The sequence below is a fragment of the Perognathus longimembris genome, chromosome 6 (genome assembly GCF_023159225.1).
Source record: "Perognathus longimembris pacificus isolate PPM17 chromosome 6, ASM2315922v1, whole genome shotgun sequence".
NCBI classification, from domain to species: domain Eukaryota; kingdom Metazoa; phylum Chordata; class Mammalia; order Rodentia; family Heteromyidae; genus Perognathus; species Perognathus longimembris.
In genome coordinates, this window is record NC_063166.1 from 64,875,268 (window position 1) to 65,016,082 (window position 140,815).

General features: G+C 45.8%; 5 protein-coding genes and 5 non-coding genes across 10 annotated transcripts; 2 read left to right on the forward strand and 8 right to left on the reverse strand.

The window, feature by feature from the left end:
- Positions 1-14,418: 14,418 nt before the first annotated feature.
- Positions 14,419-20,336, forward strand: Idh3b (isocitrate dehydrogenase (NAD(+)) 3 non-catalytic subunit beta). The gene is made up of 13 exons (XM_048349373.1): positions 14,419-14,488; positions 14,590-14,669; positions 14,808-14,888; positions 15,024-15,122; positions 15,237-15,357; positions 17,896-17,956; positions 18,032-18,164; positions 18,252-18,385; positions 18,477-18,579; positions 18,673-18,819; positions 19,060-19,154; positions 19,262-19,322; positions 19,912-20,336. The coding sequence occupies exons 1-13, from the start codon at positions 14,419-14,421 to the stop codon at positions 19,999-20,001; spliced, it is 1,275 nt and encodes a 424-aa protein (XP_048205330.1). The 3' UTR covers positions 20,002-20,336.
- A 13-nt stretch (positions 20,337-20,349) lies between these two features.
- On the reverse strand, positions 20,350-25,928 carry Nop56 (NOP56 ribonucleoprotein). Its single transcript, XM_048348922.1, has 12 exons — positions 25,789-25,928; positions 25,543-25,632; positions 25,118-25,232; positions 23,929-24,090; positions 23,588-23,786; positions 23,044-23,231; positions 22,813-22,964; positions 22,593-22,693; positions 22,095-22,243; positions 21,745-21,866; positions 21,409-21,546; positions 20,350-20,808 (listed from the first exon to the last, which is right to left on the reverse strand). Exons 1-12 carry the CDS (start codon positions 25,789-25,791, stop codon positions 20,437-20,439), a joined length of 1,791 nt encoding a protein of 596 aa, XP_048204879.1. The 5' UTR covers positions 25,792-25,928; the 3' UTR covers positions 20,350-20,436.
- Positions 21,625-21,696, reverse strand: LOC125354013. The gene has a single exon (XR_007211405.1). It is a non-coding gene; the product is annotated as a small nucleolar RNA SNORD57 (small nucleolar RNA).
- LOC125354014 lies at positions 21,949-22,018 on the reverse strand. The gene has a single exon (XR_007211406.1). It is a non-coding gene; the product is annotated as a small nucleolar RNA SNORD56 (small nucleolar RNA).
- Positions 22,445-22,530, reverse strand: LOC125354030. Its single transcript, XR_007211420.1, has one exon. It is a non-coding gene; the product is annotated as a small nucleolar RNA SNORD86 (small nucleolar RNA).
- LOC125354019 lies at positions 23,346-23,476 on the reverse strand. The gene has a single exon (XR_007211411.1). It is a non-coding gene; the product is annotated as a small nucleolar RNA SNORA51 (small nucleolar RNA).
- Positions 24,216-24,285, reverse strand: LOC125354031. The gene has a single exon (XR_007211421.1). It is a non-coding gene; the product is annotated as a small nucleolar RNA SNORD110 (small nucleolar RNA).
- A 7,236-nt stretch (positions 25,929-33,164) lies between the features above and the next one.
- On the reverse strand, positions 33,165-72,208 carry Tmc2 (transmembrane channel like 2). Its single transcript, XM_048347433.1, is given in 20 exon segments — positions 33,165-33,418; positions 35,243-35,354; positions 36,357-36,435; positions 38,469-38,594; positions 39,549-39,788; positions 41,112-41,179; positions 42,532-42,660; positions 44,289-44,438; positions 45,827-46,006; positions 47,218-47,406; positions 48,174-48,321; positions 50,144-50,286; positions 51,955-52,053; positions 54,151-54,257; positions 54,612-54,693; positions 58,833-58,923; positions 63,578-63,730; positions 66,194-66,263; positions 66,266-66,508; positions 72,175-72,208. Coding segments are annotated over 20 exon segments (2,661 nt in total). The 3' UTR covers positions 33,165-33,200.
- Positions 72,209-82,371: 10,163 nt separating this feature from the next.
- Positions 82,372-90,356, forward strand: Snrpb (small nuclear ribonucleoprotein polypeptides B and B1). The gene is made up of 7 exons (XM_048348923.1): positions 82,372-82,510; positions 84,411-84,562; positions 86,277-86,388; positions 87,809-87,961; positions 88,350-88,488; positions 89,011-89,136; positions 90,215-90,356. Exons 1-7 carry the CDS (start codon positions 82,508-82,510, stop codon positions 90,238-90,240), a joined length of 711 nt encoding a protein of 236 aa, XP_048204880.1. The 5' UTR covers positions 82,372-82,507; the 3' UTR covers positions 90,241-90,356.
- Positions 90,357-107,464: 17,108 nt separating this feature from the next.
- Tgm6 (transglutaminase 6) lies at positions 107,465-124,867 on the reverse strand. Its single transcript, XM_048347434.1, has 12 exons — positions 124,698-124,867; positions 124,077-124,319; positions 123,432-123,550; positions 121,935-122,063; positions 120,407-120,584; positions 119,510-119,648; positions 118,075-118,178; positions 117,757-117,999; positions 115,490-115,831; positions 109,574-109,728; positions 109,195-109,328; positions 107,465-107,618 (listed from the first exon to the last, which is right to left on the reverse strand). The coding sequence occupies exons 2-12, from the start codon at positions 124,282-124,284 to the stop codon at positions 107,465-107,467; spliced, it is 1,905 nt and encodes a 634-aa protein (XP_048203391.1). The 5' UTR covers positions 124,285-124,319; positions 124,698-124,867.
- Between the last annotated feature and the right edge of the window lie 15,948 nt (positions 124,868-140,815).

Genomic DNA, 140,815 nt, shown 5'->3' on the forward strand with positions numbered 1-140,815 from the left:
CCTAATGAAGAATATAAGGAAGTTGATTGATTGTACAGATTAAATTCAGAAGGGCACAGCAGATGTTAGAGGTGAGGAGGTGGTAGAGGGCGAAGAAGAGATACAAAATGTAAGAATGAACATATGGCCATGGTTCAGGACTGGCCTTGCCTATATGGATTTCTCTGTTTTCATAGCGCCTGAGCAGCATGATAAATCTAGAATGGGTCATTTTTCCATCATAGCTTTTGCCTGACTGAAATGGACCAGATGATGGGTTTTTGTAGGCTGTTGCACTAAACCTGGGGGCTAAAAGATGCATTAACCATGACTCCTGTATCTGCTAGAATCTGATCTGACTCCTCACCAGGCTTCTATGGCCAGGAAAGCAGTGTAGCTGGTAGCTATAACTTCATCTTTTCTTTAATATTTCCCTACTCAGACTCAAACCTGTCTTCTGGATGGGTCAGATAAGAGAGGGACAGAAGCATTGTTACAAAATATATAAAGACCTTCTGTATCTTCCACCTCTGTGGTCTACTATGTGTGGGGACCTGCTGAGCAATGTACTTAACCAAGTGGTCGTTGCTTCTGTGGTCTGGGATCATACTAACCAACCCCTCAAGAGAATCCAGGGACTAAAGCCAGGTTAGAATTAAGTTCAGGACGCTAGGACTCCCTTTGCCAGGCCAACACCTAGAGTGTGTACCAACCAAGCTGGCCTAGGTTGCTGTTGTTTGAGCATGGAGAGAAGAGTACCATTCTCAGGAATGGTCAGATCTTGACCTTTGAGAATAGCTCTATATATAGCTCCTTTCATTCCTTCTGTTCTGATCATTACCCAAGAAGTGGCTGAGAGGACGTGGTCCTTGATTGGTACACAAGTGTTGGCTTCTGCACAGTGAACTTACAGTTCTTGGCTTTGTGCCTATCCCATGGTGGCATGTGAGTTGCCATGTCTAGTTTGATGATGGATCCTGGCAGTGGTGATACGGGTAGCAAGGGCAGGACCAGTAACACAATGCCAGTGAATCTTGTATAAAAGAGCCCTTATCCTAGGAATCTCTATCAGTGGCCCAGACTGTCTAAATGGCAGATGAGTTCATTCCCACCATTTGTGGCTATGGTGCGGGATCTCTTTCTTCCTGTCTCATGAATGAGAGAGCTAGGCCATCGGCAGAGGCACAATAGGCAATGGGGAAAAAAGTACCAGAAATGTGGCAAAGCTCATCAAATGGCATATCAGTCAAGACTAGCAGAACTGCCTTGAATTCTATCCACTTGACAGAGTGACCATGCTTGCTTTTGATTCTGCCACGTTGGCACTAATTTAAACATGGACACGGTAAATCGTCAGCTTAGTTGAACCACCAGTGTACCAGGCCAAACACTTAGAAGATCCTCTGTGACTCAAAGACCTTGCCTTCAGTAGTGAAGTAAGAGAGAAAGTTTTCCTCAAAGGAATTTTGACTGCCAGGTTTTCATGTAAAACTCAAATAATGTTAGGCACAGGCCAGCTCTGCTCTTGAACTTAACATTTACATTTGTGCCTTTCTCCTAATAAGGCACCAAATCAAAGTTGACACATCACAGAGTGGAGGGTGTCAGGATGGACGAGACCTCTGGAATGTATTTTTCTTAAAAGGGAATGTACTTGGTGACCATGTTGGGCAGGTGGCGCTGTGGGTTGGAAAATGCTCTTAATCGTCTTTGAGTCTTCAGTGCTCTAATTTTTTTTTTTCAGTGCTCTGATTTAAAGATCCCTACTATTTCTTCTGGATGATCCAAGAAGGTTTTGGAGAGGTTAGAGGCATGGCTCAGTTGGTAGAGCACTAGCCAATGAGTCAAAGCAGCAGGTACTGAGTTTGAGTCCTGGTTTTGGATCTAATAAAGAAAGGAAGGTTCTGAATCACCTTTCTTCATAGCATTCAGTGTTGTTGTTTGGGATTTGTTTGTTGTTTTTTGGCCAGTATTGGGGCTTGAGCTCAGGGTGGGCCTGGATGCTGTCCTTGAGCTTTTGTATTGAAGGCTAGTACTCTACAACTTGAGCCACAGCTACACTGTCAGTGCTTTTGGTGCTTAATTGGAGATAAGAATGTCACAGACTTTTCCTTCTCAGGCTGGCTTTGAACTGTGATCTTCAGATCTCAGCTTCCCGAGTAGCTAGGATTACAGTGTGAGCCACCAGTGCCTGGCACATATAGCATTTTCTGAAGGAGTGAATATTCTCACATACCTCCAGTGAAAGCCCACCCAAGCATCAATACTAGGGTATATTGAATTGGCTGATTGCAAAGACCTGAGTTCTAGCCCCATATCGGCACAGGAACGAATCAATAAGTAAATCAATAGCTGAGAATTTCCCAAAGTTAAGTGAAATGCTGATTCCTCAGATAGTAAGTACACTGAATAGAAGCTAGCTATTTAGATATCACTTGCAGAGCACTGTGGAAAACAGAAAAACACTAAGCATAAAGAGTTGCTTCAGGCGGCGCTGTGGCTCAAGTGGCAGAGTGCTAGCCTTGAGCGGGAAGAAGCCAGGGACAGTGCTCAGGCCCTGAGTCCAAGCCCCAGGACTGGCCAAAAAAAAAAAAAAAAAAAAAGAGTTGCTTCAGGGGCTGGGGATATGGCCTAGTGGCAAGAATGCTTGCCTCGTATACATGAGGCCCTGGGTTCAATTCCCCAGCACCACATATACAGAAAACGGCCAGAAGTGGCGCTGTGGCTCAAGTGGCAGAGTGCTAGCCTTGAGCGGGAAGAAGCCAGGGACAGTGCTCAGGCCCTGAGTCCAAGCCCCAGGACTGGCCAAAAAAAAAAAGAGTTGCTTCAAAGCAAATGCCCCAAACCATTTTTTTTTTTTTTTGCCAGTCCTGGGGCTTCAACTCAGGGCCTGAGCACTGTCCTTGGCTTCCTTTTGCTTAAGGCTAGCACTCTACCACTTGAACCACAGCGCCACTTCCGGCTTTTTCTGTTTATGTGGTGCTGAGGAATCGAATCCAGGTTTTATGCATGCTAGGCTAAGCCACATTCCCAGCTCCCCCCAAAAAAAAGCCATTTTTTAAAACCACATGCAAACACTGACATCATTTTGAAATGTTGACAAATGTCTTACAATGTCCATTCAAACTTAAAAATATATTTCTACATAATTACCACCTTACAATTAAAAGCAAAGTACGAATGTAATACATAAAACAATCGTATGCTGTAGTGAATTATTAAATAATTATTTCAAAAGACCTAGTAGATAAACACATTTTAGCTCTTAAAAGTCTGAAAGTAAGCTGGTGCCAGTAGCTCATGCCCAACAGTCCCAGCTACTCGGGGGCTGAGGCCTGAGCATTGTGGTTTGAAGCCAGTCTCAGCAAGAAAGTCCATGAGACTCTTATCTCCAATTAGCCATCAAAAAGCTGGAAGTGGAGCTGTGGGCTCCGGTGGTAGACCACTAGCCTTGAGCACAAGAGTGCAAGTCCTGAGTTCAAGCCCCAGGATTGACAACCAAACAATACAAACACAGGTCTGTATGTAATTGTGCATGCATAGCTTGTGCCTGTGATACTACCTACTCAGGACACAGATTTCTGAGGACTGTGGTTTGAAGCCACCCCAGGCAGGAAAGCCTGTGAGACTCTTATCGCCAGTTAACCAGGAAAAAGTTGGAAGTGGAGATGTGGCTCAAATAGTAGTGTTAGCCTTGAGTAAATGAAGCCAAGTGAGAGGGTAAGGCCCTGTGTTCAAGCCACAGAACTGGTGTGCATGCGTGTGTTTACACACACAACTGAATGTTCAGCACTTTGTGTGTGTGTGTGTTTACACACATGCAAGCACCCACACATGCATGCACATGCTAGTCCTAAGGCTTGAACTCAGGGCTTGGGAACTGTTTCTGAGCTTTGTTTTGCTATCTACTAGCTCTCTACTCCTTGAAGCACACCTCTGCTTCCCAGGTTTTGCTGGTTCACTGGAGGTAAAAGTATCACAGGCTTTTCTGCCTCAACTGGCTTCAAACCTTGGTCCTCAGATTTCAGCTTCTTGAATAGCTAGGATTACATGTGTGGGCCACCAAACCACCTACAAAGAACTTGTAAGATAATATGCAAGAATATCTTCATAACCTAAGGTAGGGAAAGATTTCTTAGACAGGACACAAAAGTACAAATCATAAAAGGAAGCTACTGATAAGTGAAAATGTCAAACTATTCTTAATAAAGACAACATAAAGTAGACAAGCCACAAAGTGGAAAATGTTTGTGATACAGAATTGGCAAAGAATCACTATTCAGAAAATAAGAATTCTTACATCCAACACTAAACATAAAAAGACCAACACTACAACAGAAAAACAAACAGCAGTTTCTTTTTTTGAAACATTTTTATTAGCATATACTGGTTGTATATAGAGAGGTTTCATTGTGATATTTCCACATGTGCATATAAGATATCTTGATTAGACTCGCCTACTTCATTATTCTCCCTCATCCCATCTTCTCCTTTCTTAAAACAATTTCAATCATTTTTATTGTTCTGTTTTCATACATGAATGCCACTTCCAACACACTCACCTTCTCTGCTTACACTCATTCTCCCACTGGTGTCCAGGCCCCATAGGGGCCGTGTTTTACATTTCTATGCACAGAAATGTCTGAAAAGAGTAAAACAAAAATTTCCCAATAAAATTTTGAAAAAAAATGTTTTCTCTTAGTCATCAGAGATTAAAAACAAGAGCCCAGCATTGTGGTATGGCATATAATCCCAGATGCCTGGGGTCGGAGCAGGATGGTGAGTTCAGGCCAGTCTGTGATATACAGAACCCAGTTTAGACAATATAGTGAGAACATTCTCAAAACAAACCAAAAAGGCTGGGAATATGGTCTAGTGACAAGAGTGCTTGCCTCATATACATCAAGCCCTGGGTTCGATTCCCCAGCACCACATATATAGAAAATAGCCAGAAGTGGTGCTGTGGTACAGTGCTAGCCTTGAGCAAAAAGAAGCCAGAGGCAGTGCTCAGGCCCTGAGTCCAAGGCCCAGGACTGGCAAAAAAAAAAAAAAAGCCAGAGTTGAAGGTGTGGCTCAGTTGGTAGAGGTCCAGGCAATGTGAGAAAGTTTCAGCTACCGAGTCTGAATCTTGGTCTCTGACCTAAAAAAAAAAAAGGAAAAATTTCTACAAGATCAAGAAACTGTTTGCTTTATCTTTTTGCAAATGTAGAGTTATTATAACAGGCATTTACTGGTACATTTAGGTTAGAAGATCTTCTGGTCTACCCAGTAACACTGAAGTTGTACTAAACAATTCTACTCATAGCAAGGCATAAGCCCCCAAAACAGTTTATCTTAATGACTCAAAAATGGAGTCTTTTTGAGTCTTGACTCAAAAATGGATAGTCAAGTCAATCTAATGGCTCTTGACTAGCATTTTTTGTTATTAGTACTGAAGTGTGAACTCAGGGCCTTATGGTAGCTACTCTGGAGCTCTACTACATGAATCATACCTGCACCTCTTTTTGCTTTGTTATTCCTCAAATAGGGTCTCCTAGTCCTCCTAATTTATGTTTCCCACATTTGTGAGATGTTTGACACAGGACACAATCTTTGACTTTTATTAGTTGACATGAGTTTTTGCAAACTCAAATCACAGTCTTCCAGACCTCAGCCTCCTGAGTAGCTAGAATTACAGGCATGAGTCACCAGGGCCCAGAACATGCACTCACACGCAGGCCTGGGCGCTGTCCCTGAACCTTTGTGCTCAAGGCTGGTGCTTTACTGTTTAAGCCCCAGCTCCACTTCCTGCTTTTATATTGGTTAATTGGAGTTAAGAGTCTCACAGGCTTTCTTGCCCAGGCTGGCTTCAAACTGTAATGCTCAGATCTCAGCCTACTGAGTAGCTAGGATTATAGGCACCCGCCACCAGTGCCTGGCTTATTTGTTCTGTCTTCATTGTGGTCATGGCTATGGTCTCCTTCTCCTCCTCCTTCAGATCAATATGGAATATTATAGAAAAGGAAACTTTGTCTTATGTGTTTATGCATATTAGTGTACTGAAGCATAGAACAGAATGTTTTTTTTCTGATTGAAATAACACTACAGAAACCCACTGTGGTGGAGACACTCAAGTGCACCAGTGGACCTCTTCCCAGGGTTCAGAGAAGCACTGTTTATAATAGAAAAACAATAACATGGGAACCCACAGTCTATCATAGGAAATACATGGTCAAATATTCACACAGTAAAGCACTTCAGAGCCTGAGCCAGGGGAATTGTGAGTTTAATGCCAACCTGAGGTACACAGCAAAACCTGACCTCAGAAAGAAAGTAGAAATACCACAACTGAAATTCTATGTAGCGATGAAATTACATAAATTAGAGCTGTGCACAACATAGTGAAAGAATATCAGGCATACAACAATGTGTTTTGTTTTGTTATTGTTGTTTTGTAATAATGGGGCAGGGTTGAAAGGGTGAGAAAGTTTAAGGGGGGAAAAGTTGCAAATAAACTCAGAAGGATCTTATTTATAGAGTTCAACAAAAGATCAAACAAACAAACAAACAAAATAGCTGGGTGCTGGTGGCTCACTCCTGTAATCCTAGCTACCAAGAAGGCTGAGATCTAAAGATTGTGTTTCAAAGCCAGTCTGAGCAGCGAAGTCCATGAGACTCTTATCTTTAACAAACCAGCAAAAAGCCAGAAGTGGAAGTGTGGCTCAAGTGATAGAACACCAGCCAAACAAGAGAACAAGAGTCAAGCTCCGAGTTTAAGCCCCAGGACTGGCACAAAATGAAAAATCGTTTAGGGAGTGACATAGATCAAAAGTAAAAGAAAAGTAAAAGTAAGAAAGGCAGTTGTTTGGGGAGGAGGGAAGGTGGGAGAAAAATGAGGGAGAAGGTAACAAGTTTGACAAGAAATATACTCCCTACTTTATGTATGTAGCCGTCACCCCTGTGTACGTCATCTTGACAATAAAATTATATTTTAAAAAAAGAGAAAGATAGCTGTTACTTCCAAGGGTAGGAAACAGTATGCAAAGTAATCAGAAGAAAAATGTTCTTGAACTGCAGATTAGGATACATGGTATTCAATATATTTTATAAATATTACTATATCTAACTCATGTTATTCACCCACACTGGATGAAGGTGCTAATACCAGCCCAGCAGGTCACTCTGATGGCAGGGCTGGGACAGAAGGTGCACCTGAGGTGACTGGAGTGGCAGGTGGCATCGGGGTCACTGAATGCCAAATGGCAGAGTGTGTGTAGATGAAGTCAACCTTGTCTGTGATGTGATTTATAGTCTTGAACTTGTTGCAGATGCCTCCACACCTTACTCAGATACTTCATGAAAATCGTGATGTTATCCTCAGTGAGCAGGATGTTGGGAGTGATAGTAACTCCTTTTGTTTTTCAAAGATTTGACCGAGTTCCAGCAGAGCATTGGCTTACATTGCCATACATGATATTTTGTCATTGATTTGGTTTCCAGATGTGCTATCTTGAACAAGCTCTTCAGTCCATGAGCCTTCACCGGTTCCTGAGTCTGGACCCATCACATTCTCCATATCTGTCTTGACTGCCACCATTACAAGTGGGCTGACATTCTTGCTCAGTGTCGGAGGAAGTGTCCTCCGAGATCCTCTTCCAGTCGCCGGGCTTTCTTGTCCAATCTGAGGCCATCCGCCTCTTCCTTCTTGCCTTCATTCTGATCTTGAATGCTTATCTCCATCAGGAGCCTAGTTCCTTCTGACTTGCAGAGCGGCTCAACCAAGTAAAGGAGTTAGTCTTCTGATAAATAACAAGTACCCGCTTGATTAAGATGGGGTCGACTGGGTACTTGTGGCTCACATCTGTGATCCTAGTTATTCAGGTGAATGAGATCTGAAGATCCAGGTTTGAAGCCAGCCTGGGAAGGTACATTTCATAGACTCTCATCTCCAATTAACAAGCAAAAAGGCACATATGGAGGTGTGGCTCAAGTGGTAGAGAACCAGCCCTGAGCAAAAAAAGCCAAATGAGAGTGCAAAACCCTGAATTCAAGGCCCAGTATTGGGACAGATTTTTTTCAAGCTACAATGTATTTATTGGGATGCATCTTCATCAGTAGTCAGATAGCATCTGTATTTGATAATGGTAGAAAGAGGAAAAGTTAACTAGAGAGGATACTAGGGCAATTAGCTAAACTTTTTTTTCTCAAATTTTTATTATCAAACTGATGTACAGAGAGGTTACAGTATCTAAACTTTTTTTTTAGTGAAGGGAGAAAGTTTTTATTTTTTATGAAACTAAATTTCAGATAAGTTGATCACATACATCACACTAATATATATAAGGCATTTTTATTGATAGATTGGTTGGTTGTGCCAGTTCTGAGGCTTGAATACAGGGCCCAGACACTCTCCTTCACTTTTGTGTTTAAGGCTAGTGCTCTAGGTAAATTTTACAGATTTTCCTTCCTGGGCTGGCTTTGAACCACAACTATCCTCAGATCTCAGCCCTCCTGAGTAGCTAGGATTACAGGCATGAGCCACTGGTGCCCAGTCACAAGACATTTTAACATTAGAAAACACATTTGGGAATATGGTTACCACCTTAGAATAGAAATGAAGGCTAGAGCTTTGAAGGAAAAGATGGACACATTTCTATGTACATGAGATGTAGGTACAAAATAGCATGTGCAGTACAGGAAGAACTAGAGGCCTCCCCTGGTCTTCCTCATGTTTGGAATGAATCTTGACTCTTGGATGACCTTGGGAATGGAGGCCAGGCAAGACAGACCTGAGGTGATGAGTCTGTCCCTCTGGCACTGTAAAGGGACATTCCAGCTTGAGACAACTCATCATTTAACTTGGAGATTGAGACCTAAACTGTTTTCTTATTTGGGGTTTAGGTATGTTATATGTATCATTTGAAGCTGAATCTAATCCTGATACACCAGCTCAGCTCACAAATGAAGGATCATAATTTGGGGGGATTTTTTGGGATGGCACTAGAGGTTGAACTTAAGGTCTCCTGTCTTGAAGTCACCATGCCTATGCCAGACAGGAAAAAATTTAAAGGCTGCCAAGCTATTCTCAGGTGTAACCATATGTTTAAGCCAATTTTTACAAACCTCTTTCCCAGCTTCTTTTCTATTCTTCCAACAGTGGTTATGGTCATAGATCTGGCCCTGGTTTGTGATATCCAAGAAATCTGGTGAGAAAATTTCTGGAAAAACTTTGACATTTCTTTTTCTTTCTTTTTTTTCTAGGTGGCACTGGAGTTTGAACTCAGGGCCTTGCACTTTCTAGGTGTTGAGTGCCCAGTACTCTACCCTTTGAGCCATGCTCTGCTCCTTTCTTTTTTTTTTTTTTGGCCAGTCCTGGGCCTTGAACTCAGGGCCTGAGCACTGTCCCTGGCTTCTTCCCGCTCAAGGCTAGCACTCTGCCACTTGAGCCACAGTGTTGCTTCTGGCCGTTTTCTGTATATGTGGTGCTGGGGAATCGAACCTAGGGCCTCGTGTATCCGAGGCAGGCACTCTTGCCACTAGGCTATATCCCCAGCCCTCTGCTCCTTTCTTGCTTTAGTGAAATTTTCAGATAGGGTGTCATATTTTTGCCTTAGCCAGCTTTGGGCCACCATCATACCTGTGCCTCTTGAGTAACTGAGATTACAGACTTGTACCACCATGCTCCGCCAATTGGCAATTTTGATAAAAGGAAGTATGTGTTGCTGGAATGTCCATTTTCTAGTACTGAATGCAAGAGTGAGAACAGTAAGCCACCATGTATTGACTATGAGTCGAGGATGAGGACATCACACAGCACACGAAGGCTGGCAGAGCAGAAGAGAGAGCCTGGGTCTCTGGCAGCATCAACAGGCAGCAGAGCCAATCTCAGTAACCCCTCACCTTCAGAAACAAGAAGGAAGAAATCAACAGCCCCTGTAGGCTGAAATACACACTGTATACAGCAATGTTGCTAAAAACAGTTGCAGATGGTGCCACATCTTGCAAACCAACTACTATAATAAATACACACCAATTTAGGAAAGACCCAATAAATTCACTAAATCCACATTATATTGTACAGTGTTGCAGAACAAAAGAACAGGCCTGTTTACTATCTAAGACATGGTATTGTATGTTAGATCTCTAAGATATCTAATTTATAATGTTAAGGGAAAAATGTGAAGCACAGAACAGTAAGTATAGAAACCATATACTGAAGCATACACCCATACACCATAAACAATACTACATGTATTGCATGTATGTGTGTGCTTGCTCAAGTGTGCACAGGAATAAGCTTTTGAAGGAGACAACTACCTCTGAGGACAGTGCAAAAGGATTGGGGACCATGGATGCAGTGGTTAAAAAAACTGTACTTAATTACAATATTTTTATTTCTAATTGTTCTAATTAAAAATAACTAAAGCAAGCCATGGGCTAGTGACTCACACCTGTTACGCTGGCTACTTAGGAGGCTGGAGTCTGAGGATTGTAGTGGTTCAAAGCCAGCTCGAACAGGAAGTCCATGAGACTCTTATCTCCAATTAACCACCAAAAAAGTTGGAAGTGGAGTTGTGGCTCAAGTGGTAGAGGGCTTCTTGAGCCCTGAAACATGAGGCTCAAATTTATGACAAAAACTCAGGGACAGCATCCAGGTCCCAAGTTTAAGCCCCCAAACCAAAAAGAAACCCAGCTGAAATGCTCAAGTAAAATTTAATATTAAATTTATAAAAAAAAAACTAGCAGAAAAACAAGTTCTATTCTTTTGATGCTCTTCATAGTCATAGACAACACCTCTCTCATTCTCTGCCCTCATCAGACCTCCTAGTCCCACTGATCAAGAGAAGATGACGACTCGTGGATTCCTCTCTCCTGCCACTGGGCTGGCTGACTTATACCATGACAAGGATGACCTGTCTAATGTTGTGGGTCTCAGTCCTCACTAGGCAGGGGCTCCTGAAGTTCCCATTGGCACCTAGTCCCGGAATCTGATCCCATTATCACTAGCATCTGTGCTACTTCCCAAAGTCCTGGTGGAAGCAGGGTCATCTCTTTCTATCTTACTCTTATTCATCTCCCATGAGGACCACTCTTTGAGTGCTTTAAGTCTTTTCTCACCTATATCCAGCAAATTGCTTCAGTTTTCATGTATCTCCTATTATTATTATTATTATTATTATTATTATTATTATTCCAGCTATCTGAACTCCCTTTTACTTCTCTCTGGAAAAATAACATCATATAATATCATTGGATGAATTCAAGTGTTCACTTGTGAAAGTTCATAGTTGCCAGTCTCATAGACCTCTCTCTATTTCTCTCAGCCAAAGAACTTGTACCCATCCTACTTTTGGTTACTCCTCACGGAACATGCCTCATCTCTTCATACATGTCAGCTCTTCTCCTTTCTTTCTCAGCCACTATCTTGAGTCTCATCTTCATAGAGTGGTAACTGCCTTGCTCAGTTCCTGTTTACTAGCTGGTCATTCATTCTTCCAAAAGGCTTTAGTGTTGACAATCTCCTTCTTCTGGTTGGGGTTGGGTCTGGCCTGTGTCATGCAATCCGAAGTAGGACTAGTAAGCCTTATTTCAAGTAGGACAATCTTTAGATGTTACTTATGCTCCGGAGTACCCCAGATCAAGCTGAGGTCATATCTTGTTAAGCTCCTTATTCTTCCCTCTTCTGCTCATGCACATGTCTCCTGAAAATACTTCTTCAGTAAGTCACTTGCATAACAACCTATCTTGGATTTTGCTTCTAGGCAACGTGACACAAGATACCACCATTGTTTACAACTCCATTTCCAGGGCACACAGACACTTTTCTGTAATCCTCTTTATCCTTTAATTACAGATGGAATTCTCTCTCACTCAGTATTCAAGGAATTATCATTTGTTATATTATCCATTTGATAACTCATGGATGTGGGAAAACATCCGTAAGCCCAACAGCAGAAATTCTGAATTTATTGCATGCCATGGACCTCTTTGGAGTGCCACTGAAACCTGTAGATCCCTTCTGCATTTTATATATATATATATATATATATATATATATAATATATATATATACACACACACACACACACACACACACACACACACACTGTATATATATATACAGTGTGTGTGTGTGTGTGTGCGCCAGACCAGGGCTTGAACTCAGGGCCTGAGCACTGTCCTTGAGCATTTTTTTGTTCATGTCTAGTGCTTCACCACTTGAGACACAGCTCCCCTCTAGCTTATTTAGCAGCTAATTGGAGATGAGAGTTTCAAGGGCTTTTCTGCAAACTGGGCTGGCTGCAAACTGTGATCCTCAGATCTCAGTGTCCTGAACAGCTAGGATTACAGGTGAGAACTATCAGTGCCCAGATTTCTTCTACATTTATAAAGTAACCTTAAAAATTTTAAAAAAGTACTCTGTTGATAATAAGAATGCTTCCTTGTAATATGGCAGTATGTGTACTGCTTTATTAATGCATTAAACAACCCAATCTAGTATTGGGACAAATGGTATCCAAGGAGGAATGCGAGCAAGGGATATTTCAAAATAACTATTGCAAATGAAATGTGATATGAAAATAGCTATTAGTTCTATTAATAACCAATGATAAGTAGCAGTTAGCCATGAATAATGAGGAAATGCAAAAGGAGCCTAAAATGGATAATATAACCACAAGGTCTATGAGAGAAAATATTATAATTGAACTTTCCAACTCCCTGTAGACTGGATTTAGGGATAGGACTTCTTCATAGGCAATCTCAGTGAAAGGTTCTAGACCAGGAGAGAGCATGTAGAGAGAAGTAGAGATGATTGAAAGAGTTTATTGGGGTAAGCTCCAGGGTGGCTCCTCTGGTCAGAATCAGAGGCAGGGTTTATATGGCAGGAACAAAAGGCAGTTAGGTCAGTGGTGGAAATTAGCATGTGGCTTGTTCTGCAGATCTGGGTGGTTCTATTTGGTCTCAAGCTCCTGCTTCAAGGAAGGGCTGATGCAGATGGTGTTTCCCCATAGGAAGGTGGTTTATTACCCGCACCTGTAAGCCCTCCAGTGGCCTGGTGCTCAGTAAGTTTTCAAATCCCAAAAGTTAAACCTGTTGTTCTCACCTCAGAGACAATCCACTTTCAGTCTACTGAAAGTATACCTCTAACAGGTGCTTAACTGTTTTCTATGCTGCAACTTATCAAAAACCAGGAACAAAACAAAATACACCACCTGACATTTCTGCTTCCTTTGGGAGAGGGCTGAGGCGGGGGGAGGGGGGGGGGAGTGCCATTACTAGGGCTTGAACTCTATGCCTGGGTGCTATCCTTTAAGCTTTTTCCCCCTCAAGGAAGGTGCTCTACCACTTGGGCCACAGCTCCACTTTTGAGTTTTTGGTGTTTTTTTTTGGCCAGTTTTGGGGCTTGGACTCAGGGCCTGAGCACTGTTCCTGGCTTCCTTTTGCTCAGGGCTAGCACTCTACCTCTTGAGCCACAGTGCCACTTCCAGCTTTTTCTGTTTATGTGGTGCTGAGAATCGAACCCAGGGCTCCATGCAAGCTAGGCAAGCACTTTACCACTAAGCCACATTCCCAGCCCCTTGGTGGTTAATTAGAAATAAGAGTATCACTGCCTCGGCTGGCTTTGAACCTGAATGCTCAAGATTTCAGCCTTCTGAATAGCTAGTACTACAGGAGTGAGCCATTGGTGCCCTGCTTATGAATGGGGTTTTAAGCATCAGTCTGAAATTCCCTTTTTTTAGTCCCATCTACATGCTTGAACTCATTTCTAGTACCAATTATGGCCCTGCTCTGGGAAGTTCAAGCTTGGAACACATAAACAGAGGGATGGGGTGCGGGGGAGAGGAAGAGAGGGAGGAAGAGGAGGAGGGGGAGGGAGAGGTAGGGGGAGGGAGGGGAGGGAGAGAGAGAGACAGAGACAGAGGGGGGAGGAGGGGGGAGGTAAGAGGGAGAGGGAGAGGGGGAGAGAGGGAGGGAGAGGGAGAGGGGGGAGAGGAGGGAGAGGAGAGGGAGAGGGAGAGGGAGAGGGGGAGGAGAGGGAGGGAGAGAGGGAGGGAGAGCGAGCGAGAGAGAGCGCCCCCCCCACCCCCGGTAGAGCGTGAAGGAAGGGGTGGATTGTCCAAAAAGAGTATGACCTATGTAACTGTAACCCCTCTGCACATCACATTTATAATAATTTTAAAAAAGACAGGGAAATGTGATTAACTGTCGGGTAACTGGTAACTTTTGACACGTCTGCGTGCATTATGAGGGTGTTTATTTACTGATTGTGTCTGACGTGTCCCGAGCATACTGGTTAAAAGAATAAAAACACACACACACACACACACACACACACAACGCACACGCCACCCCCCCCCCCCCCATCCCCTAGAACGGGTCCTACGCCTCAGGTCCCTAGTTGGACAGAGTTACAGATTCCCCTTGAATATCATTTTGAAGTCACGTCATAAATTAAATATGGCGACTGGGAATAAAGCAAAGCAGGGCCGGCGCGACCTGCGACCCTCCCTCGCCCAGGAGAAGGAAGGTGAGAGGCGGAGGAGAGAAGATTCCGGGTGGCGGGAGAGCGAAACAGAACCTCTCGCTCCTCCCGAACGGACCGGAAGTCGGGCCCCCGGGCCGCGCCAGCTTGCCTGCGTCACTTCCTGCGCGACTTCCCCTACTCCGAACATGGCGGCGCTGAGCGGTGTCCCGCTGGCCTGACCCGAGTGAGCCGGGGGTGGGAGGCGCGCGGCAGCGGTTGGCCAGGGAAGCCGGGCGGGGGAGCGGGGAGGTCACTTCAGTGTTTGGGGGTACAGGAGCCCCAGATCTGAACCCTACTTAAGGCTGTTTTGCCTCTGTCGCAGGCGATAGTCGCCTCCCGGTTCCCTGGGGCATGGAGAGGTCTGAGTACCACGGCCGTTGCGCCTGCCGCATCCAAGAACCAGGTACGGGCGATTGCCGCTGGCCCCTCTGCCACACTACACCCCTATTCCCTCCTCTCAACCCCACCCTGGTTTCCCCCAACCGCTCCTTTCGCAGGGGCCCGGCCCTTTCCTTAACTCTGCTGGCCCCACTCACAGGCCGCAGATGCGAGAGTGGAAGGTGCCTTTCCGGTGACCATGCTGCCGGGAGACGGCGTGGGGCCCGAGCTCATGCACGCAGTCAAGGAGGTGTTCAAGGTGAGTGGCCTGGCGGGGGAGGGGGAGTCGATCACGCTGTAGGGAGGATGAAAGGGAGAGCTGGAAATTCTTAACTTGACCTTGCACTTTTTTGGGGGGGATCTGCCTCTGAAGGCTGCTGATGTCCCGGTGGAGTTCCAGGAGCATCATCTGAGTGAGGTGCAGAATATGGCTTCTGAGGAGAAGCTGGAGGAGGTGTTGAGTTCCATGAAGGTGAACAAGGTTGCCATCATTGGTATGTGTGCCCTCTTACCACCCTGCTTAGTTGTCATTTAAAATTTAAGTGAGCAATGTTCACAAATCCTCTCTTTACACATAGGAATACATCATCTTCCTAGAATGTCCACTAATTGATACTTAGGCACTTTTTCCTTCTCAGTGGGAGTATGGGAGTTAGGCTGAAGTGCCAGACTTTGAAGTCAGGCCCCATTTTACCACGTGAACCCCATTTTACCACGTGGACCCCACTTTAGAATCGAACCCTGAGTCAATCAGATTTGTACCTGTGTCCTAATCTTGCTTGCTTGAACACCTGATTGCTGTAACCTTGTTCTTTGCCTTTATAAGCCCTGTGTAATCACAGCTCGGGGCTCCCTCCTAACCTCCGCTGTGTTGGTGGGTAGGACGAGGCCCGAGTTGCAGCTCGAATAAAGCCTTGCCTTGCTTTTGCATTTCGGAATGTCTGAATCTCGGTGGTCTTCTTGGTGGTCGTCTTGCGACTAGGCATAACAAGGCCAGCTGTCTCTGCAGGATTGTCTATGTTGACACTATATCATTCGTTATCAAATATGAGTAACTGTTTCTAGACTGCTGGTTCTGGCTACCCTTTTTCATTTTCTTTTGTAGTCCCTTCTGCTGTGCTTTGTTTTCAGTCTAGTGCTTTCAGTTCTTCCCCTTATAGCCCCATCTTTCACATACTTTCTCTTGAATGCCTGACTTCAGCAGGCCTAACTGTTACATAGGCAAGTTAAGTTCTTTTTAACAGGCCTTTGGCTTTTCTGCTTTGGTTTCCACAACACTTGTTCTGTGCTTTGATCAAACTTGGCTATCTTGGTGTCCAAATATATGTAATGCTTTGACTTTTCCCAGAGTGTTCTTTCTGCCTGTCAGAATTCTCACACACAGTATTAGTTTCCTGTGGCTGCTGTAACAAACTACCACAGCTTGGTGGGTGGCTGGAAATAACACAAGTTGGGGAGTGGGGGAATTCTTTCAGTCAGTTCTGGAAGCCAGAAGTCTGAATGTAAGATGATGGCAAGACCATACTCCCTCTCAGAGCTTTGAGGGGAATGCCTCTAGTGCCCTAGACTTATAGATGTGATTTTTCTCTTACTTTATATGGCTTTCCCCCTATATATCACTGTATCTTTATTCCTCCTCCTCCTCCTTCTCCCCCTCCCCCTCCCCCTCCTCATTCTCCTTCACCTCCTCCTCCTCTTCCCCCCTCCTCTTGTGGTTTCAACTCAGGGCCATACAGTTGCTAGGTAGTTGCTCTACAACTTGATCTTGCCCCTTGACCCTTTTTATTTCTTAGTTTCTTTGTGGATAGTTTCTTTTCTCGCTTTTTTTTTTTTTTTCATCAGTCATGGGACTTTAACTCAGGGCCTGTGCACTGTCCCTGAGCTCTTTTCACTCAAAACTAGCACTGTACTACTTTGAGCCATAGCACTACTTCCAGTTTTCTTATGGTTAATTGGATATAAGACTCTCATGGGGGCTGGGGGGGGGGGCGGTTAGCTCAGTGGAAGAGCGCCTGCCTGGTGAGCGCAAGGCCCTGAGTTTGGTCCTCAGCTCTGGGGGAAAAAAAAAAAAGACTCTCATGGGGACTTTTCAACCTAGACTGGCTTTAAGCTTCAATCTTAAGAACTCAGCCTTCAGAGTAGTTAGGATTATAGGTGTGAGCCACTAGTGCCTGGCTTGTTTTGTGTTTTTGCCAGGGGCCAGCTTTGAACTTTAATCCACCTACCTGTGTCTTTTCTGTAGCTAGGATGACAGATGTACACCGGCATGCCCAGCTTATTGATTGCGATGGGGCCTCATTAATATTTTGCCTGGGCTGCCCTTGGATGGTGATCCTTTCAGTCTCTGCTTCCCAAGTAGTAGGCCTCATGAACCACTGCCCCCAGCCCATTTGTTTCTCTATGAGGAAGAACTTAAGTGATTGGATTTATGGCGTAGAACAATTTATTCTCAAGATTTTTTTACCTTTGCAGGGAGCCTTTTCACAAAGATCACATTTACAGTTTCTGGGTTTTAGGGCATCCAACATTTGGGTATTACAAGAACAGATTGCCTCAGTGCCCCTATTGAATGGCTTATACTGTTCTGGTGGTATTTAGCATGTCTTTCATCTTATTGTCTTTCCTACATATTGTTTGCTCCTTGAGGGCAGATATGTGATTTTGGATGATATCCCTGTGACCTGACAGGCAGTTGTCACAGATGAGACCATCACAAAGGTAGATACAAACATCAAGGAAGGTTGTAGATCCCTAGCATTGTTTCAGCCTATTGTGAAAACTACCTGTCCTCCATTAGGTCGTTTTGAAGTTTCAGCAGAAATTATATATGGTGAATAAAGCAGTAAATTAAGGTGTTCTGATTGTAACTACACTGTCCTCCCTTGCTCCTTACCAAAGGCACTGAAGGGCCATAGATTTGAGAGTAGAGAGGGGAGTCTGAGTTGTACTGTTGCTGGGTGGATTTGACACTGTCTCTGCTTTCCTGGGCTTGGTCTATGCCTTACACTGCTCTCTATACTTGATTTCTACAGGGAAGATTCATACCCCGATGGAATATAAGGGGGAACTAACCTCCTATGGTATGCGGCTGAGGTAGGTGGATGGATGAACTTGGGTGAGAGAGGTTCTAAGCACCAAGCACAGAACTGATGGCATTGTCCACTTTAGGCGTAAGTTGGACTTGTTTGCCAATGTTGTCCATGTGAAATCTCTTCCTGGGTACCCGACTCGGCACAACAATCTAGACCTGGTGATCATTCGAGAACAGACGGAAGGGGAGTATAGCTCTCTGGAACATGAGGTAAAGCTCCAGAAATGGGTGGGTGGGTAGGAGGGTGGGGGTGGGGGCATGGATGGAGGTTGGAACGAGGTGTATCTTCTCACCTAGAGTGCAAAGGGAGTGATTGAGTGCCTGAAGATTGTCACTCGAAGCAAGTCTCAGCGGATTGCGAAGTTTGCCTTTGACTATGCCACCAAGAAGGGACGCGAGAAGGTTACTGCTGTCCACAAGGCCAACATCATGTGAGTGGCATGGCTTTGTGCAGGGTGGTTCATAGGAGGGTAGCTTCCCACACTCTCTTGACTGATTGTGTTCCCGTTGGCCTGTGACCAGGAAACTTGGAGATGGATTATTTCTGCAGTGCTGTGAGGAAGTTGCCGAGCTGTACCCCAAAATCAAGTTTGAGACAATGATCATTGACAACTGCTGCATGCAGGTGAGGCCCTCCCCATGTCTCTACTGCTACAGTACAGAGGAGAAGCAGGCAGCAGAACTGATTTCTCTTCTCCGTGCTCACCTTACTCCTTAGCTAGTACAGAATCCTTACCAGTTTGATGTACTTGTGATGCCCAATCTCTATGGAAACATCATTGATAATCTGGCTGCTGGTCTGGTTGGGGGAGCTGGCGTTGTCCCTGGTGAGAGCTACAGTGCAGAGTATGCAGTTTTTGAGACGGTGAGTGAGGCTTTCTCCTCAGCCATCTGTACACCTGCCCTTGCTCTGAACTCAGGCCTCTCTCATTCCTTCCAGTCTGAGTGTTCTCCCTTCTGAATGACTCTGATTTCTTCCTGGAATTCCCCCGGTAGTTGTCAGTGGCCCTAGCCTGTTCTCCCTCTTTTTCACATAATGCCCTTGCTGGACCTTAGCCTCCGCTTATGCCTGCCTTCCCGCTGTGACTCGCTTCTTTTTCTACAGGGTGCCCGGCACCCATTTGCTCAAGCAGTGGGCAGGAATATAGCCAACCCCACAGCCATGCTGCTGTCAGCTTCCAACATGCTGCGGCATCTCAAGTAAGGCATGGGAGGAGGCTGGGTGTGGTAAGGGGAGCAGAGATGGGAGTCGGGGAGGGGGGAGGTGTTTTGGGTGGAGTCTCAGTTTCTCCCTGTCCCATTGACAGTCTTGAATATCACTCCACTGTGATAGCAGATGCCGTGAAGAAGGTGATCAAAGTTGGCAAGGTGAGTTTAGAAGGGTGCTGGGTTCAGGGCCTTGACACTATGAGGAATCTGAAAAGGAGTCTCCTTGGTACCCAGAACATCTGCTCTTTGACTTTTGCAGGGCTGCTCACCTCCCTTCTTTTGGCTGCTTCATCTTGGTCTTTGCCTTAGTTCCCATCTGTTCCTTCTTTCTGCTCCATCGCTTCATCCACTGCCTCTTTCTGGGCCATCTGAATGCAGATGATACAGCTGATGGGAGTGGCAGGCCAGGGAGAGCATGCAGGATGAGGTGCTACCTTTACCTTGGTCATACCTGCAAGCCTGTCTTTCCTTCCTCCCACCTGATTTCCCCTGAAGTAGCCTCATCCTTTCTCCCCTCCCACTGCTTGCTTGGCTTCTTATCCTGCCTTGGTGGCAGCGGATCTCTCAGTAGTTCTGGAGTAGTGAGGTCTGCTCCACTCCTGGCTACCTCCTTCCATTCCTGCTGCATTGCATCTTCTGGCCATCTGTCACCTGTCTTGGACTCCATCTTCCTTGATCACATTGCCCTGCCCCACTTCATGGGCTCTCTTCTCTTCTTCGCCATGGCTACTGCCTGTGGTGGTTGTAGGTGCGGACTCGCGACATGGGCGGCTACAGCACCACAACTGACTTCATCAAGTCCGTCATCAGCCACCTGAACCCCCAGCATGGGGGCTAGAGCCCTTTATTCCCTCCAACTTCACAAGGATCATGCACATCCCTTCAGCAGTGGACCAGGAAAAGGAGACCTGGAGCCTCTAGACAGTGGACCATAATTGCTTTTGTAGGGGGCCTAGGTTGTCCTTGGCTGGCTTCTTTAGGGAGTTGTGTTGGTTGGTGGTGGGCGGGCATTGTTAGGGCCCTCTCCCTAACAAGGTATCAAGATCATGGCAATTTTTCCCCACAGGTTCGAACTTCTGACATGGGTGGCTATGCTACTTGCATTGACTTCACTGATGCTGTCATTGCTGCCCTGCCCTCCTCCTAGGTCACACTTATACCTGTTAAATAAAAATGTCAGAAACAATTTTGTTAATTTGTCTTTATTGGGGTTTAGGGCATAGAATGATAAAGGTCACCTTGGGGCACGCCCCTCCCCCCAGGTAATGTCCGCTCAATCCTGGGATGCTTTTTTGAGCTTTTTCTTTTTCTTGGCACTGCTTTTGCTGCTAGCAGCCTCTTCAGGCCCACTGCTGACAGGTTCTTCCTTGGAGAATTTCCTCTTTTTCTTGGGGACAGGGAGGCTGGTTGCCTCCTCTGGTTCATCAGCCACTTCCTCCTTAGGTTGCTTCTTCCTCTTGGGAGGACTTGTGCTGCCACCAGCTGTCTCTTCAAGATCACTACTAATCAACTCCTCCTTGGAAAAAGCTTTCTTTTTTTTGGGTTTGGAGAGAGAGACAGAGGGCTCTGGTTCTTCTACCCCATTTTCCTGAGGAACCTCCTGGGGCTTTTGCTTTTTCTTCTTTTTGGGTTTTTCATGTGTTTCCTAATAATGGGAAGAGACAAAAAATGTTATTCATGGTATGTGCACCCCCACCCCCCACTAGAATCGAGGCAAAAAAAAGCTGTGCAGTGTTGCTGGATGGCTGATTGGCTTGAGTTCCACCCTCAAAGCTCCTAAGTAAAAGTCAGAGAGAACAGGTGAAGATCAACTTATAGAAAAAACCCCTCCCTGTTGGTCATAATGCTATCACCCAAGTTGTTCCAAAGAGAGCCCTAAGAAATGAAAATTCCAATTGATTCTACCCCACACACTTAAGACCTCCCTCCCGTGACCAGAGACCACTTTCTGAGGACAAGCAGAACAGGAATTTATACTACCCCCTTGGTCGAAGACTCCTGGAAGGCAGTGGAGGACCAAACCAAGCACACTTGCCCAGGGAATGGGTGTGTGTGCCCTACAACCAGCCCAGAGCAAGTCCTCTCACCACCTAACTGATTCCTATAGAATCAAGAGTTTGTTTTAGATGTTTCTGTTCAAAGGCCTGAACTCCAGATGATGGCTTGTAGGCAAAGCCTTTGTTCTGCACTTGGAAATCGTACAACCTATGATTTGCTTCTCTGGAAGACTTCCCTGCTGACTGACCTCATTCTCCTCTGGAGTACTACTGCTGTTTTCTGGAGATGCCACAGCAAGTGCAGCCAGTCGCTTCTTTTCTTTTTTCAAGCGCTTCTTCTCCTGTTTCTCAAGTTTCCTAGTAATTTCAGCAGCTGCTTCCTCTGCCTGACCAAAAAAAAAAAAAAAAAAAAGTGCTGAGTAGTTTGAAGACTCCTGGCTTACCAGATTCCTACTCCCTTTAATGGATCAGGCTCATTAAATCAGTGTTTTTGCCTCCATTCCAAAAGGTCAGGCCAAGAGAGCTCATCATGTCCAAAAACCACTTCAAAAGTTCAGGAGCCATCCCACAAAGCCCAGACTGACCTGAACCATTGCTTCCTTCATGACATCTAGATTCTTCCGTGGAATCTCTCCAGTCTCATAGAAGGACAATCGCTCCTCAACTTGTTCTCTAAGCTTCTCCCCAAACACACTTGTGGGTACCTCTGGATTTGTGTGGGAAACAAGACCTGTCAGTTCTTGAAAGGACAGACACTGCTTTCCTCTAGCATCCCCTCTACCTCAGCTTTACTCAGACCCAATGTGTCAACACTCACTGGTGAACTCTGTTGACGAAAAATATTTACCATCATTGTAGAAGCTGTGAAGGTAGTTGGTCTCCCTATCCCTTTCCCTCCCAGTCCTTGTTCTGCTGCAACCTCCCTACTCCATACCAGAGAAGCAATCGATTCGGGAGGCAATGCTGCATTTGTTTGCGAGGTATCGAGAGATGCGGCCTTTGTTCTTGGCAGCTGCTCGGCCAATGAAGGTGGAGTGGAAAATGAGTCCATATTTTGGTGTGTTACCCCTTGTCTTCAGGGCTCTGAGAGAATTTTCAGAGTTGAAGATTAGAAATTATAATCCTACTAAGTCAGGCAGCTCTCCTCCATTGCCCAGCCGCAGGCTGGACTGGATTCTTTACCCCATCACCCCATCACATGCCAACCCAGAGATAACCCAAAGGCATAGGAAAGGCACCCAATGTCGCTGACCTGGAAACTCAGTCCCTTTGCTGGGCCCTGGGAATCACTCAGACACCAGGACTGGCCATCACCCCTATAGCAGAGGTCTCTATAGGTCAGGGAGCCCTGAAGAGCCATCACTGTGATCCCTAAAACAAGCAGTGGGCACCAGAAACGGCACCTGATAGGGGCAGGTGCCCTTACGGGTACCTGAACAGGGCCTTTTCAGCCCCAAGGATCTGCACTGTGGATGCTGGATACTTGGCCAGGTTGGTGAGGCTGCCAGCATGAGCAATGAGACGAGCACCTACCTGGAAAAAAAATTAAGTTCAGAAATGGGAAAGGGCTGGGGACCAGCTGCTATGCCCTGCTCTCCTCCCCACCATGCACACCCAGAGAAGAACACTGACAATCTGTTTCTATGACCTACCGCTTCCCCAATGAGGGCTGACAGGCTGGGGGCCACTTGGCTCATCTTGGAACGGAGGTAAGTGTGGAGGCTCTGTCGGTATTCTGATAAGGACACCACACGACTGGAGAAGCTCTCAATGTTTATCAAGTCAATGGCAGATATGTCCATACCTAGGAAGCAAATAGTGTGAACAGGGGGACCAGAGTTCTGGTCCCATACCTTCTGCTGGTTGCAGGGCTCTGCACTGACCCATTGAGGATCTTGAGGCATCCAGAATAGCCTTAGCCTTGGCCCCATCCATTGTTAGTTCCTCCAGCTTCTCCAACTTTTCCTCATTCAGCTCTTTCCGATCACCAATAAACTGGGCAATGCGGCAGTATGTGGCGTTATCATTGATGATCTTTACCAGCTCTGGGAAATGATACCCATACCACTCCCTGCAAAGAGGCACAACACACCCTGGCTTAACAGTCATATCAAACAATGAAGCCTCCTCATACCTACTCTGCCTGAAGGAATTGTTAACAAATCAGATTCAAGTCCTCCCTAGCCCATGTCTCCCCATTCACAATACAGACAAGGCACAGGGCCTGGGCTGAGGTGTATATGGGGTAGGTTACTCTGCCTCCTCTTTCTATACAGTCAGTGTAAGAACACAGCCTGTGGTAAGCACCCGGAGGCCTCTCTCTCTTGGTTCTGCCCACTGGCACTGTCAGCCCCATTCAAGATGAAAAACTAGCTAAACTACAGGCCAATGAAGACTCCATTGTCAGGGGTGGACCCTGCACCTTACCTGACACGCATAGAGAAGGTATTGATGTCTTTATCCAGCTGGTCCAGGAGGCTAATGGACTGGATGATCATGTTGTCTACCCGGTTCACATTAAACTTAACTTTGGCACGAGAATAGCTGTGTCCCAACCCTAGCTGGGCTTTACAAGCTGATAGATCAGTCAGACCCTTCACCAGATTATGGAAGTGCAGACGAACTCCTAAGATGGGGGCAGGACTGTGAGCAAGGGCTCTGAGCTAGCTCCTGCATCCAGTGGTCAACAGGCAAGCAGAAGCAACCTCAAACACCCTAGGAAGTTTCTACACCCCACCCGAAAATATTCAGAGTAACAACTATCTCACCTCTCAAGATCTCAGCTATTACACCTCCAGTCTGACAGTTGTACCCCAACTCCTCTTGTATGGCAGCACCAATCTTAGGGTCCCCAACTCCCAGGAGTACTTTCTTCTTTTTTGAAGGCAGATAGGTCTCCAGGAGCAGGCGAAGGTCCTCATGAACAACACCTCAAGACAGAATATAACTCTCACCAACAAGCTGAAGGAGGCTTCCCATTGTAAAAGAATCCTAGCTCCTGGCTGATTTTGCAGGCCCAGCAGAGCAGTCTGGGATGCTTAAAACCCTCCAGGCATTGCTCAGATAGAAGGAGACATCAATGATCATCCTCAGGGGATTGACAGATTTATAAGTCATCATTGCAAAGCCTGGTACTGGGAGGTATTGGGGATTATGTTCAAAAGCCTAAGTATGGGGCTGGGAATATGGCCTAGTGGCAACAGTGCTTGCCTCGCATACCTGAAGCCCTGGGTTCGATTCCCCAGCACCACATATAGAGAAAACGGCCAGAAGTGGTGCTGTGGCTCAAGCAGTAGAGTGCTAGCCTTGAGCAAAAGAAGCCAGGGACAGTGCTCAGGCCCTGAGTCCAAGCCCAGGACTGGCCAAAAAAAAAAAAAAAATCATTGATCACTTCAGTGCCTACAAAGAAACATCTACATCCTGGATTATGAGCTTAATTCATCCCTTTACACTGTAATAGTTCTCAGACTTTGAGCTCTGGGAACAAGCTTTTGCCATGCAGCCTAGGCTGGCCTCAAACTCTTGATCTCCTGCCTCAGCTTCCCGTAATTATAGGCAAGTGGCACCACTCCCCACGGAAGAAAATTGTTTTATATTTTTTAATCGGTGGTGGAGCTTTTACTCGGGGCCTGTCCAGCTCTTTTGTTCAATACTAGATCTGAGCCACAGTGCCACTTCCGGTTTTCTGGGGGTTAGCTGGATAGACTCACGTCCCCATAGCCTTTGAACCAAGATTCTCAGATCTCAGCCTCCGGAGTAGAGGCCGGAGCCACCAGTGCCCTGCAAAGTAACTTTTAAATCGCAAAACGCTGCCCAGTATGTTATTATCTTAGAATGCACCAGGCAGGAAGGGGGCACATATTCACTACAAGTCCACCAAGAGGGTACAATACAACAGGAATTACATCTCACTTTCATTTCTCTTTAATGTGTTGGCGTGGATGGGGGCCAACTCACCTTCAGACACCGCATTGGCATTTTCCAAGGCAACCTGCGACGAGGAAAAGGGACTAAAGGCCACGAGACGAACAATGTTGTGGAACTTGCCCAGGTTAAGCACACATTCCTCCACCTGTGGAAAGACAATGCGTTTCCTTTCATTCTGGCCTCTGCAACGCAATTTTCAGCCCTATGGTAATTTACATACAGGGGCGCGTGGGCCCCGTTCTACTGTAATCGATGGAGTTGGGGAGCGGGGGCTTCATTTCTAACTGCTCCTAAAACGATGCCCATCGTGAGACAAGCTAAGGATCCCCTGGCTCCAGTGGGTTCCTGGCCCAGCTCCCCCCCAACACGCTGGATCGGCCACGTGGGAGGGCGCGGTGCATGCTGGGGCTCGGAAGCTGGAGGGGCTGCAGCGCGAGCCCACCGCGGGCACCCACCTGAGGCAGCAGTAGACTGATCTCCTCCACTTCTTTTAGCGCCAGAAGCGCGTAGCCGACCGCGTGCTCGAACAGCACGTGCAGCAGAACCTGGAACGGGGAGCCGGGGCGCGAACGTCAGCGAAGCTCCCGATTTCGTCCAGTCCCGCACCCACAGTAGGCCCTGGCCCAGACCCCAGGTTCGAGCCCGACCCCAGCCCCAAACCACGGCCTTTGCATCACCCACAAATGACAACCACTCCTCACCATGGCGCCTGCTGCCTGCCCAGCTCGCAATGCGGCTAGCAGGCTCTGGCGCGCGGAAACAGGCTCCAGAAGCCACGCCCCTTCCGAAGTGACCAATCAGAGGCGGGGGATCGCACCATTTTTGCGCCTTCGCAGGGGCCGCCGGAATGCGATTGCCCGGAGGGCGGGCTGGGGTGGCGCGGTGAGCGAGCACGCCGGGTTTTTTTTCGGCCTTTTGCGGCTGCGCGGGCTCTCGGGCGCGGTTGCCGGGGATGCGCGGGGCCCTGAAGGGCTTGTAAGCCGCTGAAGGGCTCGGGAAGGCGTTTTCCCGAACGGTCCGGTCACGCGTTCTTTCATTCCCTAAGTTCTGCGCGGTAGAGCACAGTGAGGTCCGGGAAGCCGGACCCAGGTGGGCCCTGGCGATCGTTCCACACCGAAACGCCGCCGAGCCGGCTTCCGGCTGCGCGAGCCGGCCTCAGGATTCCTCCTTGTGCTTTTCTACCCCTTAGTCCGGATCTCCCGCCCGGGGTCTCCCTCTCCACCTAAGGCCCCACCCCATTCCCGAGCTCCAGGCCGCGCGGTCGGCGTCTCTTCCGGCCGCGCGCGCGGGGCCGGAACGCGCATGCGCACGGCCTGCGGGTAACATGGCTCCTTGTCGCTTTCCTTGCCTTGGAGACTTACTGCTGCCGCCATCATCATCATTTTCTTTTTTTAAAGTGAGGGCTGCAGGCAATAACGTAGGAAAAGAAGACGGTCCTAGGTTTCCCCGGGCCGGCTTACTTTCCTGGCTTTGCGGGCCACGTGTTGCTCACCTGCTGCCCTGGTCCTAAAATTCTTTGTGTCAGGCAGTTCCGAATGAATGGAAGCTGCTGTTCCTGTCTTCTAGGTGACTATTTTAAAAACTACTTTTGCTTTAAATAACTAAATAGGGCTATAATTCCCAAACTTGCCTATCCTTAAGTAATGTGTGCCCTGGTCCATTAATCATTCCAAAGGGATTTAGAACAATACCTTCTCATAACTATGTAAGTCACAATCTTCATGTATTTTATTTTCTTAAATCATGCAGTGACTTGACAGATTTTAAGTATTCTTTTTGTTAATTGTACTCAGATTAAAATATGGTTGGAGAATCATAAAAGCCTCAGAAACTTACTCACAGATGTTAAGTAGTTAACACATACTGACAATCATGAGCCTGAATCTGTTACTGCCTTTTATGCTTTAAAATTGAGTTGCAAAATTAACCTGTTTACGTACTGTTGTGCCAAGTCAGGAGACCACCACCAAGAAGACCACCAAGACTCAGACATTCCAAAATGCAAAAGCAAGGCAAGGCTTTATTTAAGCGAGCTGCAACTCGGGCCTCGTCCTACCCACCCACACAGTGGAGGTTAGGAGGGAGCCCGGAGCTGTGATTATACAGGGCTTATAAAGGCAAAGAACAAAGTTACAACAATCAGGTGTTCCAGCAAGCAAGATTAGGATACAGGTACAAATCTGATTGGCTCAGTGTTCGATTCTAGGGGTGGTCAGAGTTAAGCATTCCCAGCGATTAGAGTTCTAGATGGACTGGGCCCTAATGGGCTTGTCCTGGGTCTGCTCACAGGGCCTGCTTATCTTAGGTTCGCGTGGTAAAGTGGGGTTTGCGTGGTAAAATGGGGCCTGACTTCAAAGTCTGGCACTTCGGTACTTTAGTGTGTTGAAGCTCTAAAGCATAAACATTTAAAATGCCAAAGTAAATGGAAATGATGTAGTGGAAAATATTAATGTAATGAAAAATAGTAATGCTGTAACAATCTTAAATCTTTTTTTTTCCCCTTTGCCAGTCCTGGGGCTTGAACTCAGAGCCTGAGCACTATCCCTGAACTGCTTTTGCTTAAAGCTAGCACTCTAGCACTTGAGCCACAGTGCCACTTACAGGCTTTTCTTTTTCTTTTTCTTTTATAGAAGTGGTACTAGGGTTTGAACTCAGGGTCTTGTGCTCTTAACACTGAGCTATGCTTCCAAGTCCTTTATAGAACTGTTTGTTGTTTTGTTTTGGCCAGTCTTGGGGCTTGGACTCAGGGTCTGAGTACTGTCCCTGGCTTCTTTTTGCTCAAGGCTAGCACTCTACCACTTGAGCTACAGCAGTACTTCTGGCCATTTTCTGCATATGTGGTGCTGGGGAATTGAACCCAGGGCTTCATGTATGCGAGGCAAGCACTCTTGCCACTAGGCCATAATATCCCCAGCCCTGGCTTTTCTATTTATGTGGTACTGAGGAATCAAACTCAGGGCTTCATGCATGCTAGGCGAGCACTCTACCACTAAGCCACATTCCCGGCCCTTTGTCTTAAATCTTACTGAGAGTTGGTTGCAGATGCTTATCCACTAGGAAGAGACTTTCAAGTGGGACTCAGAATCCATTAATTCGACTAATCCACTATCATCAGACCTTAGCCTTCTGAGTAGCTAGGATTACGTGTATGAGTCATCAGCACCTGGCTCCAAATAGACTTTTATAAACCTGTGGTTTAGACTTTTCCCAGCCATTTCCTTTTCTCTTTCCTCTTCTCTCCTTTTCCCTTCCTCCTCTTCCTTCTTTCCTTGCTTGCCTGCCTCCTTCCCCCTCCCCCTCCTTTTCCCTCCCTCCCTTCCTCTCTCTGTCTCTTCCTTCCCCCCCTCTTTCTCTTTCTCTCTCTCTCTCTTTTGCTTGTCTGACTGCCTGCTTTCACATGCCTACTTCAGACTAGCCCCTGGGCCTTTGCATTCTGTTCTGAGGTATGATGATCTCAGCCAGATGCTCAGTGTCTTGCAGCTCTGGGCTTCCTTGCTCCAGGCTTTAATTGGTTCCATGCTGTTTAGTGCTCATGTATTTCCTCATTGAAGTACAAACAGGCTTTGGAATCACCTGCCAGCACATAGTGAGAACTGGGTTCATTACCAGAAGGGTTCATTACTATAGACACTTGGGTTGTATATCCTTTAACTGAAATGTGTGGGATCAGGGCGTTTCAGAGTTCAGATTTATTTTTTTTTTGGGTGGGGGGAGGAGGGTGAATTTGGGAATATTTACATTTATATCTAAGGGATGGGATACAAGGCTAAACACAAAATGTACTTATGTTGGCCTGGAGATTATTTATTTATTTATTGCCAGTCCTGGGCCTTGGACTCAGGGCCTGAGCACTGTCTCTGGCTTCCTTTTGCTCAAGGCTAGCACTCTCTGCCACTTGAGTCACGGCACCACTTCTGGCCATTTTCTGTATATGTGGTGCTAGGGAATCGAACCCAGGGCTTCATGTATTCGAGGCAAACACTCTTGCCACTAGGCCATATCCCCAGCACCACTAATTTATTTTTTTGAGTCAGGGTCTGATGATATAGTGCAGGCTGTCCTCAAAATCAAGATTTCGCCTCCTCAGTTCAAGGACTACAGATATGTACCGCCATGTCTAGCTTGGAGATAGGTTTATTTTATTTATTTGTGCCAGTATTGGGGTTTGAACTCCGGGCCTGGGTGTTGTCCCTTCACATTTTTTTTTTCACGCAGGGTTGATACTCTGCCACAGCTTCAGGCTTTTTGCTGATTAATTTGAGATTAGAGTGTCATGGACTTTTCTGTCTGGGCTGACTTTGCATTGAGATTCTCAGATCTGTCTCCCGAGTAGCTAAGATTACAGGCATAAACCACCTGTTCTTGGCAAGATGCTTGTTTAGATCATGTTTGATTGCCAGTTTTTATTTTTTAAAATGCTCATGCTGGGCTGGGGTTATGGCCTAGTGGCAAGAGAGCTTGCCTCGTATACATGAAGCCTGGGTTCAATTCCCCAGCACCACATATACAGAAAATGGTCAGAAGTGGCGCTGTGTCTCAAGTGGCAGAGAGCTAGCCTTGAGCAAAAAGAAGCCAGGGACAGTGCTCAGGCCCTGAGTCCAAGGCCCAGGACTGGCCAAAAAACAAAACAAAAACAAATAAAATGTGCATGCCAAATGCACATGTGTTCTAGTCTTTTACTTAATTTTATTTATTTGTTTTTTGTTTCTGTGGTACTGAGGGAATTGTATCCAGAACCTCATGCCAGCTAGGCAAGCATTCTACCACTAGCCTGCATTCCCAGTCCTGGTTACCTGTTTTTTGCCTCAATCTGTAACATGAAGCCAGATGTAGTATTTTTCACTTGGGATGTCAGGTTGTCACTCAAAAATTTTTGAATTTTGGAGCATTTCAGATTTTGTATTTTCATATTGGACATATTTAACCTATACTAAGCATTTTGGTGCTTTATTAACCATTTCATTCGGTCCAGCGTCGAACTTCTGGAGAATGTGTCAGTACTTCTGACTCGGGGCCAAATCTGCTGGTGGCTTGTTTTGTTGGATTCAAGAATAAAAACATGGGCTGGGTACTGATGGGTCACACCTACATGTTTAGGAGACTGAGATCTGGAGAACTGAGGTGCAAAGCCAGTTAAGGGAGAAGACTCTTTTGTGATTCTGTCTCCAAAATAACCAGCAATAAGCTAGAATAGAGTCAAGACTCAAATGATAGAGCACTAGCCTCTCAAGCAAGCCAGGTAGGCATGAGGCCCTTGAAGGCAAATGATGGAGCAAGCCAATGAGGCCATAAGGCCCTGGTTCAAACCTTGATACCAGCAAAAATAAATACAAGAATTAAAAAAAAATGGGCTGGGCATGATGGTGAGTGCCTGTAATACCACCTATTTGGGGGGTAGAGGTAGGGAGATCTTAATCCAGGGCTGACCTAGGCAAAAGTGGGAGATGTTGTCTGAAAAACAAAAGTCATAAAGGACTGCAGGGGTAATCAGAATTCATGAAATCTGACTTCAGATACATCAGTCATGTGAGTCTGTAATCCAGAGCTCAAATGTGGTGGTATAGAGGCTGACTGGAAAGTGTGGCTTTAGTACTCGTAGACTTCATGGCTAGAGGGCTTGGGAGTAATTCATAGGTCAGTGTGTAGATGGAAAAGCAGAAATAAGAACCAGTTAGAGGTGTAAAATTCAAGTTGATCAGTAGTTAGACAAGACTGAAGATGCTAGAAAGTTAAAATCTAGAAGATAAGCTTTGAATGAAATGATAAGTTGTTTACCTCAGATCAGATTTTTTTTTTTTTTTTTTTTTTTTTTGGCCAGTCCTAGGCCGTGAACTCAGGGCCTGAGCACTGTCCCTGGCTTCTTTTTTGCTCAAGGCTAGCACTCTGCCACTTGAGCCACAGCGCCCCCTCTGGCCATTTTCTGTATATGTGGTGCTGAGGAATCAAACCCAGGGCCTCATGTATATGAGGCAAGCACTCTTGCCACTAGGCCATATTCCCAGCCCCTCAGATCAGATTCTTGATTGTCCATCAAACAGTTTAATTGGAGCTTAATGTGGAGGTGGTTGATGTGCAAGACAGATTGACAAATAGGTTCCTACTGAGAAAACACCCCACCTGGGTAGCCGTTCTGAGGGGGCTGCGGGTTTCCCAGGTGTGCTTCAAGCTGCAAGCCAAGTGGCTCCTGAACTTTTTTTCACTTCTGTGTAGAAAAGATTATTCACTTTGGGGAAAGGATCATATGTTAAAATCACCTGACATTTTTCATTTAGCCAAGCCTACAGCTGTCATTTTGGTGTAAATTGAACCAGAATTTTTGCTTTGGGCAAGATTATTGAGACTGTAAATAGAAGGTACAATTTAAAGCCCTCAGCTTCAGAGAAGGAAATTGCACAAAACCACCACCAGATGGCCACACTTCACTCTTATTTTGTGAGTGAGAAAATTCTCATCAAATTTCAATGGGGTTGAGCACTGCTGGCTCATACCTGTAATCCTAGCTACTCTGAAAGCTGAGATCTGAGAATCATGATTTGAAGCTAGCTTAGGCAGAAAGTCTCTGAGACTCTTATCTCCAATTAACCAGCAAAAAGCTGAACTGGTGGTGGAATTCAAGTGGTAGAGCACCAGCCAGGAAAAAGCTGAGTGAGTGGTGGAGACCCCAAGTTCAAGTCCTAACACACACACACACACACTTGAAAGGACTTCTAGCAATTCGAGTCCTTTCTCAAATATGGAAAGAAAGTCCCACAGCATTACTTTGTCATGAGTTACACATATATACAACATTATATAGACATAGAAGGAGAAATCTCTTGGAAAGGTCACTTAACCCCGTGGTCTTCTTTTTTTTAAGGCATTGAAGACCTGACAATTTCTGAAGCCCAGACAATACTGAGGAATATAGGGCAAGCATTTTGTTTAAAATGGAGACTGGTCATGTCTATGCCTATGACAATATCTGTTATATGTTGTATACTTAGAATAATGTTTGGGGGCTGGGGATATAGCCTAGTGGCAAGAGTGCCTGCCTCGGATACACGAGGCCCTAGGTTCGATTCCCCAGCACCACATATACAGAAAACGGCCAGAAGCGGCGCTGTGGCTCAAGTGGCAGAGTGCTAGCCTTGAGCGGGAAGAAGCCAGGGACAGTGCTCGGGCCCTGAGTCCAAGGCCCAGGACTGGCCAAAAAAAAAAAAAGAATAATGTTTGGATTTTTGTAGTTTTACCCAAATTGTGAAATCTTCACGATGAAATTTGGAATTTTTTGTTTGTTTTGGTGGTATTAGGGATTGAACTCAAGGTTTCATGCTTTCTAGGCATGTGTACTATCATGTGAGCTAAAAGAAGCCCAGATTTCAAGCTCTCAGACTGGCAAAAGACAAAAAAACAAACAAAACCCCCACTACATTCAACTTTTCTGTTCTGAGCAATCTTTAAGTTTCCTTCAGTTAGATCAGGAGAGGTGTGGCATCCACTTGCTTCTAAGTCTTGCTGCTGAGGCTCCAATGAATGTTTTGAGCTTCGTTGGCCTTAGCTTCCTTCCCTCGGGCTGGAGGCCGGGGTATTACCTCCTTTCCCACTTATTATGAATAGACTTGGGCTTCTTTGCCTTTATTTCCATTGCTTCTTGGATCTTTTATTTACACCACCTCATCTCCTTTGGGGAGAGGTGATGGTCACAAAAGTGAGCCTTTCTGCATTGCCCTCTAAGTTAGTGGAGCTGCAGAAACCTGGCTCCCAACAGGTGCATTATGAAGTTTGTGAGGGGAGTTGTTCTGACCCAACCCCCCTCCTCCCTAAGTCTGGAGCAGAGGGAAACCACTAGCCAGTGAGGCCCAAAGCTGCCCTAACCAAGACATTGGCAAGAACAGTTAGTGCAGGGAAGGCTTCTGCTCCAACCCATTCCCACAAGCCATGGGAAGCATTTGTTCTTTTCTTTTGGTGGCCAACAAGGGCCTGAGACCAAGCAAGTAATAAACGACTCGTCCTAAATAAGAAGAAAGAGAATGTGCCTATGTAAGAAAGGCAAGGAGAACACCAGTTTAGGGGTGTGTGAGAAGGTGGGACCTGAGTATCAGTCTCAGGACCTGGACTCTGTCAGTCCCAGTTGTCAGCGAGGAGTCCTCCGAACACTCTTTCCAGTGGCTGACCTGAAGGGGTGGGTTTGAGACTGGGATTGTCCAGCCTCTGGTTTGACCCCCAGAGGCTGAGGTCCAGGGAAATGTCTGGAGGTTGGCTGTGGGATCTTCCTGGCAGAACTGGAGGTTGCAGTACTACCTGTCTTCTTGTCCGGGGTTTGGCTTTGGCTGGCAGAGGGCAGTGTGGGCTCTGGAAAATGAAGATAAGAATGATGATGTGGGAGATGTTGTACAACTTGAACTGGACATTCTGGAGCCATCCTGCAGCCATTAAGTGGGGAATTCTTTTACTGTCAAGGGTCCTTTGGGTATTTATAAGACCATTCATGAGCCTAGGTTCATTAAATTTCATTTTTAAAAAATCTAGGTTTAGCCAGACACTGGTGGCTCATGCCTAGCTATTCAAGTGGCTGAGAGCTGAGTATTGCAGTTCAAAGCCACCTTACGCAGGAAAGTCCATGAGACCCTTATCTCCAGTTAACCAAAAAGCAGGAAATATTGCTGTGACTCAAAATGGCAGAACACTAGCCTTGGGCACCAAAGCTGAAGGACAGTGCCCAGGCCCTGAGTACAAGTTCCAGGACCTGCATAAATAAATAAATGCAGTAAAAAAAGGAATAAATCATATAATTGTTAAGAAATTAGAACACAAGCTGGGCACCAGTGGTTTATATCCATTATCTTAGCTTCTCAGGAGGCTGAGATTTAAGGATCATGATTTGAAGCCAGCCAGCAGGAATGCCCATGAGACTCTTACCTTCAATTAACTATCCAAAAAGTAGAGATGTGGCTCTATTGGTAGAGTGTCAACTTAGAGTGGGAAAAACTTTAGGGGCAGCACGCAGGTCTTTAGTTCAAGCCCCAGTACTGACATAAGTAAACACTTTGGATGGTATATAAGTGTACACAAATGTATTAACTGAAATGATAAATTCAGGGAACTCAATACAGTATAATTCCTAAGGCTAATCATAGTTCAATAAAATAAACACCAGGAAACAGGTAGTTGAAAGGGGTGGAGTTGGGATCAAGGGGAGGGAGTAGATGAAGGAAGAGAAGGAGAGAGGGAAAATGCAGTCAAAATTCAATGCATACCCTACAAAATCAAGAAAAGGGAGGGAAGGAGTGGCATTGATCATGATGCATTGTACTGGGCTGGGAATATGGCCTAGTGGCAACAGTGCTTGCCTCCTATACATGAAGCCCTGGGTTCCATTCCTCAGCAACACATATACAGAAAATGGCCAGAAAATGGCTGTGGCTCAAGTGGCAGAGTGCTAGCCTTGAGCAAAAAGAAGCCAGGGGCAGTGCTCAGGCCCTGAGTACAAGGCCCAGGACTGGCAAAAAAAAAAAAAAAAAAAGACGCATTGTACTAATAAACTACTTTGTTGAATGGCAACTACTTTGTACAACAACTACTTAAAGATTACATATATGTATATATAATTTTAAAAAAGAAAAGAATTGGAACCTTTGTTAAAAAAATATTCTAGCTCTTAGATTCAGTCATTTCTTGGTATCTTGTTCAGTTCTCAAACCCAAGGCCAACATTACCACATGCTGACAATGTTTAACTTAAAAGTAGAGATGATCCCAGGAGAATGGAATCACCTCAGAGGCTCTCTCAACTTGACCTTTCTTCCTTCCTGAGTTGCAGCTGGTCTGTGATCACTCCTCTTCAAAGTTCCGAGACACTTTTCTTGAAACTTTTTGTGAGTCCTTTTTCTGTAGCAATTCCAGAGTTTCTCTCTCTTTCTCTCTCAAAGAATACCAAACTTCTACTACCAGTGTGTATTCACTGAGGCGTTCTCTGTGCTAGGAATTCTGTTAAGCACTTTCTCCTTTTGTGAGGGAAGTAGGTGCTATGTTTAGTCCTGTACTAACTTCCCAGATTCACTTAGCTCATCATCAGCATTCGGATTCCAACCCCACATCAATCCAATTTCACATTAAATGTTCTTGATAACTTTCCATGTGGCCTAGTAAAAAGCCATCATCATGGAAAAGAATTTACCTTCTTTGGTGAGTTGCAGCTGGGTGTCATTTTGGGGACTGTGTTTTGGTATGTCCTCTGAATTGCTGGCTTTACGTTTGACAGATTTGTGGCTCTTCTCAATTTCACGAAGCTGTAGGGGAAAAAACTCACAAAAATAACCTGTTAGACCCAGCCAAGAACTTAGGTATCTGATGCTTAGAGCCCAGGGGAGTGAGAAGTAGAGAGTAGAGCATAGAATTACGTTTTCAGTTCTTGCTGACTACCTTCAACTACTTGTAATTTGCTCTACAGCTAATTGGAGAGCAAAACTTGAGGCTGTCAGGACACATAGTACTCAAAGGAACAGCTAAACTTTTGATCTTCTATTTAAATGGTTTTATGTATATCCCTCCCAACCTCCCCTTTCCCTTCCTTTTCTTAATTTTGTAGCCCAAGGAGGCTAATCCAATGAAGATGTGGGTAGGGAACCAGCAAGACAGAAAAGATTGTTCCAGAAGAGGGATAGAAAACGCAAGAAGGACAGGGCTTAAAGAGGGTGAGGGTCTGATCTTTAGGTTGTTTGTGTCAGGAGAGAGCAGTCAGAAGTCAAGGTATCAGCTGTGACATTGAGAAACCCACTCGTGTAAGGGGGACTCAGGAGAGTTCCCCTCTTAGGCCAAATGGTGCAACAACCTACAGTCCAGACATTTCTCTTAGTAGTTTTGTCTTTTAGCTCAGAACTGAATCCTTCTGGGCTGACTTTGAACCAGCATCCTCAGATCTCAGCCTCCTGAGTAGCTAGGATTACAGGCATGAACCATCAGTGCCTAGCCCATCTTATATTATTAGTTTGACTTTGTGGAAATTGTTGAAGTACTGGATTTATTATGTATGAGCATTGGCCTATCCCAATGCACTTCTATTCTTTAGCAGCATTTCTCAAAATTTCTCATTATGGATTCCCAACAAATTGTCACAATATAAGTATATGCTTTTGTGGTTCATAAGGTGGCTTCCTATAATATAGGTAGTTGGGGATTTGGTTTGGAAGAAAACCAAGGAGACATTACAACCAGAACCACAGAGAAAAGTAGGAAGAAATAGAATCATGACAGCTTTTTACCCTCTAGGTTGAAATTTCCAATAGACTCACTGCTTGGATTTTCTTCCTCAGCTGGGTATTAGCTCGGGAAAGGCTTTTTGAAACTGAGTTCAGGTAGTAGATGGCCAGGCTGCAAGAAAAAGCATGCTGCTTGTTGTCCTGCAATGTTGGAAAATGCCAAGAGCTGGAAACTTTCCCATGGGAGTGAAGATGGGGCTCTACTGCTGGCGCAGTTGAAGGAGGCCCTGTATCCCAGATCATCTTCTCAGCATGGATAGGGTCCTGGACATCCACTACTGCTTCTCCATTTTATTGAATGTGCGCATGACCTACATAATCTCTGTCTCTGACAGTGCTCATTAAAGTTTGTCAAAAGGAATTGCCACTCTTCTGGTAAATCTGAAATGGGGAGGGACTGGTAGGTTTCTGTCTACAGAAGAAGCTGGTCATGGTTTTGGACACCTACCCTTCCTGTGCCAGGCTCTTTGTCATGTGTATGTACACCCCATTATCTCATTGGTTTTGATGAAAACTCTGTGGACAGCGAAGGATGACCCCCATGTTTACGGGGCATACCCAGGAATTCAGAGAGGTGAAATAAGTTGTCCAAGATCATCCCACCCCTCAGTGTTCCTTGGAATCTTTCTACTGTCTTCTTCTACGAAGCTTTTCTACAAAGATCTTTCTATAATGTTTAAATCCTAAGAGAAGAGAGATGCTGCATGATTGCCTAGCAACATAGCTGCAGATGCCCTGAAGGTCTCTACACAGAAAGCATTGGCATGTCTGGATTTTAGAGTCTAGCTCCCACTGGCTGACTGGGTGACTAGTGTCCTTTGAGGCTGCAGCCTGGGCTTCTTCAGGCTGTGTATTGTACCATCTGGGGTGGGGGGTGGGGAGGGACACAGCCAGAACACCACCTGAGTTGGATGCTCTGCTTTCTGTTGCCTGTGAATTTTTAGGCCATCCTTATTAGTCACTTTCCTCCATGAATCTTAAGCTTCAGTTCTTCTAGCCTGGGTTTTTTGAACCTTTCTTCTCAAGGTTGGGTGACCTTATTAGTGCTCTAGTCAGCCGGAAATCCGGAACTACATTGTTCTTGGAGCTATACATGGGCCTGAGGCTGTCATGTGACTCCAGATCAGGGACTCACAGGACTGTAGAGAGATGGATGGGAAAAGAACTGGAGAAGGAGCTGATGTCTGCTTTGTGAGGCCTGCCCTGTGCCACTTCTCTGTGTCACTTCCCATTAGCCATTAATCAGAGGTCAGATTTAACAGAAGCTTTAAAAGCAAGGAGAGGGCTGGGAATGTGGCCTACTGGTAGAGTGCTTGCCTAGCATTCATGAAGCCCTGGGTTTGATTCCTCAGTACCACATATACAGAAAAGGCCAGAGGTGGTGCTATGGCTCAAGTGGTAGAGTGCTAGCCTTGAGCAAAAAGAAGCTAGGGACAGTGCTCAGACCCTGAGTTTAAGCCCCAAGACTAGTTTAAAAAAAAAGCAAGGAGGGGCTGGGGATATGGCCTAGTGGCAAGAGTGCTTGCCTTGTATACATGAGGCCCTGGGTTCGATTCCCCAGCACCACATATACAGAAAATGGCCAGAAGTGGCACTGTGGCTCAAGTAGCAGAGTGCTAGCCTTGAGCAAGAAGAAGCCAGGGACAGTGCTCAGGCCCTGAGTCCAAGTCCCAGGACTGGCCAAAAAAAAAAAAAGCAAGGAGATCTGGACACTGGTGGCTCACACTTGTAATCCTAGCTCAAGAGGCTAAGATCTGAGGATCACAGTTTGAAGCCAGTCTGAGCACAGAAGTCTGTGAGGCTTTTATCTCCAATTGATGACCAAAAAAACCTGAAGTAGAGCTAGCTTTGAACATAAAAGCTCAGGGACAGTGCTCAGGCCCTGAGTTCAAGCCCCAGGACAGAGACATGCCCCTCATGCACACTGTACACATGCAAACACACACAATTGAGAGATTGTCAGGCACCATGCCTTTCCTTGTCTCAGTTTCTAGCTCCCGCCCCTACTCAACTACTTGCACCTGACTCTTTCTCTCAGGGAACTTGTTTCTGGGGAATCTGGTAGAAGAAAGGGAAAGAGAAGGACCTGCCCAGGAAGTCTCAGTTGTAAGGGAAGGTTCCAGCCACAGGCTGTGGCCAACTTACAACATCAGCAGGATGGCTGGGATGATCAGGCCTGGATTGGCGAGGAAAGCAAAGATCTTGCCTAGGAAGGTTGGGAAATCATTTTCAATGGTCTCCTGGAGGACGTCGTACATTCTGTTTTTCCCACTGGAAAGAAGGGTGGACACATGAAGCATGCAGCAGCGCTACAAGGTATACCTGCCCCACGGCTCTGAAGCTGCCACTGCTTCCTGGCAGAACCAGACCTCTGCTCCAAATAGACTGCAAGGAAACAATGTCCTAGGAAGGGCTGCCACTTTGGCGCAGATGTATAGCTGAGTCTGAACCCTAGCTCTCAGCTTCCTGTCCTTGGTACCTACTTCTCAGCCTTTCACTTTACAATGGTCTTCACTATATGATGCCTCACTAGAAAATGTGTTTTTTTGGTCCCATATACTCTTTATTCGTGTGTGTGTGTGTGTGTGTGTGTGTGTGTGTGTGTGTGTGTGCTGGTCCTGGGGCTTGAACTCAGGGCCTGGGTGCTGTCTCTGAGCTTCTTTGGCTCAAGGCTGGCACTCTATCACTTGAGCCACAGCACCACTTCCAGGCTTTTCTGACTAGTTTATTGGAGATAAGAGTCCCGCAGACTTTCCTGCTCAGGCTGGATCTCAGCCTCCTGAGTAGCTAGGATTACAGGTGTGAGCCTCCAGCGCCTGTCTTCTTTATTCTTTTAAGAGGTAAGGTCTAGCTATGTTGCTCAGGCTAGTCCTAGACTCTTGGATTCAAGTGATCCTCCTACTTGGGCTTCTCAAATAATTGGGAGCACAGGTGTGAGCCACCACACCCAGCTTTCTCACACTAATAGGAGAAGTTTCAAGGCCAATATGGAGCTTCCTGGCATAGAAAAAGTTCCCCTGAGGCTGATAAAATGAAAACTTCACATATTGGGTAGCATAGAACACTTCCATCCTTGCAGAAAACTCTCATGAATGGCACTGATGATTTCCCCAAAGCTCTATGATCCCTTACAAGCTGACATGAAACCAGAACTGGAATTCTGATCCCGGCCCTGTGAGCAGATTGCCCCATGAGTACTGCTCCCAGGCACCCGAGACTCTGTACCTGAATGGACCGCAGTCAAAGGAAGGTGGGAGGGACATGATGGTGTAGGCCACCGGCAGGAGGCTGAGGAAGAGCACTAGCAGCAGCAGGCCCATGTAGAAGTTGTTAGACCGGGAGGCTTTGAACACGCGTTCATGGGGCACGTTGCTGCTCATCACTGCCCAGCACTGGAAGTACATGGAGGTCAGCAGGCGTAGGACATTAATGCCCAGCAATCCTGGAGCATAGAAGGAGCCCATCCTTGAAGGGCAGAAATGGGACACCTGGTTGGCCTGGTAGCGAGAGAGGTGAGGAACTGCTGATAGAAGGAAATCTAAGCTGCTTTTCCATAGGTCTCGATAGTAGGGATCTCCCATTACTGAGGACATTTGTCACTCAGGTGTAGCCATCCAGTCCTCAGGAGAATGACACTCTGAGCCTTTCTGGCTTGGACATTGGTCAAGGTTTTAACCACACTAAACTATTTCCACATGGTCTCCACAGACAGCATCACCGTCAGGCTTTCCTTAACATCTCAAGTGTCTTTGTCCCAAGTTACGCAGCCTTCTTTTTCACGCTCTTTCTAAAGGAGAAAGTTTGTTTAGCTGCTTCCCCCTCTGTTTCTCCCTCCTTTTCCATTCTTTTTTTTTTTTTTGGCCAGTCCTGGGGCTTGGTCTCAGGGCCTGATCACTGTCCCTGGCTTCTTCTTGCTCAAGGCTAGCACTCTGCCACTTGAGCCACAGCGCCACTTCTGGCCATTTTCTGTATATGTGGTGCTGGAGAATCGAACCCAGGGCCTCATGTATATGAGGCAAGCACTCTTGCCACTAGGCCATATCCCCAGCCCCTCCTTTTCCATTCTTTCTCTTCCCTTCCCTTTTCTCTTTCTTCCTTCTTTCCTCCCCGCCCCCCCCCCCATTCTCCCCTCTCTTCTCTGTCTAGCTTTGCTTTCAAGTAGCACATGGATGAGTCAGAAACTGTTCTGGTTCTCATCCAGCCTTGCCATCTATTTTTCACGTGAAAGAGGGAACTCAGAAGCGAAGGTGGCTTATCCAAACCTATGATTCTAGCCCTTTAAAAAAAATAATGGGGGCTGGGGATATGGCCTAGTGGCAAGAGCGCTTGCCTCATATACTTGAAGCCCAGGTTCGATTCCCCAGCACCACATATACAGAAAATGGCCAGAAGTGGCGCTGTGGCTCAAGTGGCAGAGTGTTAGCCTTGAGCAAAAGGAAGCCAGGGACAGTGCTCAGGCCCTGAGTTCAAGCCCCAGGACTGGCAAAAAAAAAATAATAATGGGGCTGGGAATGTGGCTTAGCGGTAGAGTACTTGCCTAGCATTCATGAAGCCCTGGGTTTGATTCCTCAGCACCACATAAGGAGAAAAAGCTGGAAGTGGTGTGGTGGCTCAAGTGGTAGAGTGTTAGCCTTGAGCAAAAGGAAGCCAGGAGGAAGCCAGGAGGAAGCCAGGGACAGTGCTCAGGCCCTGAACTCAAGTCCCAGGACCGGCAAAAAACAAAAACCCAACTTAATGAATTCTAGAGTCCCAAAATTAGTTGATCCATAGATAAAACAGATAACTCACCAGATCATTCCTTGATTGAAGATCAAACCCAGCACATTTCCACTAATATCAAATTCAGCATATGAAGGCTGGGGGAGGGGGAGAGAGAGAGAGAGAGAGAGAGAGAGAGAATGTTAAGTGGTATCAGCCAGTCAATTGGCCAAACCAATGCCAATCTTTTCTAAAGAGGCTGCTATGTTGATTCAAAAGAAATCTGATGTTTCTTTGTCAGGTTTTTGCTTGTTTGTTTGTGCTGATACTAGGGCCTGGGTGCTGTCCTTGAGATTTTTTGCTCAAGGCCAGCACTTTGCCACTTGAACTCATGCCACTTCTGGTCTTTTCTGTTTATGTGGTGCTGAGGAATTGAACCCAGGGCTTCATTCATGCTAGGCAAGCACTCTACCACTAGGCCACATTCCCAGCCCAAAAGAAAAGTTTTGAGATTCCCAAAGCTAAAACTTTTTTTCCCAATAGAAACTGTTATCACTTTCTACCTTTTACAGTATACAGGCTGTCCCTATGTTCCTGTTCCCTAAAGGAAAACTTGCTGAAATTATAAATGAATATGAGGCCAGTTTACCAAAGATGTCATCCTGTCTGAGCACCAAATGCTTTCACCTGTATTCTCAGACATGGTTATGAAGTCTTCTGTGGCTGGGTTGAGTAGGCTTGTTTAAAACTGTGGTTGTACTAAATGAAAAATGGATGACAGACACCTGTACTGAGGCCTTTACCTGTCAGACACCTAGTGTGGACCAGGATGAGGGCTACACAGGTAATCAAGCCTTCCACCAGGAGCTCAATTAAGGGAGATTCCCTTCCCCTCCAAAATCAGTGGCTGATCAGTGACCAGTGAGGTGCTGTACAGAGACGTGCATAGGACAGATGAGTGGGCCAGAGGTCTGGCAGATCATAGAAGGTTATTGTAGACCTTCTTGGCATTGATGACATGTTTGGAATGAGCAGTTTGCCACCTTGGTAAGGAAGAAAAGAAAGTAGAAGAAACAAGAGCCCAAAGAAATTTCTCAAAGTATAATCCAGAAGACAGGACACTGGCTATTGTGTTTCTGGTGTGTTTCAGGACTTGATAAAACATTCACATCCATCCTAGGATTTCAGCCTCCCTGATGAGAAATAATGTCACTCAGGCATTTTCCACTAAGCATTTGCTCAGAACTGAAGTGTGTGGTCTGCCTTTCCCCAAGGCTGACTGCTATGATTGCCTGGGTAAGGTCACAAGGGGAAAAAAGCAGAATCGCTTCTACAAAGGCAAAGAGGGCCCTGAAAGGAAATAAATGTAAGTACTGCACTACTTCACGGTGTGGAGATTTGCATTAAGCATCCAAAGAAATAAGGTGCACCAAAATTCATCCAAGAGGAAGTATCAAAGAAGGTGGTTAGAACATCTTTACTGCAGAATGTATATGAAAGGGTAACCTACAAAACCAGCCTCCAGGTCCCAGCACCAGCAGTGATTCATGAACCGAACGAAACAAGCCCGCAGGAAATCCCCCACCAAGATGGTGATGTAGGTTACCAGCATGTCCGACACTGTCAGCCTCATGAATTCCTGCAAGAAGAAACACAAATAATGGGTGTACTCAGGGTTTTACCTTGCCTGCTTCTCCCACTCATTGCAGACACACAAACACTCACCTGAACCCATGGCTATAACCTTCTAGTTCTCTCTCATGTTCTCTTTTTTGTTCCAGTCCTGAGGCTTGAACTCAAGGTCTGGGTGCAATCCTTGAACTTTCATGCTTAAGGCTAGTACTCTACCCCTTTGAGCAACAGCTCCACCTCCAGGTTTGTTGTTGTTGTTGTTGTTTTGATAGTTAATTGGAGATAAGAATCTCACAGACTTTCCTGCCTGTGCTGGCTTTGAACCAATATCCTTAGATCTCAACAACCTGAGTAGCTAGGATTACAGGTGTGAGCCACCAGTGTTTGGCTACCTTCGAGTTCTTTATACAAAGTGGTGATGTGAGAAAGGGTCTCAGACTTTGGAGGATGCTTAACTTAAGTCACAGTTCTACACAGTATTCATTGCATGGCACTGGAATAATCTTGGAACATCCTTTATTTTTTGGTGGTATTTGAGTTTGAACTCAGCCAGGGCCTATTACTCTCGCAAGGCAGCTTGTAAGCCACACCTCTAGAATCTTATGCTTGGTCTTGCCTGGTCTACTTGTGCTTCCCCATTTGGCTGAGTGTTACAGATGTGTGCCACCACACTTAGCCATTTTTTTTTTTTTTTTTTTTTTGGCCAGTCCTGGGCCTTGGACTCAGGGCCTGAGCACTATCCCTGGCTTCTTCCCGCTCAAGGCTAGCACTCTGCCACCTGAGCCACAGCACCCCTTCTGGCCGTTTTCCATATATGTGGTGCTGGGGAATCGAACCGAGAGCTTCATGTGTAGGAGGCAAGCACTCTTGCCACTAGGCCATATTCCCAGCCCCGAAATGGAGTCTCTTGAACTTTTATGATGGGTCTAGCCTTGAACCATGATCTCCTGATCTCTACTTCGTAGGTAGCTGGGTTTATAGACTTGAGTCTCGTATCTGGCTTCTGAGAACATCCTGGAGATGATAATGATATTGCTCCTGTAGGGTTAACAAGAAGCCTGGTGATTGTGTATGTAAGTTGCCTGGTATGTTGGTAATGCCCAGTATGTAGTGATTGTTATTACTAGGATACTCAGGCTTACAACCTGCTCTGAACTGTCACTTGTCCCTTCTAAGATTGAATAAATGTGACCATCAATTCCTGGGGACCACAGCTGGCTCTTTTACCTCCTACTAAATAAGATTTTTTTCCTTGGTATAAATAGAGATCAGTAGATTGGTAGGCAGATAGATCTGGAAAGATCCAGACTCTATCACACTTTCTTTTTTTCTGTACTGCAATTTGAACTTAGGGCCTCATGCTTTTTAGGCAGGCACTCTACCACTTGAGTCATGTCTGCAGCCTCCCATCACAATATTTAAACTAGAAATAGATTTTGGAGTTCTTAGGGAGCACAGGATTTGCTTTCCCTCATTTTATACTTTCTAAGATGATTAAGAAGTACATGTTAGAAGAATGGACAGTTGATGAGTGTTTAGGGTTATTGCTTAGCTGGAAATACTAAGGAAGCAAAACAAAGAACCAAGATGGAAAGAAAACAAGGGGTCATCTTTGTAGAGAGTGAAATTACTCACAATGCCCACGGCTGTCTCCCAGCAAGAACCCCGGGGCACATCTGCAGGGTGCAAGGGTGGCCGGGGGACACTGTCATTCCAACCTGAAGAATTGTAATAGTTAAACAGGGTCCATTGAGTGATGTTCTTTATTGTTTCTTCATTAGAAAGCTAGAACAGAAGATGGAGATGTGGGGTTGGAAGGAGCCAGCAACAGTTCAACTCTTTCTACAGGAGCAATTAAATTTGCGAATGCTATCATCCTGCTATCTGGACTCTGCCTCCTGGATAGTCTTTTTGGAGGTCCTCTCTCCAGGCTTTCAAGTCCTTGGGTTTTTACTGTTACCTCATCATTTCCTCTAAATAAGCACCCATCTACTCACCCACACCCCCCCCACCCATTCATCCACCTGTCCACCCATCCACCTGTCTAGTCATTAAATACTTTTGAAAATGATTTATTCCAGATCTATTTTGGGCATATCAGGCAGTGGTGACCCAGGAGTAATCAAGAGAGTTGAGGCTTCTCTCAGGAAGTTCACAATCTCATAAATGATGGAGATGAACAGAAAGACAATTATAAAACAGAGTGATCTGAGCTGTGGGAGATTTTCTCTGGAGGCTGAAGGATGTCCACGTTAGACAGTGGGTGGACCAAGAAGACTTCCTGGAGGCAGTGGCCTTTGGCCACAAACCTCAGGAAGGATCAGTTAAGTAGTCACAGGAAGAGAGAGCTAAGAGAGAATTTTGCCCCATTGAGACAATGTGGTTCAGGAGGGTGGGACAGGCTCCTGGGGTATGAGGGAAGGAACAGAATGAGGAAAAAGGCCACAGTCAATCAATTCCACACTTAGAACCTTCCAGTAGTTTCTCATTAATCTCAGGAAAAAGTTCCTGCAGTACAATAATGAGGACAGAGGACTGGGGAATATTTATCATCTGGCCTTCTCCTGTCCAGTCTAATTTCTCACTTCTTTCCCTCCTCTCCATTCTCTAGCCATCCTTAATGCCCCTGTGGCACCAGCGCTTCCCCCTGCCTTTCTAACTTCTGCTAAGATTCCTCAAGGTGAGGTCTAGACCACCTTCGATGCATTTCCATGCTGCCCTGGACTTGTTCTCCTCACAGCACATCCCACATCATCCTGTCAGGAGTTAGCCTGCCTCCCACCCCAGAGCATGAACACATCCAGAACAGGACTGCATCTTGCTCTCTGCTGTACCTCAGGACCTCACGTAGTGGGTGCTCCACACTTGGGGAGCCTCGGTGGACCACAGAGTCAATGACGGCTTATCACCTCTACAGGATATTGTTTAAAGCACAATATAGGAAAGGGTGTAAATAAAATATTACATGAAAAAAAGACAACCTAAGAAAAAAGTCAGGAAAGAATCGCAACAAAATATTGGCATCTGTGGTCACTGAGTCATTGATTATTTTCATCTTCATTTTACTTTTCTAAACTTCCAACATTTTTTCCTTAATGTATGTTATGCATAGTGAAAAATATTTTCTTTCCAAAGGGAATATGGTGGGTAACAGGCATTGGTGGAGCCTTTACCTTGAGGTGGACATCATCCATCAGGGCCAAGAGAAACGTGTATAGGTTTCCCAGGAAGAGGGCGAAGATGCGCCCCAGCTGCCACTTCAGCCCAATGCGTGGGTGGTAATTCTCTAGGGCAGCAATGGTTTCGAACAGAGGAGGGCAAAACATCCCAAGTAGAGACATCACAATCTCCACCTGAGAAATCCAGAAATCCTGGGTTATTTGCACTATTGAGCCTACCTTGCTTGGCCCCTACTCCTGTACCCCATGGCCATCCCTCTCCCTCTTTGGTCTCTAGGTATGCCCTTGGGCTTCCCCACCTTCCTGTGTGACCTTGGTTAAGCCATCAACATACCCTGGACAGTCCGCCCATGCCCATTATAATTCCCATGGTACTGGCCGCTCTCCTGACTGTTGCAATAAAAACTGATTTAAAAAGCAAATTTTCTTTGAGGAGCAAATGAGTTAACATATGGGGTAGTGCTTGGTGTTCTACAGAAGTGTGAGTTAGGCAGGAATCACCGTGGTAGCCCTTAACTCAAGAGCATCAGAGATAGGAAATTTAGGTCATAGAAGGGAACCAACAGTAGGGGTTAGGAGTGTGGTTAATGCTTTGGCATTTTGAGCTAGCTGTGTGTGTGTGTGTGTGTGTGTGTGTGTGTGTGTGTGTGTGTGTGTGTGTGTGTGTGTGTGTACTGGGGCTTGAACTCAGGGCCTTGAGCTCTCCCTTAGCTTTTTCTCTCAAGATAGGCACGCTACCACTTGAGTCACACCTCTACTTCCGGCTTTTTGGTGGTTAATTGGAGATTAGAGTCCCATGGATTTTTCTGCCTGACTGGTTTCAAATATTCATCCTCAGATCTGAGCCTTCTGAGTAGCTAGGATTACAGGTATGAGCCACCTGCTCTGGGCTGAAGCATCATCTTTTAAAATTGTTGGTATTAGGACAGTTGGCTACCCAGTTGATTGACATGTTAATTATATTCCAGTGTTATATACTTACTAATCTCAGCTCCCAAAGTCTAATAACAGACTTCTCTGTTCAAGATGTTCAGGCTACTTGAAAGTGATGTGATTTTACTTTTTTTTTTTTTTTTTTTTGGCCAGTCCTAGGCCATTAACTCAGGGCCTGAGCACTGTCCCTGGCTTCTTTTTTGCTCAAGGCTAGCACTCTGCCACTTGAGCCACAGCGCCACTTCTGGCCATTTTCTGTGTATGTGGTGCTGAGGAATTGAACCCAGGGCCTTATGTATACGAGGCAAGCACTCTTGCCACTAGGCCATATTCCCAGCCCTGATTTTACTTTTTATAACAAGTCCTATAATACAAACTTTCAGGAGTTCTGCCGAATGGCACAAGAACCAGTGATTCCAGCATTTGCCCTCTACCAGTGATGTCCTTCTTACCTCATTCCTTTCGTACCAGCTGACATTCTGCATTTTGGAGAATTCCTGGGATCGCTTCACTACAAAGTAAATAAGGTATCCACTCCCACACAAGCAGCAGATGATGAGAAAGTTGGCCAGGACACGAAGAAATCTTGTCAGATGGACATTTTCTTCTTTGTTACTCTCTTGTTCATCCACTATTGATTCCTTAGGGTGTGCAAAGGAGATGTGACTAATGTCAGGCCAGGAAGTAACAAGAACCATGCTTGTTGGGTCTCTGAGCATACTACTTCCTTGTATTTCCAGAAATAAATAACAGAGGGGTGATGGAATGCCCTGTGCCCTGTGAAGAGTTATTTTCATTAAAGAAATAACTGTTATTGTTATTATTGTATGTGTACTTGTCCTTGAGCTTGAATTCAGGGCCTAGGTACTGTCCCTGAGTTTTTCTGTTCAAGGCTAGTGCTCTACCACTTTGAGCCACAGCTCCATTTCTAGTTTTCTGGTAGTTAATTGGAGATAAGAGTCTCCTGCCCATGCAGGCTTTGAACTGTGATCCTCAGATCTCAGCCTCCTGAGTAGCTAGGATTACAGGCATGATCCCCAGTGCCTGGCTTAAGGCTAGCACTCTACCACTTGAACCACCTCTTAGGTGATTCTACCATGCAGAAAACATTGGCAAATCTTGTTCCAAATGAGTCCCTCCATTTCTTCCCCAGAAAGCAATTTCATGAAAAAATAGACAATTTCAGATCCTGGCACCCAGGATTCTTAGGAAACATGGTGGGTACCTGCCATGAGAAGTTTTTCTAGAAGGCTTGAGAGCTGCACTTGTGTGATGGATAAAGCTTTTTCCACTGATTATTTGTAGATTTTATTTCCTATGTCTTAGCTCTGAGAAATTTCCCAGACACTAGAGGGACCCAGAGTTCCCCTGCCCCTTAGGGAAGTGGGAGCTACCCTGGGGTGACTACCTTGAAGCTGGTAGTAATGGAGGCATATTTGTTGTCTGCTGTCTCTGAATTCCCAATCAGGTAGTCCCAGCTGGTGAACATCTTGAAGCTGAAGGTGAAGTTATCATTCTCTCCCTCGCCTGTGCTCCCCTGGGTATTGCTGGCCATCCTGGAGGGAACAAAGCCCCATCAGTGTGCCTGCCCTGTTTCTGCTATGTTACCCTGAGAAAACCTTGGCCTATATCTTGGGCAAGGTATTAGACTTCTAATGAGGGAATAAGCTAGAGAAGAACTTGAATCAAACCAGCATTGATGATAGCCAGAGCACTCCCTGCTCCCCCACAACCAAATTCACAGTCCCCTGAAAACACGCATGACTTCAATTGGACCATAAGGAGCCTATGGGATCCAGGACCCTTGACCCTATCCTCTGTCCTTGCACTCAATTTCCTGTGGCTCGTGTTAACAACAAATATGCCTGCACGTTATTTAAGGGGACTCCCCTCTCAAGTCATTTATTTTCTTAGATAACATGTCTATTTCTCTCTGATATAAAACCTAGCAACCCCTGGAGAGGTTGATGTGGCCATCAAGTAACACATCCTTTTCTAAAGCAAGTTTGGCTTGAAGAACTTAGAGCCTTCTTTGTTATCCACCTGTTCCATCCTACCTCTTCATGCTCATGGGAGTTTAGCCCTGTGTAGCTAGCTGTGAGCATCGCACTATTCTAAGCAGGGGCTTTGTTGATACCGTAGGGATTTTGTGTTCCTCCCTCATTTCTTTTTACCTTTGGCTCTTTGTAGTTGCTATTCTGCAAGACTTGAGCTTCTTCAGTCTATCATGAAAACATTCTCTCTGCTTATGAAGGATCAGAGCAGGCAAACACACACACACACACACACACACACACACACACACACACACACACACACACACACACCACTAACATGAAGGCCAAGACATCAAATCAAGCCTTCTGCTTGTTCTTTCTCTTTTGTTTAATAGTACTAAGTGGCTAGATAGCATTTCATGCTCACTGTCGAGTGCTGGGCAGGGTCTTGTGAGCAGCAGTACTCCCTCCTTGAGAAGATACAGTAGAAAGCCTGGCCAAGCCCTTTCAAGAGTTTTAACCAGGCTTTGAGAGTGCTCAGGAGACACAGCTACCCATGCCTTGGGAATGGAGGACCCTTGTGGTTCTTCTGAGGGGCAAATGAGCTCTGGTGGTCAGTGTCCCACAGAGGATTGTGATTCTCCCCCCACAAGCTCTTCACAATGGTGGATGGGTCCCCTGGTCCCTATGAAGGTAATTCATGAGCCTGGCCAATTTCTTTTCTAAGAGAGTATGAATGAAGAGGCCTAGTCATAGTGACAGGCAGATCCCAGGCTAGAGAGGCTATGGTGATCCATCACATGTGTATTTGCTTAGTATAAATTCATTGTTTTTTAAATTAATTTTTAATGTTTTTAATTAATTAACTTATTGCCAAGCTGATGTACAGAGGGGTTACAGTTTCATATGTAAGGCAGCGTCTTTTTAAGTGCTAGGCTTAGTTCTAACTTAGAATCTAAGTTTTAGAGAAAAGCAATAATGAGCCTAGCAAACCCTCCAGCCTCACTTTACCAGATACCATATTCTCTCTCGAGCCATTCTGGATTTGTGGCAGTTTGGGGACACACAAGAATGTTTGCTGCCTGAGGTCCTTTGAACATGTTCTTCCTTTGTCTAAAATCCTGCACTTCAGACTTTCAGTATGGCTGACAATTCTCGGCCTCATCTAAAGGTGTTTCTATGTCATTTCCCAGAACTTTCCATATTACGTGGCTTACAGCTTTTGTACCCACACTTGATGATCTGCATTTTCTTTGTGTCTTTGTTTCCATGGTTTCTTCCTAAGTGCATCATTAGAAAGTAAGTAGCCACAGTGGGACCTACTGAAAGACTGTTTATGTGAGGAAAAGTCTAAATTTGTTTAGGAGACAGTCATACTTACGATCTAATGACAATCATCAGGCTGTAGCCGAACACGCTGACCCCCACCATAAAATAAGCCATGGGCAGCCTGTACCTTAGCCACCCAATAGTCCTCTGGTTGTTGTAGTAGCCATAAAAGAGGGCAGAATACTTGATGTAGCCCTGTGGGACAGAAAATGCATATGCTCAGCGTTTGGAAGTTCAGAGCACATGGTCATCAGACACTTCCATTCTACCAAAGATTGGGGTCTCAGAGTTTAACCGAGTCTCAGGGGACAAAGGAAGAGTTCTGGTTATTCTTGTTCTTCCTTCTACTTCTCTAGTGGCTCCAGAGTCCTTCCTTCCCTTTCTTTACACTTCCTTATCACACCAAGTGCATGGGGATGTGGAGGGAGGGGAGACCACTGTGAGCTTTGGGATGACATTAGGGGATAAAGGTTGTGTGCTTGTCTGTGTCCACACTTGTATTTAAAGCTCCCAATTGCTTCTGAACACCATGCCAGTAATCCTAACTAGTCAGGAGGCTGAGGTCTAAGGGACATAGTTCAAAGCTAGCCCGGGCAGGAAAGTCTATGAGACTCTGATCTCCAATTAGCAACCAAAAGAGCCAGAAGTGGAGTTATGGCTCAAGGGAAAGAGTGCCAGCCTTGAGCAGAAAAGATCAGGGACAGGCCCTGAGTTCAAGCCCCAGTACAGATACACACACACACACACACGAAAATACAGGGCTAGAGATGAGGGAGCTGCCAGGTAGTGGGCTGTGACTTGTCAGTCCTTCCATTTGGGAGTGGTAAGGTAAGAAAATGGCTGAGGTAAGAAAGTGACAGGGCCAGAGTTGCATTTAGATAGTTCTCTCTGGGAGCAGAGGGAATGGGGATTTTAAGGGCCACAGATAGGCAAGAATATGGGGGAGAAATTTCCCACAGCTCTCCGCACATAACGGGAGCTTGCTCAAAGCAGAGCTCTACGAAAAGCATTTTATCTAACTCTAGGATCCTGCTTGACGAAAGCACTAGTTTTTCAATAATAAAGATGTTGTGGGGGTGGAGGGGGGGGCTGGGAATATGGCCTAGTGGCAAGAGTGCTTGCTTCATATACATGAAGCCCTGGGTTCGATTCCTCAGCACCACATATATAGAAAAGGCCAGAGGTAGCGCTGTGGCCCAAGTGGCAGAGTGCTACCGTTGTGCAAAAAGAAGCCAGGGACAGTCCTCAGGCCCTGAGTCCAAGCCCCGGAACTGGCCAAAGCAAAACAAAACAAAAAAGATGTTGTAGGAGGCAGAGCTGACTCCATCTTGATTAGGGAAACATGGTAGGCAATGTTGGGGGGAATAGATTAGGGTCAACCTGACCCCAAAATTCTGCTTCTGTAAATGGCTTGCTTAACTTGTTTGTTGCTTGGTCTACTCCCTGTGTCAACCTCCTACATCTATGCCACATTGGCTTAACTTGTTTGTTTCTTGCCCTACCCCCTGCATCAAGTCCCTACATCTGTGTTATGCTTTTACCTTTATAAACCCCAATTTGAGGACTGCTCGGGGTCACGGTGGCAGCTCCCGAGTCTACACTGTGTCCCTGTCCGGTCAGCCCACTTTTCACTGTCGCAGTTTCAGCTCCCCAGTCTGTGCTTCATCCCTGACCGGTCAGTTCACTTTTTGCTTCCCCAATAAATCCATCTTTTTGCTTGAGACTGTCTCTGAGTGGTGGACTCTTGGAGGGACGGGGACTCCCCTCCCTTGAACCCCGTAACAAAATGAATCATTGAAGGTTTCTCTCTGCAACCTTTGGCCTTCCAAACACAAAATGGAAGTTCTGGTGTATTGTTAATACCTCAAAATCCCAAAGGACAGAGAAGTCCATGGCCTTTGCTTCCTCAGCCCGAGGCACAGTCTTCCTGGGGATGCTTCCATAGGGCACACCCATCAGCACCTGGGGACAGACAGAGGGGCTCGAGCACAAATGAAAAAATAGGAACATACAGAGACATGTAGAGACTGAGCTAGACTCAGAGCAAGGGACAGCCATTTTCCTCTTTAAGTAATATTAGTCATTTCCCTCATTAGAAAAGTAATACACATTGTAGAAAATATACAGAAGAGCATTTAAAAATTACATATCACTACCAGGCACCCATGCTCATACCTTATCATCCTAGCTACTAAGGAGGCTGAGATTTGAGGGTCATAGTTTGAAGCCAGTTTGGGCAGGAAAACCTGTGAGACTTTTTGTCTCCAATTAACTGCAAAAGCCAGGAGCTGTGGCTCAAGTGGTAGGGAGCCAGCCTTGAGAAAAAACAAATCAGGAACAGCACCCAGGCTCAGCATTTGAGCCCCAGCACTGGAAAATAAAATTACATATTACTCAAAGACAATGCTAGTCAGTGATATATTTCCTTATAGTTATCTGAGTTCTATACATCTGTTGTTAGCCTGGTATTTAGCTTGGTATTTGTTAGGTCCTCTCCCTGAGGGCTCCATGTAGATGCCCCCACCTCATTAAGGTAACCTGCAGACCTGGAGGCAGTTACCTTCCCTTTCCCTGAGGTCACATCCTAATCCACCTGGCCACACCCCTTGCCCCTGCCCTAGATATAAGGCAGGGCTGGGTGGGGGTTTCTCTCTCTCTCTCTCCCTTCTCTCCAGCCATGGATCACCTCGGCCACAGGCCAGCAGTTCGGTAATAAACATTCTTTCCTGCCTGAATACCGCGTGGTGTTCTCCTTTACCGGCTACCTACTTTAAAAACCTAACAGTATTCTGATCAATTTCCTATGGCATGAGACAGTTGTCCAAATAAAATTACTTCAAAAGTATATAATCGCTTGTACAAGTACCATAAAAGCACTTAACAATTCCCTATCATTTAGTTCTGCATGTATATCCTTAATCATCACCCCAGGGCGCTGACCCTGAGCTTTTGTGCTCAAGGCTAGCCCTCTACCACTTGAACCACAGCTCTACTTCTGGCTTTCTTAGGATACTTCAGTGGAGATAAAAGTCTCTTGGACTTTCCTGTCCAGGCTGGCTTTGCATGATCCTCAGATCTTAGCCTCCTGAGTAACTAGGATTACAGGTATGACCACCAGTGCCTGGCTTAAAAAATTATATTCTTATTGGGATATATATGGCACACAAGGTAATTTATATATACACATATATGTATATATACACACATATACATATATATGTGTGTGTGTATATAACTCTCTCAGCATTGACAGTAATGAAAAGAAAATTCACTGTTGTATATCCAATTATCTAGCTTAAAAAACACAAAATATCACCAGGACTTTATAACACCTCAGGTAATTCCCCGAGGATCACTTTCCTCTCTCACCCTAGGTACAGCCAAGATTGGATTCATTTTGTGATAACCATTCTCTTCCTTTTTAAATGTCTTACTTCTTGTTTAGTTTAGTTTCTTTAGAGTAAAAATTAAAAAACAAAATTACTGAGATATTAACTCTCCAGTAATCTTAAGGTATGATGAACGGTAGAAAAATGTGGTGTCCATTTCTTAACTCAGAAACACAAGTATTTTGGTTCCATTCTTTTTTGTACTGAACTCCCTGGGCAATGATGACAATGGAGATTTTAAATAAATCTGAGTGGGGTGCCTGTAATCCCAGCGTTCAGGAGAATCACTGAGTTTGAGACCAGCCTGGGCTACAACATAGAAAGATCCTGTCTCCAAAAAAAATTATTTTTAGTGACTGATTTTCAGCAAAAAAAAGTATTTGAAAAATATAAGTGAAGACAATGACACAAGCCTTAACACACAACAAAATAAAATAACTTCAAAATATCCAAGCATCTAGATATACCATAAACATACTAAACAGATTTCCCAATGCTGGACAATACAGCATTTCCTGCTCTGCCTGAGTAGCCTTATATACCTGCCCTTATTCACATCCTCCATTATGTGGAAAGTCAGAAATTGGCTTAAATTTATATATTCATTTAGGATAGACGTTTCCCCCCTGTGAAGACAAGAATAGCAAGTTCTTGGGGGTTTTTTTTTTACCTCTGGAATTATCACTAAACCAAATATTAAACCAAAAAGGACAAGGTTGACTCCGTACATCCACCGGAGGAAGATGAAATAGGACGCCACAGAAGAGCCAAAGTGACCTGGAAAGCGAAAAGACGTAGCTCTAAGTGTGAAGATGGAGAGCATCAACTCCATTGAGTACTTTGTGTGGGTTTTAGACTCAAGTTTCCCATAGGTCTAGCCTCCATTTCCTTTTAGTGGATAAATAAATCTGAGATTCTGTGAGGATCAATAGATCTGTCTCAGCACCCACAACTAGATAGTGAGGAAGCCCAATTTAAACCTTGTTCCTTCTAGTCTCAAACCCAATTGGTTTAGAAAGTTCTTTCCTAAGCAAACAGAAGCTATGAAACAATTTAATACAAAGGTCGGTACACAGTCCAAGTCCTTGGAGAACTTAGTTTAAAGAGGTCACTTCCAACTAAAGAACTCACTTTCAATGTCTTTGATCTTCATTTCCCAGGGGATACATTGAGTCTTGAAATTACCAAAGTCTCTCTTAAACTTGACCCATTTCTGAAATGAAACAGGTAAAATACTCAATAACATGTTGAGCTGGAGCACAAGGAGGCACGTGGAGGAGACATGCTGACTGCCTCGTCAAGGTGAGATTGACATGTGGGAGCCATCTTGGAGTCCCCATCTCATGCAACCTTGAGTCCAGGCTCCCAAACCTTTGCTTCCCGCAACATCTTGAATTTGTTTCTCGAGCTGATGATACCTCACATTTGGACAGTTTACCTAAGAACTTAGAAATTCTGTGTACAGTTTCTTATTTGGGGGATCACTGAATTTGGTTAGCAGTTTTGAATACAACTTTCTTCATTTTGAAACAAAAATTCAAGGGAAAAAAGAGATTTCACAAGTCTTATATTCATACTTAGTAGGCAGACAAATACCCACGTCTTGTAAGAACTGGTGCTAGACTATGAGGCTGGTGGAAACCGTAAATGAGCTCAGCCCTTGGCTGCCCATTCTTCTCTTAAGGAATTAACCAACAACCTTGTTTTCCCCCCTCCCTTCCCTGCTGTAATTTGGATCTGGGATGTCCTCAAAAGGCTCACATGTTGAAGGCTTGTTTCCCCAGAGTTGTGCTATTTGGAAGTGGTGCGATCTTTAAGAGGTATTATGTACTGAGATATCTTCAGCTCATTGTGGGTGTTCCTTTTTTCTCTCTCTCTTTCTTTCTGTTTTGTTAGTCCTGGGGCTTGAACTCTGGGCTTAGAAATTGTCCCTGAGCTCTTTTTGCTCAAGACTAGCACTCTGCCACTTGAACCACAGCACCACTTCCAGATTTTTCTGTGATTAATTGGAGATAAGAGTCTCATGACTTTTCCTGCCTGGGCTGGCTTCTAATTGCGATCCTCAAATCTCAGCCTCCTGAGTTGCTAGGATTACAGGTGTGAGCCACTGGCACCCAGTTGAGGGTTTCCTTTGAAGGGAATAATGAAGCTCTAGCTACTCCTATATCCTTCCCTCCCCCAAGACAGGGTCTTACTATATAACTCAGGCTGGCCTGACATTCAGGATTCTTTTGCTTTGGCCTCTCAAGTGCTGGGATTACAGAGCTATACCACCATACCTGGCCTTTCCCCTCTCTTTTTGCATCCTGGCATGAGATGGGTGATTATTTTTCTATGATATATGATCCAGCCATGATGTTGTACAACTCATGGGCTAAAATATCCAAAACTGCTAGCCCACCTAATATTTCTCTTCATAAGTCAATTATCTCAGGTGTTCATTACAATGAGAGAAAGCAGCTGGATGTACCTGGGTCTGTCTACGGTTTGACATGCAGAGTTTATATCAACTGGAAAATGAAGCATCTTATCTGATGACCAGGGGTTATTCTTTCAATCCTCCCACGAGATGCTCTCCATAAATCCACTTGGAATAAAAAAAAAGTCTCAGAAGACAGCAGATGAGGAGGTAGTAGAGAAGGGATCCTAAAAACTTGTTCATGCAGGAAATGCAATTTTATTTCTCTTGTAAATTCACTAAAGGGTGAAAGGGCCATATGAAGGCAGCAGGTAGGCCTCCAGACCTGATTGTCCAGGTGTGGTTTCCAGCACAAGCTGATAGAATGATTATGATATGGTCGTAGATATAGGAGAGGTGAGGGATTCATAAGCAGAAGGCCGAATACAAAGAACTGAATGGCAGGTGATGATGGCCTTGGGCTGCTGTAGCCCAATGGCTTAATCCACCACCCCTGGTTCTGATTCTGTACTCAAAACAATCTTTTGCTAATTCATCTTCCTATTAATTCTACATAGAGCGAGCATTTTATGATCCCTTGGACTGTGTGTATTTTGGTTTGTATGGCAGTGACTTTTGTTGTAAATTAATAGATTGCAGTTGGGATATGGTTCAGCTTTCTATAGAACTAATTCAACTCGCTAAAAGGACAGCCATTGCTGATGTGGACTTTGAATTTTCTGGCTCTTGCACCAGTCATGTCTCTTTATAAATTAGTAATCCAGTATCTGGTTTTATATATCAGTCTCATAACCTTTATTAATGTGAGTTGTCCCTTGAGAGATGGATCTCATGTCAGGATGCTGATAAAATCAGTATGAAATATATAGGCCTGCTAAGGCTGGGGACCAACAGGGCAATGGATGCAGCCAGGTAGCACAGCCTTGGTAACCAACCACCTGGGAGTTCCTTTAGGCTATAGACATCGTAGATGGCAAAGCATGCCAAGAGCCTGGGAGGAGCTGCTCACTGAAGCTCTTCCTTCTTATTGGTTCAGAGTGAGAAGACTAGACTGGGGCAAAGGCAGAAGACCCCAAGTCCCTGCCTCAGGGCTGTGTGAGATGGGGCTGCTGGCCCTGGGAGTGAGCTATCAGTACTCACGCCATCTTGTTCTCCAGCTACATGTAGGGAACAGGTTTCAAGTGGTAACTGGCCCCAAACCATCCAAGCTAGCATGCACGCACAAATGTGCAAACACACGTACGCACAGACCAATTTTATGAAAATGTACACTAAAAACCATGAACAAAATACCGTAATATCAAAATGTGCCCGTGGAATTAAAAATAAAGACTGTGACTGATGTTATCTCAGAAATAAAAGGAGGTTTCATAACAGGGAAAAGTGCTTAGCAAAAATCTAATATAACAAAAATGGAAGTCTTACTGAACTATAACTAGAGGATAATTTCTCATCACAAGTAAATCTATTTGAGCTGACGACTCTCATCAACATAATGTGAAGTGCTAAAGGCTTTCTCAATGAAGTTGTGAAAAGGTCACAAAGTCCATAATCACCGCTGCCCATGGAAATTGTCCTAGAATTATAAATCCACACTTTAGGGTAAGAATGAGATATCACATTTAGAAGAAACCTACAAAGACATCTTTATAATACATTATCAGATGAAACTAACTAGAATAACTTAGCATTAATAAGACAAGGTTTTGGGGAATGTGGGACGACCTAAGCTCTATATAGAGTCTAGAAAAAAAAAAGAAAGTACAATAAGAGAATGAGATGTAACATTGACACATGAATCTGTGTGTGTGTGTGTGTGTGTGTGTGTGTGTGTGTGTATGCACATGCTGATACTGAGACTTGAACTCAGGGCCTAGTGCTCTTGCTTGGCTTTTTCTGCTCAAGGCTAAATGTTTGAACCACACCTCTGCTTCTGGCTTTTTGGTGGCTAATTGGACATAAGAGTAATTTCAACTACTCAGGAGATTGAAGATCTGAGGATCCCAGTTCTAAGCCCATCAGGGGAGGTAGATCCAAGAGATTCTTATCTCTAATTAACCTGCAAAAAGCCAGAAGTGCAGGTCCGGCTCAACTGGTAGAGCACAACCTTGAGCAAAAAAGCCAAAAAAAAACAACACACAAGAGTGCAAGTCCCTGAGTTCAAGCCCCAGTACTGGCACACACACACATTGTAAAGATGAGGGGGAGCTAGGCTCTGGTGGCTCACACCTGTAATACCTACTCAGGAGGCTAAGATCTGGAGGACTACAGTTCAAGGCCATCCTGGAGAGAAAAGACCACAAGACCATTTTAAAAACAGCTAGCAGGGGCTGGGAATATGGCCTAGTGGCAAGAGTGCTTGCCTCCTATACATGAAGCCCTGGGTTCGATTCCCCAGCACCACATATATAAAAAATGGCCAGAAGTGGTGTTGTGGCTCAAGTGGCAGAGTGCTATCCTTGAGCAAAAAGAAGCCAGGGACAGTGCTCAGGTCCTGAGTCCAAGGCCCAGGACTGGCAAAACAACAACAACAACAACAACAACAACCACAAAAAAACAGCTAGCAAAGATGAATACTGGTGGCTGATGCCTATAATCCTAGCTACTCAGGAGGCTGAGATCTAAGGATCACAGTGTAAAGCCAGAGTGGGCAGGAAAGTCCAGGAGACTCATATCTCCAATTAGCCACCAAAAAGCCAGAAGTGGAACTGTGGCTCAAGTAGTGAAGTGCTAGCCTTGAGCAAAAAAAGCTCAAGGAACAGCACCCAGGCCCTCAGGTCAAGCCCCAGGACCAGCGCACACAACACAGACACAGACACATACAGACATAGACAGGCAAACAGACCGACACAGAAGTAAACAGAAACTACTGAAAATATCCCTCCTCACATGAAGAAGGCCCTCCACAGGGTTTGCTTCCTTGTAGCACGCACCTTCGCCATCTGCATTCTGCAGGCATAGAGCCTCTTGCCCTTCCCCTTTCCCAAGGCTCCTTCATAGTTCTCCACGAAAGCTTGGGCCTCCCTGGGCAGGGGTGGGGTGGGTGAGGTGGGGGGGTGGGGGGGTGGGAAAAGAGAGCAGGAATTCAATTAGCATATAATCCAAGGAAATCTCAGCCACAAGGACTTATATGAGGTTGAAAGTCTGTGTTTTTATAGCTTTCATCAGAACAGAAATTTCATGAAGCCAGAGCATTTTGTCTGCTGAGTCTCCTGACATTTCTGAGTGCAAGAATAATATTTGTATATAGCAGGTACTTGTGGTGGTAGGCTGTATTTTGTCATTGTTCTCCCAGGTCTTTCATAGTCCACCTGTGAATAAATTTTTACATGTAAAAAGACATGGAAGATAATAATTAATATTCCTGACTTTAGTTGGGCACCCATGACTCATGCCTGGAATCCTAGCTACTCACAGGGCTGGTGACTATGGTTCAAAGACAGCCACGGCAGGAAAGTCTTTGAGACTCTTGGTTTTTTTTTTTTTTTGCTGGTCCTGGGGAGAGAAGAGTCTCATGGACTTTCTTGCCTGAGCTGGTTTTGAACTACAATCCTCAGATCTCAGCCTCCGAGATAGCTAGAGTTTATAGGCATGAGCCCCTGAGCGCCTGGCCTTTGAGACTCTTCTCTCCAATTAACCAGCAAAAAGAAGTGAAGTTATCTTTCAAGTGGTAGAGTATCAGCATTGAATGGAAAAGCTAAATGAAAGCTTGAAACTCTGAGTTCAAGATCCAGTACAGGCACAAAAATGAAAATAAAAAAAATTCCTGACTTTAAACTAGGGAGATGAGGGCTGGGGATATGGCCTAGTGGCAAGAGTACCTGCCTCATATACATGAGGCCCTGGGTTCGATTCCCCAGCACCACATATACAGAAAATGGCCAGAAGTGGCGCTGTGGCTCAAGTGGCAGAGTGCTAGCCTTGAGCAAAAAGAAGCCAGGGACAGTGCTCAGGCCCTGAGTCCAAGCCCCAGGACTGGCATAAATAAATAAATAAATAAACTAGGGAGATGATCATGATTATCTGGATGGGCCCAGTGTAATCATATGAGCTTTTAAAACCTACAAAGCAGGGGAGAGATCCTGGCCAGATGTGGCAGAGCGAGATGTCTGAGAAGTGAGAAGCAGGGAAATTCTTTTTTTCATGAGTCTTCATTTATTAGTATGTGTGTGTATGTATGTTTGGTATGTATTTCTTTTTGTCAGTCATGGGGCTTGATCTCAGGGCTTAGGCTCTGTCCCTGAGCTTTATTTGCTCAAGGCTAGTGCTCTACCACTTTGAGCCACAGCTCCACTTCTAAACAGGGAAATTCTTAACCCTCTGTTGCCCAGGCCTCTCTGGAGGGGACCTCTCTGCACAAGTATGGGAGGGGCATGAATTTTGCCAGCAGCCGGTGAGCTTGCAAGAGGACTACAAGCCTTAGATGGGAACTACAGCCCTAGTAATACATTGGGGTTGCCAGCTTCTCCAGTGTCTGGTCTGGGATTCAGAAGACAAAAAGAAAACCCAAGTAACTTGATGCCCTGACATTCTTAGGCAATTTGCCACCTTCTCTCCACCAAATCTCTTTCTCTTTGCCTTATGTGTAACACCTAGGGTTTTTGTTGTAATGGGAAGAATGGGGGAGGGGGCAGTATGTAAACTCCATCTTTCTAGAGGTAGACATCTTCTGCTTGCTCTGAAGACAAAGTCTGGGTAACCTTCTGAGATTATCAAGCTTCTAACAAAGCCAACGGTCCTACCTGATGGTGAGGAAAGCAGTATCTTCAACTCATGGACCCTCATTCTTATGCCAATATCATGTCCTACCTCATTGTTAATCAAGTCTGTGTGCTTCTCTGATGCCCAACCTCATCTCTCAGCACTCATCATAATATCTGGCACGAAAGATACTCAAGTTTTGATAATAGCAATAATATTTATCAACTTCATAGTCTATGTTCAAGCATTTATGTGAATGAATAGTTTTGAATTTGTAGAACAACCCTGTGAGGCAGACATTTATTTTCCACATCGGTTCCAATGAGGAATGTGAGGCTTAGAGAGGCCCAAGGAAGGAAACCAGCCTAAGAGATTGAGTAGCAGCCAAAGCTACTTGGATGAGGCAAAGGTATATTCTCAGATTTGCCTCAATTCACTGCAATTGCTTTTTCTGCCTTGCTATTATTCTGAGAGTCTACATTTATTACACTTGGGTCAGCCAGATGCTTGGTTGGGCCAGAGACTGGTTTTTAAACCTTGCTTCTGAAATGGAGGATGTAGTCTGGGAAAGCTACCTGCAGTTGGAGACAACTGTAGGAAGATGAAACCATGTAGCTGGCAAGAGTGCATTCTAGAATGCCTGGTCATTCTGGAGAGGTGGTTATAAATGAACATGTGGGTTCTGGAGCCAAAATTCCCGAGTTCAAATCCTGGCTGGCCACTGAACTTGCTATGTGACCTTGATGGCTCTGTGGTTCCCTTTCCACATCAGTGAGATGGAGATGATAATGGTACCTTCACTGGTGGTTGTGAAGGTTAAATGAACTGCACACATAGATGCTGCACTCAGAACAGTGTCTGGCCTCTGGGAAACACTCAGCAAATGGGAGCCATTAATAAAAAAAGGGATACTGTTATCTGGTAAATAATACACAGCTCTGAAAACAAGAGGTTAGGTGGGAGGATAGAGCCTTGGGGATCAGAGGAACAGAATATAACTCAGTCTGAATGGAGGGAGGGACAATGGGAAAATCTCTAAGGAAAGGACATTTGGCTGGGTCTTCCTAGCTGTATGGGAATTAGCCAGATGAACTGCCAGGAAGCAAAGGTTTTCGAGGCAGGGCTTGGCTGAATGGTGACCCAGAGACTGGGAGCCTTAGACTTGAGCCTACAGTGAGGCTTCTTGGGAAGGAAAGAAAAGGAGTGAGGAAGAAGGGAGGTATTTGATGAAAGAGATGGCCCAGTGAGGGAGACATGGTCTCTTTGGCTTCTTAGGCCTTTGTCAATGCCCACCCTACCAGCAGCAGGGACTCTTCCCCTATAGGCAAGGGCACGTGCAAATTTCCCCTCTGCTGGTCCCCCAGACTTCCAGCCGGCTGGAGATCTCCTTCCCACAAGCATCTGGGGAGTTCTTTTTCCACTGTTAATAAAAGATGTGTTCTGGTGACACCTGAGTGAGGGTGAGGATGTGTGAGAGTGACAGGTGGCTGATCAGACCTGCTGACAGGAGGAAGAACCAGCCTGAAGAGAGCAATGTGAAGGAACTTGGGAGGAGTAGGCTGGAAAGAAGGCAGGTCATTGCCTAGAGCTAAGCCTGTCCTATTAACCTGTAGTAGCTAGCCATGTGGAATATTTGCATTTTAAATTCTATTATTTTGTATATGTGTATATGCTAGGTACTGGGGCTTAAACGAAGGGCTTTACACTCTTGCTTAGCTTTTTCTGCTCAAGGCTAGTGCTCTACTTACCAACTTGAGCTATACCTCCACTTCTGGCTTTTGGGCTGGTACATTGGAGATAAGACTCTTTGGGGTTTGTCTGCCTGGGCTGGCTTCAAACCTCAGTCCTCAGATCTCAGCCTCCTGAGTGGCTAGAATTACAGGTGCGAGGCACCAGCACCTGACTAAATTCCTTTTTTTTTTGTTGGTTGTGGGGCTTGAACTCAGGGCATGGGTACTGTCCCTGAGCCTCTTTGTGCTCACGGCTAGCATTCTACCACTTGAGCCACAGCGCCACTTCCAGTTTTTGAGTGGTTAATTGGAGATAAGAGTCTCTTGGGGTCTTTTCTGTTTAGGCTGGGTTCGAATCATGATCCTCAGATCTCAGCCTCCTGAGTAGCTAGGATTACAGGCATGAGCCACCGGCATCTGGAATAAATTCTTTTTGACCTTATTATTTTGATGGACAACTAAGAAATATAATCATTCATGGTATATAACATGGTATTTTGATAAGTATGTAATGGCTAAATCAAACTAATTAAAGTTAATTAAGTTAGGTAATATGTATTACCTCACTCAGAATTTTTTTTTTTTAGTGAAAGCCCTTACTATCTACTCTCAGAAAATTCAAGTATATATCATACTGTTATTAACTATCATCACCATGTTAAATAAGTTTAAATAAAGAGAGCTTGGGCCGGGCATCGATGACTTTCCTAGCCAGAAGCTATGCACTGTGAAGTCTGCTCTTATCTCAAAAACGCGTTGGAAATTCAACAATCATGAATTCCTTAGTATGCCAGCCCTTCATGTGGAAACCAGAGAAGCACTGGGTTGAAAGTAAGAGGCAAGTGGCATGAGTTGGAGGTCCATGATCATTTCCAGAACCATCTTCACAGAGCAGCATTCCCTACATGGCCAGGCATTGGGCTGGAGACCTTCCTCCCACACCTTGTACAACTCACTGCCTGTGGGACTGGGGCGTACCTAGAGAGATGCCGGGTGCATAGAGAAAGAACAGCAAGAGAAAGTGGATTTCATCGAGGAGCTTTGTGTGCAGCTTCTCTGAGCTCCGTGCTGGGTCTTGAGGGTGGTGCTGATGCTGGGAAGGGGAGGGAGATGAATCTCCATGTGGTCACGTCTTCTTGGAACCAAAAGGAGGAAGGGATCCCATCCCCATCCGAAGGAGCTGAGCCCTGTTTAACACTGAGAACCGGAGTTGGTTAGGATGGAGAGCTCAGGTGACCATTGCTCACCTAAGTTCCATCAGCTTCTTTGCCATGGGCCAGGGCTTGTTCCGCATGGTGGCGATGAGCTTCTTTTTTTCTTCCACCTGCTCCAGGATCCGGGCCAATTCTTCCTCAGATAGGGACTCATCGCTAGAAGTACTGGAGACTAAGGAAGATGACCTAAGGGCAGAGCCAGGGGAAGACTCAGAGAGGTAGAAAGGAGGGGAATGGGTGCATTAGGTCTAGAAGTGGAGGAGCTCATGGCCTGACTCTCACAAGGCTGACAGAGCCTGCTCCTGCCCCTAAAGACCTCCACTGCTTCCCATGTGAGACCAAAGCTCTGTCCTGTAGCCTGTAACACCATAGGGGTGCCTCCTTCAATTCCCTCTCTCTGACTTCTCCCAAATGTGAGCCACTATGGTTCAAATTTTCTAGTAAGCCACATTTAAATAGTAACAAGAAATGGATAGAACTAGTTAGTATTAATATAATATGACTTCATTTCAAGCCAGATACCAGTGGCTCACACCTAGAACCCTAGCTACTCAGGAGGCTGAGATCTAAGTAAGGATCATGCTTTGAAGCCAACCCAGGAAGTGAAGTCTGTGAGACTTTTTTTTTTTTTTTTTGCCAGTCCTGGGCCTTGGACTCAGGGCCTGAGCACTGTCCCTGGCTTCTTTTTGCTCAAGGCTAGCACTCTTCCACTTGAGCCATAGTGTCACTTCTGTCCATTTTCTATATATGTGGTGCTGGGGAATTGAATCTAGGGCTTCATGTATACAAGGCAAGCACTCTTGCCACTAGGCCATATTCCCAGCTTATGAGACTCTTATCTCCAATAAACTACAAAATCTGGAAGTGGAGCTGTGGCTCAAGTGATAGAGTGCTAGCCTCCAGTGAAAAAGCTAAAGGGAGAGTGCTCAGGGCCTAAGTTCAGGCCTCAGCACTAGCACTTACACTTCCCTCAGCCCCAGCAAAAAGTTCTTTTAGCCAACATATCAAAATTAGTTTGAACATATACTCAGTATAAATATTGAGATATTTTAGTCTTTGATTCTGTCAAAGTGTGGTATCTACTTTATACTTAAAGAATATGTCAACTCAGGCATTAAATTTCCATTGGTCATATTTAATCTGTATTTGGCCTTCATAAAGTTGTATTTGAAAGACTGGGTTCACATAGGCAAATTGTTTTCAATATAAAGTTTCCCAATAAGTGAATCAGGTGGCAAGATGTCATTTTCCTTGATGTCTGCATCCTCAGTGACAAATTATCTTTTTTGTAGAAGACGTGTTTTGGCTTCAAAGTCAAATCAAATTGATTTACATGTGTCTTTCCAAGTTAAATAAACTCACTATTGCATCAATGGTATTAACATTAAATTAAAAAGATGTCAAAATAAATTAAACTGGAAATTCAGTTGCTTAGTCACACTGAGAAAGCACACTATTTCAAGCATTCAACAGCTACATTTGGCTTGTGGCTATGATACTGGATTACTTAGGAGACAGATAACAGGAGGATAGAGATTTGATATTAGCTTGGGCAAAGAGTTAGTGAGATACCATGTCAACCAACAAGTCAGCCATGTTGCTATATATGTGTAATCCCAGTTATGCAGGAGGCATAGATAGAAGGAATGTTGTATGAGGCTGGCCCTAAAAGAAAAACAACTAAGTCAATTTTTAAAAAAGGTTGGAGAAATGGCTCAAGTGGTAATGGGCTTGCTTAGTAAGTACCAGGCCCTTAGTTCAAACCTCAGTGCTGCAGGGTGGGCGATGGGGAGGTGAGACAGACAGCAACAGAGAGACAGAAACAGAGATAGAGAGACCAGATGAAGAAACATTAGCTCTTTATTATACTCCTAACACAATGATTTCAAAAGCATCCCCCGTCATTGCCACAGGAAGATCAAGTAAGGTCTAAATGACTTCCGTTGAGTGACAAAGAGAGGCAGAGAGTGACAGACATCCTATCCTATTGGCATTAGTTCACCCAAAAGTGAACCAAAAACCCTGACCTGCAAATGCTACAAGCGGGCTCTGTCAATTACCCAACATGGACCAGCTCTAATGGACCACAAAAGATCCCTGAACAAAACATTGAAATCCCCCAACTCTAGAATTTCAGAGCTGGCAGAAGTCGAACGTTTAGAGCAGCTCTTTGTTTCAAGAAGAGAGACAGTATATATACCTACCTGATCTAGGGAAGGGAAAGAAAAATGAGAGTGTAAGATATCACAAGAAATGTACTCACTACCTTATTATGTAACTGTACCTTCTTTGCACAACACCTTGTCAATAAAATTTAATTATATAAAAACAGAGACAGTGGTCTGGGTAGGGGAAGGGATATGCTCAAGCCTTGGGCGTGTTCCTCAAGTCTGAAGTGGTTTGTTTTCCTCAGCTCCTGTGTTGGAGAGCAGAGGTCTTCTGCTCAGGCCACCTCCCCACAAGGTGACACGTGTCACTTGTGACAGTGTCCACCGAGAGAGAGTGGCCAACTCTACCTATGGCCCAGGTGCAAGTCAGGGCAGATGGAAACAAGATCAAGTGCAAGGCTTCTGTCCCAAAGTAGGGAGACCAGGGGAGGAAGAAGGTCACCCAGGAGATGGGGAGCATATGACTAGAGCCACAACACACCTGGGTTTCTTCAGCCCCTTCCCTAGAACCTCCTTTTCCTTCCTCGAGCGTGTTCTCTGCTCCTGAAGGAAGTCCTCCCATCTCTCTTCCTCCTTCCCTCGCAGGTCCTTTCCCGCACTGAGATCCGCTCTAGTCGGCGTAGCCCCTCTGGCCGGCTCCTGCGCTCTGGGCGCTCCGAGGGCTTCCTCCGGGAAGACCCAGGCCTGGGGCTGCCCCCAGCCCTCTCCTTCTGGCTGGGCTGGACTCCATGCTGGGCCCGTGAACCCTCGGTTTTGGGAGTCCGCTTCTTTGAGGGTCTCCTCCTCGATCTGTCTCCTGAAGGGGCAGAAAGTGGACAGTACTGACCCACCAACTCATCCACAGGAAGGTGCTCCACCCCTGCCCCAGAGAAATCACAAGTCCAAGCTGTCCTGGAGGTGAGAGAATCTTGGTGCATGGAGAGTGGAGAAAACCCACAGGTCACACTACCCTTCCTCCTCACCCCCTGAGGAGTGGCTTGCCCTGTTGCTTTTCAGGAAAGAATGTCACACAGAGAGGCCAGGAAGAACCTAAAGACAGGCTTGCCTAGGTCCTTGATTATCAATGATCATTAGCTTATTGTCCTCCAAGCCTATTTCCGTGTGGTTGGCCTAAAAAACCAGTTTCCTCCTTGGTCTCCTTAAAGGAGCCTGGCTCCAGTGGCTCACACCTGTAATCCTAGCTACTCAAAAGGCTGAGATTCAAGGATCATGATTCAAAGCCAGCCTGGCCAGAAAAGTCCATGAGACTCTTATCTCCAGTTAACTAACAAGTGGTAGAGAACTAGCCTTGAGCATGAAAACTGAGGGACAGTATCCCAGCCCTGGGTTCAAGGCCCAGGACACTCTCTCCCTCTCTCTCTCTCTCTCTCTCTCTCTCTCTCTCTCTCTCTCTCTCTCTCTCTCTCTCTGTCACATACACACACACACACACACACACATACACACACAACTTAAATGAACTTATCTTTTTTTTTTTTTTTTTTTTGCCAGTCCTGGGGCTTGGACTCAGGGCCTGAGCACTGTCCCTGGCTTCCTTTTGCTCTAGGCTAGCATTCTATCTCTTGAGCCACAGTGCCACTTCTGGCCTTTTCCGTTTATGTGGTGCTGAGAAATCGAACCTAGGTCTTTGTAAATGCTAGGCAAGCACTCTACCACTAAGCCACATTCCCAGCCCCATATGTGTCTATCTTTTGCTGTAGAAGTCTCATCAAAATTCCAATGTCATCCTTCACAGAGAGAAAAATCAAGCCTAAAATTCAAGAGGTCAAGCAATACTGAGAAAAACCAATTCTGGAGGTTATCACAATACTGAACTGCAAACTGTACTACACAGTGGTAGAACACAAACAGCACGGTACCGGCACAAAAATATACAGGAAGGCTAATGGAACAGAAGACTCATACATAAATGCACATAGTTACAGCCATCTGATTTTTGACCAAGGAGCCAAAAATATGCAGTGGAAAAAAAGACAAGCCTCTTCAACAAATGGTGCAGAGAGGATGGGATGCCTATGTGCAGACAGCCAAAACTAGATCCCTACAGCTTACCCTATACTAATGTCAGTGCAAAGCAGACAGGGATCTTAATGCAAAACCTAAAAAATTGAAACTACTACAGGAAAGAATAAGGGAACACTGGAACACTTAAGCATAGACAGTCACTTCTGTATAACTGAAGACAGCTGAAAATATTTTGAGAGTAAACAATGCCTGCCCTCCCTCCCTCCCTCCCTCCCTCCCTCCCTCCTTCCTTTCCTCCTTCCTTCCTGCACTTGGGTTTGGATGTAGAGTCTTATACTTGCTAGGCAAGTGCTCTGCCACTTGGGCATGCATGCCCTCAGCCCTTTTTGCTTTTCAAATAAGGTCTCACATTTATGTCTGAGGCAGTCTGAACCACAATCCTATTTACACTTCTCATGTAGCTGGGATGAGATGCACACACCATCACATCCAGCTTTTGAATGGTTGAAATGAATGTTGGTAACTTTTTGCCTGGTCTGGCCTCAAGCTATGAGGCATAAATACAGCTGAATGACCTATGACATGTGAGCAAAGGAAACATGAAGGAGAAAGTAGCCTTTTCCAGAAATTGTGTTGGAACAGCCAGACAGATATATTAAAAAACATTAAGATATGGACCTAAAATCTCTCAGAAAAATTACTTTCAAATACATCATAAATATAAATGTAAAACATGAAGAAAACACAGGGGAAAGTCTAGTTGACCCTGAATTTGACAATAACTTCTCTGTATCGTTCCAATTTTAGTATATGTGCTGCCGAAGTGAGCACTTGACAATAACTTAAAAACAAAAGTTGCAGTAGGGATTTTATTATAAATCATGGTTAAATGAAGGAGAAATAGGGAAGAGAGAAACATTTCTTGCTCCCAAGCAGGAAATGGGAATTAAAAACCCCAACAGGGCTGGGAATATGGCCTAATGGCGAGAGTGAGTCCAAGGCCCAGGACTGGCAAAAAAACAAAGAAACAAACAACCCCCCCCCCAAAAAAAAAACAAAAACAAAAACAAAAAACCCAACAACTTTTTAGATGCAACACCAAAAACATGGGAATATGGCCTAGTGGCAAGAGTGTTTGCCTCATATACATGAAGCCCTGGGTTTGATTCCCCAGCACCACATATATAGAAAACGGTCAGAAGTGGCGCTGTGGCTCAAGTGGGAGAGTGCTAGCCTTGAGCAAAAAAGAAGGCAGAGACAGTGCTCAGGCCCTGAGTCCAAGCCCCAGGACTGGCAAAAAAAAAAAAAAAGAAAAAAGTGATAAGTTGTACTTTATTAAAAGAGAATAAAGGGCTGGGAATGTGGCTTAGTGGTAGAGTGTTTGCCTAGCATGCATGAAGCCTTGAGTTTGATTCCTCAGTATCATATAAAAAGAAAAGGCTGAAAATTGTGCTGTGGCTTAAGTGGTAGAGTGCTAGCCTTGAGCAAAAGAAGCTCAGGGACAGTGCTCAGGTCCTGAGTTCAAGCCCCAGGACTGGTCAAAAAAAAGAAAGAGGTAGAGAGAATAAAAAGACAAGACACAGACTAGGGGAAAGAAATCGCCAAGTTAAAACTCAAGAATAAAAAAGAAATTCAGTTAAAAATGGGGGGAAAGGCTGGGAATGTGGTTTAATGATAGAGTGCTTGCCTAGCATGCATGAAGCCCTGAGTTTGATTCCTCAGTACCACATAAACAGAAAAAGCCAGAAATGGCGCTGTGGCTCAAATGGTAGAGTACTAAGTGCTCAGGCCCTGAGTTCAAGCCCCAGGATTGGAAAAATGGGGAAAAGGATTTGAGGTATAGTTCAGTGGCAGAGCATTTGTGTAGCATGCACAAGGCTCTGGTTCCATTCCCAGAAATGAAACAAGGGTGGAAGGGAGAATAGAAAGGAAGGCAAAGAAGGAAAGAGAAGGGAAGGGGAGAAGGAAAAGAGACTAGGGAGAAACAGAAAAGATCTGAACAGATATTGCACCAAAGAAAATACACAACCTAGGTGCTAGGTGTCATGCCTGTAATCCTACTACTTGCCCTACTACATGCCTGTAATCCTAGCTACTTGGGGGACTGAGAGTGAGGAGATTGAAGTTCTAAGCCAGTTTTTGGCAGACAAGTCTATGAGAATGGACTCAATGGAAGAAGTTGGTATGGTGGTTTACACCTGTCATCCTTTACAGTGGAAAACATAAAATAGGAGAACAAGGTCCAGACTTAGCTAGGGGGAAAAAAGAAAAGAAAAAGGAAGACCTATCTCATGATAACCAGTGCAAAAAGGGTTAACTCAACAGTCCAGTGCTTGCCTAGGTTCAACTCCACACGACCAACAAAACGAGAGAGAGAGAGAGAGAGAGAGAGAGAGAGAGAGAGAGAGAGAGAGAGAGAGAGAGAATATACAGATGGCCAATTAGCACACGGAAAGATCTTGTTCATCCTATGGCATTAGAGAACTCAAGAGGCTGAGGATGGCAGTTCGAAGCCAGCCCGGGTAGAAAAGTCCCTGTGAGACTCTTTATCTCCAATTAACCACTCAGCAACCTGAAGTGGAGCTGTGGCTCAAAGTGGTAGAATGCTAGCCTTGAGTAAAAGAACTCAGGGACAGTGCCTAGGCCCTGAGTTCAAGCCCCACAGCTGGGAAAGAAAGAAACTAAGGAAAGAAGGAAGGAAGGAAGGAAAGAAGGAAGGAAAGAAGGAAGGAAGGAAGGAAAGAAGGAAGGAAGGAAGGAAGGAAGGAAGGAAGGAAGGAAGGAAGGAAGGAAGGAAGGGAAGGTCCGTAAGATTCAGTCTCCATGGAGAAAAGCTGGATGCGCTGTCATGTGCCTGTGATCCTAGTGAGGACAGAAATTCTAAAATAGGCAGACTTTAGGTAGCTTTGTAATGAGGTGAGACGCTATAAAGAAGGCAGGGAGGAAGAGGGACTGTAACAAGGAGTAGTTGGGAGGGAGGAGGGGACCTGGGTACAGGAAAGGCTGTGGAAATTCCAGGGGTGCGTCTAGGCTTGTCTCTCATCGAGGCTCTGACTCCTCTGTCCCACCTTCACTGAAATCTCAGGACCTCAAAAGTGGGCAACAGTGAGGAAGGAGCAGAAGTCTGCGAGGTGAGTCTTGGCAGCCCCTTTTGCACCTGGGGCTAGCTGAATCTATCCCCTTCAGAACTGAATGGAGTGATCTCTTCCAACTTCTTGAAGGCCCCAATACCTCCTATAAGCGGGGTCCAGCTTCACTGGGGATGTGAAGAGAAGAAAACAGTACTTCACCTGTGATGCTTTGTGGCCTGGGGTCTAGTGCTCAAGTGTGTGCTCATGCACATGCGCGTGCGCACACACACGTAGCTTCTTGTCCCTTCTCCTCATGGCAGTGTGTGTGTGGTTCTCCCTTGCCTGTGGCTTTGTGGGGCTCCCCACTTTCTCCTTGGTGGCGGCTAGATCTCTCTCGGGCTCACTGAAGAGCTGTGATCACATTTCTGATGGAACGTGCTTGAGCATCTACTACCGCTGCATTCTTAGGAGGCCTGAGGGCCCTCTGGAGTGTAGTGGCCCGGCACCAGTCTTGGCAGTAGCCTGTCTCACACTGTCCTGTGCACGGGCTAGTGAACATTCTGGCGTTGCAAGGCTTAGATCAAAGTGTCTCTAACCCCGGGCATGTCCCCCTGACACTCGTGGCTGAGGAGCAGAATAGTTCTATTCCCTCCAGTTAAACCACCCACTTTCTAGGAGAGCTTGTGGAGGGTGAATAAGTGGGGGATGGAAGGAAGGATGAAGGGAAGAAGGAGAGAGGAAGGGAAAAAACACGTTGTGGGATGGGCAGCTGCTGTGGTGATAAATCACATAGCACACGCTCCCCCCACCCCCACCCGCAGCCCATCACCCTTCTCACCTGGGTGTGGATACCTGCCCGAGGCTCTCCCTCTCACTCCACCACCTGCTGGAAGGGACAGGAATGGGAGAAATGGCTGCCCTCTGCAAAGTCTTCCAGCACCCCCATGTCACGATGTGAACCCTCAGACTGGAACTTGGCTCCAGTTATTTTATTTAACAAGCCCCAAGTGCCTAGCCTGGAATGTTTCTCTAAAACCTTGAAAAAGTCTTGGGGTCAAAACCAACCCCCATGCCCCAGAAAGATAGACAGACATGTGCAGGGGAGAGGAAGAGGTGCCACATGAAAAGGCAACTAACCTTGGGGGCCCTAAAGATCATGGGGGACTGTGGTGGCCCCCATCAGGGACTGGGGGGCACAGTCCTTCACAAAGGCCATTTTCAGTCTCCCCCGTGGCCCTTGAAGTGCAGTGCTGTCATCCCATAGAGACAGGGATAGGCTGAGTAGCCAGCCTGAGGTGACTCAAATGCACAAATGGTGGGCCCTGAATGGTAACCCAGGTGTCCCATGCCTGGGCAGATGGCTTCCCCACCCCCACTTTGCCAGGACCCCCTGTGTGGTGGTCTCAGGGATGAGGACAGCACTCACCTTCCTTCTCCAGGCTCTTTAGCTGATGGCTCATGGTCAGCAGGGCTCCCTGGGTCCCACAAAAACTTACATAGCTTGCTTGTCACTACACACCTCCTTTCCTGGGGTGCTTTCTTGTCCTCATGATGGCTGGCCTCCCTTCTTGGACCTTGAGAGAGAAGCCAGGGTTCCTTGGTTTGAGATTAAATGCAGAAGGAGCCAGAGAGAGAGAGAGAGAGAGAGAGAGAGAGAGAGAGAGAGGAGAGAGAGAGAGAGAGAGAGAGAGAGAGAGAGAGAGAGAGAATGAGAGATGGGGAAGGAGGCAGCAAATTCCCAGCCCATCAATCCGGCCGCACACTCCTCTGCTCAGGTTTCCTTGTGGCCTCACGTTTCAGCCATTACTAATAGATGAGGGGGCCCTGCAGGGGCCAGGAGCCCCAGGCTCATCTCCTGGCAATGACACCATCAGCATTCCAGCCAGGGGAGGTGTGAGCTGCAACCAGGGGCTCCTTCCCACTCTCTGCCCTAATGGGACAAAGGCACAGCAGAACTCAAAGATGATCACGTAAATTGCCACCTGGATTTCTACTTAAAATGCAGATTCCCAGGATGGACACTGGTCATTTGAATCACCAGCTTTAGATCAGGTTCTAGGAACCTTCATTCTGGCTCTGGCCCAAGGGTCTTGAGCCCACCCTGACATATGCCCCCACTTCAGACACCTGCTCACTCACTCAGTAGCTTTGCCCACTGCTGCCTACCTTTAGGGGGCAGATTTGGCTGTTTTGAAAACTATCTCTGGGTCAGGTGTTGGTGGTTCACACCTGTAATCTTAACTACTCAGGCGGCTGAGACCTGGAAGGCTGAAGTTCAAAGCCAGCCTAGGTAGAAAAGTCTGTGAGACACAATGTCCAATTACTAGGTAAAATGTTGGGCTAGAGATGTGGCTCAAGTGGTAGAGTGCCAGTTGAGCAAGCAAGCCAAGTCAAGAAAATGAGAGGTTCTGAGTTCAAACCCCAGTAATGGAAAGGACAGAAAGGAAGAAATAGAGAAAGAAATTTGTGCAGTAGGAGGCAGAAATCAAGAGAGTTGTGATTTACAGCCAGTCTAAGGGAGAAAAGTTCATGAGAGCTCAACTGAAATAAAAATCTGGGTATGGTGGTTCACACCTGTTATCCAGCTATGCTGGTAGCATAAGTGGGGGATCCAGATAAATGCAGGCCAAAAGTGAAGACCCTGTGTGAGAAATAAGGAAAGCAAAAAGGGATGGAAACTTGTCTCAAGTGATAAATTGCCTGCCTAGCAAGCAAACCCCAGTACTTAAACAACAACAAAACAAAAACCTGCCCCAGAGCAAGTCTCATACGGGTTCCATGACATCCCCAGCCTTTAGCCAGACCTGTGACTCCTCACTTGCCCAGTTTTCAAGGGGGTCAGGAGCTACAGAGTGCATCACTCTGTGATACAGAGGGAGGGAACACAGGAACTGCCATGTGTGGTGGCATCTCAAGCTTCTAAACTTATCCCTTTGTCATCTCATCTTGGCTTCAGATCCAACTGGTTTCTGCAGGAACTTCTCATCCCTGGGGACAGCAGAGCAGCAAGGGTCTTTGACTGGCATCCCTGCCTTCCATACGGTGGGTCTGCAGCAGCTGGACCCTGGCCCTTCCAGGTCCCTGTTTGGCAAGGAACCTGTGCACGTGGAGCCATCATTGCTGACTCTGCAGTAACTGAACAACTTTGGAAGTCAAGTGCTAAACACAAAGTGTTTTGCCTTTTTCTTTGTGCCTATGAGACCGTCCTGAGAATTTTCAGTAGAAGATGAACTCCAGAATCATATGACAATAGCCCATCAGGTGGGGTCTAGTATCTGAGGACTGAGGATGAATTCAATCTTCCAGAAGATTCCTTCTCTGGTGTGACCATGAAGTTGGCAAATCTTCCTCAAGATTTGCCTTTCCTGCTGGGTTTGGTGGCTCAAGCTTGAATCACAGTTACTCAAGAGGCAGTATTTGTGAGGAAGGATGACAGTTGGAGGCCAAAAGTTCAGGAAATGCCATCTTTTTTTTAAAATTAAATTTTATTGACAAGGTGTTGTACAAAGGGGGTACAGTTACATAATAAGGCAGTGAATACATTTCTTGTGATATCTTACATCCTCATTTTTCTTTTCCTTCCCTAGATCAGGTAGGCATATATACAATATCCAGTGTACCAAAATCATATACAGTAAGCACGTAGGGTACGCCACAGGAAATTCACCTAGAACTTTAAAGATAACGTCAACAGTAAAATCCTCCTGTGTCCTTCTCTTGGAGTTGTTTTTGCTTATCCTCATCTTATATGATCATGTGTACATAGCTGTTGAGCTATTGTGATCCACTGATAGGTTTATTCTAGACCTTTTTATGTTTAGTAGTTGTTTGGTTTTAGATACATAATGTAAAGTCGCTGACCCAAACATGTGGACATACCATTTGAAAAGAAGTTTGTTGTTTTGCAGACCTGGTCTCTACTGTCCTCCTCCCTCCCTAACAGTCATACATCAAGGAAACCATGCCCCTTTGTTCTCTGTGTTCTAGGCTTGTCTCGCTCAACATTATTTGTTCAAGTTCTGACCATTTCCCTGCGAATACCAATATTTTATCATTTCTAATCGCTAGTAGTATTCCATTGTGTATAGGTACCACATTTTTTGGATCCATTTATCTGTAGTGGGGCATCTGGGTTGATTCCCTATTTTGGCTATTGTGAATTGTGCAGCGATAAACATGGATATGCAAATGTCTTTATGATTTCTGGAGACCTGTTGTTCAGGATAGATGCCTAGGAGTGGTATGGCTGGGTCATAGGGTATGTCTATGCTGAGCTTTTTGAGGGACCTCCATACTGTTCTCCAAAGTAGTTGTACTAATTTGCACTCCCACCAACAGTGGAGAAGGGTTCCTCTTTCCCCGCATCTCCTCCAGCATTTGTTGTTGCCTGAGTTCAGAGTATAGGCCATTCTAACTGGGGTGAGGTGGTATCTCAGGGTTGTTTTTATTGGCATTTCCTTTACTGCCAGGGATGTTGAACATTTCCTCTGTTGTGCCAAGACGCGAAACCACCACCAAGAAGACCACCGAGATTCAGACATTCCGAAATGCAAAAGCAAGGCAAGGCTTTATTAAGCGAGCTGCAACTCGGGCCTCGTCCTACCCACCAACACAGTGGAGGTTAGGAGGGAGCCTCGAGCTGTGATTACACAGGGCTTATAAAGGCAAAGAACAAAGTAACAACAATCAGGTGTTCAAGCAAGCAAGATTAGGATACAGGTACAAATCTGATTGGCTCAGGGTTCGATTCTAAAATGGGGTTCACGTGGTAAAATGGGGTTCACGTGGTAAAATGGGGCCTGACTTCAAAGTCTGGCACTTCACCTCATATGTTTCTTTGCCATTTTTTATCTCTTCTCCTGTGACGTCTCTCTTTAGCTCTTTTGTCCATTTAATAATTGCTTTACTGGGTTTGGAGGGGGTTAGTTTTTTGAGTTCTCTGTAGATGACCGATATTAGGCCTTTGTCTGTTGCTGTGCTAGTAAAGATCCTTTCCCATATAATTGGCTGTCTTTCTAGTTTAGTGACTATGTCTTTAGCTGTGCAGAAACTTTTTATTTTGTAGTAGTCCCATTTGTCGAACCTCTCCCCTATCTGTTGTGCCCCTGGGACTATGTTCAGGAAGTTCCTACCTGTCCCAATAAGTTCCAGTGTCCCTCCTACTCTGTCCTTCAGTAGTTTCAAGGATTCAGGTCTGATATTGAGGTCCTTAATACATTTTGAGTTGATCTTGGTGTATGGTGATAGGCTTGGGTCTACTTTGAGTGTTCTACATGTGGCTGTCCAGTTTTCCCAGCACCAGTAATTAAAGGGGCTGTTTTTTTCCATTGTATGTCTTTAGCTCTTTTGTCGAATATCAGCTGACTGTAAGAATGCGGCTTTATTTCTGGGTCTTCTAACCTATTCCATTGGTCTTCAGGTCTGTTTTTATGCCAGTACCATGCTGTTTTTGTTATGATGGCTCTATAGTAGAGCTTGAAGTCTGGTATTGTGATTCCTCCTGCGCTGCTTCCTTTGCCTAGAATTGCTTTGGCTATTCTAGGTCTTTTGCTGTTTCATATGAATTTATGGGTTGTTTTCTTTATTTCAGTGAAGAATGAGGAAATGCCATCTTAACTGATAGCTGAATATGGCGGAGTGTGTTGTGTGCCATCTCAGCTACATAGGAGGCATAGATCGAAAGACTGTGGTCCTGGTCAGCCAAGGCAAAAATGAAAGATTCTCTTTGAAGAATAACTCAAATAGAAAGGGCTGAGACATGACTCAAGTAGAAGAAAGTATGAGACCTTGAATTAAAAAAAGGTTGAGTTTCAAAAATTTTTTTGGTGATTTCAACATGCCTATAATGTAAAAACTCCTTGATTTTACACACTTGCAAGTTTTAAGAAAACTAGAAAAATACTTTAGTTTGAAGACAATGAGAAAACAAATTAGGTAACACAAAAATATGCCTTTTTTTTTTTGTCGGTTGTGGGGCTTGACCTCTGGGCCTGGGCTTGGGCTCTGTCCCTGAGCTCTTCAGCTCAAGGCTAGTAGTGCTCTACCACTTGAGCCACAGAGCCACTTCCGGTTTTTGAGAGCTTTCTTGGAGATAAGAGTCTCATATACTTTCCTGCCCAGGCTGGCTTTGAGCCTCAATCCTCAGGTCTCAGACTCCTGAGTAGCTAGGATTATAGGTGTGAGGCACTAGCGCCAAGCCTAATTCCTATTCGACTTACATTGCTTGCGAATTTAACTGAACAGAAATAAATATTGACCTCCCAGTAATAATACCGGGAGGGGGTGTTCTCATAATTCATCAGGGTGCTGAAAATTACTACAGCTCAAGCTAAGGATGGAAAGCTTTGTAATAACCCCTTTTCAGGACTGTGAAGGGAGAAAATAAAACCCAATCTTACAGCCAGAAAAAAATGAGCAATGCTCACGCCTATAATCCTAGCTACTCAGGAGGCTGAGATCTGAGGATCATGGTTCAAAGCCAGCCGGAGCAGGAAAGTCCGTGAGACTCTTATCTCCAATTAATCACCAGAAAACCGTAAGTGGCACTGTGGCTCAAGTGGTAGAGCACTGGCTTTGAGCTGAAGAGCTCAGGGACAGTGTCCAGGCCCAGAGTTCAAGCTCCACGACTGACAAAAAAGAAAAAGAAAAGAAAAAAAAAAAAGATCAAGAGCAATCCCAAGCACAGGTCCAAATCCAGAGGCATTTTCATCACAAAACCCTGTCAATAGGGAAGCTTCTTGGACTAGCTCATTAATTTATTCCTCCAATTAAAAGCATATATATATATATATGTACACATACATAATTAGCTATGAGTATCTGCTTACAAAACATCCAGTGTCGCTCATGGAACCTTGTAGAGCAGCACAATGGGAGGATCCAGTTACCAGCAGGTAACACCCTAGCTGGAGAATGAGAGCTGTTGCTGTATCACTGCCCTCCACGGCCCAAATCACTCTAAAGAGCAGAGGGAGGCAGGGGTGGGGAGGGGAGGGGAGGCTGTGGGGCTCCTAAGAGCTTTTCCTCATGAGTTATGAATGGACTGTTTTTGTTTTCCTTCCCTCCCTCCCTCCCTCCCTCCCTCCCTCCCTCCCTCCCTCCCTCCCTCCCTCCCTCTCTCCTTTCCTTTTCCTTCCCCTCCCTCCCTCCCTCCCTCCCTCCCTCCCTCCCTCCCTCCCTCTCTCCTTTCCTTTTCCTTCCCCTCCCTCCCTCCCTTCCTCCATCTTTTCTTCCTTTCTCTCTCTCTCCTCTCTCTCTCTCTTTCTGTCTTTCTTTCTAGTGCCGGTACTGGGGCTTGAACTCAGGGCTTTGTGTTCTCACTTGGCTATTTTTTGTTCAAAGCCAGTGCTCAACTACTTGAGCTGTTTTCGTTTTTCTTTTTTTGTGCAAGTAGACTTCATTTGTAGAGGTTTTACATTCAAAGCAAAACTGAATAAGTAGAAGGGACTGAGATTTCCCATCAGAAGCACTTATGTCCTTGTATTTTATTTAAACGGCTCTGTATAAGTCATGCATTGGATGAGTTGAGTCACAGTGGAGCACAGAGAGAAACTGAGGAGAGGTTTACAGTAGAGCCAATGTCTCCTTTGGGAATATGTTGTTCTCAGAACCAGAGAGGTAATGGAATCATGCAATGCTCAAGGGACACTGTTCCTTTCACTTGCCTTTTGTTGTCCAAGGCAAGTCACAAGGTCAAGCCCACTATCAGGGGCAGAGAAGAATAATATTTTTAAAATAGGGAAACAAATAACTGGGACAGATCGTGAAATCTATTATGTGGGCCTGTTTTGTTCTGCTCACATTGTAGCTGGGGGCATGGCTCAAGTGGTAGCGCTCCTGCCTAGCAAGCACAAGGCCTTGAGTTCAAATCTCAGTACCACCAGAAAACAAAAAGCTTACATTGTGGCAAAAGTTATAAAACTAGAGGAATTGAAGCATGATATGACTAAAGTGAGGAGCTCAATTGGCAGCACAACTTCTACCACCACCACATAAATGGACCACGGAATGTGCTTGAGGACCACATTGAATGGAGGACTTGGGATTGGACTAGTGGGGGAGGGGTTGTCTTTACAGAGGACTGCAGACCTAGAACTTTCCCTTTTAAAGGACCCAGAAGTCTTGCAGAGTACAGGGCCACAGAAGATTGAACAGATGGAGCCTTGGGCCACAGGAGTCAGAAGTTGAGTTCTGCATGCCCAAATGGGTGCAGAAAGAGACTTTCAGAGGCTCCTTCATGATCCTATGCTGTCTCCTCCCTGATTCAGGTTCTAGGCAACAGAGATGGATCCAAGCCATGGAGTCCAAATCCGAAATGCAGGGGTGGAAGAAATTGTAAATCCTGGAAAGTTAGTGGCAGAGGAAATGTGAGAGCCAATTGGAAAGAAATGGAAGCAGACAGCCAGGCATCTTCACATTTGTTGAAGGGTGGGGTATGAGAGGGCAGGGTCCCGGCTGAAAAGGCTTAGGCATGAGGTACATAGTAAAGACCCCTGCATGTTACAGTACTTCTCCATCCCATAGGTCCTGGATATGTGGAAACAAGGGCTTTTAAGAAACCATCTTGAGATGGAATCACCTGGCCCTCTGGTGGAATTTTGAGGTATACTCTGGATTTATTCTGGGCTCAATCTGACTCTGATGTGGTTAGATTCATCTATTATTACAGGAGAGTGGGAATGGACACAGGCCAGCTGCAAGGAACTTGTTAGGTTTTTAAGTAGGTAGCCGGTAAAGGAGAACGCCACGTGGTATTCAGGCAGGAGAGAAAGTTTATTACCGAACTGCTGGCCTGTGGCCGAGATGATCCATGGCTGGAGAGAAGGGTGAGAAGGGGTGACCCCCACTGGGCCCTGCCTTATCTAGGGCAGGGGCAGGGGATGTGGCCAGGTGGATTAGGGTGTGACCTCAGAGAAAGGGGAGGTAACTGCCTCCAGGTCTGCTGGTTACCCAGGTAACTGGGTGGAGACAATGAGGTGGGGGCATCTACATGGAGGCTTCCAGGGACCTGACCTTACAGAACTCAGCAGACCTCAGGGGCTAAGCTGCCTTTTCTCTTCATGGGTTGCCTGTGGGAAAACTCCGTCTTGAATATCCTTCCTTTTGTCTTGTTTCTGTTCAGGTCTGTATATTCTCTACCCTGTCAAAGGATGTTGGTTTCTCAATGGTCTGTTTACAGCTCCAGTTTCCGGGACTCTAGCTATGACCCTCTCCAGCCTTCCATATTCTGGGGACATTCTGGATTCCAGGCTTAGCTCCTTCCAGTCCTGAAGTATTCTGCAGTCGCAAGTCAGTTTGCTGGGCCTTGTCACCATTCCTACAATCAATGATAAGATAATGTGTCCAAAGTTCCCTAGACACAGCTCCAGTATCAATATCCCTTCCATCCAGCCCTAGGACCAATTCTGCTAATGACATGCCCACTTTATGACTCTAATAACCGCTTTAGGACACTTTTTTTAACTTCTCCATTGTTTTTCCTACTAAGGTCTATTCTTCAGCAACACACTCTCCTAATCTTCCCAAAGAACCCAGATTGCTGATTTCTGACCATTCCACACACCCTCACCCTGACATCTGTTAAAGTCAATATCCACTCACTGGAGAGGGGCTGCCTAGGCTCTAGCAAATTCATTTACCCAGTTGGAGTTTGCCAGGAAAGGGCTATTAGGCCTGGGAAAAAAATGTAAAGTAATATATGCATGAAGAAGAGGGTTGGTGGCTGGGTAACACATGGCGGCACAGGAACAGCTGAGGAGCCAGATGGAGCTCTCTGTTTCTCCAGCCTGCCTGACATGCCAGATGGGCTCATTTACCACTCTGGACCTTCATGTTTTTACCTACGGGCATCAGAAACAGGACAAGAGAATATACTTCTTAGCAATGGTGTGAAAATGAGAAGCTCTGAAGTGAAGTGTGAGGAAAAAGAGTGAATAGGATAAAAATACTTATTTGTAATGTGTTAAATTTACTGTACTCATTAGACAGCTATGCCAAATAAATGGCTGGATGTCAAAGACCAAGAGTTAGGAAAGACTAGGGTGCTGGTGGCTCATGCCTGTAATCTTAACTATTTAGGAGGCTGAGATTTGAGGATTATAGTTTGAAGTCAGACTGGGCAGGAAAGTCCATGAGATTCTTTTTTCCAGTTAGCCAGCAAAAAGCTGGAAGTAGAGGTGTGGCTCAGGTGGTAGAGTGCCAACCTTGAGCAAAAAAACTAAGGGATAGCATCCAGGTCCTGAGTTTAAGCCTCAGTAATGGCTCTCTCTCTCTCACACATACACACGCACACACAGAGCCACGTGCATGCGTGCTCGCACACACATTTGCACACACACTAAAAAGACTATGGTGTGAGGAATAAATTAGAAGATTCTAGGTACATAGATGATTGGAAATTAAGAGACTTAATGGGATTGATTCATTAATTCATTCACCAAATACTTACTGAGTTTTTGTGCTAAGCAATGTCTTAGGCATTGCAGCACTAAACAATATAACAATATATAAAGAAAAGTTCATTCTTATATGAACCTTACATTCCAGAAAGAAGCAATTCATGCTTTTTGTTTTGTTTTCTCTGTTACAAGATCTCACTATGATCTTCTTGGCTTAGCTTCCCAGGTGCTGGGATTACAGGAGTGAAATACCATGGCTGACATCTAAGTTTTAAATTGCACACCATTTAGAGTTGTATTATGAAATACTAAGCCTTCCAGGACTGGCCAAAAAAAAAAAAAAAAAGAAAGAAAGAAATACTAAGCCTTCCTGCTTTGCCCTGCCTGGGACCGTGAACCATCCCTTTGTTCAGCATAGCCATAATGTATAGACTACTCTCTTATTAGTCACTTAGCCACTCTATGGGTTATCAGACTGCCAGTTCTGTGTTCAAGTAGACTTATTTCATTTAAAAATGGCTTTGGAGTGAAAGAGTAGTGACAATGGCAACTCAGTTGACAAAGAGCCATTCCCTTTAAGTGAAAAGGAGAACGTTTATCACATGTATGAATATGTAGGAAAAACGGAACATAGCCAGGATTCGGTACTATGTGCAGTTTCAAGAAGCCACTGGGAATCTTGGCATATATCCCCCTTGGATAATACCTCACTGTTGTATATAGCATGTAAGATAGCACTCAACATGGAGGAGAAACATAAGCAGAGGTGGGTGTGAGGTGGACAGGAAGGTGGCAATTTTAAAACAGGATGGTCAAGGAAATCCTCTCGGTGACCATGTTATTTCAGCTTCAGTCTTGAAGGAGGTGAGGACTTGCGCGTGTACACACACCTGGGGCTAGGATTCTAGTAAATGCTGGGGCAGGAGCTCCTGCAACCGGTTAGTAAAAATCAAGAGTTGTGGGTGTACTAGGGAGAGCCCGGGAGAGTAGGTAAGAGGTAAAGGTCCAGAGAAGACGTGCAGAGGAAGGAGAGGACACCAGAAAACCAGAAGGAAGGTGTGAGTCCCGGGATCTTAAAATTCTTCAAAGCTTCAGGCTGACCTTGCCCTGAGCCCCGCCCCTATCCCCGCCCTCGAGCCCCGCCCCTACCCCCGCCCTCGAGCCCCGCCTCCGCCCCGCCAATAATTCCGCCCCCAGGACCGGAACTAAAATGGCGAGGGCAGAGACCGGAAGTAGTTTCATACCCGGCTGCAATTTACTGGGTGTATTTCCGCTATCAGCGGCGGGAATTGGGTTGTGGCGGGCAGCTAGGCCTCTGAGGCGGCGAATCCGGCGCGAATCCGAACCATCAGGGCCGCCACCATGGTGAGGAGACGCTGGGTAGCGGCGTTTGGGCTCCTGGATGTGTTGTGGTGTCGGGGCCGTGGCCGGTGGGGTCGGAAGCCGTAGGTTGGCGCTTCATCAGGAAGGCCCCGGCCGGCTACGGCTACGGCTACGGCTACGCGGGGCTCCGGCTGTGGGGCCAGGCCCGGCCGGGCAGCGGAAAGGAGGGAATCCAGAACCGGCGATTGGAGGCCGGGTCGCTCGGGGTGGCACGGCTGTCGTAATGCCTGGGACGCGGCGGGCACGGAGTCAACTTCGGTTGAATAAAGACATGTCTGGGGCGCGGGGGCGGTTCGGAGCAAATACGGGTCGAGCTCCCTGAGCAAAGTGGGCGAGAGGCCGAGAACTTGCGGAAAGAGACTTGGTCCCGAACTCCAACTTGAGGGAAAGAAAGACCGAGTGAGAGGTCAAGGAGGATGTTTGTTGGGGGAGTTTAAAAAAAAAAAAACTTTTGTTAGGCTTGTATATCTCCGACTTTTCAGGCGCTGGAGCAGAACCGTAACATCTATCTTCTCTGAGTTCATTTTCTAGTTGAGGACATTTAATGGGATGGCATTCAGTGTAGTAATCCAGCTTTAGGCAAAAAGTAACGGCGCGTGGCAAGGGGGGTGGTGGTAAGAACTTACCTTTCTTGGTGAAAATGGGAGGGACCTGGTTATTAAGGGCTTTTCATCTTTGAACTTTGCCATGAATTTAGTTGGGTTTAAAAATATGACTGAAGAGCTGATCAAGTGGTATAATGTCAACCAGAGCAAACAGGCTGTGCAAGTGGGAGACCCTGAGTGAGTTCAAGCCCTTGGTACTGGCGCCAAAAAGAAAATAAAAAGTCACTCTGAGAGCATGTTGACCCGTGTTTGGAGGCTAGGACAGGAGGGTTGAAAGTTTGAGGCTAGCCAGGGCTCCATAAACCTTGTCTGAAACAAAAATGAAATGTCGCTCTAGCTATTGTGTAGTAGGTGAAACTAGAAGCAGGAGAAAGGCAGGGAAACCTAGGTAAGAGAAATTGGCTGACTGCACAGCTTTCCAGTTGTGAGACATTTTGTTAACCTCTTCCAGTATCTGTAGTCTGTTTTGTCACTAAAATAGGAATGATAATAGGCTTAGTGCTCATCAGAGTGCCTAACTACACAGCACCCAGTAGGTCTTACATGTAGACCAACATGAAATGTTATTTCCTAGGGGGGATAGAAGCTCTTCAAAAGGATCGTCTAAAAATAAATAAAATAATCATCCAAGAACAACGTAACCTGGGTTTTCAGGGTGGCAGTCTGTAACTTAGACAGTTTGAGTCCACAGATTTAAGAGTTGAGAAACTTGTCCTTGTTCAGGATCTGGGAGATAAACAGTAAATACAGTGCCTGATACAGAGAAGGCATCTGGATAAGTTAGTCTGGTTCCTTTTCCCATTCTTCCTCTGACTGGCTTGCACCAGTCAGGCAGATGAGTGATAATAAGAGACCCAAATGCCAGGTGGAATTTTCTAGACAGAAAAAAAATGCCAAGAGAACATGGCAGTTCACATGTCTATATAACTTCTCTTTTTTGTAAAGCTACACCAGAAACCAAGCTATAAATGGATATTGTTGGGTTAAGTAAGAAATAAGCAATAGCAAGTTAAATGCCCTTAAAAGCTACCAGAAGATTTTTGTCTCTCTCCAAAGTCTTAGAGGCAACTTCTTGGAGACATTCTTTATTTGGGGGTTCTATTTCCTTCAGAGCTGGTCAATTCCTTTCTGGTAATAAACTGTTCCTTTATTGGATTTTCTTTCTTTTTTCTTTGGGTGCCAGTCTTGTTATAGCTCTTCCTTTACTCAGGTTGTAAAAATGAGATTTGGGTGTTGCTGAGTACTCGAATCTTACTCTTGGTGATTTATCCTTGCAGACGGTCGGCAAGAGCAGCAAGATGCTGCAGCACATTGACTACAGAATGAGGTGCATCCTGCAAGATGGCCGGATATTCATCGGGACCTTCAAGGCTTTCGACAAGCATATGAATTTGATCCTCTGTGATTGTGATGAGTTCAGGAAGATCAAGTGAGGAGAGGGCTCTTGGGGGGAGGAAGAGCTGGAAATGGAACTGAATGGATTGGGTGGGCCAAGTGACAGATGGTGATGCAGGTAGTTGGTTCCTCTGCTTGCTTTCCCGCTGTGGAGGACAGATGTCAGTGGGAACATGAGCGCTAAGAAATCTTTTGAGTTCAGCAAGCCCTCTCTTGTTTTGGCAATGTGCAAGTTGTGAGGAGGGCTGGTAGGCTTTTGAGTTTAGTGGCTTTGTACCATCCCCCTTGGTATTGGGGTAAAGGGCTCTCATGTTCTCCCCACAGGTGTGTGAGGGGGGAGAACTTGATTTTCTGGCCTCATTACCTATTTGTAAAGCTGTAGCCTAAAGGGCTTTCACAATGCAGCCTGGTCTGAAGCCTCTGACCCTCTTCAGGGTAAGTGCTCTGCTCCCCTTGTGGGTTTGGGGCCAGTGACTTTGTTGGCATTTTAGAAACAATTGACGCTGGTTTCTGCTTTGCTGGAATTCTATACTTTTTTTCTATATTCCCTTATTTTAAATCGCACCAATCTTAAGCTTCTGGCTCATTAACCAATGAAGCTTTCTGACCTATTATTATATTCAAGATATTTTGCAGTCCAAAGAAGTTATGTGACTTTGAGGTCATATGCACACTTGTGTAACACATAGTATTCACATTATGTTGTCACTAGCCATGAATTCCCTTTGATGATTTTTGGGGGTTATTTTCTTTTGTGTCTCAAGGCTGAGAAGTACGGGATAAAAGCCTAGAGATGCGTGCCTGTTACTTGTTAGAGAGAGGTCAGGAGATAAGTGTGGAACTATTCTAGACAGTCTATTTTTAAAATTCTGATTAGAAGTCAGTGAGGAGGAAAAATTAAATCTCCCATGGGGTTTTCTCTTATTATTAAAAGGGTATTTTCCTATTTAAAAGAAAATGTCTGCTTGTAGGAAACAAGTTAAAATAATACAGACTATTACCAAAATAAAATCTTAAATAAGTTTTTTAAAATCACAATATTTTGTCTTTAGTTTACATTTTGTTTTGTTTATTTTTCTCTGGTTGTTACTCTTAGGGGATTTCTGGTTTGTGCTTTTTGAGTAGTTGATGTGAAGTTTCTTATGTAGCAGATGTAGAAATTCAACTTTGATGAATGTGAAAGTTTTTACTTTTTCCTTTATCGCTTCTATTTCTGATGTGAAGGACAGAATTTCAGGTCTATGAGATTGAATTGGTACTGTAAGGATACCATTTGGAAGTGGAGTGGATGACCATTTGCTTGCTTTGAGGAATTTTTAGGCCTTAATGCTTCCTGACATTGATTAGGCCATAAACTGAAGGAAGAAAACAGGGTACTGGTGAGGAACACTGACTGAGGGAAAGCTGGTCACAGTTGCCTGCAGAAGAGCATCTGAGCAGGGCTGGGCTTTCTTGCCTCTTGTTCTTCTCTTGCGTGTGTGTGTATGTGCGTGTGTGTGTGTGTGTGTGTGTGTGTCCGTGTCCGTGTCCGTGTCTGTGTGTCCTCTTAGCTTGACAGGAAACAGGTAGGCAAAGGGGTCACAAACTTAGACTGTGGATATTGTCTAGAACCTCTCTCAAAGTTTATGTGCCATTTGTTAGTAGTTGTAATATAAAGAAGGCTTTGGAGGCTCCTAGGCAGTTGAATCTGAACTTTACCTATCTTCTAACACTTTGATTTTTTTTTTCTCTTTTAAACTTTTCGGTAGGCCAAAGAATTCCAAACAAGCAGAAAGGGAAGAGAAGCGAGTCCTTGGTCTGGTGCTGCTTCGTGGGGAAAATCTGGTTTCAATGACAGTTGAAGGACCACCTCCCAAAGACGTGAGTCTGAGCAGAATCCCCTGTGGAAGGAGGCTCTGCCTGGAATCAGGCTCTGTGTTAGGTTCTCTGCATGTAAATGGAGAGAACTAGAGTTCTTATTTTGACTTTCTGTCTTTCTCAGTTGATACACATGGTAGAGTAGCAGGCAACACACCTAAGGCCATCTGAGTCATGGCCCTAATGTCTATGACAGGGTCTAAGTGGACCTTAAGATTTATCGCTCTAGGATGTATGTTTTGTACAGTTATAGACTGTTGTGCACTGAGCACTTAAGTATTTTGTTTAATCCTTATTTGCGATAAATAATACTCATCTTGTGGATGAATGAAGCAAGTACCAGCTTAGTAACTTGCCTAAGATGTCAGCTAGTAAATGATGAAAGTGACATTTGATCCAAGGTAGTCTTGGTTCTGTTAATGCTAAGTTACAGATGCTTATAAATAGAGCAAGCTGTAGATAATAATCTGACCAAACTTGCCTTTTTCATTGAGACATTGTTAATTAAGCTAGTAATTGTATCCTGGGTTTATTTTATTTATTTATTTTTTTGGCCAGTTTTGGGGCTTGGACTCAGGGCCTGAGCACTATCCCTGGCTTCTTTTTTGCTCAGGGCTAGCACTCTGCCACTTGAGCCACAGCGCCACTTCTGGCCATTTTCTGTATATGTGGTGCTGGGGAATTGAACCCAGGGCCTCATGTACACGAGTCAAGCACTCTTGCCACTAGGCCACATCCCCAGCCCCATATCCTGGGTTTATTTACAAACACACTTTTTGTCCTTATTAACACATAACGTGCATTTAATAACATTTGATTCCTATTTCCAGTAGAGTTGGCTACTTTATTGTAGTCTATTATAAACCTGCATGACTGCAGCCAGTTTACCATAATGGCATCATTTTCAGATAAGGAAACAGTCCCAGAATTGAGGAATTAGTTGCCTACTGTCAGTGCATTAGTGAAAATCCAAGCTGAAAATAGATCCTCATGTCCCTTTCTTGTCAGGTCAATTGCTATTGTCTACTGTCTTTGCTCTGGGTTTACTTTTCACAAAAGAGTTACATGTGGTGGCACACTCTTGTAACTCTAGCTCTTGTGAGGAGGCGGGAGGATCCTAAGTTTGTGGCAAAGCTGAGCTCCATATGTGAGACCTTGTCTCAAATCAAACAGTAAGTCAGTATGTAAACCCATTTTCATAGAAGTCCATGTAGGCGGCTGAGTTGTGGCATGTTTCTCCAGACAGAAGTCCTACCCTGCTTCAGGGTGACAGAAATGTAATCTTGTATAGAAGAATGGTGTTAGCACATGTGGTTTACAAGCTGTGCCTTATGAGTCTGAGGGGCTCCTCCACAGTGGTGTTCTGAAGTGTACTTCTGATTTTCTAGGCTATTGACATTTTAGTTTTCTTTATTTTTTTCAGACTGGCATTGCCCGAGTGCCACTTGCTGGAGCTGCTGGGGGCCCAGGAATTGGCAGGGCTGCTGGCAGAGGAATTCCAGCTGGTGTTCCCATGCCCCAGGCTCCTGCAGGACTTGCAGGACCAGTCCGTGGGGTTGGTGGGCCATCCCAACAGGTGAGACATAGGGGAGAGGATACCACTCTCTGGTGGATGAAATAAAGGATAAAGGGAGGGTCTACACTTGGGCAATGGTAGAATTACCAGTCCATGACTGTCAGGCTGTCAGTGTTTCCATAAAGCAAAGAGAAGTACAGAAATTATTTTAACCAATTGAATTTGAGCAGAATGTTTCCATGACAACATAAAACTTTAGAACCTTAAACTCTGGCCTAGAAGATGGGAGTTGGGCATTCAAGTGATTATTTCAAGACACTTGATTGGTAACATGAGTTGTAGCTTCAGGGGATTAGGCGCCTGCTGTTTCTTAACCAAGTTGGGGAGGAGAATGGGAAGCTGAACTAAGTTTACTATTCTGCTTAACTCCCTTCTTGTCTTCTCTTAGGTTATGACCCCACAAGGAAGAGGTACTGTAGCAGCTGCTGCAGCCGCCGCCACAGCCAGTATTGCAGGGGCTCCAACCCAGTACCCACCTGGCCGTGCAGGTCCTCCCCCACCTATGGGCAGAGGGGCACCTCCTCCAGGTGAGAAGCACGTAAAGAGACCAGTGCTAGCTGATAGGAGGTGCCTTAGCTGGATTCATGATGAGATAGATCCTTGACTGAAACTGGTGATGAGTTTGTATAATTAAGCAGGATTACTCTGAAATCCAGCCCGGCTGACAAGAGCTATTGGGAGCTCTAGCTTTTCAGCTCAAGTGCCACCTTTGTTTGCTGTAGCAGAGGCGGAGAAGGTGGAAAGGTCTATCTCACTCGGTAACAGCTTTGTATGTTTCCTTATACTTTTTTTTTTGGTGGCCAGTCCTGGGCCTTGAACTCAGGGCCTGAGCACTGTCCCTGGTTTCCTTTTGCTCAAGGTTAGCACTCTGCCACTTGAGCCACAGCGCCACTTCTGGCCGTTTTCTATATATGTGGTGCTGGGGAATCGAACCCAGGGCTTCATGTATACGAGGCAAACGCTTTTGCCACTAGGCCATATTCCCAGCCCCTCCTGATACCTTTTAAGAATGGTATTTGAGGCATATTTCCCGGGCTTTTCTCTTTCAGGCATGATGGGCCCACCTCCTGGCATGAGGCCTCCCATGGGTCCCCCAATGGGGATTCCGCCTGGCCGAGGGACTCCCATGGGCATGCCCCCTCCGGGGATGCGGCCCCCTCCCCCAGGGATGCGAGGTAAGTGCCTGCAGCAGTGACTAGCTTCCTTCATGAGCGTAAGCAGATGGGAAAGTAGAGGGACATTGGACTTAGACCGTATATAGTCTTTTTTTTTTTTGCCAGTCCTGGGCCTTGGTTGGTCTCAGGGCCTGAGCACTATCCCTGGCTTCTTTTTGCTCAAGGCTAGCACTCTGCCACTTGAGCCACAGCGCCACTTCTGGCCGTTTTCTGTATATGTGGTGCTGGGGAATCGAACCCAGGGCCTCATGTATACAAGGCAAGCTCTCTTGCCACTAGGCCATATCCCTAGCCCCCGTATATAGTCTTTCAGGCCTTCAAATTATGGATTTTGGTGGGACAGCTTTGTCCAGAGAGGACAGAAGAGAAATTAGCATTTTTTAAGTTGACCTTATCTCTTAGAACAGGCTAAATAACCAAGGTACTTCTCAGCATCTTAAACAGAGTCCTTGGGACACTGAAATCATTCATTCTGAAGATCCCAACAGAGAGATTAGGAGAGATTGTCTAATGTCCTCCAGTTTGATAGTGTCTGATAATTAAGAGGGTCTCTGGGTTTTGTGATACTAATTATTATGCATTTTTGCTTAACCCCAGTTTGCGAAAACGTTGATAGACTCCACCTGGATAAGAAAACAGGTCCAGAAAATACTTAGCATCCTGATTCCCAGCCTTCTATTTTTTCCATGAAAGCATAGTAGCTCTTAAGAGAACCCACAAAACCAAACTAGAGAGTCCTTCTGTCTTTAGTTTGGGTTTTCCAGGCCTTCTTAGGCCAGGCAACCCCAGAGATGTTCTAAGTTAGCACATACAAGGTACAGGGTGTTTACCCTTCTGGTTGTTTGGTAACTAACTGCAGAAGGAAGGCTGGGATATAACTGGGGATTTGAGTTCAGATCAGGCACTGATGAAACGTCTTACTTTTACTTTGGGCCTTCTTTGACTCTTGGCCACAGAGTTATAGAAGTAGCTCCACAGAGGCATGGGCCTCATTCCCCAGGGCCATTTTGCCACAGACTTCTTGTTTGTTATGCAGTTGTTGTTGGAGTCTCATTGGATTGTCTGGTTTCCCTTTCAGGGCCCCCTCCCCCGGGAATGCGTTAGACTCATCTTGGCCTTCCTCAGCTCCCTGCCTGTTTTCCGAAAGGCTGTACATAGTCCTTTTATTTCTGTGGCCTCTGAAACTGGTTTGTAATAAACTAAGAGAATGTTGTAATGCACCTGATTTATGCATTTATTTTTAGACAAGCCTTTGGTATATTGGGTATTTAATAGAGCCACAAAGCATTACCTAGGGCAAATTAGTTATAAACTGCTACTGTATGTAATTACACCTAATATGATGTAACCTCATATATTTTGAGAATGAAAAGATAGAACTTCAGTGACATAGTTTTGCTTTTCAAAGCAAGGCATTAAATACCTTGGAAAGCTGGATAGCTCCTTGAGTACATTTGCTAATAACCTCTATATTTGTTGTAACATACACATACTATCTAATAAAACTAGAATTTGAATTGAGGGGTCACTGATGTCTTCTACCCAGTTTATTCAGCTTGGTCATGGAGATATCTGGTCATGGAGCAGTATTATAGTAGTACTTAGTATATCAAGTTTCAAGCGTATGAAAGTAAGAGGTAGATACTACTTCTAAAAGCAATGGGAAGCTGGGCATAATGGTACACACCTGTAATCCCAGCACTTTGGAGGCTGATTCAAGAAGATACAAAGTTTGAGCCTAGCCATGTCTTAAAGGAATGGAGATGCTAATGGAAAGAGGAAAGAAAGTGGAGTACTGTGGGAGTGTTATGGTTTCCTTAGGAATGTTTAAGGTTTTGTGGGTTTTTTTTTTAAATACACATCAATCAATGGAACACACCACACTTAAGAAAAGAGCCATAGATTTTTACAAAGAACTCTTGAGCAATAAAAGAAAACTGAAAATGAGAAAAGAAAATGAGCAAAGTAATTTAGTACACGGTTCCTCAAAGAGAATAAATGCTCAACACACACCTGTAAAGTGATTAAGCATTCTTGGTTCCTCCCAAAGAAATGCAGATCAAAACTGCTACTCTACAAGCAAAAAGGCACCGTGGTGCCGTGCAGGTGGGAATGGAAAATGCAGCAGCCATGGGAAACAGACTTGGCAGTTCCTTAAAGCTGTGCAGAATTACTGTATGATCCAACAGTTCTGTGTATAGATCTAGTATGTCGGATTATTTGGTCTTCGTCCCTGGCTCCAGTTGCCAAGCTCCCAAAACCTTTGGAATTTCCTATGCAATAGAATCCTTGCAATTTGATGTTAATGAAGTGACAAGGATGGGTATAGCTTTAGAATGAGAGCAGTCACCAGAAAGAAGGGGTGGTTGGTTGTAGGCCAGGCTCTGAGAACTTGAACAGTGACATGTGAGCTGGCTTGTGGAACACATGGAGAGTGCTATGCCTGGAGATGGCAGAGAAGTTGAGTGCCTTTATACACCCTAGCAACCTCTTCCTATTTTGTAGTATCCTTAATCTAAGTGTTTCCCTGAGTTCTGAGCCATCCTAGAAATTACTAAGAGGTGAGATGGTGATCCTTTCCACCCTCAAGTTGATGGCACAGATCACAACTTGAAGCTTATCAGCCTGTACCCAGGTGTAGGACAGGCCAGAGTTCTGTGGGATCTGACATGATCTAGGAAATAGGGTTACTTATAGGACACCCAGTTGGACAATTGATTATATGTGAGACCCCCCCCCCCCCATCTTGTCATAGAAGTGTTCTGTGTTGTGACAGGAGAGTAGGAATGGTGGGTGTGGTGCTCTCCAGAATTGGTGTCAGGTGTGTGTGTGTAGAAAAACTTCTCAGTATCCAAGAGGATGAAAATAGGTTTACACAGAAAATTACTTTACAGCAACAGTATAATAATTGCCAAAAGGTGGAAACTGATCCAGTAGATTGTAGCGGAATGTAATGAATGAGTTCACATCTTGGTGAGTGCAAGGCCAAAACAGCCAAGGCAAAGACAGATTTCCTCCACGCAGCAGGTAAGGAGGCATGGGAGTACTTGCCAGAGCAATCCCTAAACCAAAGGAAGCAGAAGCTTTACTTAGGAAGCCTCTGCTTATTCATAGGAAAGTACTTTAGGGGTGGGCACACTCCTGTGCATATCTGTTTTAAGGTTATAATTTAAGATAGCAGGCATGTTTTAGTTCATTCTTAGATCAAAGTCACAGGCCCATGTTCAAGGATAAAATAAGACTGGAACGCCTCTGCACATGCTTAGCACATTCCATAAAAATTTAGCTAAAAATGAAAGGACACTATGAAAGTGCATTAATAGGGGTTCGTTCCTGGAAGTGCCTACCTTGTGTAGTGAGTAATAAGCTCCCGGGAGACATTTGTCATTCTTGAGTGGCTCAGGACTGGAAGCTGTTTTGTAACTGCTGCCTGTGGTGGGTGCTGTATTTTCCTAGTTAGAGGAGTGAAACTCTTGATGTTAAAGCAAGGTGAGTCTTAGATCACCAGAGACATCGTCTAATGCCATTTTTGGAGTTCTTTCCATAATTGCTTTGCTCTCAAACGTTTTTGAGCACATCTAATTCTGACATAAACCATGAATAAAGGAAGTAAAATGTTCTTAATTTATATAACCCAGAAAATACAGACGTAATATCCCATGGAATCAGGTCAAAATACAGTTAAGCAACATCATTAAGGAATACTGTTGTGTCTCATACAGTTGCCTCAAATGTATACGAGGCAAGCATTCTGCCACTAGGCCATATTCCCAGCCCTCAAATGTAATTGTAAGCCTTTAGGTAAGACACAAAGGAGCATAAGCATTGAGAAGATTAAAACTACAAATAGACCAACTACAAGAGGAGGGTAAAATGAATTATTTACTGCTTGGTTCTACCTACTGACTAGCTTTAGCGTGAGTCTTGGTTCTAGCTTATTGGAATACTTGCAGGCTCACTTGAATCTCTAGTAAAATGAATCTAGTCTTTAGTATAATGAATCTAAGGGGAGAATTAATCATATTAAATAAGGTTGTGTCCAGATGGAGTTAGGCTGAGAACCCTGACTTTCAGATTTCAAATGTATGTAATACTTGGTGCCCAGGGTTGAAGCCTTTTTTACCTTTTGTAGAAGAAGGAAATTTTAGGCTATTTGCCTAGTGTGGGTCAGCATCATTTACCCTAGATTTTTATTGCCAGTTTAGTTTCCAGGATGTATTTTAGGGCTAGTTTCCCCCTGTAGAGGACCTTCAATGCAGCATTTTAAAGTGCTGCACTTGCTGGGTGCAGTGGCTCAAGTCTGTAGTCCTACCCGTTTGGGGTTGGAGGATGGCAGTTTAAGGCCATCCTAGACAAAAAGAAAGTTGACAAAGCCAGCCCATGCAGAAAAGTCCATGAGACGTATCTCCAATAAACTACTCAGAAAAAGCCAGAAGTAGTGCTGTGGCTCAAGTTGGTAGATTACTAGCCTTGAGCACAAAGAGGCCCCTGACAGTGCCCAAGCCCTGATCAAGCCCCAGGACCTCCAACCAATGGCTGGGTGCAGTGGTACATGCTTGTTACCTACAGTAAGACTGCGAAGCAGAGTTCAGCCTGGACCAGGCTGAGACCCTATCTTAACAACAACCAGTGCAGGGAGGGAGGGACTGGGAGAGAGTAAGGGAATGGAAGACACTGAAGGAAATATACTCATTACCTGACTCATGTTATTGTAATCCCTTTATAATATCACCTTTTTTTCTTTTGCCAGTCCTGGGGCTTGGACTCAGGACCTGAGCACTGTCCCTGGCTTCTTTTTGCTTAAGGCTAGCACTACCACTTGAGCCACAGCGCCAATTCTGGCCTTTTTCTATATATGTGGTGCTGAGGAATCGAACCCAGGGCTAAATGTATACGAGGCAAGCACTCTTGTCACTAGGCCACATTCCCAGCCCCTTCCATTACCTTTATAACAACAATAAAGTAAATTAAAAAAATAAAATGCTCAATACAAAAAAAGAAAAAGATGCAGAAAGATGGAGGGCATAGTGGCACATGCTTGTAATACCAGCTACTCAGGAGGCAGAGGTAGGGTTTATAAGGGGAAGAAAATAACCAGTGCAAAAGAAAGGTTGCGGGGGGGGGGGGGGCTAGACGCATGACTCAGGTGGTAAAATACCTGCTTAGAAAGTTTAATGCCCTTGAGTTCAATCCCTAGTGTGACCAAAATAAAGATGTTAAGCTTGAGTCTCTCCTTGGAGGCAGCTCTGCTGTGGGTCAGAACTGTAGGTACAAGTATTAGCCAAAAGTTGAGCTTTGACAGTTTGCCCAAGTATGTGATGGATTAAGTGTATGCTTTGCTCATTCAGTTTTGCCAGTTGGCTTCAGTTTCCATGTCACATGTAACCTGTATTGTATTCTTAGCATCTGGAAAATTTTCTGATTACCTTTGAAATACAAGTGGGTCCTTTGTCACTAGACAGATCCATGTAACCCAAACTTGGAGACCATTCCTTTCTAAAAATCAATGAATAACTTCTGGTCTTTTTGTAAGGGAAGGCTTTTATCCACCTAGTAAAAATATCTGCAGAAATTTAGAGATACTAAATTGCTGTGGACATGAATGTAAAATCTATTGGTCAGTCCCCTATCCTGGCAGCACGTCTGGCTTGTGTTGTTCTTTTTCATGAGGCACAGGTGGCTTCATTGGAATGCTATTTTATTGGCAGTATACATACCATTCTGTTAGTTTAACTTTGGTCTCCTTTAAATCTGGAGTTTAATTACTCCAGGAAGCTCCTTGTACAGAATTTCTTTTCCATAATGAGTTGAACTATGGGCAAATGCAATAATCAGGCAGGCCACCTTTTCTAGCAACCAGACTTTTCCTTGCTTGTCAGTTGCCAGCCCTGCTGAGAGGAGACATTTGAAAGTCTGCCCTTTTTGCTGCTGCTTGTCTTCCTCCCGGCAGGAGGGAACAAATTTGTCAAGGCCTGGAGAGGATCAAAGGCAGCTGTTGAATCTCTACACAAAGCTTTTAACGCTTAGCTCCACAGTTTCCTTTTCTTATTTCTGAGTCTCCCCTCTGATGCCCCCTGTAGGCTACAACTGCCACTTTCGTAGGGTCATTTGCTCCCTGAAATACTCTAGGGAACTTTAGTCCATAAAATTTCCTCATTGGTAGCATTAAGAAGATGACTCTTTCCATTTGCACTATGGATCACTGAGAAGGCGCAACTGGAATCTGTATGTACACCCCCCCCCCCCCCATTTATTAAGTGCCTCAGTCAAGGTTATTTTCTCAGCTTTCTGGGAGTGGGGAAAGTGGGGCCTTTGGCCTCAATAATCTCATGGTCAGAGATGCTATAACCAGCCTGCCATTGAGCACCATTGATAGAATTGCCCCCATCAACAAACCATACTTTTTGGCCCTTGGCAGGAGTTTACTCTGAAGCTCCTTTATGCTTGAGTATACCTAGTCTTTGAGTTCCAATCAATTGTCATGTATTAGAGGCTAGAATGGCTGGTTTTAGGGTCTGGCAAAGGTTAGGGATCAGATAAGGACATTTTGTGTTTGAAACTGGCTTTAAGACATTTGGCTGCTTCTCAGCCAAGGATGTTCTTTGTCACCACAACACTGGATCCCTGAGGTAGGGGTCTGACTGTCAATGGCTGCTGCATAGTTTAACTGATCTCTTTGTAAGATGAGAATGAGGCATTCCAGAATAGACAGAAACGAGCGCTTTAAAACCTGGTAGCCTAGTGAAGCTGTGGCTCAAAGTGTTAGAGCTAGTCTTGAGTGAGAAAGCTCAGAGACAGTGCCCAGGCCCAGAGTTCGAGTCCCATGACCAACAAAGGAAAAAGAAAAGATAAAATTATACCCAATGCTGTGCCTCATGCCTGTAGTCCTAGCTACTCAGGAGACAGATCTGAGGATCATAGTTCAAAGCCAGCCTGGGCAGGAAAGTCCGTGAGACTCGTACCTCCAGTTAATCACAGAAAAAGTCAGAAGTGGAGCTGTGGCCCAGGGATAATGCCTAAGTCCCAAGTTCAAGCCCTAGGAAACAACAACAAAAACAACAAAAAACCCAGCAAAAAACAAAAACAAAAACTAACAACCTGGTAGGTTGGAGGCTCAAGAAACCATTTTGTTTCTCTTTCCTGATAGCTCCTCTCATTTTCTCTTGGAAAAATCACCCTTTTTAGTAGTTGACAGAGTATGGGGCTTTATGATAGTATTGTGTCAAACTCAGTATTTCTCTCCAGTTACAGTTAAGGTAATCCAGGCCTCTTTGGAGGAAATCTCAATGATACTAACAGGGTTGAACAAGGACCCCCATGGCCCCTTTACCTCATCTTCTGTGGGAGCCAGTTGCTTCCCTCTGTTCCCCTCTTTCCCTCTCTGGGCATTGCTCTTCGCTTGTCCCTCCTGCTTTTGGATTGCGCATGGTGGCCTCAGCTGCAGTGGGTCCAATGTTGAGGAATGTGGTGGTCTTGGGAGAGTAACTGCCATCAAGGCAGCTTGTTTCAGTTTTTCCTTAGCAATCTCATCTCTGTGGTTGAAAGCCTTAAGGGCAATCTCTTCCAGTTCAGAGAATCTGCTCTACAGCTGTGGTTTTCTCTGGGTATCGGGAGCATTCTGAGACAGGAAATAGGTTTTCAGGCTGAGCTGTGATTCTGCATGGAAACTAGGGTCCCAGTGCCTGACGCTTCCTAGACAAGTGCTCTAACATTTGAGTCACACCCCCAAGCCACCTCCCTTGACTTTCTGAAGCTTTTCTTCTCAGAACAGATATCTCAAAGAATATGACTTCATAAGATTGGGATGGCCTGGAAGATCAAAGAGGCCTCCAGGGAATTTCTGGCTGCCAAGGCCAGGGTGCTTTGTGGCTTTCTGGAGTCCAAGGTCTGCAGGTAGTGAAGGCAGCCCCACATCAGAACTGGAAGGATGGGACGCAGTTCCTGGGTTAAATGTTCCTTATGTGAGAAGATTGCTGAGAGCCAGCAAGACTCATGTTATTTCCTAAAGGTCACTGACTAACAACCTTCATGACTAAGGTCTCCTTCCCACGTGAAGAAATGCTGGCACCTTATGCTACCAGACAAACTAGAAGAAAGTAAGAGGAGGAATTGTATGGCTCCTAGGCTCTGGACTATGATCTGGAAGTCTCTGTGCTATATAAAAGTACCTGTGAACTCAATGTCCTGAGGTACAGGCTTCACAAAAGGTGTGCTATTGTATAAGAGTGGGTTAGTTTCCATGTGAAGTGAAAATGGCCAACTCTTTAGGAACAAAAGTACTGAGTCTTTGGAAAGATCTTGGATAGAATTATATAAGAGTTGCAAAGTATTTTAAAGTGTTCAAAGAATGTTTTCCTTAAAAACAAACACATGAAAGATCAGAAAACTTGGGCTGGGATTATGGCCTAGTGGCAAGAGCACTTGCCTTGTATACATGAAGCCCTGGGTTCAATTCCTCAGCACCACATATATAGAAAATGGCCAGAAGTGGCGCTGTGGCTCAAGTGGCAGAGTGCTAGCCTTGAGCGAAAAGAAGCCAGGGACAGTGCTCAGGCCCTGCGTCCAAGGCCAAGCCAGGACTGGCAAAAAAAAAAAAGATCAGAAAACTTATGGAATGAGGCACATTGGTTATGAAAGAACTAAAGCTTTATACTTCTTTAGGAACACAGGGTATGAAACAACGCATTCAGATGGTAACAAATTAACCGATTATTACTAGCACAAATTCGCTGAGGATGAGTTCCAGTTGTTTTGGGATACCAAATATTGTAAAGCAATTTTAACTTAACATGGCAAGATATACACATGTTAAAAAATGCCTCAAGTAGCCTACTGAACTAAAATTTATAGGCCTCAACCTTACTAATACAGAGCTTTGTCCACAACCTTTTAGATTCAATTTTTATTACTAAAATAGCAATTAAAATAAAACTACCAATTAAAAATTGAGTACCCAAATTTGAAAGAAAGTATAATACACTTAGTCTTCTAAAAATGTTTTAGCCAATTACTCTTAAGTCAATTTTTCTACTTTACTGTCAAGTAAAGTGATGTGATTGCACATTTAATAGGCAAAGTAATTTTAACACAGCGACTAATTCTAAGAAGAAACTTTCTTTTTTTTATTAAAACTTTCTGTATTATCTATACATGCTCATTAAAGAATGACTGTTGAGCTGGCACCAGTGTGGCTCTTGCCTGTAATTCTAGCAACTTGGGAGGCTGAGATCCTAGGATCGTGCTTAAAGCCAGCCTGGGCAGAAACTTCTGTGAGACTCTTATCTCCTATTAACCTGCAAAAAGCTGGTAGTGGAGCTGTGGCTGGTGTGGTAGAGCACTGGCCTTGGGCGAAAAATGAAGCTCAGGGACCATGCCCAGGCCAAGCCCCATGATCTGCACAAAAACAAAACAAAAAATTACAAAAAATGGTTGAAAGTAAACACTTAGACCTAAGGAAATAGGAGCCTCGATATCCCAAATATTCAAATGTTTGTCTGCTTTTTGGGTTTGCAATCCTTATATTTCTCTTAACACCAAAACATATCCACAGGGCTGGGAATGTGGCTTAGTGGTAGAGTGCTTGTCTAGCATGCATGAAGCTGTGGGTTCGATTCCTCAGTACCACATAAACAGAAAAAGCCAGAAGTGGTCTGTGGCTCAAGAGGTAGAGTGTTAGCCTTGAGAAAAAAGAAGCTCAGGGACAGTGCCCAGGCTCTGAGTTTAAGTCCCAGGACTGGCAAACAAGCAAACAAACAAAATATATCTGCAAACCCTTACAAACATAATGACTTTAGTATCTCATCAACTGAACATACTAGTACATACTGGACTACTTCTCTGGACATTTAGCTTAGATTTTTCACTCGTAATGTGATGACCATATTTTTTGCCTAAGTATTAGACTATATTTAGGTAGTTAAATGGAATTTATGAGTCAAAGGATGTAAACATTTTGATTAACAAGAAAGTTGATTAAAGTTAATTAACTTAAAAGCTTGAGCTAATTTTCCCTGTTGCAAATCAGACACAACTTACTTTCCTTTTTCACAAAATATTTCTCAGAATTGGTAATTATCAGGAAAAAGTACATTTTCTAGTCCTGCAGCTAAAAACTGGTACATCATTGCCCACTGTGTTGTCATTAGATGTAACAAGCTGTAATTTTTATCTATTTCCTCATTTGAGTAGCATATATTTGTTTTGTTTATGTGGCACCAAGGAATTGAATGTAGGGCCTAATGCATGCCAGGCAAGCACTCTACCACTAAGCCCACACTCCCAGCCATTGAGTATTATCTTTTAAAAACATCTTGTGATGGATGTAAGTTCTGTATAACTTGGTCACAACTGGGGAATTCATTTCTGAGTTTTCTTGAATACAAATCAGATAGAAGTTTATTAGGTTGTCTAGAAATATCTTTTCTGGGATTTTTCTAAGTTTTTTTTTTGTGTATGCTGGTCCTGGACCTTGAACTCAGGGCCTGAGCACTGTTCTTGAGCTTCTTTTCCTCAAGGCTTGTGTTCTACCACTTAAGCTACAGCTTTACTTCTGGCTTTTTTGGTAGCTTAGTGGAGATAAGAATCTCAGATTTGGGGCTGGGGATATAGCCTAGTGGCAAGCGCGCTTGCCTGGTATACAGGAAGCCCTGGGTTCGATTCCTCAGCACCACATATACAGAAAATGGCCAGAAGTGGCGCTGTGACTCAAGTGGCAGAGTGCTAGCCTTGAGCAAAAAGAAGCCAGGGACAGTGCTCAGGCCCTGAGTCCAAGCCCCAGGACTGGCAAAAAAGAAAAAAAAAAAAAGAATCTCAGATTTTCCTGTCCAGGCTGGCTCTGAACTACAATCCTCAGGTCTTAGCCTTCTGGGTAGCTAGGATTACAAGTGTGAGCCACTGGTAGCCAGCTGGATTTTTCTGAGTTTTTAGGAGCAGTATTCATGACTTAAATGCAGGAGCTGAAAGAAGAGAAGGGTCACTAAATCCAGCCATATGCAGTGAGTTGTATAAGAATGTGCCCTATTTGCTTGCTCATGGGGAAAGAAACCTGGTTTGAAGGGAATAGAAACAAAAGGGAGGGTTGGAGCAGAGTACATTTAGAACCTTTTAAATATTGATGCTGTAAGTACATTACCAAGTTTTAAAAATCAATTACATTAAAAAAAGGTGAAATAATGAAGGCAAAAACCACCAGGGGGCAGCATTGCTCTATAAGGGGACAGTTGAACAACAAAATGTATGGTAGGCGTGGCTACTGGGATGGTTTTTTCCTTCCTTTTTATATTGTTTGTTTTCTATAAATGTCTACATAGAAATAAAATACACTTTGTTTAAACAAAGAAGGGAGTGGAGGATCCCGCCGCACTCTAGCTGTGGGCACATGCAAACACATCTACATGTAGAAGGAGAAATATTGAGGAAGAGGGGCCTTGCATTTCTTTTTCTTTCTTTCTTCCTTCCTTTCTTTCTTTTTCTTTCTTTCTACCTTTCTTTCTTTCTTTCTTTTTGCCAGTTCTGGGCCTTGAACTCAGGGCCTGAGCACTGTCCCTGGCTTCTTTTTGCTCAAGGCTAGCACTCTGCCACTTGAGCCACATTGCCACTTGTGGCCATTTTCTATATATGTGGTGCTGAGGAATCAAACCCAGGGCTTCATGTATATAAGGCAAGCACTCTTGCCACTAGGCTATATTCCCATCCCTGGGGCCTTGCATTTAAGATGGGGTGCAGCTTAGTAGTGAAATGCTTGCCTAGTAGGTCCTGGGTTCAAGCCCTGGCATTGCGAAGAAGAATAAAAGTTAATATGTCAAGTGTACTGGGAACCAGCAGTGTATCTTCCTACTCAGCCCATACTGTGAATGAAAGAAAAGGAACACTATTGCCCTCTTGTATTAGTCTTGGGGGGACTCGGTGTGAGGGTCTCACAAGAGGGCCAGGGCTTGCATGGAGTTGAGGGTGGCAGCCCACAGGCTTTCACTGGGTTTTCCCTGACCTGGGTCAAGAGAACGAGGTGTGTGTGTGTGTGTGTGTGTGTGTGTGTGTGTGTGTGTGTGTGTGTGTGTGTGTGTGTGTGAGGGAACTTGGTCGCCAGAAACAGAGAAGCTACCACTTAAGAGGCCAAATTGGGAGTCCTTATTGAAGAGCCGGTGGCTGCTTGTTTCGAAGACCATCAGCCAGGAATGCAGCTAGCTCAAAGCTTATATAGGCCCAAACCTTATAAGGTGTATCCTAACGAAAGTGTTAAACATACACAAAGAAGACCAAATGAGGACACTTAAACCTAATAAAAGTGTTAAACACAAGCAAAGCAAATCAGATGAGGACACAATCGGGAAATTGGGGGCCAGTTATCTAAGGGAAGTAAGACTCTCCCAGAGCTTCACAACTCAGGACAACTTTGTAATCCAAAGACCTCTAGAGATTTTCAGAGCTGTGTGGAAAGCCTCCTTCACCCAGCAAGGCACCAAGATGGCTGTGAGGACAAGGCATATTGTTTCAAGGCATACTGCTTAGACCAGTCGATTCTATGTGTTTGCAGTGGGGGTGGGGTGCTTGAGGGCTGTGAGCAGTCAGATATGAAAAAAAACAGAGTCAGACTTTATAGTAGAGAATGAAAGAACCTCCTCTCATAAAATTAAATCTGGTACTGAGGGAATGGGCTTAGTGTAGGGAAGGGTTAGTAAATCCTTGCCCTCATTGGTGTTGGGTCTAAGTTTGTGAAGAAGCCTTTCCTTTGAATCTTGTTGTACTCAGTTCTTTGAGGTCATGAGATCTGTAACTCAGGGTTTGACTATGCTATACATGAGATACTCTCCCACTGAGCCCTGAACAGTATTTATTCTGGAGTCAAAGAACACGCCAGTTTCCAGAATGCTTTGTGTTGGGGGCATGCTCAATGTGGTTGTGCCTCCTCTGCTATGCCAAGGAATGCAAACTGACACAGGTTAGGCCTTGCCCTACCCTGCCCATTCCTCTTCTCAACCATTTCCCGTCTCTTCCTAGAGGGGTATACAAAGGTGAATAAAAGAGAGTCATCTGTAGAAAGGAAAGACAGGCAATAAATAATAGGCACAGAAATAAATCATATAGAAAAGCAATACCTGCAATGGGTAGAAGTGACTTGGGAAGAAAACCCTTGAGTTCCTGGATTATAGCTCTACTCAAGTGGTCAGGAAACCTTACTGATAGAGAGGGATATGACGGAACAAGAAAGTTTCTGGTTGAGGGCACAGCAACTGCAAAGGCGCCAGGTTGAAAGGGTTTTGTTTTTCTCAGAGAACATCAAGAAGGTGGGAGCAGCAGGTAGCAGGTTATGGTATCTCAGCTCCATGTCCACCCCCCACCCCCAATATTTTTGCATGGTGTTCAGGTTGGTCAGTAGAGGGTGCCAGAGGTACATTGCTGGAAGAGAGGCTCTCTTTCCTGGCTCTGATTGAGTCCTCTCTGCTGGCTTCTGCGGCCTGCCCCCTTCCCCAGGTCCCGGCTCAAAGCCTGGCATCAGCTTCAGTAGGGAAGATGGCTTTTGTGAGGCATAGCGGCCAGCAGCCCGCAGCAGCTTCCTCGGGCTCTTTTCGTATTTCTGTACTAGTACCTTGAGGGAAGATACCTCAGGAAAGGCTTTTCCCAGTACCCTAGAGGGCAGGTTCTAGCAAATTCTGCTAGTGAGGCAGCATGGTGGTATCTTGGACTCCAGCAAGGCCTGAGTCCACCTTGCTTGGGGCAGGCAGGGAGGGTGCTCTTCTTTGGACACTGCTGCCATTCTTCAATTCTTCAGTGTTCTCTATTTCTTACTAGCTGACCTGCAATTGCTCCCACCCCCTCTTAAGAACAACATTTGTAGGCAGGGGCTCTACCACTTGAGCCATGATCCCAGCTTGCAACCTTTTCCTGAAGGTATGTTTCCCCACACAAACAACCACATGGCTTCTGTCTTGTGTATAGACCCTGGCTGACAAGAGCTTTCTTGGTAGGAAGGAATAAGTAAGTCACTAGGAGGTATAGTCGGAGAGTGTCCATTTCATTCTCAGTGGGATGGGACACCCACCCACGGATGGGAATTGAACAAAGGAGTGACATTTTGTGACCCACAATCTGAAAGTGTCCCCCTGGCTGCCTAAAGAAGGGACAGCATGGAGACAGGACTGGAAGCAGGGCACCCAGTGCTGTATCCCAAATCAGAACTGACCATGTGACTTGGGCTAGTGATGGTGCTAGTGGGAGACAGATGCATTCTGGGAGAACGCCGATCACTTGCAGCTGGATTGTGTGAGGTGCTGGAGAGAACTAGGGCAAAGAGTAAATCCAAGGTTTTGACCTGAGGAAATGAAAGGAGAGTTTCCCTTTCTGTTGGGAGAGGGCAGGAAGGGGTCAGAGATTGAGCTTAGGATAGGCAGTTATTTACATGGCTGACTTAGGATTTTTTTGGCTTTCTAGCCACGTAAAAGCCATATTATTTAGTAAAGACTGTACTTCAAAATTTGCAGTTTGAATTCTCACTTGTTCCTAGTGATGTATGTATGGTCCCGTCCTGGAGCTGTCATTTTTTTGTTGTTGACATCACTAAAGTTTATAGCTTTTTTTTTTTGAAGAATTTATTTGTCTCATTTCTATTTGCTTTCCATATTTTTTATTTTCTGTTTCTTTTTGGCTGTACTGGGGATTGAACTCAGGGCCTCCTACTTGCTTGATGGGTCCTAGACAGCAGATCCATGCACTCAGATTTTTTTTTCTCTCTCTCTAGCTTTAGAAATGTCATGATTAATCTCTGTCTTTACCGGCTAGAGGGTGGTCTCTGAGAGGACCTTATGTTGTTGTCCTGTCCTTGGACATGAGAGTGGGGATTGGGGATACAGTTCAGACCCTCAAGTGGGGGGCTTGTTCCAGCTGGCCAGGTACTGCCAGCACATATCCTCAGGCTGCCATTTGATTCATGGGTGTCCTTGCCATGGGGAGTTCTTTTACCCAATGTCACACCCCTTTCCTGGGCATATCGGTGACAGATGTGAGCATCAAAAGGTCCAGTCATCTCTGCCCAGCCCAGGCGACCCAGACCATGACAGCTCCACAGCTGCCTGTGGGATTCCTCTGCATCATGGTTTGGCATCTCCTCCTGCCCACCTCATTTCCCTTCATCCCCAGCCCCGGCATGGGTCTCTGTGTCACTCTTCAGTCGGGATCCTGTACCCTAGGCTCCACTTCAGGATTGGCTTTCTGGGAAGCAAGTGTGGCTAGGTGAGTAGAGGAAGACAGGCAGGCAGGCCTGACCCAAAGACTCTTTGAGGACTGGGCTGTGAATGTAGATTCTCACTGGGGGCAGAGCCAGAGGGATCCAGGCATTTGTCATGCCTCTTTGGTATTGCTACCCAATGTCCTCAAAAGGGAAAGAAAGAAAGGTGAGCTCAGAGGGCTGGTCCCAGAAGACAGGACAGGTGGAGGGGCTGGGGGTGTGAGCTCCACTTCAGAAGCTCAGCTCTACATAGAAGATCCCAAGCGGAGTTCCCTGCCAGATCAGGCTGGGGTCTGAGTGAGGTCAGGTCTGTGCATAGGGGTCAGGTTCATTCTGAGATCAGGACTGGAGCCAAGTGTGGGGTCAGAACCACGAAGTTGGCTTCAATAGGGCTTCAGAGAGCTCCGTGTGGGGTCAGGGCTCTGTGCGGACAGAGTTTAGTCTCTAGCCAGCCCAAGTCAGGATTCAACATGTCAAGAGCCAGGACTTGGTGTGAAACAAGGTTTAGGAACTGTTGCGCTAGCTTCAAGGTCATGAGACAGCCGGGCTCTGAGATATGACCTATTTGGGATCAGTGACACCATTTGTTTGACTCCTGGGTCAGACTTGGCCTGCTGCATGTTCTTGTACATTAAGTTTAATTGAAACACATCCATGAACATTTGTTTATACACCTTGACAGCTTCAACACTGTACAGCAGTTACAAGAGACCTTGTGGATGGCAAGGCCTAGAATACTTACTCTAGGCCTTGATGGGAAGAGCTGGCCCAGCAAGTTCCAAAGACTGGAGGGGCCTCCTGGGTGTGAAGGCTCAGCCCTTCACCTAGTTCAGCATCCAGTGTTCCTGGGGATATTTAGATTGTATTGAAGGAACCAAAGTGACTTAGCGGAAGGGTGGGGAGTCTCAGGTGAAGCCTGTTGCTAGCATCTTTTGGAGTCCTTATAACCATGACCAGGCAAGTCATTTCCAAGGCTATTTCAGCCTTCTTCTTCTCTTCTCTTCTCTTCTCTTCTCTTCTCTTCTCTTCTCTTCTCTTCTCTTCTCTTCTCTTCTCTTCTCTTCTCTGGATTTTGGAATTGTCTACCCGGGCTGGCTTTGAACCGTGATCCTCAGATCTCAGCCTCCCGAGTAGCTAGAATTACATGTGTGAGCCAGTGCGTTCTCAGTCTTGAACTACCTGTTTCTGCCCTGCTGGCCACCAGGTAATCTGAGCCTACACAATTCTTCCAATGCTAGGCTTCTGGGCTGTCCGCTGTCTTTTCCTACCCTCAGCCAGTGCCCTCTCATTGGCTGCTGAGTTGGCTGCTGCTTTCAGCCAGGCTGGACTAACCTGTGGGGCCAGTTTGTTCTCCTTAAAGTGTTACTTTGGCTCAGCTGAGAGGTGCCACAGGTAGGAAACAGCTACCTGACAGGTGGCCCTTGTCATCTTTAGCTACTTTCCTTACACACACACACACACTCACACACACACTCACACACCCTCATAGAGTTTCATCACTGGAGCTGCTTATGGGGTCCTTTGAGGCTGACACCCGGATGCATCTACCTCAGAATTGGCTTGGAAAAATCAGCCAGAGCAGGTGAGCTTGAGGAAGAAGGGCATGTGCTAGAAGAGTGGGGAGTCTGGGAGCCACGCCAGGAGCTGCCTGCTGGAGGCTCCCCTTTGTTAGTGGTTCAAGGCCTGTTGACTCCATCACCAAGGAAATGTCTGCCTGCCATGGACCTACAGTTGCCCTTGTTATCTGGGCAGACCAAAAGCCTAAGTTTTTGGAACATGGGGTGGGGTGGGGCAGATGTCCTGGAGCCAAGGCAGCGCAAGGGCCACACACCCCCCATTCTGGAATCTCTGGAGATATGCCCGTACAAGGGACCACAAAGATCGTCTCTCACCTACTTGTCCACATCTTTGCCAACTCCCTCTCAGCAAAGGCCCTGTACAGCGATCATTCTCTTCTGAATTGGTATTGCTTGTTTGGTTGCTGTGATCCAGATCTCTTAAATTATTAATAGAAGTTCTAATTCCTTGATTGCATAGAAAATTACAGAGCTGCACTGCCTATCTAGTACGGTCATTTTCAAGGCTGCTGGTGGCTGCTGTGGTCTTTATCCCAGGGTCCTGATTTGAATCCAAGCTCATGATTGTCAGAGCGCAGCCTGCTGGAGATGTTTTGCAAAAGTCAGTGTTGTTCTGCTCTCCAATGAAAGACATGCTGGCGTTAGCTGGGGCAGATCAGAGTTGGGACTGTTGGTTTTAGGACAATATAGTCCAGTCTGGTGTCCCTCCTTGGTCCTTGTCAGCTGTTTTCTTTTTTCTTTTTTTTGGCCAGTCCTGGGCCTTGGACTCAGGGCCTGAGCACTGTCCCTGGCTTCTTCCTGCTCAAGGCTAGCACTCTGCCACTTGAGCCACAGCGCCGCTTCTGGCCGTTTTCTGTATATGTGGTGCTGGGGGAATCGAACCTAGGGCCTCATGTATCCGAGGCAGGCACTCTTGCCACTAGGCCATATCCCCAGCCCTTTGTCAGCTGTTTTCAAGCAGCCAAAGTCTCTCAGATGCAGTGATTGTATCTCCAGCTTAAGAGTACACTGAAACATAGCCTTAGGGTAGCGGTGGGATGAGATGAATGGCAGGCCTCTGAGTCTGCCTGTGGCCTTGGCAGGCCTCTCTTTTTCTGTCCTGGAGTGCATGGGGTTGTTCCAGTCCCAGTGCTGACATTTGGGTTATCAGTCAGGCCTGGGGGAGGGGTGGGGCACTTGAAGAGCTGGGAAGGAAGTGAGGAGAGGTGAGCTGGCCAGAGGGGGCAAAAGTGGAAGGACCAAGGCTCCTGGGATGCTTAGTGTGCCAGCCTCCTGGCTGGTGAGAAGAAAAACAGAGGATCTCTATGTTCCTATATCAGCCATTTGTCCAGAAGGGTAAGGGTAACTGAGTCCAACACCTCATTTCACAGATGGGGAAACTGAGGCCCAATAGGAAAAGGACTTGCCTAAACTTACGGAGTAGAGACTGAAGCAGGACCAACCCAGGGCTTCTGTCTCCCACACGGGAGATACAAAGAGATGGGCAGGAGGACAAGGGGGCCACATCCTCCCCTGAGTCCTGTGTGGCCCATCACTTGGCTGTGGCCACCTGGACGATCACAAAGCCCTTGATGTCTGGGAAGTGGGGGCTGATGAGGTCTGCCTGCAGCTGCCTTGGGCCACTCTTGGAGGGGGTGATGTTGAACTGGACCAAGGCTCTCTCCTGGGGCTCCAGGATGGGCACACTGGAGACAAGAGCAGGGGGAAAGATGGGGCGTTAGTCCTCTCTCCTGAGTCTGGTTGGCGAGTCCATGGCTCCCCAGGGACTCTCAAGTCCAAGGTCACATTGTGACTTACCATCCACATGTCATCATGTTTCCAGCCTCACCCCTCTGTCCCCACCTCACTCTCATTCGAGCGCTATCTCATATCCTCTGGACTTTAGGGGTCCCCTGTTTGCCCAAACCATATGCTTCTCGGAGGAAGGGTCAACATGTGGCTTGGAATGCCCAAGGAGTGCATGAGCAGAAAGCGGATAATGGAAATGAGTAAGTGAATGACTGGAACGTGTGAGAGAGTGAATGAGTGCATGAAGGAATGAATAAATGAGTGAGTTAAAGAAGCATGGAGGTGAAGGGGGTGGGAGAGAGTATTGGAGGGGTGAGTCCCATCGAGGAACACTGTGTGAAGATACGGGCCTGCCAGAATGAAAACGCCTGGCACCATTTGTCAACGCTAATAAAAGCATGAGAAATAAGGAATGAGTATGTGTGGAAGACCAGGGATGAGGGCAAGGGGGACAAAAGTGGGTGATGGGGCGAATGTGATCGAAGTGCATGTCATATATGTACAACAGTATCTTAACATAGCCCATGCTTTTATAAATGTAAACATAAGAATGAGTGGATGAATGAACCAATCAAAACTGAGTTGAGTAAAGGAATGACTAGGTGAAAGAGTAAGGGAATGAAAAATGTGATAAGAGTAAATGAAGTTGGGGGTGACACACTCTTGCAATCCCCGGACTTGGAAGGCTGAGGTAGGAGGATGGTGGGTCCCAGGCCAGCCTGGGCTACAGAGTGAAACCCTGTTTCGAAAAAACAAAGAAAACCTCCAAACCCAAACAAATACGAGACAAAGATGAATAAACTGAAAGAGTGAATGAATTAAAGAGAGCAGAAGAGGGAGAGAGAGTAACGGATACTTCAGTAGCTAGGTAATGGTTAAAAGGTGAAGGCTGATGTGTATGGGCAGTGGGCTTTTCCTGTCCACCCCTCGCTCAAGCTTCTTCTCTCTGGCCCATCCCATGAGGCAGGAAGCCCCTCTCCTCCCCTCCCCACCGCTGGCACTGGCTTGTCAAACCTCACTGTTTTAGAGTTTACTCTTCGCCTCTGAAACTCCGTTTTGCTTTGGTGACTCCATCTTAAAGAAAGGGCTGCACCGCTACCCGTGAGACTAGTTCCTTATAGTTTGACATTTAAAGATATATGTAGCTGCCGTTCCATTTATGTTCCTAGGTAACCATCATAGAGACAATCATAGAAACGGGTCATGCTGCCCTCACTCAGTGCTTGCTTACAGCATTGTCTAGCTTATGCTTCTGTAACTTCTGGCTTGATTTGTACCTACACGAAAGAACTGTTAGGGAATTTCCATCCCTGAGCAAACAAGGATGTAAATTCTTGCATTAAAGTGGCCCTAACATGCACTTTTGGGCACCCAGCTGGCCAGTGTAGTTCTGGCTGGTAATAAAGACATTCTATTGGCTGCACTCCGTGTCTGTGTGGTCTCTCCTGGTGGCCCTCCCCACAGCACACTTACTCAATGCTGAGCTGTCCTTGGAGCAGGCCGCTGCCCTCCACCATCAGCACGCAGTCCTTCGCTCCCTCCAAGAGGGGGTTGACCACCGTCACCTCCACCGCGACTGCCACTCCCACCACGGCGGGCCCCAGCACCTGGGGGGAGCAGCAGCACTGAGTCACCCCGAGCCCTACCATCACCCCACAAAAGCCAGGGGCCTGGCTCTGCCAGAAAGTGGAGCATCATTTGTGTCCCCGGCTTCTACCTATCCCATGACAGTGTCACTAGCACAGCCATCCCCAGCCTTTTACATTCTCTCCACCCTCCAGAGGAAGCTGTGGCAAGGGCACCCATCCTGAGCTCCGCTGGAAACAGCATGGTGGATGCGGATGGAAGTCACCTTGATGGTGATGAAGTCCTCCAGGGTAAGGTCCTTCTCCACCAGGAGCTTCTCTCCCTTGCTGACAAAGCACATGGCGGCCAGCAGGATCTTCTTGTCATCTGTCAGATCTTCTTTGTACTGAGAGTAAGATATTTCCACCGGGATCTTCTTCTCTGGAAGCAGAGATGGGAGTGGGGGCTTGGCACTCTCCTTAATGGTATCCAGCTAAGCTGGCCTTGGGCTGTAACCCTCTCAGTCTCTGCTTCCCTGCTAGAATGATAGATGTGAGCCACCATACCTGATCTTACAGGACAATTTGTATCATTCAATGCAAATGTAGAAGAGAAGGTATTTTAAATTAACGATCTAAGCTTCCATTTTTTGCCAACTTGATTTGATTTGATAAAGAACAACTACAAAAGACCTACAGCAAACTTCAAACTTAATGGCAAGAAGTTAGAAATTCTCTCCAAGACCAGGATCAAGGTAAGGCTGTCCTCTCTTGCTGCTTTTCATGTTGGAATTCCTAGCTAGTGCTTTAAGACAAGAGAAGGAAGCTAGGTGCTGGTGGCTCACATCTGTAACCCTAGCTACTCAGGAGGCTGAGATATGAGGATTATGGTTTGAAGCCAGCCTGGGCAGGAAAGTCATGAGACTCTTATCTTCTTTTTTTTTTTTTTTTTTTTTTGGCCAGTCCTGGGCCTTGGACTCAGGGCCTGAGCACTGTCCCTGGCTTCTTCCCGCTCAAGGCTAGCACTCTGCCATTTGAGCCACAGCGCCGCTTCTGGCCGTTTTCTGTATATGTGGTGCTGGGGAATCGAACCTAGGGCCTCGTGTATCCGAGGCAGGCACTCTTGCCACTAGGCTATATCCCCAGCCCCGACTCTTATCTTCTATTAACCATCAGAAAACTGGAAGTGGAGCTGTGGCTCAAAGCCACAGAGCACTAGCCTTGAGCAAAAAAGCTCAGCAGGGACAGCACCCAGGCCATAAGTTCAAGCTCCATGAACGACCAGAGAGAGAGAGAGAGAGAGAGAGAGAGAGAGAGAGAGAGAGACAAGTGAATGAAATAAAAGATTGGGAAAAAAGAAATAAAAAGTCTGTTCAATGATAATCTGTTTGCCTATGTAGGAAATGTAAAAGAACTGATAGTGATAACAACCAAACAAAAATTATTGATTATAGCAAGGTCCTATAAGATATAGGGTTAATATAAAAATCAGTCACTTTACTATATAACAGCATGGTTGATGAAGGAGAAAAGATGATGAAAAAGATTTTACTAAAATTAAAAACTCTAGCCAGGCATTGGTGGCAGTCAGTCCAGGCAGGCAAGTCTGTGAGACTCTTGTCTCCAATTAACCACCCAAAAGAGCCAGAAGTGGAGCTGGGGCTCAAGTGATAGAACATTAACCTTGAGCAAAAAGGCTCAGGGACAGCTCCTAGGCCCTGAATTCAAGCTTGTGCACGTGCACATACACACACGTGTGTGCACGCCCCCCCCCACCCCAAATTAAAAACTCTGCCCTGCAAAAGAGAATGAGAAGACCAGACTTGGGGAGACAGTATTTACAGAAGACACATCTGATTAAAGACTATTGTTCAAAGTATACAAAGACTTCCCCAAACAGGGCAATAAGAAAACAAACCATTCAATTAAAAAATGAGCAGAAAGATCTCGATACTTCTTCCAAGAAGAAATACAGATGCCAAATAAGCATATGAAAAGATGTTCAACATCATATTTCATTAGGGAACCACAAAGTAGAACAACAACCAGACACAATGACACACTTGTGAGAATGGCAAGAATCCAAAGCATACAGCATCAGGTGCTGGGGGGGATCACTGGAGAACAGAAACTACGGAAGGCAGCCATGATGGAAGAGAGCTTGACAGGTCCTTTGAAGCCTACTTTTACTGTATGACCTTGGCATTGACATCCTCGTTCTCTATACAGACAAATGGAAAACTTAACATCCTCACAAAATGCAGCACACTGATGGTTTGGTTTGCATGTTTATGTATTGGAGGCTCGGTTCCCATGGTGACAGTATTGGGAGATGGTGAGACCTTTCAGAGCTGGGGACTCCAGGGAATCCCTTAGGGGATATATGCTCTTGAAAGACACTATGGGACAGCAGTGTCTCCTACTTCCTTCTTCCGGCTAACACGTCTTTCCTGCAAACATATGCCCCATCATTTGTCGGGGGCCCTTGTCAGAGCCCATGACATGCTATTTGGGTTTTCAGCCTGCAAAACTGTGAGTTAGATAAATACCTTTCTGCCTTTTTGTCTGCTTTTGTCTCTCTCTGGATCAAATCCAAAACCTCGACATGCTAGACATACACTCTGCCTATGAGCTCCTTGGTCTTGAACTGTGATTCTGGGTGCTGTCCCTAAGCCCCTTTTGCTCAAGAGTAGCACTCTACCACTTGAACTACTTCTGGTTTTTTCTATGATTAACTGGAGACTTCGAATTATGATCCTCAGATCTCAGCCTCCTGAATAACTAGGATTACAGGTGTGAGTCACAGGCACCTGGATACCCAAAGTATTTCACAAAATGGACTCACACAGATATTTAAAGTAGCTTGGTTTCTAACTGCCCCAAGTTGGAGACAGTCCAGATGAATAGAAAAAAACAAAACAAAATGGTATGTCTACATAATGGACTACTATTCTGGAGGTGAAAGAAAATGAGATATCAATGGAGAGACAAAACACAGGAGAACCATAAGTACATATTGCTGAGGAAAAAAAATCACCCTGAAAAGGTGACAAACTATATGATTCCAACGAGGCAAACCATGGAGATAGTTGAAAGGTCAGTGGCTGGCTAGAGATGCACTGACAGAGGAAAGAAAGGGGGATGAGAGAGAGGGAGGGAGGGGGAAGGGAGGCAGGAAGGCCAGGCAAATCATAGAAGATGACATTATGAGGGTGGTTACACTGTTTTCTGTGACTTTCTGATAGCATCTACAAGCTACACACGTTCAAAACCCAGAGGAGTTACAACGTTGAGATTGAAACCTAATGTCAGCTTTGGACTTTGGCTCATCAGTTGTACCACTAATGGAAGAATTAGAGAAGAGAGGGTGGAGAGGGAAGACAGGAACTTTATCTTCTTTCCTCTCCATTTTCCTGTAAACCTATACTGATAGACCCCGAGTTCAAACCCCAGTGCCATCAAACAAACAAAATCTTAATGAAAATATAGCCTATTGAAAAGTAAGTTATTTATTTTAATAAATCATATGTCTTAATAACTGATTTGGCTCAACAATTCCTTTGTTGTGAATCTAGTCTAACAAAATAATTCAAAATCCAGGAGGAAAAGGAGCTTTTGCAGGGCACTGGTGGCTCACACCTGTAATCTTAGCTACTCAGGAGGCTGAGATCTGAGGATTGTAGTTCAAAGCTACCCTGGATAGGAAAGTGTGTGAAATTCTTATCTCTAACGAACTACCAAAAAAATCCTGAAAGTGGAGTTGTGGCTCAAGTGGTAGAGTTCTAATTTCAATTGAAAAAGAGTGGGTCAGTGCCTAGGCCCTCAGTTCAAGCCTGATGGCACCAAAAAAAAAAAAAAAAAAAAAAAAGGAGTTTTGTTTTCCTGGCAAGATGTTTATGTTAGTGTTATTTTTAATAGCAATGTGCTGGTAACATCTCAAAAGATAAAAAATAAATCACTATATATTTACTTAAACATCAGTTATCTATTACATTGTAACTATAAAGAGCTTATAAAATATTTAAATTACAACGCAAGAAGAATGGAGCACCAGTGACTATCTGCAATATTTAGCAAGAGCTATGTTTTTCAAAAAGCAAACAGGCATTAAAAGTTGGAACAAAACTTGCTAACAGTTTGGAGGTGGGTGGTAGGATCACAGGCAATTTTTCTCTTTGGCTCTTGAAATCTTTAATGAATATGTATTACTTTCAATATGAAAAAAATTGCCAAAAGCCAGGGGAAAGTGAATGTTAATTAATATTTTATTATGAAGTGTTATTCTGTGATTTAGATTTTATGACAGAAAATGACACAAAGAGCTAAAAAAAAAAATGTGACACCTCCTTCATGTGTTTTCTTCCCTGTCAAAACTCACCAGGGGCGCTTGCCAGAGGAGTGACTGCAATTCAACTTTGTTCATGGAATCTTTAGAGTTTAGATGGTACAAGAAAGGAGACATACATACATAGTGCAGAGAGAATATCTATCTATCTATCTATCTATCTATCTATCTATCTACCTAGACATACAGAAAGACATATAGAGATGAATAGAGTCAGCAGTAAATACAGACAGATAAAAATACATATGGAGAGACAGAGATAGAGACATATATATGCAGAGAGACAGATAGAAAAATAAAAAGTTATAGAAAGAGGAGAATATAATATATATATATATATACAGAGAGAGATAGCTGGAGAGACAGAAGAAACACATAGATTGAGAGGAGAGATTTGTGTGTGTGTGTGTATGTGTGTCTTTGTGTGTGCGTGTGTACACACAATGTAGACTTCTGGTATCTGCAGGCTCATGGATCCACAGAGACCCAGCTGAAGAAAACCCACCCATGCTCAGGATGCAGAGTTCAGCCCTGAAGTGCTGATGCTTGGTTCATGTTTCCCACAATGCCCCCCAACTTCTGCCTTACAACAAAGCTGAGATTTTTTACTTTGTCACTTACATGAAGCACATTCACTTTTACCTCACTCTTTAGGCATCGTTTGCTTTTTGGGAGGCAGACTTTCCTAGAATTAAGGGCAGAGAACACTCAGCAGATCACACCGTGGTTTAAATACAACCAATGATCCTGCGAGGCTTCTCTTCATCAGCCGGGCTGTCAGGCATGTGTGGTAATCAAACACGTTGTTCCGGAATTCCTTTTTTAATTTTATGTTGAGTTTTTGCCCATGCTTGGCCAAAACTGCATGTCATAAATATGTAAGTAAAATGGGCTTATTGTGTATTACATATCTATACTTCTTTCTCTCTTCATAAACACAGATAGACACAGATAGATAGTCAGAGGAAAGAGAAGCTATGAAAAGGAGATCCATTCAGTAAACCATACTTGAAGTGCTATGTGTTTAAAGATCGTGAAAAAAAAATCCTTCATGTATTAGCACAAAACCATGTTACAAGGTTAGTTAAAAGTATACAGAAACCTTCCCAAGTTCTGCGAATGGGTTTTAGGAAACTGTCCCTAAAGCATGGGATCCAGACAAAGCATGGCCTTTCACCCGGCCTCACTGCACAGCCTGTAGTGAAGTGGCTGGGTCAGCTGAGGCCCAGCGTCTGGGCTTGGACCCCTGCCAGTGCCCTTCCCTGCCCTTGACCGGGCCACTTGGGTGTGCATTCTGGGTCAGTTACACCAACTCTGTGACTTTGGGCATGCGTTTTCTCCCTGTTGGCAGGATGGAGCCCCCACGGGGACACATGAGTGGCTGCGGGTCCTGCCCTGCCCTCCCTCAGCGTCCTCAGGGTGGCCGGCGCACATCAGCACTGAGTGAACAGCTCTTAGGGAGGGATGCTGTGGGGCGCAGCATGTCTGGAAACAGATGGACTCCAGGAGTGCTTGGGATTTTAGAAAGGTCACTCTTAGCACACTGCACACTGTGGAGCTGCTGCCAGCGTACCAATTGGGATGATTTAGGGGCTGACTAGAAATCACCTCGCGTCAGGCCATTTGGCTGCTACCAGGTGATTGTGGGTTTTTATTGTCCTAAAACTGTAGACTGGATGATCATGATTTGCCCTGGAAGCCCCCAGTTTTCCCATCTGTAGACACAAAGGGCAAGGCCTTGAGCGCCAAGCACCCTTCCTTCTGGCATGAATGACACTCCATCCCCACTGGGACCCCCTCCACCCTCCCACAAAGGGGCTGGGCCTCCAGGTCCTGCCAAGCGGTTCTTGGTTCTTACCCTCCTGCGGCCCCAGCCTAATGGTGTGGGATTCCTGCAGGATCTCTGCCACCGGCCGGCGGGTGTACAGGATGGTGGCCGCGCTTAGGTTCGCTCGGACCCTCTGCGCCCGGGGGGTGAGGTTGGCCAAGCACAGTGCCAGCTTCAGGTCATGGCCAAGCGCCAGCGGCTCCAGCACCTTGAACTTGCCCGCGATGCTGGGCTTGGTGGCGGGCTCCAGGAGGTCCTCACGCCAGAGGCCGCGACCACCGGCCCTGCGGATGCGGGTCCTCCGGCCCCAGGCCTCCACGCTCAGCAGCTTCTTCACCGCCTTGCTGTACACCTGCCGCTCCTTCCGGGACCCTGTGGACAGGCATCGTCACCACAGTCAGCAGCAGCACCCTCCCCCTGCCTCCGGCCAGCCCTCCATTCCAACAAACAATTGCCCATCAGGAAATTTGACATAAAAATGCCACCACTAGGGTTGGTTTTTTTTTTTTTTGTTTTTTTTTGGCCAGTCTTGGGCCTTGGACTCAGGGCCTGAGCACCGTCCCTGACTTCCTTTTGCTCAAGGCTAGCACTCTGCCACTTGAGCCACAGCACCACTTCTGGCCATTTTCTATATATGTGGTGCTGGGGAATCGAACCCAGGGCCTCATGTATACGAGGCAAGCGCTCTTGCCACTAGGCCATATCCCCAGCCCCAAAATGCCACCACTGGGTAAGAACTGGGATGTTGACTTCCTTCCTTCCTTCCTTCCTTCCTTCCTTCCTTCCTTCCTTCCTTCCTTCCTTCCGTTCTTTCTTTCTTCCTTCCTTCCTTCCGTTCTTTCTTTCTTCCTTCCTTCCTTCCGTTCTTTCTTTCTTCCTTTCTTTCTTTCTTCCTTTCTTCCTTTCTTTCTTTCTTCCTTTCTTCCTTTCTTTCTTTCTTTCTTTCTTTCTTTCTTTCTTTCTTTCTTTCTTTCTTTCTTTCTTCCTTCCTTCCTTCCTTTCTTTCTTTCTTTCTTTCTTTCTTTCTTTCTTTCTTTCTTTCTTTCTTTCTTTCTTTCTTTCTTTCTTTCTTCCTTTCTTTCTTTCTTTCTCTTTTCAACAGTACTGGGGATTGAACTCAGGACCTCCTACATGCCAAGCAGATGCTTTGGCACTTGAGCCATGACTCTAATCCTGTCTTGTGTTGGTTATTTTCAAAGTAGAGTCTCCTCAGGCTGGCTTGGACTGCAATCCTTTTATTTGTATCCACCATGTTACTGGGGATCACAGGCCTGAGCCACCACACACAGCAATTGTGCCTCTCCTCTAGTTGGGGATAACAGGCATGTGTCATTGTACTCAGCCATTGGTGAGATGGAGTCTCAGAAACTTGTTTTTGCCCTGGTTGGCTTCAAACCATATTCCCAACTATCTGCCTAGATAGGATAACAGGCTTGAGCCACTGTGCCCAACTAGGATGTTGATGTCTTCCAGGCTTTAGCCAAAGCTTAGGACAAAAATCCCCCAAGACCCCATGTTCTAAGTTCTAGGATGCAATCAGCCATTAATGCATGGGATCTATGAGACAGAGGAGGCCTTGGCCCGACCACTGTCATTTACTGCCATCACAACTGCCAATTGCTAATTGTCAAGCAAACCCCAAGTTCCTAAAGATGGAGCCAATGGTGCTTGTGAGGATGTGTGGGATGTGGATGCTTGAAAAAATCAGGGTTAGGCTGACAACAAGAAGGGGCTGGCTGGTCAGCCGTGGGATTAGCTGTGGAGGAGGAAGTGGGAGTTCCACTCCCTGAGGGAGCACTGCTTACCTGTGTTACTGGAGCCTTAGTTTATCTGAGTGGGAGAGAGACCCAAACAGGGAAGCCCCAATGGAGACAGACAGTCAAGACCTCACTCCCCATCCTGGTGGAGGCAGCTAGAGCAGATCTGTTCCCTCTTCCAGCAACTTCAGGGTGGGTGGGGAGGGTGAGTCACTGCTGTAGTTTTGCTCAGGGGAGGGGAGGAGGCGAGCTCTGAATCAAATTTGAACTGGAAGTTTTATTGGCTTGGAAATGATGGGGGCCAAGTATCTGTCGCTCAGGGCAGTCACCACGAGGCTGAGATCTGAGGTTTAAAGCCAGCCAAGACAGATAAAATCCAAGAGTCTCTTACCTCTAATTAACCACCAAAAAGCAGGAAGTGGAGGTATGGTTCAAGCTGTGGTCATCACCATAACATCCCAGAGAGGATCCAGCCCCGGGCCACCTGCAGCCCACTAGCCATCCTGGGGAAATCGGTAAAGGCTGCCCTGGGGTCCTTACCTTCGGGGTACTTGTAGAGGCCTGTGATGTCCACACGGGAGTCGCTGCCCACAGCCTTGGTGCTGATGCACCTCCCGATCTTTTTGGTGTCCGAATAGACCCGCTCCCGCTTCTCGTCCTCATGCCACAGCCAGGTGACGTAGTCCGCGTTGACCTCCGCGAACACGAAGGGGCTGTCATGGGCCAGGTGCACGTCGCCCTCTCGGATGGCGGTGACAGAGGCTGGGCCGCACTGGAACACACCTGGGAGGGAAAACGGGGGTGCAAGCAATGTGGAGGAGGAACGGCAGGCTCTGGGACCCACCTCCAGAGTCCTACCTTCGCTCTCCTCCTGGGGTGTGGCGTCCAGAACCTGCCAGCCGTTGTAAGAGGGACCCAGGTCCCGCCGTGCAAACCAGCTTTCATTCCAGACATGGAAATTCCTGCCACGTGGAGAAGATGGTGCAGGTGGCCACAGGTGAGTAGAAGCCCAAAGGAGAGAGGCCCTGCCCTAGACCAGGGGATGGATTTCAACTTGGCATGAATGCTGTGCTGTCACTCAATCATATTGATGAACACCTGCCATTCACGAACACGTTGGTGTGTGCACATGCATGTGTACATAATGAGCATATTCCTTTTAAGGTACTGGACAAGTCATTGCAAATAAGACAGCAGATTCTTGCCTGCAGGTAAGCCTACATTCTCACAAAGGGGAGAGACACAGACAGGCAGTGTTAAGATAGCAGACAGAGCAAGTGCAAGTGACAATAAATGTTGTGAAGAAAAGGAGGGTTGTGTGCTTAGATCTTCACTACTGGAGGCCTTACTCTAAGTAAATGACACTGAAGGTGAGATCTAAATACTGTACAAAAGAGTCAGCCAGAGGAGGGGTGAAGGGACCAATGTTTCTGGCAGGAGGAACAGCAGGTGCAAAAGTTGAGAAGCAAGAAGAAAAGCTTAGTGAGTTCAAGGAATGCAATGTATCTCTGGGCTATGACAAATGTAAGGTAACCCCTGGGAAAGGGTTCCCCATTTATTTTCAACTTCCTGTGTTCATGAGTGAGAATGCGAGACCAAGAAGTGACATTTACTAGCCCAAGGTCACACAGGAAGGAAGCAGCAGAGGAAGACCCGACTCTTGCTTCTCCTCACTTGCTTGGCCCCCATACAGGTCCTCAGAATGCTCCTCAGGGAAGTCTCTGTCATTGGAAAAACACTGTGTGTGTGTGTGTGTGTGTGTGTGTGTGTGTGTGTGTGTGTGTGTGAGAGAGAGAGAGAGAGAGAGAGAGAGAGAGAGAGAGAGAGAAACAGAGAGAGAGAGAGATAACGTGATAGTACTGGGGCTTGAATTCAGGGCCTGGGTACTGTCCCTTAGCTTTTACATTCATGGCTGATGCTCAATCATTTAAGCCACAGCTCTACTTCCATATTAAAAAAACAAACAAAAAACGGAGACAAGAACCTCATGGATTTCCCTGTCAGTGGTGGCTTCAAACCATGACTCTCAGACCTCAGCCTCTTAAGTAGCTAGGATTATAGGTGTGAGCCGCTGGCGCCCAGCCATGAAAAAAAAAAGACAGAAAAAAAAAAAGAGAGAGAAGTACTTGGAGTCAAGAGGGACGATCCTGCCAAGCTGGGTGGTGACAGAAGCCCCATACAGAACGAAATGTCTATAGGAGGAGAAGAAGGAGAATGGAGCCTTTGGGGCTGGGCAGGGCAGGGCAGGGCAGCCTCTAACCTTAGCCCAGAGTCACTGTGCCCTGGGACCTACCACATGCTGTCTTCTGTCAGGTCCTCTAGGGTGCGCCCGAAGGAGTCCACGTACTTGTCCACACTCAGGTTCTTGTCGGTGTCATGGGCTGAGTTGAAGTTGGACACCACCCGGGTTGCAATCCCCAGACACCTGAGGACTTCAGAACAGAGGGCTGGGAGGTCAGCTGTGGGGCCCAGGCCTGGAGAGGGGCACCTAGACCCCAGCAGGAGGGTCTACCCATTCCTCCTTCTCCTTCGTCTTTGTTGTCTGCTTTGGCAGGGGCAAGGCTAAGACTCTTGCCCTCAGAAAGACTTCCATCTTTTGTGCATCTTGTCAGGGAATCTGTCACTCCCCTCCCCCCCCCACCCCGGGGCAGAAAGACTCTGAGGCTGGCAAGACCTTGGGGTCATATGACACCCGAAGTCTAAGGGGCCTCAAGACCTATCCAAGCCACTCACTGAGCTAGAGGCAGAGGAAGATGGACTTCTGCAAAAGAAAAGATCAAACGTCAAGTATAAAGGGCCTGGTACTAGTGACTCACAACTATAATCCCAGCTAGTCAGGAAGCTGAGATCTGAGGATCATGATTGAAAGCCAGCCCTGACTGACCAATCCAACAGACATCTATCTCCAATTAACGAGCAAAAACTTGGAAGTGCTGCTGCGGCTCAAGTAGCAGAGTGCTTAGCCTTGAGTGAAAAAAGCCAAGGGACAGTGTATGGTCCTGAGTTCAAGCCCAGTTCCTCTCACTCTCTAAAAAGGTAAGAGTTATCCTGTTTCTTTATTCATTCATCAGACTTCCATTTCTTCCTCGTCAATGGAGACTGATTACAGCAGATGCAAATATATGTAGATAGATGCAAATAAGCACATGCTCAGGCCCAGGCTGATGAGAGGGGCCCTCTTTGATGGTACCTGTGCACATGACTCCAGCGAAGACCCAGCACTGGCCATATTTGACCGGCTTGTACCTGCCCTTGAACCACTTCTGCAGAATGGCCACGCTGCCTTGCCAGTGCAGGGGGCTGGTGCCACCGCCATACTTGCCCTGCCACTGGCCTTGTACCACGCCCCGATCATTGTTGCTGTTCACCTGGGCAAAGGAGGTATGGCCAGTTTACACTGCCTGAATATTGGATGTGACTCAGTAGTAGATCATGGGGTTAGCATTCTTGAGGCCTGGGGTTTGATCCTCAAAACACACACACACACACACATACACACACACACACACACACACACACACACACACACACACACACACACACACATGAGTTCCCCAAAGGAATCTAGACTACTTTTTTGGGGGGTACTATTTATAATTTGCAACTGTCTTTCATTGTATGTTGCTAAAATCATCTACAATTTCAGGGTGTTTCCTGTTTTGAACTATCTATATTCTATAATTTGGGATTCTGGGTGGTATCATGATTGCAAAGACAGTTGGCACATTAGGTTAACCTGTTTTATGTCTACAATATAACTTCTATTATTCTGAGCCTTCTCTCCCTTTTCAGATGAGAAAACTGAAGCTAAGAGCGATTAAGAGATTTGTCCAGATCACTTAGCGGGCTAGCTAAGTGGGGAAGGCATGAGCTCACAGCTTGGACTTGGGGCCTGCATGGCTGTCTACTGGGTTATAATGCTTTACTGTGAGGGACTGGTCATCGCTGTGAATTCTCTATCCTCCATGTCTCTGAGGTCTTGAGGAATTAAGGGCATGAAACAAGAGAAACACAGCTTTGACCAGTTTAGGAATCTCAGCTCCCTACCCCTGGCCTTAACCCCTACACCCGATAGGCCCTTGAGCTGATCAATTCAAGTGGGCAGGGCACTCCTCCAAGGAGGTGGGGTTTGTGTCTCCTCCCCTTGAGCCTGAGCTGGCCTGGAATTCCTTAAACCTCTGACTATGGTGGAAGTGTTGCTGGGCATTTCCTGAGCCCAAGCTTTGCTTGGAAAGCTGGCAGCTTCTGCTTCCTCTTTCTTGGAACAGTGGCTGGCATGGGGAAACCAGCTGCTATATATGAGTCTGCCACAAGGAAGCCACACTAGCCATGTGGAGAGGCTGCAAGAACAGAAAGTATGGTGACTAGCCAGTTCCTGCTGTTCTAGCCACGTAGGTCTAGGGGCATGTAGGAGGTTGCGGAAGCCATCTTGGACAGTTTAACTCGAACAGACTCAGACAAGCAGGAAACAACCAGAACAATGGGCTCAGATATAAGGTCATTGAGACAGTCCCAGACATCTGCAGCCATTCACCTCACTCCTCCTCCCCGCCCAAGTTGAAGCATCCTGGAGCAGAGACAAGGATTGCTCTCAGTGCTCTGCCCCAATGTCTCATCACAAGGTTGTAAATGGGGTGCTGGGTGTAAAACAAGACACGGGGATGACAGGGGGTAATCTTCTCCAGTTATAGGTATGGGATTGGTCTGGGGGTCCTCACCATAGCACTGATGATCCTGGTGACATAGACAGGGTCATGGCGCTGGGACACATCAGTGGCTGGGTCATTCTGGTGACTAGGGCTTCGGTCCAAGATGGAGAGGCAGATATCCAGGATGTCCTCTTCAAACTGCTCCCAGAGAGGCCATGCTCAGAGGCTGAAGCCTTTGCCGTAATTCCAGACCCTCACACAGCCCACCTGGTCAGCCTCCCTTGTAATCCCAGGCCCTCCTCATGCAGCCCATGTGGTCAATCATGTGGGTGTAGGCAGGGCAACTTGCCCTAACTCACTTCCTATGTACAACACAGAACCCCCCTAACCACCAGAAATCCTTAACCTTGACCATGCCCATCACCTTCTCAATAATCCCCCACATGACCTTCCCACTACCCACATCAAAGCCACAAAACCCTGTGGTTCTTGAGTCATACCCACCTCACTGATAGGCCCTTTTGCCCTACGTGATATTTTTAGTCAAGTACATTTGGAATAGTTGACAAAACTTAAAAACTGGGAGAAAATTTTAAACATTAGATTTATGGGTCTTTATCCCTCTGAAAAGGGGGAAGGGCTGTTGCTTTTGTGCTCACTTGTCTCCGTGGCAACAGGAAGTGGGAGCTGAGTAGTGGTAAGCCCTTAGATGGAATCTCAGTGTCTCTGCGTATCATCTGTGCCCAGTCCCTGAGCTCCAAATGCTTTCTACCTCCAACTTGTGGGCAGTGGCAGATTTTCCAGCTAGAGACGGGTCAAGTCCTTAACATGCTTCTCCCAGCTTCCTCCTGGAACCCAGAACTCACTTCCCTGCCACCTGGAGTTGCACCATCTAACCTTCCTCCACCCTGTCTAGGCTTTGCCCAACTTTGGAGTCCCAACCCTATATTACTGGGAAACCTCCCACAATCCCCAGGGTCCCCAAGTGTGTGTGGGTCCTTCACTTTCTTCTGGGGCCTTCTTTGCTTCCATCTCTCCTACCCTCATTTTCCTCAATCTGTTATAGCTAGCATCAAAGTGACAGCCAGCCCTCTGCATCTGTGGGTCCTCAAAGTATAATGACTCTCAAAATCTAGTTCCAGGCCCCAGTGATCCGCACCACTGGAAACTCATTAAAATGTGGATTCTCAGGCCTAGCCCTGCATCTGCTCAGCCCAGTGACTCTGAGAGGAGACGCTCACTTGTCTGTTTTAAGGAGCACTCTGTGTGATTCTGAGGTACACTGTGGCTTAAGATGCACTGAATGAAGAGATTTAGCATTCCTCACAGAACTGACTTCCAAATTGTCTTCAAAGTATTTCCTTTTCCTAAGGGCCCAACACAGGTGCTGGCACAGCAAATAGCAGATAACTGGATGGTGAGTGGATAGATGGATGGATAGTGGGTGAGTTTGTTCCGAGAGTCTGCCCATCTGGCTCCTCCCAGGAAGTAGTGAGTGGAAAGAAAACTCACATTGACTTTTCCCATGCCCCATCCCCATCCCTGATGGTCTATGCCCCTGGAGACCTGCCCGTAGTTCCAGCCCTGGGCTCGAATGTGCTTTTCCACGCCTCGGAAGATGATGCCACTGTCATTGAGCACGTACTCTTGTCTCTCTTCTTCTGAGTCCAGGAACACATCATCCTCTGAAAAAGCAGTCATTAGGCTTGGTTTGGGCTGGGGCTCTGGCCATGCCCACCTGGGAAGGGGTTGCAACAGGGCTCAGCAGCAGGATGGAGCCTGGAGGCTGACTGTGATAGGATGGGACAGGAGAAGTTTGCCAGCACCCAGACTGCTAGTCCATCAAGTTCTACCCTTCCTGGGTGGTCTTTCCCTACTATCCCAAGGAAGGAGGATTTGGGGAGTCCTGACCCTTTGGATGGCCCTCCTCGATGCCAACAGAAGGCTCATACTCCTTAAGTAGCAAGGAGTATACCGACCCTGACTGCCCCCTACTGAAGCCTTGTGATGGACTTTGTACTTGACAGCATTAGCTCTGTGATTTCCCACCATATCTCCAAGAGTGAGGCTGTTCTTGGTCCCATAGCTCAGATGTGAAAATGGAGCCAAGTGGAGGGAAACAACTAGGCAGAGCTGGTCTGACTCCAAAACCTCAGCTTTAACCACTACTGGGCCTCTCTGGCCATCAGGCCCCTCCCTTGCAGTTCCTACCTGGGCACCAAGGGTTGAACAGGAGAATAAACTCCCCCAGCTTCCGGTCACTGTGTTTCCGTCGGGAGGAAGGCCTGGCACTCAGCAGGTAGCGGCCGATGACAGCATTGGGGGGGCTGGCAAAGCTGATGGTCACGGTGTTCCCTGTCTGCTCCCCCTTTGATGCTGTCCAGGTATCACCTACCTCCAGCGCTGCTGTCTGGAACATGGCTTTGGTGTGGAGAGCCTCGGATGCCTGGGGACCTGGCAGAGAAGAGAAGGGATCAGGAGACCTTGCGTCTTTGGAGAAGCCCAGTTGTTGCTCTTGAAATGTTGGGGGACAGTGGGGAAAAGGATCTTATCATGTACAAGCAGGCCAGAGACACAGATGATGCCCTTGTCAGCTCTGTCTCCAGCCACATCCTAGGACCGGGAGAAAGTGACAGCACCCAAAATCTCCCTTACAAAGATGATCTTGGGCTCCAAGAGCTCCAGAGTCATGGATTCCTATTATCAGATGCCTTCAGGGTTCTCGACTCAGCCCACCTAAAGAGGTTGGCTTTCCTTTAAGCCTGGGTCTTAGATCTCAAGACATAGTTCTCCTACTGCCCACCTGCAGGGGGTGCTGGCGAACCCAGTTACCTGTCTGCACTGTGAAGATGAGGGCCTCCTCACTGTCCAGGTCTCCACTCAAATCCAGTGTGAGTTTGAACAGCTGGCCCCTGCGAACCACCAGCTCTGGGCAAGGGTACTCTTGGGTGTGATGGGCAGCACCATTCCCAGACCGCTGCCAGTCCACCTTGGTGACTCTGACACCTAGGCAGGGAGAGGACAGGAAGGTGAGCTGATGCCTGGCTGGTCCTCCCATGCTTCCTCTGGCTGGTTGTGGGTTATCCTGATACATTATCTTCTGCTTTTGATTCTCAATATTTGTAATAGTTACCATTGTGTGTGTGTGTGTGTGTGTGTGTGTGTGTGTGTGTGTGATTAATCGTAAATAAGAGTCTCATGGACTTTCCTGCTCAGGGCTGGCTTAGAACTGTGATCCTCAGATCTCAACCTCCTGAATTGCTAGGATTTTAGGCCTGAGTCACTGGAGCCAGGTCTTTAAAGCCTCTGCCAACACTGAATTAGCAAGGTCTGAACTGGTTGTTTGCAAGCAAAACACAGGCGTAGGTCCTTGCAGTTCTGGGGTCCAAACTTATTTATTAACTCACCAATATATAACTTTGCTTTATGTGTTTTTGTTTAAAGACTCCTTAGTCAATATGCACTGTCAGTTTAACACTGAAATCAGTACCAATTGCACTGTAATTCACGCCTGAATAATATTTTTTCTGGAAAACACACACAGTTCCCCGCAAGGCACCACATAGCCTTGGAGCACTTAGACAACTTTTTTTTTTTTTTTTAACACTTAAGAGCACGAGACAACCCTACCACCCTGTGCTCCAGGGCTTCTGTAAGCTGCGAAATCACCAACAAAAAAGCACAGACAAAAAGCATAGTTTTAAATGGACTAAGAAAGGATGTTTACTTATGCATGAAAGCAGAAATCTGAATTCAGAGCAGTACCTATTCAACTTCATCTGGGAATATGAAGGTAGGGCTCTCTCTCTCTCTCTTTCTCTCTCTCTCTCTCAATCTGTGTCACATTTGTGAATGACCAGGAAAGTGCCAAGAAAATCCATTTTGGAGTTAGAAATAAATTTTAGGGAATATGCTAATTTGCATACAGAAAATTTGACACTAGTGATGATGTTGTATACATTCTCTTTGCCAGGTGCTGGAAATATATTGGTGAACAGGACAGATGTGGCCTTAATTTCAATGGTTGAGAGCATGGTAAGGCTGAGTGGTTCAGTAGCTAGAACCAGGGACCTTGGAGGCAGCTGATATAGGTTCAAATACTAACTTGCCCATCTACTGGCTCAACCACTTTCTACCTGGTCTCTTTGTACCTTAGTTTCTCTATCTGCAGACTAGGAGTAGGGGTTCCTCTGGATTGGCTGGGAGGAAAACTTCCTGGAAGGCAGGAGGTAAATTAAGTGTAGTTATTGGGATAACACATGGATGGGTAAGTCCACACCTGACTAATTACTATTTTGATACACACTGAGGGGTAGAGGAGTTGAAAGGACACATGACAAAAGGGCCTAGTGTGCTCTGAAGGGTGATAAACAAGACTTCTTTGAGAAGGTAGTGTTAGGCTGGGTCTTGAGTTGGACAGTGTGTTTCCAGAGGAGAAGAGTGTGATAAAATTGGCTTCAACCTCAGCATCCTCTTCCTCCATCTCTTTGGGGTTCATTCATTTAGGTGTTATGTGTCATATTGGGTACTGGGGATCTGACATATCATGAAATGTACACTGGCCCTGACAGAGGCAGTTGGAAGCCTAGTGGGGGAGAATGGTATTAAACCTCAAACCTAGGAGTAGACTTTGAAAAGTCTCCCCAAAAGAGAGGCATAGGGAGCTCAGGACTGCCATACAGGGCTGGTATGGTACTAGCCTATAGGCATAAGCCATGGTGCCAGGCACAGACAGGAGCAGAGGGAGCTTGGTAACTTCTGACAGGTAAGAGAAAGTGCCATGTGGATAAGGCAGAGTCCTGACCACCAATTTGTGGAGAGGGATGAAGAGTCTTCCCTTTATCTTAAGAGCCATTGTAATTCAGTAATAAATTAGAGGAGGGGCTCGATGTGATCTGACATGAACCTTGGCCAGATCTCTCTGAGCAGTATAGGAAGATTACTTAGTGATATCCCCTGAGCCACTTTCCTATCTTGTTACAAGCATGCCTGTGCCCAAAGCCCCCCTGGAGGTCCCATTGAAATTTGATGAACTATTTATGATCTACCCAAACATCTTCATTTTGGACAAAGGACCCAGCAGAATCCTTGCGTCCCAGCCCTGCAGCTCACCTCCCACGCCTGCTCCTCTCTCCTTAGATCTTCTATGTCACACAGGCCTACTAACCTCCTGCCCATGTAGTCTACAGCTTGCTTGCTCTGGCTCCTTCCTGTTTCCTCTCCCATCACTTCCTGTCTGCTATGAGGTAAACAGCTCTCATTCGCTATGTGCTCCTGCTGCCATGAAGTTCTGTCCTAGCATCACTTTCCTGCCTCACTGTGTCCTAAGGCCCCTGTGGTTGGGATGTTGTTGATTGTCTTCTGAGAAGATGTCCCTGCCCCTGTGTTGCCAGTGCAGTCCATCTCTCCTTTGTAGAAGCAGCTGTTAGGTTTGGAATACAGCACATGCAGTAACAAAAGTTTTGCATTTAACAGTTCCACGAAGGAGATGCTACCACACTGCCTGTTTTCTAGATGTAGTCAGTGTTTACTGGCTTCTTGCTTCCCTTCTGGGGCCTCAGGTTCCATTCTTAACATGGCCGTCAGGTAGACTATTGCACCTTTGAAACTTGCTTAGCAGAGTTGAAGTCCTAGCAATGACTCATAGCCCTTTGGTATCTTTCTGGGTCTTTGGGTTCTCTGCTCCCTTCTCATCCTCTTTCTCCACATTGCTCTTTTTACTGTTTCTTAGATCTTCTGGGCATGCTTCCTCTTCAGGACGTTGGCACATGCCATTCTTTCTGTGTGGCGCACAGAAGAAAGATGGTGGCCTTGTTCTCCATGGAGACAGAGCCATTCCTCACTGGGAGTGGTCCAGAGAATGATGCTCCCTCAGGAGCTTTTTGGCTATTTGCACAAACACTGTTTGGCTGATGCAGTGATGGAAAGAGATCAGAAGTGTCAGACATTCTGACATGTGAAGGGTAGATGAATGTTCCAGGTCCCACACAATGCCTAAGTGTCCCACTGGATATTCTTATAGAAAAAAAAATCTGTTTATTATTATCAGGGCCCCAAATCCAACTGTTTCATATGTGCATATTCAGCCAGTTTTGCAACATTTTAAAATTTACTGAATCCCTAAGAATGTGACTGTTATATAATTGACAATTATCCCTTATATGTTATAGTTTGATTTTATAAAATATCCTCTGCAAGTTCATGAATTGGGAGCTTGGTTGCCAGTTGGTAAGTTTTGGGAAGTGGTTGGGTTCCAAGTGCTGTGCCCTAATCAATGAATCCATCACTTGATTGATTCATGAAATGACATCATTATTGGGAGGTGGTGAAAAGGAGATGGAACCTAGTTGGAAGATGTCAGTCACTGGAGGAGTTTCCTTGGGATCTATAGCTTGCCTACTTCTGTCCTGTATGCCCCCTATCACTTCCTGTCCACCATGAAGTGAACAGCTCTCCTTCACCATGTGCTCCTGCTGCCATGTTTTGCCCAAACTCCTGGGGCCAAGTGACTATGAGCTGAACCCTTTGAACCAAGAGAAATCCTTCCTCCTTTAAGTTGTTTATGTCAGGTATTCTGTCACAGTAACCAGAAAATTACCCAATATGCTTACATTATATGGGACCTTTTCAGGCTCCTTGTTATTGGAAAATCTCCCAGGATTTTTGGAAAGTCCTATCACCAATGGCAATGTTGTTTGAGTGGAGCCACAGCTCAGCACAGTCCTCAGGAGTAAGTCACTACTGGCAGGTGCAACCTTCATGATGCTTCTGCACACAGTAGCATCTAGCCACTTTGTTATGTCTTCCAGTCAACTAAGACATGACCTACTGTTATTTACCTTTTATATTAATTACAGTTAGGATATATTAATTTTTTTAAAAAGATGACTCATGGTGGTCATAATAGGCATCAATTTGATTTCAAGATAGGAAAAGGTATTAAAAGATATTTTTCTTAAGGAGAAGACTAATTAGAGTTCAAGAGAGCATATATATATATATATATATGTATATATATTTACATACATACTTTTTTTGGGGTATCCTGGGCTTGAACTCAGTGCCTGGGTGTTTCCCCTGAGCTTTCTTTCACTCAAAGCTAGTGCTCTACCACTTGAGCCATCACTCTACTTTTGGCTTCTTGTAACTTTAAAAAAAACCAAAAACTGGAGATGGAGTCTTATAGATTTTTCTACCCAAGCTGGCTTTGAACCATGAGCCTAAGATCTCAGCATCCTGAGTAGCTAAGATAATAGTAATGAGCCACCTATGTCCAACAAGAGCTGATATTTTAGTGAGCCTGTTGCTGCTTAACCAACTTTCCAGACTCAGAGTTTCCACTCAGGAAAACTAGGATCATCCTCCATTGTTCATGGTTCTTGTAAGTCAGGAGCTTGGATTGTGCACAGATGGTCAGCCCATGCTTAGACTTCCTCATGCAGTTGCAATCACACATCAGAGGGGCCGCATTCATCTGGAAGCTTGCCTGGGACCAGGGGAGTGACTGATGCTTCCAAGATGGTTAACTTTCATGGTTGGAGAACTGGTTCTGGTGTGCCTTGAGGACCATCTACCCACTCTACATGCCCGCGCCCCTCCTCCCCCAGGACTACTTTGTGTCCTGATGGCATGGTGGATGGTTTCCCTCTTGGAAAGTGATCTAAGACACAAGGGGAAGCTGCGATCTTTGTTTCTGCCAGTCCTGGGGCTTTGACTCAGAGCTTGAGCACTGTTCCTGGCTTCTTTTTGCTCAAGGCTAGCACTCTACCACTTGAGCCACAGCGCCACTCCATACCTTTTCTGTTTATGTGGTGCTGAGGAATTGAACCCAGGGTTTCATGCATGCAGGGCAAACACTCTACCACTAAGCCATATTCCTAGCCCCAGAAGCTGCCATCTTTCATGACCTGATCTCAGGAGTTATAATCATTCCCTCTAGTGTATTCCATTGGTCAAGGCAGTTAGAAAGGTCTGCTCAGAGTCAAAGAAAGAAAAACTTATCCACTTCTTGCTGAAAGTATACCAGTGTTACCATACAAGAACAATGCAGAACATAAAATATCTGCTGATTTGACCATTGAGTAATATCACTAAGTAATTATCCCCTGCCTAAGGGTGTCTACCATGTAGCTCTTGCCTCTATTTCCTTTTTTTTGGTTTTTTCTTTTTTGGTACTGGGGATTGAACCCAGGACATTATACTTCCTAGACAAGTGCTTTGCCACTGAGCTACATCCCAGCCCCTCTATTTTCTTTAGTGATTAGGAATACCACAGGTATTTAGCAATTGTGTTCTGAACTACTGAATAGGTTTTATTTAGTAAGACTTCCTGTGGACCAATATATTATCTTTTTCAATCTTTATAAACCATGTGAGGGATGTATTAATATTATATCAACTTTACCAATGTGGAAACAGAGACTTAGGGTCACATGGCCTTGGAATTGATGGAGCTTCCGAGTCTGTGCTTGTATAGAACGTCTCTGCCTCTGACCCTATAAGAGCCATAGACCCAGTAGTCTCAGATCCCAAAACACCACATAAGCTTGAACTTTGAACATCAGAACAGTGGGTTCAGTCTGGGTAAGGGCTTCAGTCCAGATAGGGCAGGTCAAAATGCTTTACTTTATAAATATCCTAGCACTATCACATAACCTTTCAGTTCAGGGAGTAGGGAAGACTGTGTACTCCAAAGATGATTGCAGCAATTTCATTCACCTCACATACTCTGTTACAATTTGATGTTGGCAGTCCTTTCATTGAGAAGTGGAGTTTATAGCCCACATCCTGTTAAGTCTCATAGCTAGAACAGAACAATACTCTGACTTCCAATACTGACATGGACTTCTAGATAATAAACATTGATACAGCTTCTTCCTGCCTCCCTTGATTCCCTGTTCTTGGAAACCCAGCCATCATGCCATGAACAAGCCTAAGTGGCTGTGCAGAAGCTCACATGGAGAGGAATGAAGGCCTCCAGCCTCCAGCCTGCTGAGTTGACAGCTGACAGCCAGCCCCCACTTGGCAGCCTTGGAGTGAGCCAACTTGTAAGCAGATCCTTCAGCCCCCAGTCACGCTGCCCCAGCTGGTACCAAATGAAGCAGAGATGAGCTGTCCCTGCTGGGTTCTGCTCAGATTGCAAAAGAATGATTGTTGTTGTCTTAAGCCCCTACGTGTGGGAGTGGTTTGTCACACTGTGGTATATAACTGAAACAGAGGGGCCATGTCTCTCATTGCAGTTTAGCAACAGCTCTTCACAGGTCTCTCTACTTGTGATTTGTCTGGGCTGGTGCCATGGAAGATTTATGGAAAAGGCTGGCATCATGACTGGGGTAATGACTGAACATGTAAGTAGGAATTCACACAGCGGACATAGGCATACCAAGCTTGGAAGCTCCTGCCACCCCTGCTTGGTGAACAGGACTACGCAGGACTTGTGTTCAACAGCGCCCCCACATGTCAGAAGCTGAAACAAATTCTTAGGTTGGAAAGTGGACCTGAATCTTCCCCGGATTTAGTCCCAGTAGTTCTTACATAGCCACAGGCCTTGTAAACCCCTGCACCTTAAGCTTTGGTGGCCTCTGCTGAGTCCAAAACAACACACTTGTGTGTGAAATTGTCTGATAACAGCACAGCTGAAAGAGCCATTAGAAGCCCAGGTTCACACTGCCATTGGAAAAGAGCTAGAGCTGGGCACCAATGGCTCACACCTGCGATCCTAGCTACTCAGGAGGCTGAGCTCTAAAGAATGATGGTTCAAAGCCAGCCCAGCAGAAAAAAAAATGCCAAGCTCCATCTCCAAAATAACCAGCTAGAAGGCTGGAGGAGGCATGGCTCAACTGACAAAGTGCCAACGGAGCAAAGAAGCTGAGCAAGCACAAGGCCCTGAGTTTGAAACCTAGTACCATAAAAAAGAAGAAAAGAGAAGAAATGGAGGTGGGAGAGAGAGGCTTCTTGCCCAGGATACTTAGCTTCCGTGGCTTGTGAATTCAAGTTGCTACTTTGCAGCCCAGCGTGGGCAGGTGCAGGCCAGAGCAGGATGCTGTTGAGGTTTTGTTTTCTTTTTAGGGGGATGAGTCAGGAGCAGGCAGTGACATTATTGGGTAAGTGGTAATTATCTCAGCCTTGGCATGATCTTAGGTGGGTACAAAAAGGACTGGGATTTAATGATGGCTTGTGGACTCCAAGGTATGGGTTCAAGCCCCGAGGATTCAATTATTGGTTGGCCAAACTCCCAAACTATCTCCTGTCATTCTCTGAGACGCTGACACTCTAGCACAGGTGGGCAGGAGGAGGTGGGATGAATCAGAACTGTTATCATCATTGTTATCCCCAAATCTCATAGTCCATCTCCTTTACAGCATCCTGCCCAGGATCCAATTTCCTCAGTCAGACTCTTTGGGGAGAAGAATGAAGGCCTCCAGCCTCCAGCCCTGGGAGAGCAGCTCTTCACCATCCGGGTGACAGCAAGTCCTTCCTCAGCTACACTGAAGCCTTTCTTCTTGCAACTTCCCCTCATTTATGTGAACTCTGCTCTTCAACTATCCTCCAAGAATACATCTTTCTGGGTTCTGGTGACTCACACCTGTAATCCTAGCTACTCAGGAGGCTGAGATCTGAGGATCACAGTTCAAAGCCAGCCTGGGCAGCAAAATCTGTGAGAATCTTATTTCTAATGAACCACCACAGTAGAGCTGTGGATCAGAGTGGTAGGGCAAAACCAAAACAAACTAACAACCACCCCCCGAAAACAAACAAAAAACACCTCAAAACCAGAAACAAAACACACCTCTTCCTTGTATTCCTCAGAGGTTCTGCAGAGATATAACCTAGAAATCTGCACCTGTGATCTCCCATTCCTGCTTACCTCCTCTCCACATCCCAAGTTCTCACAGGCCCTGTCCTCATGTGATCTGGCCCTGGAGCTGTTCCTTAGGCAGTAAAGTCATCCACACCCATCAGTGTCCTGCCTTTTGTGGGGTGGTGGTCAGGCCTGGGGGTCCAGGGTCCCGTAGGTGAAGTCACCATTCTGGTGATTACAACCCAGTTCCCTCTTGACCAGTGTCCTCCTGGCTGTCCTGGTGACAGATCACTGCGCACAGGAGGAAAGGAGCCCATGGTGAGGAGGGAGAGGTGTATGTGGGACCATTTCTAGACTCCTTCGCAAAATCAACTCAAGGTTACCCCCCTATGTGCTCAACTCAGGTCCTGACTTCAGAGACTTGTGGTCAGGGATGCTGTTAGAGTCCTTTGCTTACTCTCTCTCTCTCCTTTTCTGGATGGAGAGCTCCATGTGACCTGGCTGTCATCCTCTCTGGGATGTGAGAGCCTGGCTCTAACAGATGTTTAGTGAATGTCTCTCCCCAGCCCTTGGCTGGCTTGTGACAAGGAAGCTGATATTCAACATCTTGGGTTGCCCTTAAGGATGGGTGCCCACACCCCATCCCATAATCCCTGTCTCTCAAGCTGTCACATTCTCAAACCTGCCCTTCCTTCCTAACTTCCTTATTTCACAAAGCCACAGAGGCTGGGAGAGAGGGGCATGTGTAGCCCCTGACAACGGGGACAGAACTGCTCATCACTTCCGGCCTCCCATTCCCAACTCCCCCACATATGTGTTTCCCTTTGTCCTTGCGCTTCTCCATCTCTTGATTAAGTGACTGCAGGGACACTGCTACCTTGGAGCAAATTTCAGCTCATCCTATTCAGTCTATCCTGTTGCTATGGAGAAACTGAGGTTCCAACAGGGAAGAGCCATTCTACTGCCTGGATGTTGATATGTGACTTCCTGGGCTCCGGATCATGAAATCCACACACATCTCACTGGCATCAAGGTCTTTTCTTGGCCTTGGTTTTGGCTACCACCCCCTTCTCTGCCAACTTCATCCACTCCTCTCCAGAACATTGACTTAGCAGCCAAACCCAGAGATAGCCCTAAGAGTCCTACTTTCAGGAAAGGGGGTACAGTAGAAGACTGCCTCCCATCCGCCTAATCCCCACCACTGCCACTCTCCCCACCTGTCCTAGCTCACCATAGCATTCTCTGACTTGCCAAGGAGCTGGATGATGCCATTCTCCCCCCTACTCTGCTCTAGCCTGGGCATGTACCCAGTGAGGCTGAGCCCAGGAAGCTGTGCTGAAGCCAGCAATATCTCCTAAACTGGACTCTGGATAATTGGTTTTTAATGGTCCCATTATGACTCTGTCCTTAGCATGCATCATGGGCCCCCAAGCTCTCCAGCTAAATGATTAATTAGGGAGTTGCCTGGGGCCTTCCTGGGGCCACTGCCTAATGTCCCTTTCCTTCCTGGTCCTGTTGGAAGCTGATGGCCTGCCTCTCACCACTAGACTGTGGTCCATCAGCTCCAACCAATGGCCTACCCAGAGCCAAAGCCACACAGACGTATCCCACTCTTACAAGTTTTGAGCTGAAAGATGATCGCAAGTCCAATGGGAAAAGGGTCTTATCTCAGTTTGAGCACTCATCCACTGGTAGGAACTACTGAAGAATTCTACTGAGTGAGGAAGATCTGGAGTCACACTCAGGCTCTGTAGGGAAGAATGCTCTGGTCAACTAGTGATGTCTGTCCTGGGTGGAGGAAGGGGCTCTCCCTGATGAAGGATAAGAAGCTTAATTTCCCATTAGGCAGTGGTATCTTATTTACTCATGCAAAGAGCACCTAATAGGCACAACCTGCTGCTCTAAGGAGGAGATCACTCCCAAGAATCTAGGAGCACCCAGAAACCCTGGGGAATAGCATTTAATCCACCAAATACTTGATGTTAGGGGCAAGATGGATCCACCCCAAATCTTTTTTGTTTGTGTTCTGGTACTGAGGCTTGAACTCAGGGCCTGGGTGCTGTCCCTTAAGCTTTTTTCCTTCAAGGCTACCATTAAGTCACAGGTCCACTTTTAGCTTTTTGGTGATTAATTGGAGATGAAAATTTCCTGGACTTTCCTGCCTGGGATGGCTTTGAACCACGATCCTCAGATCTCAGCCTCCTGAGCAGCTAAGATTATAGGCATGAACCACCAGTACCTGGCTCAATCTTAACAGTTTCTAGGTGGTTCAGAGAGAGGTGTGGTCATTCCATCAAATTAGTTATAGACCTCACATTGGAGCCCCCTTCCAGCAACTTCATTCTTCCACAACAATGAGGCTAAGTCCTGTAATTTTTAAGACTGCTACTTCATTAAATGGTTAAGAAAGATAGGGCATCCCATTAGGGTAGGTCCTGAAAGTCAGACCTTGGCAGGAGCAAAGCATGCTGTACTCTGCTAGGGCTGATGGGAAGTCAGCCCCAGCTATGGAGATGGAGGGTCCTGTCTGTCCTCCCCAGAGTACACCCATCCCAGGAGCCAGACAGCCTGGCTACTCCGTAATGATGCCAGGAGGAAATATGAAGAGGAACTTGAAATAGGACAAGGAGATGAAAATACCTTCCTTTGAAAGTCAAAGGGTAAACAAGAGTTCATTCACAGAATTGTCACGTGCTACTTACTGAATAATAGAAAATGGCAGGCGTAAAATTGGAAACAGCCTAAGCTGGGTGTGGTGGCTCAAGCCTGTAATCTTAGCTACTGCTGAGGTGGAGATTGAGGGGGATCACAATTGGAAGGTAACCGAGAGAGAACAAAGTTCAAGAGACACCATCTCAACCCATGGCTGGACATGGCGGCATGGGCCTGGGATTCTCCAGTGAACATGGGAAACACAAGTAGGAGGAATACAGTCCAGGCTGCCCTAGGCATAAAGTCAGATCCAACCTTGAAAAGAACCATTTCAAGAAGGAGATGGAGGTGTGGCTGAAGTGGTAGTGCCTATGCCTACCAAGTGCAAGGTCATGAATTCAATCCCTAGCACGCACGCGCACACACACACACACACACACACACACACACACACACACGAATTGGAAACCTCCCTAGAGACCTCTGCAGCATAGGTCCTGGTGCCACTGGTTGACTCAGCATCCAAGGACAAGTACCTGGGTGGACAGAGCGGAAAGAAGTTTGCTCCTCTCTTCATGGAGGCCAGGGGACCCATTTTTCTGAGTCTGCTGTTTTGCAAGGTCCACATGAGCCAGTGGGGGGTGACAGAGGGTAGCTCACTGGTCCTCTTCCCAGCAGGCCTGTGAGATGATCTGTATTCTAACCCCCATGGCACAGCTGAGAAGAGAGAAGCACGAAGGGCACGTTCCCTTACCCAAGGTCAGATGAGGCTGCTGCTCCTGACAGGTCTGCCTGGGGCAGGAATTAGGACAGGCTGTAGCCTTTGGAGCCTCTTTCTCTCTCCCTCCCCCCACCCCGCAAGCTATGCCCAGAAGTGTCAGTCGATCCTTATCATGTGCACTAGATGTGGGGAGCTGAGAGTTCTTCCTTCACCATCCTCTTCCTGACTCCCAATCTCAACTCATGGACTTGCTGTGTGGTTCTGGGTCCAGCTCTTTCCATCCATTTTCTTTTGAATGTGAGAGAATAGTTCAAATCCTAATGAGTAATGATCAGAGTTCTACTCCCCAAAAGCTCCTCTCAGAGGCCACATGTCCCAAGTCCCCAGGCCCTGCCCACTCACCTGCCATATGGCCGTCTGACCGACTCCTTTCCTCTGCAGGACCGTGTGTGGACCGTCCGGACGCTGCGTCAGAGTCACCAGCCCAACCTGCATTCGGGAGGAAACAGAGGGCACTCCTAAGGCAGGAAAGTCAGAGCTCTGAAGAGGAGGCGTGGCCCTCCTCACCCCAGCAATGACACCTACACCATACATAATCACCCAGTAATTGCCTTGGTTTGCACCTAGAAGGTGTCCAGTGTGGGAGTGGCTGGGTTGAGAGCTACATGACGGGAGAAACTGAGGCTCAGAAAGGCCACAATGCCAACACAAAGCAGAGCAGAGGAGGTTGAGTATGGAGGAAAGTTAAAGGCCTATGGCCAGCTATCCTCACTTTCCAACCTTCAGATGAGAAACCCCAGCTGATCTGGGGGTAAAATGCTGAGCTGGGACCAGAGAGCAGGAGTCACCAGCCCCCATGCCCCATCCAGGGCTGTCTCTACTCCTTCTGAGTGACAGGAGAAGAAAACTCTGGGGTGATAGCTCCCGTGTCTCTGTAGGCACCCACAGAAGGGCTTGCCTCTGATCTTGCAGGGATGTGCCCCCCAGCACCCCATACCCACCCGCACCTCTACACAAGTACACGGATAGGATCAGCATCTTTGGACCCCACGCTTGGGCTGAAGCCCAGGTCCTTCCACTCATTCCATGCTGTGACCAGGCCAGGTCCCCTGACTGAGTCCCCTGAGCCTCAGCAATGTGAAGAGGGTACCTCTAAGGGGGCTATTAGGATGTCTTATGGATGGAGTCTGGATTGCTGCGGAGCCTAACTTACCGATCCTTCCCCTGGTGAGCATGGTGCACTCTGACCATCACTCATAATTTGGGGTTGAACCATTTCTCAGAGCCCATCATCCCTTCCATTGTAGGCAAACAGCCCCCGGCCCCCCCGCCCCCCCTCCCCGGCCCCGGGATCTTGGAGCTTTGAGGTTGGAAGGTGGTGAAGTCATATCCTTTGGTCTCTGCCTGGGGTACAACTGCTCTGGAAGCCAGAAGAAGGCCCTCACCTGGTTTCTCCCTGGGTTATCTGTCCTTTCTATATCTTGCAGGGCCTCCTTGTGACCTGGGCGCTTAGGAGGACAAGAAGAAGAAAATGATGATTGAGGTCTTTGGTTTAGAGGTGAGGCTAATCTGCTCGCTCTGGTGTTTAGAAACCTGGCAGCCACAGGTGTCCATGATGGTGGGCAAGCCTTCTCCCCTTCCAGAAGCTGGGGAGTGTCTCCTGCTGGAGATAGAATGAGCCAGGCACTGGTGGCTTACGTCTGTAATCCTAGCTATGCAAGAGGCAGAGATCTGAGGATTGCAGTTCGAAGCCAGCCTGGGCAGGAAAGTCAGTGAGACTCTTATCTCCAATTAGCCCCCCCAGAAAACTGGAAGTGGTGCTGTGGCTCAAAGTGGTAGAGCGCTAGCTCTGAGCAAAAAAGCTTAGGGACAGTGCCCAGGCCCTGAGTTCAACCCCAATGGCTGACCCAAAGAGAGAGAAAGAGAGAGGGAGGGGGGAGGGAGGGAGAGAAATGGGGGGAGGGAAGGAGTGAGGAAGGGAAGAAAGGGAGGGAAAGAAACAGAGAGAGAAGAGAGAGATTATTCTTTGGGGGCCATCTTAGCTCAATTTTTTCTTACGATTCTGGGCCCAATGACTGTAGCATTCAAGGCCTCTCAAGTCTTACATGTAATTAAATGGAAGGGATTTTATTTTTATTGAAGCTGGTCGGGAAGTTTCTCTTTGTAGGAGAAGGGCTTTGATGGGGCCTGTCTCTCCGCGGCTGGGTGTGGGCTGAGCAGGGTGGCAGAGGTGGGAGTTGCATTCTGTGAGAGGGAGCGAGGAGGGGCAAGCGGAGGACCACATGCCAGTGCTGCGGGGCACACCCGTGCTGTGGGATCACCCCAATGTTCAGGAAAGTCTGAACACCCCGAAGTGTTTGATGTGGTTGGATTTCTTCTAGAAAGTAGCAGAGAAATTGGGTTCTAATGGGTACAGAGCAAGATCTTTAATGGGCTATTTGCAGGCCCAGGTTGCCTTTTAATTATTGTCATCTGGTACCTTCCCTCCACCCTGAAGCCTGCGCCTGATGGCTGGGCAGACCCCGGGCCATAATGATGCTACTTTTCTGCCTGTTCAGGATCAGGCTCCTCCCCACTAATGACAGTCTAATTTAGCCCTTTTCTGTTTCATCTTGGGTTTGTCTGGACAGAGTCTTTCTAGAAGACAGGAGATTCAAGATCATATCTCCACGATTCATACTCCAATGTAGCTTGGTAGTAGAGCCCTGGGATCTGTGATCTCTGGACCAAATGGCTGTGTGCTCCTCAGCAGATCACTTTACCTTCTCTGGACCTTGGTGCCCTCATCTGTGGAGTCAGGTGTGAGCTTGTCAGTGTGTGTGTGTGTGTGTGTGTGTGTGTGTGTGTGTGTGTGTGTGTACCGGGGCTTGATCTCAGATCAATATGCTCTCCCTTAGCTTTTTCTCTCAAGGCTTGCATTCTACCACTTGAGCCATATTTCTACTTCTAGCTATTTTTTGCTGTTTAGTTGGAAAGAGTCTCTTGGACTTGTCTGCCTAGGCTAGCTTGGAACTATGATCTCAGATCTCAGCCTCCTGAGGAGCCACCAGGGTTTGGCTTTTCATTCTGAATGATCAGACTACAGATTACTGATGGAAGCAAAGACAGGGGCAACTCAGAACACCCCAGTGTAACCCTGGGGCCAAGGCCCAGCATACAGTGAGTACATTGCGAGTTAATGTCCTTGCCTATGAAGCAATCAGATGTTTTAAAAGTGGTTTAATTGTTCTCAGGACTATAAAGATAATGCGTACTCATGTAGAAAGACTTAAGTGATATGGAGACAGAATAAAGCACATGAATATCACCACAAACATTTGCAAATATATTTACACAGCTCTAGTGGCACAAAGACTTTTTTTTTTTTTTAACCAGCCAGCCCTTTGAGTTCAGTCACGTATTTTGTCCTTTTTCAAGTCATAGAATGGTGCTGATTCTCTATCCTGGATGTGATGGAGCTTATTTTCCCCAAATCCATGGGGATTTAGGTCATTTCCTTTTCTGCCTTTCTAAAGAAATTTAATATCGTTTGCATGTGTTTTTTGTGTATTTCTTTAATGCAATAGTTTCTGAGATTGTTGGGCTAGAACACTCTTCAAGGTAGCAATTTCACCTACAGGAATCTGTCTGCCAGATGGGGCTACACTGGGTTCAGACTTCTGTACAAGGATATTTATGACAACACTGACTACAATGGCAAATGAAGGCACTTGTGTCTCCCATCAGCAGATAAAAGCATGATAGGTACCTGCAGTGAATATAGCACAGCGGTTCAATAAACAAAGGTGGATTGATCCTGGAACTTTTGGCAAGCTAAAAGCAAAAGGTTAGGTTTCTTTTTCTTTTCCTTTTCCTTTTTTTTTTTTTTTTTTTTTGAGATGGTAGAGGCCAGAAGTAGGGAGAAACTTGATTTTTAAGCTCTTGGGAATATTTTACTGTGGTTATATATTATCATTCAAATAGATCATTTAAAAGAATGTTTTACTAATCTTCACATTAAGTCCACAGATATTTTCAAAGCAGAAGCATTTTTTTTTTTTATTATACCTCTTCAGATCCTGAATGTGTGGTAGCTGCTTCTTGCTATTGGGTCAAGTTCAAACCCTTTAGTGTGGCCTTCGATGACCTTGATATCACAATTGTAACTTTTCCCAGGTGGTATTTTGTTGTTGTTTTTCTATAAATACTCTGCCTCGCTCAGGCTCAGCAGTGACTCCCCGGTCGCCCTTAACCCTACTGTGACATGAAGATGCTAAACAAGATATTTCCAGCCAGGCACCAATAGCTCATGCCTATAATCTCTTCATTGGAAGCCAGACTGGGCAGAAAAGTCCATCTTCAATGAACGAGGAAAACGCTAGACAAGAGATGTGGCTAAAGTGGTAGAGCATCAGCTATGAGCAAAAGAATCTAAACTGGAGGTCAAGCCCCAGCACAACACAAAATAAATACAACAAAGCAAAATGATATTTCGTTAATAACTGTCTCTCATCCTAAGTGCTCAGGCAGGAGACCACATTTCACAGTTAGATTTAAGAAGGAGTTATTTAGATGAGTGTAAATAATGTTTTTTAGGGGTTGCTGGTTTGACTGTGGAGTTGTTGACTCAAATTTCAGTGCTCTCCATTCCCTATTGGGAAATAAAGCTCTGTGCCTCAATTTCCTCCTGGCAAGATGAAAGGTAAAAGTAGTATCTGCCTCATAGGGCTGTTGTGAAATCCAAATGCTTGTAATGCAGAGCACTTAGAGTAGTATAGTGTCTGGCACATAGCCAAC

What these genes read in the sequence shown, in the direction of transcription:
- Idh3b (XM_048349373.1), top strand. Translation starts at nt 14,419, where the DNA reads ATGGCGACTGGGAATAAAGCAAAGCAGGGCCGGCGCGACCTGCGACCC. An exon ending in TCCTATGGTATGCGGCTGAG is followed by an intron (nt 17,957 to 18,031) that starts GTAGGTGGATGG and finishes TGTCCACTTTAG; the next exon opens with GCGTAAGTTGGACTTGTTTG. An exon ending in AGTATGCAGTTTTTGAGACG is followed by an intron (nt 18,820 to 19,059) that starts GTGAGTGAGGCT and finishes CTTTTTCTACAG; the next exon opens with GGTGCCCGGCACCCATTTGC.
- Nop56 (XM_048348922.1), bottom strand. An exon ending in GCTGAAAAGGCCCTGTTCAG is followed by an intron (nt 22,244 to 22,592) that starts GTACCCGTAAGG and finishes AAATTCTCTCAG; the next exon opens with AGCCCTGAAGACAAGGGGTA. An exon ending in TGAAGGAAGCAATGGTTCAG is followed by an intron (nt 21,547 to 21,744) that starts GTCAGTCTGGGC and finishes TTTTTTGGTCAG; the next exon opens with GCAGAGGAAGCAGCTGCTGA.
- Snrpb (XM_048348923.1), top strand. An exon ending in TTGGTGGGCCATCCCAACAG is followed by an intron (nt 87,962 to 88,349) that starts GTGAGACATAGG and finishes GTCTTCTCTTAG; the next exon opens with GTTATGACCCCACAAGGAAG. An exon ending in CAGAGGGGCACCTCCTCCAG is followed by an intron (nt 88,489 to 89,010) that starts GTGAGAAGCACG and finishes TTTCTCTTTCAG; the next exon opens with GCATGATGGGCCCACCTCCT.
- Tgm6 (XM_048347434.1), bottom strand. Translation starts at nt 124,284, where the DNA reads ATGTTCCAGACAGCAGCGCTGGAGGTAGGTGATACCTGGACAGCATCA. An exon ending in GTTCAACCCTTGGTGCCCAG is followed by an intron (nt 123,551 to 124,076) that starts GTAGGAACTGCA and finishes CTGCTTTTTCAG; the next exon opens with AGGATGATGTGTTCCTGGAC. An exon ending in CGCTGGAGTCATGTGCACAG is followed by an intron (nt 119,649 to 120,406) that starts GTACCATCAAAG and finishes TCTGTTCTGAAG; the next exon opens with TCCTCAGGTGTCTGGGGATT.